Source organism: Castanea sativa, chromosome 12 (assembly GCF_040712315.1).
Source record: "Castanea sativa cultivar Marrone di Chiusa Pesio chromosome 12, ASM4071231v1".
In the NCBI taxonomy this organism is placed as follows: Eukaryota; Viridiplantae; Streptophyta; class Magnoliopsida; order Fagales; family Fagaceae; genus Castanea; species Castanea sativa.
This window is the reverse complement of record NC_134024.1, coordinates 25,737,851-25,878,146: the sequence shown is the minus strand read 5'-3', so window position 1 is coordinate 25,878,146 and position 140,296 is coordinate 25,737,851. Positions and strand designations below refer to the sequence as shown.

The following is a 140,296-nucleotide window of genomic DNA, read 5'->3' as shown; positions in this document are numbered from 1 at the left end:
GCAAAGTCTTCCCTTCTAGCTTGGGACCTATTGCGATGAGATAGTTTAATGGCCTGAAGGCGGGTTCCATTGATTCCTTCGTGGAACTCACTAAGGCATTTAGATCTTGTTTCATCACCTGCAGTAGAGTTCCTCAGCCTTTGGACTCATTATTGTCCATGGCCATGACGGAATGAGAAACCTTGAAAACATATTTTGATAGATACTGGGAGATGTTTAATGAAATCGATAGCAATTTTGATAACGTGGCGATTAACACTTTCAAGGTGGGCCTTCCAACTGAGCACGACTTAAGGAAATCTCTGACCAAAAAGCCAGTTCGGAGTGTATGTCGGCTCATGGATTGTTTTGATGAGTATAAACGGGTTGAGGAAGATCGGCAGCAAGGTAAGGGGAAGGCGAAGGTCATCCCTCAAGAGAGAAGGGATTTCAGGTAGGATAGATACAACAATAATAAGCCGAGGAGAGATTTCGTTGGGCAGTCCGGTTCGGCCACTCCTCAGGTAGTCAACACTATATTCTGAGAACCAGTGCATCAATTGTTGGTGAAAATCTGGAATGAACCATACTTCAAGTGGCCTAACAAGATGGCTAGAGATCATACAAAGCGGAATCAAAACCTCATTTACCACTATCACCAAGATGTAGGTCATACCACCGAGAATTGTCGAACACTATGGAACCATTTGGAGCAATTGGTTAGTGAAAAAAGGTTGAAAAAAATTTTGTATCATCCCAATGGGCAAGGAAGCCATTCAGGTTCGGTTAATCAGAGGAATAGTTCAACAAGGCCTCCTTTAGGAACAATTAATGTCATTTTTGTTGCTCCTGGCAAGACTAGCTCTTGTCCTACTTGGGTGATGTCTGTGTCACGTACTTTCACCGAGGAATCTGATTCGAAGCCGAAGAGGATTAAAGGGAACATTTTGCCTATTTTGGGAACTCGAACGAAGACAAGATTGGGACCATTCAACTGCATGATGATACCTTGGTAGTTACGTTACAAATAGGGGGCTATGACGTGAGAAGGGTAATGGTTGACCAAGGTAGTGGGGCTGACATTATGTTCCCTAACTTGTTTAGGGGGCTTAACCTAAAGCTTGAGGATCTTACGGCTTATGATTCACCGCTAATAAGTTTTGAGGGGAAGGCTTTCATTCCAAAAAGGCAAATTCGGCTACTTGTGCAATCGGGTCCAGAAGTTATGGACGTAGATTTCATCGTGGTAGATGCTTATTCTCCCTACACGGCCATTTTGGCGAGACCCTGGCTGCATGCTCTAGGTGCTGTTTCTTCAAATCTTCATGTCAAGGTAAAGTTCCCATCCGGGGGACTGATCGAGGAAATCATTGGGAGTCAATCTGTGGCTAGATAGTATATAACGGCTGCAATTCTGCGTCAAACTGGGCAGGAGTTATCGGCCTCGGCTGAAGGGCATTCATAGCAATCAATGTCCTCGGCCACATGTAAGATTACCGAGGTCGAGGAGCATGCGTGCGAAAAGTTGGAGAAGGTTCTTATTGGTGATGATCCTGAAAAATTCTTTCAGGTAGGAATTTAGCTACCACCTCAGGAGAAGGAGGAGCTTGTCATATTTTTGAAAAAGAATATGGATGTATTTGTGTGGAGTGCTTATGAGGCCCCGGGAGTTGATCCAAGTTTCATTTGTCATCATTTGAATGTTAATCCTTCCGTAATGCCAAGGAAACAACCACCTCAGCGCTCATCTAAGGAGCATGCTGAGGCTGTCAAGGAAGAGGTACTTAAGCTCAAAGAGGCTGGTGCTATTAAAGAGGTATTTTATCCAAAATGGCTAGCTCGCACGGTGGTAGTGAAGAGGAAGAATGGAAAGTGGAGAGTTTGCGTCGACTTCACAGATTTAAACAAGGGTTGCCCTAAAGATTCATTCCCAATGCCTCACATAGATCAGTTGGTGGATGCCACTGTTGGACATCCTCAGATGAGCTTTCTGGATGTTTTTCAGGGTTACCACCAGATACCCTTGGCTTTAGAGGATCAAGACAAAACGACCTTTGTCACTCCTACAAGAAATTATCATTACAAGGTAATGCCGTTTGGTTTGAAGAATGCAGGGGCTACTTATCAGAGGATGATGACCAGAATGTTTGAGCCTCAGTTGGGTAAAACAATTGAAGTGTATGTGGATGACATGGTAGTAAAAAGTAAAATGGTTTCTATGCATGTATTAGATTTGAGTGACACTTTTTAAATGCTGAGGAGGTACAAGTTACGCCTTAATGCTTCCAAGTGCTCCTTTGGAGTGGGATCTAAGAAGTTCCTGGGTTATATGGTAACACAAAGAGGAATTGAAGTCAATCCTGGTCAGGTCAAGGCAATTAATAGCTTACAACCTCCTCAGAATCCGAAAGAAATTCAAAGGTTGACAGGGATGACCATTGCCGTTAACCAATTTATTTTATGGTCCGCAGATAGGTGCAGACCTTTCTTCCAACTGCTGAATAAGTAGAAGGGATTTGAATGGATCGAGGAGTGTGCTACAGCTTTTCAACAGCTTAAGGAATATCTTTCATGTCCGCCCATTATGTCTCGGCCGGAAGTTGAAAAGGTTTTGTTCGCGTATATTGCTGTGGCTGATCATGCTGTTAGTTTAGTTTTAATATGGGTTGATAACAATATACAGAAGCCAGTTTATATCGTGAGCAAATCCTTACATGAGGCCGAGGTACATTATCTGTCATTGGAAAAGGCAATCCTCGCAGTGGTGCACAGTACGCGTAAGCTTCCCCACTATTTTCAATTTCATACAGTTGTGGTTCTGACTTAACTTTCCTCTCAAATCTGTGCTTCGAAGTGCTGATTATACGAGTAGGATTGCTAAGTGGGGTACCATTTTGGGGGCTTTTGACATCAAATATATGCTTCGAACCTCCGTGAAAGGTCAAGTGCTTGCTGATTTGGTTGCAGAGTTCACTGAACCTTCATTAGAAGAAAGTGCAAAGGGATCGCACATGGATGAAAAATCAATTGGCATGAACTCATGCAAGGATTCTGCGACATGGAAGGTATATGTTGATGGAGCAGCGAATCAAAGAGGATCAGGTGTGGGACTAGTTCTTGTGTCTCCTGAGGGGCTAACGTTGGAGAAGTCACTGAGATTGGGATTCTCGGCTACTAAAAATGAGGCGGAATATGAGGCTTTACTAGTCGGAATGGATATGGTTCAGAGAATGGGGGGAAAATCAACGCAAATGTTCTCGAACTCTCAATTTGTCGTGGGCCAAGTAGAAGGGACATTGGAAGCTAAAGATCCGAGAATGCAAGAATATCTTACTCGGGTTAGGTATTTACAATCCAAACTTGATTCTTTTACCTTGATGCATATATCTAGGAGTGGAAACACACATGCTGATTCGTTAGCCACGCTTGCAACATCTTCGACACAAGGTTTGCCTCGAGTCATTCTCGTTGAAGATTTGTTGAAACCTGCTCGGACGGCTGGAGATGTCGTCCATGTTCATCAAGTTAGGCTCGGACCTAGTTGGATGGACCCTATAGTGTCCTTTCTTAAGAGTGATATCTTGCCTGAGGAGAGATCTAAAGCAGATAAAGTTCACAGGAAGGCACCTCAATTCTGGTTGTCTGAGGATCAAAAGCTGTACAAATGCTCCTTTTCTAGACCATACCTGCTGTGTATACATCCTGAAGCAACCGAGTCACTTTTGGAGAAATTGTACGAAGGGATTTGTGGAAGTCATACGAAAGGAAGGTCTTTGGCTCATAGAGCTCTTACCCAGGGGTATTGGTGGCCCAATATGCAGAGAGAGGCTCAAGACTATGCGAAAAAATGTGACCAATGCCAGAGATTTGCTCCTAACATTCACCAGCCCGGTGGTGTACTTAACCCTTTATCTAGTCCTTGGCCGTTCGCTCAATGGGGGTTGGATATCGTAGGGCCTTTCCCAAAGGCTGTAGGAAATGAAAGGTGGTTGCTCGTAGGGACCGATTACTTTACCAAGTGGGTTGAAGCTAAGCCTGTGTCAAACATTAGAGACGTGGATGCAAAGAAGTTTGTTTGGAAGAACATTGTTACTAGGTTTGGAATACCTCACACTCTTATTTCAGACAATGGCCTGCAATTTGATAGTAATGCCTTCAGAAAATACTGTTGTGGCCTAGGCATCATAAATAGATACTCCACTCCAGCTTATCCGCAGGGGAATGGGCAAGTCGAGGCAGTTAATAAAGTTATCGTAAGTAGATTCAAGAAGAGGCTGGATAATGCAAAGGGAAAATGGGTGGAAGAATTGTCGCATGTTCTGTGGACGTATCAAACTACACCACGAAGATCCACCGGAGAGACGCATTCTCCATGACTTATGGAACCGAGGTCGTGATCCCTTTGGAAACTGGGTTTCCAACGTTGAGAACGAGCTCTTTCATCCCAGGTAATAATGATGATTTGTTACAGAAAAGCCTGGACCTAGTTGAGGAACAACGAGAGAATGATATGGTTCAGCTAGCTTATTATCAGCATAAGCTCAAACGGGGGTATGATGCTCATGTGAAGTTAAGGCCACTTGCACCTGAAGACTTGGTCTTGAGGAAAGTCTTGGGTACTACCAAGAACCCAGCATGGGGAAAACTGGGACCTACTTGGGAGGGGTCGTATCGTATCACCACTGTAGCAGGCATAGGGGCATATCGTCTAGCAGACTTAGATGAAAAAGTTGTACAACGTCCTTGGAATGTAAATAACCTGCGAAGGTACTACTATTAATGAAAGGCACTTCTGCCATTTTAGTTCTATTATTATTGCGCTGTGATTCATTTTATTTTTCTAAGAATCAAACAGAAACTTGGTCATGTCTGGCTCCTCGGACCACATACCATGTGGAAATTGATATCTTTATTAAGTGTTAAACAGAACCTTAGTTACGTCTGGTCCTCAGATCATCTACTTTGGAAAAATTAACATTTCAGTTCATTTTTCTAAGAATCAAACAGAAACTTGGTCATGTCTGGCTCCTTGGACCACATACCTTGTGGAAATTGATATCTTTATTAAGTGTTGAACCTTAGTTACATCTGGTCCTTAGATCATCTACTTTGGGGAAATTAACATTTCAGTTCATTTTTCTAAGAATCAAACAGAAACTTGGTCATGTCTGGCTCCTCGGACCACATACCTTGTGGAAATTGATATCTTTATTAAGTGTTAAACAGAAACTTAGTTACGTCTGGTCCTCGAATCCTCTACTTTGGGAAAATTAACATTTCAATTCATTTTTCTAAGAACCAAACAGAAACTTGGTCATGTCTGTTTCTTCGAACCACATACCTCGTGAAAATTGATATCTTACTAAGTGTTAAACAGAACCTCACTTACGTCTGTCCTTGGATTATCTACTTTGGGAAAATTAACATTTCAGTTCATTTTTCTAAGAATCAAACAGAAACTTGTTCATGTCTGGCTCCTTGGACCACATACCTCGTGGAAATTGATATATTATTAAATGTTAAACAGAACCTCAGTTACGTCTAGTCCTTGAATCATCTACTTTAGGAAAATTAACACTTCAGTTCATTTTTCTAAGTATCAAATGGAAACTTGGATAAGCCTTGGTTTTTGAGCCACACACCATGATAAGTTTAATAGTCTGCTTTATACCCAAATTGAACATACAACCTAGTCTTAAAACTGTATCTCTCCTGTTTTAAGTTCAGATATATTCTCACATATTTAACTGTTTGCTATTGCACTTTGAATATTACAGTTCCAACATATAGGTTATCCATTGATGGCTTAGGTCAATAAAGTGAAATTATTTTCATATTGAATTACAGGTATTAGCTAAGACATTATGAAGATTTCACTACGCATTTTAGTGTTAAATTATTTGGGCTATGTATGTAACTTACATCAAGGTAAAAAGATAAATATTCCAGTAAAGGAGACTTGTAATGAATTAAAGATCAAAATCTTGAATTTAACATTAATTCTATATGTGGTTACATTGGAAATAAAATTGCAAAATAAAAGGATCAAAATAACGTTTAAATGAGAAGAAGCTACATAGAATAAAGGTCCTAGGTGGCCTATGTCTTGATTTTCAGTGGAAGTTCTTTTTTAGGCTTCGCTGCAGATTCTTTTGTTTTGTCCACCTCTCCTATTTTCTTGAGTTCAGTCTCGGATGAGGTTTGGACTTGTTTTCCTTTATCCTTCGCTCCTGTTGTAGGGGCATCAGAATCAGCTCGCTCACTCAGGCGCTTCTCAGCCTTGTCACCTTGTTCTTCCTCTTTATCAGAACCGATAGGTACTTTAAGAGGTGGAATAGGTTCTTAAGTTCGGGAGGGCTATATCGTGGGCACTATCTCGGAGGCAGTTGAAGTGAGTGGAAGGTATTTAATCACTCGTATGTCAAGGGGAATCCAAATGTTCTCTGCTTTTCTCCAATCAGAAGTAGCAGGGACTCCTGCCACATTTAGGGCTTCTGCCAAAACTTGTTAGCAGTATTCCCTACATTCTTCTGCTAGCTCCTCAGTCAGTCAGGTCTCTGTTGCTTCAACCCTTTTGTTGAAAGAAGCCTTCGTTGCAGCCTCCACGGTTTCTTTGATGGTACGAGCCTTTTCCTTTGCCTGAGCAAGCTCCCTTTTTAAGTCTAGAACTTCCTAATGAGCTTTGGACAGATCTTCTTCTTTTTGGTGTAGCAGCTTGCGTTGGCCCTCCACCTGAGCCTCAGTAGTTTTGAGTCCGGCCACGACACTCTTTTTCTCATTAGTCTCCTCTGCCAATTTGGTGGCCAATTCATTTTTCTCCTCCACGGCATAGCCCAAGGCCTTCTCAGTCTCGACTCTAACTTGGAATTTAGCCTTAGCCTAGTTCCGAGAGTCCTCCACCCACTTCTCAGCAACAAAAACCTCTTGAATGGCCTACGTGGAGATGTTAAACAGGTGCATTATGGTAGGAACAATATAAAAGTGTGCATGAAATGCTTTACAAAAAGATAATGAAAATAGCGAAGTAGAAGTGATTGGAGGACACGTACCAAAGCCAAGTCCCTTTTTAGGGCGAGGAAAAGGTGTGGCTGGCTCATATTCTCCAAAGCCTCCATGTCCTTCAGTAAAAGGATAGGCTATTCCAGAGCGTTAGCCAGGTGATGGGCATGACCTCGTTGGAATTCCCTTATGCTGGAGTGGCGGGGAATTGGAGCCCCATCCAATTCCAATGCAGAAGACCAGTTGGATTATGTGCGGTGCACCTCGGCCAAACCATGTCTTTCCCCAGTCTCTACGGAGGAGGCGCGTGTCCTACCCTTGGAAACTTTTTGTTGTTGTTGTTGCTTTTGTTTCTTCTGTTGTACCCTTTCTACTTCCTCATCCTATTTTTTCCTCTTCTTCTTGAGGTCGGCTACAGGAATGATGGAATCAGAAGAAGGAGGAGGTGGAGGTAGCTTCGAAGGAGGTTGAGCTCCAATAGCAACCTTTTTGGTAACTTACGTACCCCTTTTTGTAAGGATTTGTTTTAGGCTTCACATATCTTCATCCTCTTCCTCGGAACTATTATCTGCTTGAGCAACTATCAAATTTCTAATACTAGAGTTCCTGTCGGGGTCGCTTTCTTCGTCCGAAAGGTTGACAACTTGGCCTTCTAGAGGTCTCTCTACCTCTTCAAGACGGAACTGGTCTATTTCCTCTTCAAGGGATAGGCGTGAAGATGTTAACTCTTCTCGGATGGCTGTTGTTTGAGGTTGGGCCGAAAGAGGGACTGCTTTTACTGGGTGAACGTATAGAATGACGGAAGGATCGTCCGGTAATTCGTATAGGGCAAGAAAACCCGGTTTTGAAACGTTTATCCTTCTGTGTCTTTGGTCACCCGCAATGATCGCGTTGCCGATATCTTGGAAGTCATTGGATAGTGGGTTGTATCCCAATATGAGATGGGCTGCCCTCACTTGCAGGTCTTCGCTCACAAATATCTCGGATCATAAAACGCAATTGAGGTCCGCGACGCTGCAAAGGCTTAGACGGGGTCGTACGTATTGTTTGTCAGCAAAATGTCCGAGGAAATAAATATGGTTAGATCAACAATAAATGCCAAATGGAGAGAGAATAACATACAATGTAGCCATAAATGGTAAAGTTAGAAGTATCAAGTCACAGGTCAGGGAATCTAACTCCTATGGAATCACACCTGGGTTTACCTCTTCGACTGGGCAATGAGGACCGTCATATCACATTCCAGAAGCAATTAGGTAGTCGTCCTTCATGCCTTTTTTGGATTTGGGGAGGCAATATATGAGCCTAACAACGCTAGATCTAGATTTGAGATAATATCCTACTTTTTTAAATTTATGGCACTCGTACATGTAAACGACGTCGTGCCATGTGAGGTTCAGACCCATTTGCTCATTTAGAGTATCGATACAACCTAAGACTCTAAACACGTTGGGTGTGCATTGATCTAGGCATAGCCTATGGTTACGGAGGTATTCACTAGTTACGTTTTTCATGGGAAGTGTCATCCCACCCTCCAAGAATGCAATGATGGGAATGACAACTTCTCCTTCTTTCCTATCGTCAGTTATGGCTTTTGGGGGGGCAATACCTTAAGCCTACATCTAGAGGAATACGATATTTGGCCTGGAAACCCTCCATACTGGCATCAGTATCTACTAAACACTTAAATCTACCAATTTGGTGGGAGTAAGAGTGGAGATTTAGAGAGGGGAAAGATGTAATTAATAGCTGAGGACAATAGCCGAGGATAAATGAATTTAAAAGATTGAGAACTTACGGGAAAGTAGGTAGACGATTCTTCACAAGCTTCTTGATAGAAGAAAGGATGGGAAATTTTGAGATTTGATTGAATTCTGAAGTGATGGGTTGAATTTCGGTTCCCTACGTATTTTGATGTATGGGAGGCGGCATTGAAGGGGAGTTATCTCGCCCAAATTTGAGAAAGAACTCGAGCCGTTGGATGTACATCACACCATTGGACGTGGGGGACAGGGCGTTACTTACAGCAATTAATGTGCGTGTGATGGATTTCGAAGCGTCAGAAGCGGTTTAAAAAAAGGCGAAATGATACTCTCATGTGTGATGATTTGAAAGGCGTGTGAAGGTTGTGGTGTTGGGTCAAAACTTCCCTCTCCTTCCCAGATAGGGAGATAAATGAAGTTTTAAGAGGCTATTATGGAGGCAGAATGGTCAAAATATGCTTTTGGGCCTTGGGCCTGGTTTAGGGGTATTAATCTGTCCGAGCAGAGCCTTGAAGTCCACAGCAACCTCTTGTTAGAAGGGTTGACGGGGTTGTCCGAGGAGGGGTATCTCCTCGGCCAAGTCAAGTGAAGATTGTACGACGTGTCATGGTGTTTGGAAGAGAATTATGGAAGGTCTGTTGGGTAAAAATATGCTCTACACAGCTATAGAGAGGAAGAACGCATGAGAAATATCATGGAAAAAGTTGCTACCACCGCATTAAAGACTCTGCACCTACCCTTCTGGCCGCATTGATGGGGAAATAACATCTGAACAGTATAAATCAGCCTTACAGCTGTTGTTGGAAGATTTCAAGAAGGCAGTGGATGAGACAAATATCTAGATAGGTGATTTGGTCCATACGTGGAAGATGGAGGGAAGAAGAAAGGTGATATAAAAGGAAAAGAAAGTCATTCAACAGGGGGGATTGAGAAAAGAAAAGGAAAATACCATACACACCACCTTCGACTATAATCTATTGTTGAAAGAAGAAAGAGCAATACAAGTCATCCTCGGCTTATGTCCAAGGAGAGTTTCTGTTGTATAATCATTTCATTGCACATATATTGGCGATCTAGCCCACCATATTTGTTATCTAATATCCATAAAACCTAGGTTTCTAGCCCACACTCTACAAATTTGATTGTATAAGACTTTTTGGGCCTGAACCCATCACGCGGTTGGGTCTGGGTACAAATTGTACACGTACAGAAATGTTGGAAAATGAGTATTTTAAATTGGGTAACTTTATTTTTTATGTAATTTATATTATTACCAGAGGACATATCCTTGGTAGCTATGTTGTTTTTCATTTATTTTTTTTCTAATGCATTGTAACATTTCATGAGAACACTTTATGTGGAATTAGTTTTTAATATTTCAATTTAAGTGCTTCAAACAATTGTGTAAATTTCAAGCAGTAATTTAAAAAATGATTGATGTTTTATGTTCACACTTTGATTGTGTAGTTCTATTGTGGATTTGGGTTGTAACTTATAAGTTGTTTAAGAACTCTATATATTCTACTTCCTTAGATGATTAAAAACATATACTATTATCTTAACTCACATGCACACATTCTCTCTCTCTCTCTCTCTCTCTCTCTCTCTCTCTCCAAGTTAAATATTTTAAAAAAATAAATAAAAAATGAGAGAAAATATATATATATATATATATATATATATATATATATATATATATATAATTTAATAGATTTGGAGAATGTAGTTGAATTTAAATATTGAATAAATGAGATGAGATTATATTCTGATTGCTAAATAATGAAGTGTTTATTTCTGCTTAAATGAGTAAATTTCATGGAATAGTAGTAGCCACGGCTGCAAGCTGGTATTGATACGGTTAATTATTTTTCTATATTTTACAATTTATTTTTATCAGTTCTAGTCTTTAATTGGATACCCTTGATTCACGTACCTCATGGGGTCAAAAATTTTGCTGCTTTATTAATTTATTTGTTATTTTAATGATAATCAAAGTAGGTAGAAGTTAAGAATGTAGGTAGTATAATTTGTATAAGTTTCGATTTTCCAAAAAGATTTTATTATTAATGGAGCAAAGACTTTAATTTGATTGTTTTGACACGATATGAATTCTTATATCTGAATTCCCTTCCTTCCTTCCAGTTATCGTCGTTAAGCTTTAGTTGAAACACAAATGATTTTCCAATGAACTTTTATATTTTTATTCAGTAGGTTGAAATTTGCATTCATCTAATAAAATATTGAATATAATTTAGCATATTCTTGTCAAAGTAATTGAAAGATTATATATGCTAATTATATGATCTTATAGTTGCATATTCGTTTGATAGTTCTCTAGTTGTTGCTATTTTTTGAAGTAATTCTTCAACTTCCTTATCAAACAAAATAGATACAACACACTCTACTATTCTATCATTAACATTGAGTTGAATTCTATACCTGCATGTTTAAAGAACAAAGTTTGGCTACAAAATTAGTTGTAGCTTTAGGCTACAAACTTACTTAATTTCTTTTTATTGGAGGTGAATTTTGATAAATCCACCATTAGATTACATCTTCTTCTTATATCCTCCGTGCTTGCAAAATTTCAAGAAAATTATATATCAATAGCTATGTCATCAATAAATTTTTTAAATTGCGAGTTTTTATAATTTAAAATTATGCACAAAATATAAGCTTATAGATCATATGGTAAATGATATCCGATTAACACAAAATTTAACATGTGTATTAAGAGCATAAAAAACATACAATTCAACGGTTAGATTTTCAAAATATATTGTAATATTTATTTTATTGAGTGAGTTTGTAGCCTTAAGCTACAACCAATTTTGTAGCTAAACTTCGTCCATGTTTAAATATCTAATTTGATTAATTTTTTTTTTATAAAAAAAATTTACTTTTATGTTTACATATATTGTATAATTGTAAAATTGATCATTTATATTTTACCTTGGAATTGGAAAATTAGAGTTACTTTAGCAATGGTTGCACCAAAAATCATTTTCAGATTTAACTTTTTTGTTGCACTTTGCGCATACAATATAGTACCATCTAAAGTTTGTTTCAATATTTTCTATTGTTGCAAGGCATGTGAGTGCAGTTTCCTACAATATAAAAGAAAATAAAATTACTTTTTTTGTTAATTTTATTGAAAACTAAATATACTATTGGTGTAACGTTATTGAAAAAAGAATGTAAAGTACCTGATTATCTGACTCACATTCCAAGGATATTATTTGCTCGATCTTCCTTCTATTGTTTGTAATCTTTTTTTCAAGCGGTATTTCCTCCTTTAATTGTTCAAGAATTCCTTCAATTCAAGTATTTTCCACATTTCTTTCATGATAGAAGATTAAAATTAAAATATGGTTAACAATTATTGGATATAAAGGTTGTTATTGTACTAAATTAATGTATTATGATTATTTTAAAAAAATAATCGATTAGAGTAAATCAACCATCAAAGAGAACAAAAAAAAAAAATAACAACTTAGTGTGCTTTTGTGTACTGCTTCTTCAGCGTTTGCGTTTGCGTTTGCGTTTGGCTGGTCCCATGGCACTATTCATGGACAAGATGGGACCTATTCATGGATCAGCCAAGTTGCACAAAACATGTGAATAGTATTTTGGTTATTTAAAAAATATTTTGCTACAGTGTTTTCAGCAATAAGTTTTCAATTTTCAGCAAATAAGCAATATCCAAACACACCCTTAAAATACAAAATTAAATTTCAGCAACCAAAAGTAGAGTTCTAAAGAATACAAAAATTTATCAACCTAAAGCAATGATGCAAGAAAAATAATAAAAACAAATCAACCAAAAAATTGAGAGAGAGAGAGAGAGAGAGAAATAACCTTTTTTTTAAAGGAAAAGCTATGCAAAAAATGGAAAAAAGAATGACTAATTTATAATAAAAGGGTGTGAATAAGAAAAGACAAAATACGAGAAGATGAATGGAAAGATGAAAAGTGATTTCAAAGTAGATGGTAGTGGGGAGATGAAAATGTAAGAGATGAAGAAATTTCTAGTAAAATGGTGTGAATAAGAAGATACAAAATAAGGGAAGATGAAGGAAAAGATGAAGAGTGATAGTAAAGTAGAGGGTAGTGACAAGATGAAAAGGTAAGGGACGAAGAAGGATTGGAAAAAGTGTAAAAATTAAAAAACTGAGTAAATGTTAAAAATAATTCTAGAAAAATTGGAATAAGAAATAGGATAATGACATGGACGATGATGTGACTCAATTGAAGTATAGCAATAATAAATACTATGTTTCAGCTTGTATATATATAGATGGGTTCAAGTTATACCTGCTGTAACTTTACAAAAGTTACACATTTTTTAGACCATAGATTTCAAAAAAATCTAATGGTTGAAAAGCCATATCAGCCAACTATATTAATTTGAGAGAATATTATATTATTTCCTTTTTTATTGTGTTTCTCTCTCCTAATTAAATTCCTCCCTAACCTTGCACAAGTGCCTATTCTGACCATATTAAGTTGCAAATTTGTTTTCTCATGGTCTTCTTCTTAACGTTCTTAAGTTGCAAATCAATGCGTTGAAACTGCCATCAATAATAATATTCTAAAGATGTGATTCATAACAAGAGAACATAAAATACATAATATTTATGTGGTGCGAAAAAAGTAAGGTTTTAAGCCCCATGTTGAAAGCTTGTGTCTGAGACAACAATACAAACATGAAAACTTAAGTTTAAAAGAATAAAATTTTCTTTCCAACTTCTTTTTTCTTTTGAAAGCTAGTGTTTAAAACTTACTGCCTCTCTAGCTTTTGCAACTGAATATTAATAATTTCTTTTGCTAGGAGATTTTGAGTTTATGAATCCACTAGCATTTATGAATACAAATTGGAATCTTTTTTTTTTTTTTTCTTTTTAATGAATTTACTAGAGTTTATGAATGAGGGGTCATTGTTTTCAAACTCAAATACAGCATCACTTTATGGGAAAGGAGATTGAACTGCTAAAGTATAATTTTAGTGGAGAGAATTATAGAAACATAGAGGTAAAAGCAACAAAGTCCCTCAAGATTGTTTACAGAAAATTGTACAATTCCTTAGTTTTATTTTTTATTTTTTTGCCATAAAATTAACCATTGTTTCTTTTAAAGAAGAAGAAGAAGAAGAAGAAGAAGAAGTGGTGGCATGCCCATTTAATGAGGTGGAATTTGGAAAGGAATAAATAAGGAGAGAGAGAGAGAGAGAGAGAGAGAGAGAGAGAGAGAGAATGCAATCAATTAGGTATGGATGTCAAAAGTAATAAACATTTAATGATGACCATTAGATCTTTTTGGAATCAATGGTTTAAAAAATATGTAACTATTATGAAGTTACACCAAATGTAACTTAAACCCATCTCATATATATATATATAGTTTATGGATCGAATGGTAAAAAAAATTTGGTTTATGGATCAAATGCATAAAAAATGATTTTATGGATTGAATGGTAAAAAAACTTTAATTAATATGAAAATTGATATGCATGTTTAAAACATATAAAACGTGTAATCTAATGGTGAATTTTTCAAAATATAAATTCATTAACAAGTTATTGAGTGTGTAACATTATTTAGAGTTACATATTTTTTAGACCATAGATTTCAAAAAGATCTAATAATTAAAAAACCACATCAGCCAGCTAAATTAATTTGAGAGAATATTACATTATTTCCTTTTTTACTTTGTTTCTCTCTCCTAATTAATTCCTCCTTAACCTTGCACAAGTGTCTATTCTTACCGTATCAAGTTGCAAATTTGCTTTTTCATGGTCTTATTCTTAACGTTCTTAAGTTGCAAATCAGTGAGTTGAGACTGCCATCAATAATAATATACTAAAGCCGTGATTCATAATAAGAGAACATAAAATACATAATATTTGTGTGGTGTGAAAAAAGTAAGGTTTGTAGCCCCATGTTGAAAGCTTTTGTCTGAGGCAACAACACAAACATGAAAACTTAAGTTTAGAAGTATAAAACTTTCTTTCCAACTTCTTTTTTCTTTTGAAAGCTAGTATTTAAAACTTACTGCCTCTCTGGCTTTTGCAACTAAATATTGATAATTGCTTTTGCTAGGAGATTTTGATTTTATGAATCCACTAGCGTTTATGAATACAAATTAGAATATGTTTTTTTTTTTCTTTTCTTTTTAATGAATTTACTAGAGTTTATGAATGAGGGGTCATTGTTTTCAAACACAAATACAACATCATTTTATGGGAAAGTAGATTGAACTGCTTAAGTATTATTTCAGTGGAGAGGATTATAGAAACATAGAGGTAACAATAACAAAGTCCCTCAAGATTGTTTACAGAAAATTGTACAATTCCTTAGTTTTTTTTTTTTTTTTGCATTAAAATTAACCTTTGTTTCTTCTAAAAAAGAAGGAAGAAGAAGAAGAAGTGGTGGCATGCCCATTATTGAGGTGGAATTTGGAATGGAATAAATAAGGAGAGAGAGAGAGAGAGAGAGAGAGAGAAAATTAGGTATGGATGTCAAAAGTAATAAACGTTTAATGATGCATTTTTAACCATTAGATCTTTTTTGAATCAATGGTTTAAAAAATGTTTAACTATTATGAAGTTACACCAAGTATACCTTGAACCCATCTCATATATATGAGATGAGTTTATGAATCTAATGCATAAAAGATGAGTTTATGGATCGAATGGTAAAAAAAATTTGATTAATATGAAAATTGATAGGCATATTTAGAATATATAGAATGTGTAATCCAACAGTGGAATTTATAAAACATAAATTCATTAACAAATTATTGGATAGTGTAATATTACTTAAGGTTACCTTACACTAGGTGTAACCTGAACTCAACCTTATATATATTACACTTCTTTTCTCTTCATACTTTTAATATCCAATATAATCAATCACACCTTAAATTCCCCATTACGGAGATATTACACTTCTTTTCTCTTCATACTATTAATATCCAATATAATCAATCACACCTTAAATTCATCGTTATGGAGTGTGGCTTGATCATAACTCATAAGAGTATTTATGTCGCTTCATATAATGCTTAACAAGAGTTGAATGGTTCAAGTAGTGGTCCTTCAATAAATGTGATGAGTCCACGCTAGAGACTACTCTTTTCTTTCAACCCAAAGAAAAAAAAAACAAAAACTTTTATCTTAAATTCTTAAAATTTTGTGAAGACTTTATTTTTCATACACAAACCTTGTACACCTTCACAGTCTTGTACATGTACGGTTCATCATACGGAGGTACTCGTGCCATGAGCGTAAACACCAACAATTCTACTTTCATCAAAAAAAAAAAAAAAAACCAATAATTGTCCTGGGTCCTCAAAACAGAGCTAGATCTGAGTTCTGACCACATCTTTTATGTTCCCATGTGGCCATCCGTGTAACATGGTTGTCCAATTCAATTCGAGTTAAGAAATATTGTTTCATTTCACATGCTTTTGGGTGCTTTTTTGCTTCTTCTTTTTTTGTGATAAATTTTTGATATTTTTTTACTAACATATTATATCATCTTCAACAGTGACTGTTCCATTAAATAGCATAACAGGAGTCTATCATCTAAATATTTTTCTCCTTGGCCATTACCACGTACGAACATGTCAGCATGAACGATGGCAAATGTTCTTCGAATGTTATAATTTTTTTATTATTTTATTAAGGAAGAGTTATAATTTGAAACCTTATATGCACAAAGATGCTCCACCTTGTAACTGAGTTGTTTTTTTTTTTTTTTTTTTTTGGAATCTTGTAACTGAGTAGATTTGTTATCAAAATAATAATCATAATAATAAAAGCACAATTTTTTTTATATAAAATACCATTAATACTCCTAAGTTTGGGATAATGTAAGCCAAATCTAAAACTTTTCAAAACTAACCAATTTAATCCCTAATCACTGTGAGGGAAAGGTGAAAAATAAATAACAATTTAAGGTTCAAATTAGTCAGGTTTAAAAAGTCTTGGATTTGACTAAAATTAGTCAAAACTTCAAGAATGTTAACTGTAGTTTACCTTCTTTTTTTTCTTTTTTTTTTCCTTTCTTAATAATAATAAGATACTAGCCTCATCACACGTGCTTCGCGCATGCGATGAGGCTTTTTTTTTTTAGTGGTCGTAGCAAAAAAAAATCTATGTTTTTTTTATTTTATATATATATAATTTTTATTTTAAGAATCTAATTTATAAATAGATAAAGAAATTTGAACATAAAACTTGATTGTGTATTTCTTGAGTTTTGTCCTTATGACTGCACGAATCTGGAGTCATCTTCTCCATAGGCTCCTTTTTAACGATTTCCATCAATTCATCTGTTTCAAATTGCAGTAGATACAAACCATTTTGACAGACCCGCTTCTCAGAAATCTTAGGAACAGCAAAGGACTCTAATATTGCAAATTTCTGTGTAGCCAATCAAGTTGAGAAAAAGTACGATCGTTTCGAGGGAAAAAAATATTCGGTACCAAATAAATAGCAATCGGTTATAAAAAAATCTAATGATTGAGAGATATGTGCAAAATAACTCTGTCAGCATTCCACCACGATGTCAGTGGGTTAAATAAATTTGAAAATCAACAGAAGAGTAACCCTATTTTTTAGGCAATGTTATAGTGGAAGTTAGGGTTGTATTTTTACCGGATTGTCCTTTAATTTTGTCTCTATTTAAACATGGGACTATAGGGGCATTTTTGAACTAAAAAAATAAGAATCCAAACAGAGGAAGCCCCTTAAATAGTAACTAGTCTCATCACACGCGCTTCGCGCGTGCGATGAGACTTTTCTTTTTTAGTGGTCTTATTTTGTAAGAAAAAACTGTATTTAATTATTTTATATACATATATGATTTTTATTTGAGTAAACTACATATTTAATTCCTAACCTTTACACCATATTTCAATTTGGTCCTTAACCTTTTAATGTCGTGTCAATTTAGTCTTTGCCATTATATGTTATATGAAAATTGTTTATATAGTAAATAGCCAAAATAAAATTTTAGTTTATTATCACATCAACAGAAGCTAATTTTTTATTTTGGCCATTAGACATGTCATTAATTTTCATCCAAAAGATAACTGTAAGGATTAAATTGGCACGGTAAAAAAAGGTTAGGGACTAAATTGACACAATTAAAAGGTTAGGGATAAAATTGAAATATGGTATATAAGATAGGAACTAAATACGTAGTTTACCCTTTTTTATTTTAAAAATCTAATTTATAAGTGAATAAATCAATTTAAAAATTAATAGGAGAGTGGTCCTATTTTTTAGGCAATATTTTAGTGGGAATTGGAGTTGCATTTTTACCAGATTGTCCTTTAGTTTTGTCTCTACTTAAACATAAAACTGTAGGGGTATCTTTGAACTAAAAAATGAGTTTTTACCGGATTGTCCTTTAGTTTTGTCTCTATTTAAACATAAGACTGTAGGAGTATTTTTGAACTAAAAAAATAGGAATCCAAACAGGAGAAGCCCCTTAAATAGTAGTATAGATATAGAAAATACAAAAACCACCCCTTGGGATTAATAACTATCAGCAGTTTCCAAAAATATCCAATTTACTCCCTCATTATAAACTCGACACTTTAACATTGTTTGAAAGTTCCTACTCATCTCCATTTCTTTTCAACACTTATCTTCAGTGAACTGGTCTTGCCACTACAAAAAGACAGGTCCATACCGTCACTTCAAAAACACTGCTATAGCTCCTGCAAACGCCGACATAGGTTCATTTGGGCTATGCCGGCACTTTCTAGCGTCGATATTCAACTGTCGCAATAGACCCGGCTGGGCTATATGTATGGGAAGTATCTAGGTAGCCAGTAGTAAATAATTAGCAACTAGCAACCAATGTTAAAAGAATTTGTGCTTAAAGACCAAATTTAATATTTTTAAAAGAATTTGATAGATCCCGCATAACTGTATTAGCCCAATTCTCATAAATAGTTTTTTGTATTTTAGCCTAATAATAATAAAGCACCAAGATGCGACTTTACGAAGTGGAATGAAGTCAATTATGAAAACAGCAGCTGTATCCAACTCCGTATGGATAAGGTCAAGGCAATTATTGTGTTAACATGATCGATAATGGATTCAAGATTCCAGGCGGCACAGTCACAATTGATGTCCACTACATCTTGTTGGCAGGTCGTCAAAACTTAAGAGTATTGTGTTTTCTCAAGTCAGTTCCAGAAGAACAATCGAATGGAAATGCTGAAGCCCTCTAATAATAAGTTGCATCATTTGATTAGTAGACAAATTTAAAGGTTCCTTACTTTAAGAGGCTGTCTTGGATTCGCTAGTATTAGTAGGTCGATGCATGGATATATAAACAAATCTCCAAAAGCCAGTGTCAAATTAATAACCATTTTTTTCTCTAAGTTGGACCTGATAACAGTACCCACCACAACGTTGAATTTATGGGGGAATGATCAGGGTTCCACATACATTTTAAAGCAACCATGAATGAACTTTTCAAATTCAGATGAACTCACTAAAGTCAAGATTTTGGTAGGCTCCATGCGTATATGCAATAAGCCTTTTAAAGTGTATGTTTATCCTTTCTTCTGTCCCTCTTAACTCTCTTCATGTCAAATTTTGATTTTTGACATTGACAATTGCAGATATGCAATTATTGCCAAAGATACACCATTTTATTAGAACGTCTATTGGACTTTGTGTTTAGCACTATTGCTAATGATGAGAACTATACAATGGAAATAACAATAATAACAATGCTAGCAAAACAATATAGCCCTTTTATATATATATATATAAAAGATAGATTCAAGTTACATTTTTTTTAATTATTGGATTTAAATAGGTCTAACGGTTAAAAAAATTATAATTATTACAAATATTCTTATTAGAATCTAATTAATTACCCTTATTTATTATCTTCTAAATTTATCTTTAAACCCAAAAAGAGTTTGACTTCTGACTCTCTCTTTCTCCTCCACCACCTCCACAGGTTGCCGGCAAAGAAAAAAAAAATCAAAACAGAACATTTACTTTTAAAAAAAGAAGAATATAATTTACCAGTTAAAACCGCAATACATCCATATAGATTAGATGAGGAAGAAGAAAAGCCTAATTTTCTTCCCAAACAAATGCTAGACCGGGTTGACATATATTCAGAGAGAAGTTTTTTTTTTTTTTTAATTACTCTATTGGATGATCCAGGGGATCAATACTCAATTGTAATCCCTGCCAATCATTTTATAGGAACATGATCTATATATCAAAGAACTTTAGGCTGCATATTTTAACTTGTTATCCCATGTTTTGCTATATTTTAATGTTAATGGATTAGTGAACCAAATGCTGATTCTCAACAAAAAAAAATGATTCATCATTGATCATAATTAATCAGAACTCTCTCAAAAAAAAATTGATCATAATCAGAAGGGTGAGGATATTTTTATTTTTCAATATATGCAACATGACGCACTAGGGCACAGGCACAGCACTCATTAAATTTCTACTCCGGTGTCCTTTCATTTTTTTTTTTTTTTTCTACTTGAATTTCCCACATTTCATTGTAAACTAATTCTATGGTCAACAATTGTATATTAATTTGGAATGGTTGGAATTTTGCCACAACGATGGACCTGATGCATTGCTTGAGACATTTACTTGTCGGTAGAGAGGCATGAGAGGTGACACCAACAACTTGCTCTAATTTTTTTATGATTCTCATCAAACGTTTTCTTAAGCTTTGTATGATGCTATACTTGTCTTTTATGAAAATGTCCACGGGCTCTACAACGGAGCAACATGTGCGAACCTTCTTCAATTGCTACTTGTATGCTTTATAATCTTTGTACGCTTTATAATCTTTGTACGCCATTTTGGGTTTTTTTTTTTTTTTTTTTTTTCGCTGGCAACCTGTGGAGGTGGTGGAGGAGAAATGTAGAGAGAGAGAGAGAGAGAAATTTAACTTTTTTTTGGATTTAGAGATAGGTTTAGAAGGTAATAAATGAAAATAATTAATTAGATTCTAATCAAAATATTTGTAATAATTATAGCCTTTTTTTAACCGTTGGATATATTTAAATCTAATGGTTTAAAAAATATGGTAACTTAAATCCATCTCTCTCTCTCTCTCTCTCTCTCTCTCTCTCTCTCTCTCTCTATATATATATATATATATATATATATATATATATATATATATATTTTAAATGGATTACAATTTATCATTTTTATCAAACTTTAGTTTGTCTTCTTTTTTTATGCTAAATAACGACTTTATTGCTCAACCCGAACAGGAGAGAAACAAAAGGATCTAAGCCTGGTCCCAATTGGTGGTACGATCCTCAATCACCATAGGCCATTATATTGTGAGAATGGTTGTGAAGATGAAGATGGAGGGTACGTAGCAAAACAGAGGGAAGCACAGCTTAGGAGGTTGAGGTTTACCGTTTAAAGGTCTATATTCCCAATTCATATGGGAATATCAATATGGAGTCTTTCCTTGATTCGATGTACGACGTAGAAAAAAAATTTCGAGATGATGGATGTCTTGGATGAGAACCAAGTCCATGCAAAGTACAAGGAAACAATTAATAAATACTCACCTCTTGTAAATACGATGGTGTATCCCATACACAAAGTGCTTGGAGATTCAGAAGAATGGGTTAAGTTGTAAGGTTAACAATATAAAATCAATGAAAATGCATACATGGTTGATCTTCGTGTGCTCTTGGTCAGCCATTCTATCTAGATATTCTCTAATAGGTAAGGGTCATCAAATAGCTCACGGCCCATAGCCCGACCCAGAAACCCGACGGCCCACCGGGCTAATAGGCAGCTCAGCCCGTTGTTATTGAGGCTCATGGGTAGCCCACTAGCCCAGTGGGTCAGGTCATGGGCTAGTTTTTATGCCCATGGGTACTCGGTAGGCTAGCCCAGTAGCCCAGCCCATTGGCCTAACCCATTGACCCAGCCTAATAACTCATAATTTATAACAAAAATATATAGGAAGTGTATGAAGGATTGATCTTGATATGTTATAGAGGAATTTTTTAAGAGAACTCCCTCAACCACTAAGATACTAAAAGTAATTGTGCTAAACTTAGTTTACTAAATATATATTTTTCTAGTAGTCTAGCAAATTTGAATTAACCATTTGACTTTTTTTTTTTATTAAAGATAAAATAAAATAAAACTATCTAAAGCCTTAATAAAAAAAATTAAATAGGTTTCCATCAACAAAACAAAAAATTAAATAGATTTGAATGTAAAAAAATTGTAATTAAGTATTAAATTCTTTAATTCTTTCCTTTAAAAAAGTATATTGATTATTCCTTTATAAAAAATTGATTCTTTCCTTATAAAAATAATATGCTAACACAAGCTCATGGGTAGCCCATTAGGCCCAACTCATAGCCCAGCTCGCTAAAGACAAAATAGGCATTGCCCATGGGCAGGGTCATGGGCTGAGGTTTTCTCTTTCGGCTCAGCCCGACCCTGCCCATTAACTAGTTAATAGTCCATTATGCCCAGCCCATTTGCCCATGGGTCAAGTAAAAATGGGCCGGGCCGGCCCGACCCGGCCCATTGATGACCCTTACTAATAGGTGAATTCACCAATGCAAGGGACTAACATAAAACAAGTGTCTTTAAAATTTATTGTGTAGCGAAATAATTTGAAATCAAGGCAAAATGTCACATAATTCATTGTTTTTTTTCCATTGATATTTAGTTCCAACCTTAAATTTGATTGTTTTATTTTAGATTATTTTATTTCATTAATTTACTCTTTTAGCAAAGTTGTAGGAATTAAATTTGAGGTTATTTTTGAAATTTTATTCTCACAGCATATTGTTGGAAAGCCTAAAAAGCTCCTATAAGTTTATATTGTTCTAGATTGTTTTTATCATATTGAAATAAATAAATAAATAATTTGTGAGAATTTTCAAATTTATGGTGGACTCCAGAGTCATTTTTTTAACTTTTCAAGGCTTTTGTTCAGTGAGAATGATATCCAACTTTACTATGATTCTATTTTGTGTTACTTTCTCACTCAAAAGATGTTCTACCATTTCAATAAGGCCCTATTTGTTTTGGCATAAAAAATGTTCCTAAAAATGTTTTCTCATTTTCGAGTATTTGGAAAGATTGAAAAAGTTCGTCAAATTGAAATCATTTTTTGTTAACTAGAAAAAATGGCCTCTTTTTAAGGCTAAATTTATTATAAATCTCTTTAAGAAAACAGAAATATCAAAATGATAGAAATATATCCAAAATCTCCCAAATGATCAAAATACACTTAAATCTAAAAAATACCATTGAAATCTTCAAAATGAATGAAATACTCTTTAATTCTCAAAAATTATGAACATATACTTCAAAAATTTTTAAATAACCAAAATAGCTCTAAAATTTCTAAAATGACAAATATAGCCATAAAATCTCAAAAGATGACCAAATACTCTCAAAACCTCTAAAATACCATTGAAACCTATGCAATAAACAAAATATCTTCCAAATCTTCAAAATGAAAAAGAAAAGAAGCCCCTAAAATGACCAAAATATTTGGCAAAGTACAAAATATAGCAAAAACTAACTTTAAACCCTCCAAAATGACCAAAATTCCTTTAAAACCTTCAAATGGTTGACATATCCCCTAAAACCACAAATAAGAAAAACACATCCAAACGCAAAAATGCCTTTTGAAACGTCCAAATTGACCACAATATGTCCTCAAATTTTAAGAATGATCTCCAAACTTTTAAAATATGCACAAAATAAAATTTCTAATGTCATTTCGGAAGTTTCAAATGCATGTTTGCAATTTTCAAATGTTTGCAATTATGCATGTGAATCTTAACTTTAGTTTATAGTTTTTATATTAATTGTTTTTAGTTTTCTTTGCTGTACTCTTATTTTGATTGTATTTATTGGTGTATTTTTCAAAAAATTTATTTTGGTTGTGCTTGCTTTTTAGATTGATTTTAGTATTTTTATTAATATTTTAAAGTGGTGAATTAAAGTTGATATTTATATTATATAAAAATATAAGAAAATTTATGATTTTTCCTACAAGCCAATAACAACGGTAAATATTTTTCAAAGCATTTTTAGAAATATAAATAACCTCCAAAAAAAAAAGAGCAATTTCTTCATTAAAAAGTTTGAATTGAAAATAATTTTCTACAAAAAAAAAATACTTTATGTCAAAACAAATGAAGCATAAGAATATTGTCAACGATAGACCAATAAAATTAATTTTGAACATATTAATTTCAACCTAGCTAGCTAGTTATATCGCCTTATCAAATTATGAAAATAATGTATGACTTCTTGTAACCCTTTTATTTCTTATTATGCTTAAATGATCGATATCAAATCAATCATCTTTTCTAAAACAGTGAGCTCAAACATATGATATATCTCTCCAGGCCTTATATATCATGTATACTCTCATCTATTTGTTTGTATGTATTGACTCTGAAAAATTAAAGCTAGTTTAGATAGTGGACTGGAAAAGTACCCCCACAAAATGGGGAGCATGAGAGGAGAAAGATCACAAAGAAGTTAGCTATGCATAATCATAACAGGGCCCTTTCGGATAATAAAAAATACATGTGTAATGTGTCCTGAGATCAATCTCTATTGGAGGGTTTCTATGAACCACCAAATGTGATTCTTGCTTTCTTTTTCTTTTTCTTTTTTGCTACTCGTGATTCTTACTTTCTTGGCATTCATGGTGCAACTAAAAACATATATTATCAAATGAATCATTTGATGCTTGATTTCTTTAAAAAGTTACATTCTTTGTATTCAACCAATTGCGCTTACATATGTGTATACTATATAAACACACGAGCCCACACATACAGCTTAATTACTTTTCTACAAGTGCGTACCTTTTTTTCTTGAAGCCCTAGCAGAAAGCATCAGTAGCTCCAAAAGTGCACGTGTCTTTTTCCTGCTATGTATTAGAGTTTATACGCAGCAGTACGGTGATCATTGGCCAAAATGAGGCCAGGGACGATGAAGGTTAAGAAGCACAGATATGGGTACATATATGATACAACGACATTGGTACAACATAGGTACAACACGGATATAGTGCTCTAAATAAAGTGTCCATTCTTCCTAAAATGGCATCCTCAAAATTTTGTAACTGCAAAATAAGATAGAACTTTGATAAACAAGAAGAAAATAAAGGATAAAATCTTAGGAGTTAACATAATTAAAAAATAAAATAAATTAACACTTTGGATTGTTTGGAATCAGCACCTCCAGATCATATAGTCAATTTCAATAGAAAATTTTATTCAATAAATAATTTTCCCTTAATTAATTGGAGTACAATACTTTACTTGTACAGGAGTACTAAACCATAATTCTTACACAAAAAAAAAAAAAAAAAAAAAAACCCTACTTATTGATTTACAAAAGTAATCCTAACTTTAAATAAAATACTAATAAACATAATTAAATATTAGGACCTAAAAATAAAATACAATTGACCAAAAACTCAATTTTCTTGCAAAATGTAATTAATGCTAAATTAAAATAAATAGCTCTTTGAGCTTCCTACATTACTTTGAGAAATCCTCGTCATGTCTTTATTGCAACTAAATTTCTTCCTACGCATGTTAGCACTTTTTTTTTTAAGGGGAAAAAAAAGCTGGTAAACAATCAGTTTGGTCTCTAATATTCACATAAGTTAATTTAGCTACTAACGTTTCGAATGTATTAGTTTAGTTAGTCTTTGGCCTTTTGATATTGTGTCAAAACAATTTCTACTATTAAGTGATAAATGGAAAATATTGATGTAGCTAATGGTGAAAAAAAAATTATTTTTATGCCACTTGCATTGCCTCCCTCCTTCCCAACGACAATAAGCCTAGATAGAATTGTTTGGTGAATGGCTGTGGGGGATTGTGTGGTTAATATGTTGACAATCTACTTTGTAGAATGTTGGTTTACAAAAATTAAAATCTTACACTATTATGGGAAATTGATTGTTTATCATTAATAATTTGACACATCTACAACATTTTTTTTTTCAACTAGTTTAAGGACCGGGGTTCAAGTCTCTAGGAGGGAGCTTCACACATATATATATTTAGATTAAGCTAGGATAGAAATTCTATCTTATAAAAAAATAAAAAATAAAAAGGGTTTCAATTGTCTAGTGTTTTGGAAACCTAGTTAGAGATGTGAAAAGGAAAATGCCAAAGTTACGTAAAATTTTATTACAAAATGTTTACTTACTATTATGACAATGAATAGGATTAATGAATTTCAACAATTTAATTAATGAATGTTTGAATTAAGTTTTTTATAATTGGTGTCACATCAATTTGTGAGACTTATGTAATAAAATATGTAGTATTCCTACCACTTGTGAGAAAAATAGAGTTCAGCCATTTTATTAAAAAAAATATTATTATTATTAAAAAAAAAAATTCCTTATGACATAAGCAAGGTTCCTTCTTGAAGAAGGTTTAACTATTCATTGTCAATCAGGCAATAGAATTGAAGCGTTACAAATAGGAATTGTTGTAAAGGGTTAAATGAGAGTCCTCCCAAATGGGGAGGAAAGAAGACTTTTAGAAGAATGGGTTTCTTCAAAGAGTACTTCTCTATTTTTTTTGTGGTACAGTTATTGGGTGTATAACATTTGAGATTATGAGTTTATGAATTGTTTTTAGAGTTGTTTTTGTGAGTATGTGAGTTTGGTTTGTAAAATTTAACTGAGAGTGATCGTAAACTTATAATCTATATAGTTGATAATGGATTTTGATTGACGTTGCCTATAAATATAGTTTTGGAGATGGTCAAACTACGTTAAATATTTTTTGTATTGTGTGAATATTTTTTACTTCATTACTTGTGTGAATACACTACATGTAGGTTGCGGTGGCCTGAATCACAACAGCATAAAATATCTAGAGAAGTGATGCTTGTCCTATAGTTTGTTGGCAATATTTGGACCACAAGAAATTAACAAGAAGGTGATGAAAGGACAACAGTTCAAAGCCAGTGTTGTTGTGCTCAATAAGATTCGGGCATTATGCGTTGAATTATCTTTCATCTTATCCAATAAGATTAGAGATGAGTGCTCCTCTGGAAGCTATGTTCAACCCAAGGAGAAATTATATGGTCTTTACGGTGGACCACGTCATTTGTCCACTATCCTAGTAAAAAAAATTCATTTATTTAAAATTGTTGAATTAGTATTCAGTTTTTATTTGAAGCTCCACAATTTTAAATAAATGGAAGTCTTTTATTAAAATAGTGAACCACATTACTTGTCCACCATGAAAACCTTATAATTTTTCTAACGCAAGATACCTTAGTGCTAACTAGCAAATGAATTTGGGTTTAGGGGTTTCTCTAGAAATATTGGGATCCTCACCAACATCATGATGGCAGAATTATTCTCCCTGAGAGACGGGAATTGATCTACCAATCAAAATGGACATTAACACTGTGTTTGGAAAGAGGGAAGTGGAGAGAAAATAAGGGGAGACCGACAATTTTTTTCGTTTGGTTGCTTTAGGAGAATGGAGAAAGAAGGAATATAAAATTCCTCTGAGCCCACTTTTTCGATCCCCCTTTTTGGCCCAAATTGAAGAGAAAATTTGAAAATTTGAGCAATTAAAAATTAACACTTGGACTTTTTATGAGATTAAATTTACGTTTTTGTTCAAGATTTTACATTAATCTCTCTCAAAGTTCGGTAGGTATCTTTCCATTTCTTCCCTTTTACAAGCCGGAAAGTAAAATAATTATTCTCTTTCTTTTATTTCCAAACATACATTTAGAAATAACTTCTTTTCCTTTCTTTTTTCTTATTTCATTTCATTTCTTTTCTGTTCTCTCAGTTGCAAACAAAGGGTTAATTTAGGATCAATTTATTTTGTTAAAACTGAAAATTTTTTGTTAAAAGTACTGTAAATAAAGATAAAAATGAACTGAAATAGTATAATGAAACTCATGAATAAATAATACTAAAAATTACAATGAAACTTATGAATAATAGCAAAAATAAGCTAAATACTAAAATAAGTTGACAAAATTAATCCTGTCAAACTCACACAAAGCGTAAAATTCTTGTTATAAAAGTTCATGCAAAATCTGTTGCGGACAAAACAGAACCCAACATTAATTTCAACAGTTGTGGATCCTCCTAGAGTAAAGTTTACTACCTACAAACTGTTTTCACTTGAAATCACGATGTCCACTGCTTCTGAATTGTAAAACTGTATAAAACAGAGTTTACAGCCAGATTACAGAATTATGGGGTTTTTCAAAAAAGAAAAACACCATAATTCTTTTCACAAAGCAACGAGTTTTGTTTTCTTGCTGATAGATGAGGGCGACGAGAGACATGATTATGATTTATGAGAGAGCTGAGAATGAAAGGTGACGCTGACGCATCCAACAGCAGTCACAATTTAGGGACCAAAAAAAGAACGTGTGGTGAATGTTGGAGATGCACTTAAAAGATGGCAGGATACGGAATCTTTGCAATTTGGCCACGTTTGCATGTTTTACAGTTACCCAGTTTTTCTAGGCCGTCCACGCTATCTTTTTTATTAACAAATTGAAATTATTACGGGTCCGTTTGGATAGAATTTATTGCTGAAAATTGAAATTTGAAAACTGAAAATATTGTAACAAAATAATTTTTAAATATGTGAATAGTGCCGTGGGACCTATTTTTAATGAAAAAATTGCTGAAAAGTGAAATTTGTAGGTCTATAAACAGTGCACGGATGCACTGTTTATGGTGAAATTAGTCAACAACTACGGCTGAAGAAAAAAAAAAAAAAAAAAAAAACTCTAAACGCTGAAACGCAAAACGCAGCCAAGATAAGTTGAATCCAAACACCCTCTATGACTCCTACAAAAAAATATATATATAATAAAATAAAAAAACATATCAATCATAAATTATTGATGTCACGTATATCCCTTTAATGTTTTTTTTTTTTTTTTTTTTTTTTTTTGAGAATGAATATCCCTTTCATGTTAGAATATGAGATTTTTTTTTTTTTTTTTAATTTTGTTCGATAAGTTTTGTATATCTAGTGGGTTTTGTTTTTACTCGAGCTCACTAGCTAGCTATCTCCCTCTCCAACAATCAATCTCTTTACTTGAATCTACCACAACAACAAACAAAAGAAAAACTGAAAACCCAACATGTCAAAATTTCAATGAAAACAATCTGTGTTTATGAACTAAATTTTTGATCAATTATTAATTAAAAATAAGAAACATCATTTGAAACAATCATTGTTATTTTCTTTATAATTTTTTTTTCCATACGTCAAGTTTATTTCTTATCTGTTATCATCTCAAGGCATTGCTCTCTTTAATTTTCTCATTCCCATAAATGTTTGTTCTAGCAGAATGAAAGCCGCAAACCTAGCACTAGAATATTGCGAGACGCATCCATGCATGGTTGATTATATCCAATTTCTTAGCTGTGTTGTGAATTGACAAAATGAGTTTCTTTGGCAAGTATAAAATAGAAAAGTCAATATTGTACTAGTGTCAGCCGTCCTGAGAAAATGTACCATATTTTTCATTAAATTGGTATTGGTACTTTTAATAAATATACTAAAAAAAATATCAAGTTTTACTGACATATACGAGTATATATTTGGAGTGTTTTGGGACTTTCAGCTGGTACAATCATAAAATCAAATTTTTAATTTTTTTTTAATATTTAAAACACATTATTTAAGCTTATATATTGATTAATGTACTTAGAAAAATATTTAGACTTATAAAACATGTGAATTTTAAATTTGACGTTGATAAACATAAAATTAATAAATTCACACTTACATAAATAAACACACAGTGGTAATCCTGAAACGGTACACCAATAACAAATAATACCAAAATATTTCGTTCCCCAAACTAAATCAAAATGGCTTCCAATATGAAATTGACTCACTTAGTAGTTAGTACTATAAAATTTCTATTTTTGGGTATATCCCATGCACATCTTTACAATAGGATTTGATTACATTTCTGGAATATTTGTTGGAGATTTTTTTTTTTTTTAAAGAGTTTCAATCTATATCGCCTGCTCTTGATGATAATTCTTTATCATCAAACCAAGATATCTCTTATTTAATCATCAAAAAATTTACCAGTTGAGCTAACTGGAATCTATTGTTGAAAATATGTTCAAATATAACATGTTAGCTTATTTGCCATATATTATTGCCACCCTTTAAAAAATTATAGGTTCTAACATTATCTTTGGTATTGAACATGGAATGACTATATGTCACTCATTGAAATCATGATTTGAGAGACTCCTAAATTTACTGAAATTATGTCTTGAAAATTGATGTGCTAATGGTTTGAACTTTAGAACATGAGCATTAGGAGCAATAGCCTAACCATATTCTTCTATGGGGTAAACCTAGTTAATTAAATGGTTAGTGGAAGTAGTGGACGACTTGGAAATTGGATCTCATTCATTACCTACCTGAAAGAACATATCCTCTTCCGTGCTATAGAGGGGGACAAGCTACTTTTGCCTTCCAATATTTTATACTGTCTTCAAGAAATTTCGATTATTTACTCTTTCTGTCAAAATCAAAACAAATACACTACCACACCACTTAGAGTTGTCGTTAATCCTTTACCATTTTTTATCCCTGATCTTTCAATCCTTTACTAATTTAGTGGAACTTAACAAGTAATGTTTTACTTTGAAAAAAATATTTCTAGTAAAACATGTGCACTTTGACATAAAATCTCCACAAATCAATTGACTACCCCTTTCTTTGTAGACATCACTTAAAAAGAATTCCAAAATATGTGGACTAAATAATAAAATACTACATTAGAAATTATATTGTTTTATTAATCCCTATGTTGGGTATACAGAGGGTAGCATCTTTTCTACCCAAAGACAGAACTAAGTGAGGGCTGGGGGCCATGCTCAAAAATTATGGTTAGTATATATGAATTTCCAAAAAATTTCAAATGTACTCCAAAATATATACTTTTGGCCCCTCTCCTCCAAAAATATTTACAAATTGAACTAATAGACCCAAAAAACAAAAGTATCTGCTAATTCATCCCTTTGCCCAATTGCCCCATGAAAAATAATAAAATCCTCTAATCAAAACAAACCCAATTGTCCCAAGAATAGTAAAAATAACCTCTAGATGAACCAAAATTTTTTAAAAAAAAAAAATAGAACATAATTTTAGTTTATTGCAACATGATCTTTAATTTCATCGGCAAATATTGGATTGTAATATTAATTAATGTGATAAAATTTGAAAATTTCTTTAAACTTTTTTTGGTTTATACTTCGGCCCCCTCAAAGCTCAAATCCTGGTTTCGTCCCTGTCTATCCCCAAAACCTAATGAATACTAAATTCAGCACTAATACCCTAGCTTCTATTGAACCCTAAGAATTGAGACATTCTATTAGTTTGATAAGGAAAAGTTAACGGATATCCTATGGGCATTAATAAAAGAAATTTTTTTTTTTAATTTATAGGAAAAAAAACAACTAATTTGTTTTAGATATATTTTATATGAAAACGGTATTAAAAATTTTTTAAAATGGTCTATTAACAAATGCTCTAAAGGTACCCATTAAAAAAAATTATTTTGATATATCTTTAAATGTTCGTTTGTGTTCACAGCTTATTAACAATGACGGACCTATGTATGGGTTGAGTGGGGCATGCCCCCCCCCCCCCCCTCCCCCCAGATTTTGAAAAGCCAGAGACTAGTATGTATATCTACATAGAAGTGTAGAATTTTGTCCCTAAAATTTATCTTTTGGCCCCCTCCCTCCAAATACTTTTCAAATTGGCCCATGAAATCAAAACAGAAAATTTATTTGACCATTCCTGCATATCATTTGCCCAAGAAAAACAAAAACCTTAAGACAATCATTTGGACAATTCACAAAACAGGATAACAAAAAAAACCTTTAGACACGGTTTGGACGTTTGGTCTCATGGATAGATCTCTCTTCTTTCTTTGATCTGATCTTTTCTCCCTCCTCTCTCTTTCTCTTTGCCTTGTGGTGTGTTGTGACTTGTGAGGTGGCTACTACTCTGCTTTTCTTTAATTTTTAAGTGATAAAGGTGGAAAGTGGAAATTTTTTTTCCAAAACTATCAGTGAAAATTTTTACAAGTAGCCACAAAATCATGGCGCCTACGAACAATCCAATAACAGGAGTACACGGTACACCCAAGGTTGTCAAAATCGGGATCCTACGTGAGATCGTTGAAGGTAGGTAGGATCGTAAATCGTAAGATCTTACATATTTTCAGATTTAAAGCAAAAAACACATTGATAATGACTTTGTATGTTGAATAATCACATAAATTATAAATTCATCCACAAAAAAACTAAGATTCGCATCATATGATATTATTTGCATGTCATACGTCACTAAGTTTATACTAACGAAATAAATATATTTAAGTTTTGACCTAATGTATTTAAAAAGTTCAATAAATGTTTAATAAGCAACCAAATACCAAAATATTTATCAAAACATATGGAAAATATTTTCCAAGTTCTAAGTTCTAAGTTCCAAGTTTGAAATCCAAAATAAGTTAACAAATGGAAACTAGCTAACTACAATATGAAATCCAAAAGTAAAATGAATATTAAGGTGAAGTAAACATTTAATTATTTTTATTCCAAGGTTCTTATAACTACCGTCCTAAATTCCTAATCATCATCACCCATTTCATCATCTATGTAGACATTATATATTTGTATACTAGAACTACAAAAGATATCAAGATACAATGTCACACTCAACTATTCAAGTTATACCACTCAATAACAATTAAAGAGCATACTCAAAAAAATCAATCGATCAATATACAAATACAAGCATAGCTGATAAAATTATATATATATATATATATATATATATTTTAGTAATATTAGGAGATGAATGACAAATGTAGAATCAGTTTCCTAGTAAATATATCTAAAACCTAACTCTCATGCCATGAACATTATTGATTTTGATGATTTAGGATAATAGTTCACACCTCACAGGGTCTTCTATAAAACTCTAGTGTTTGGTTGCAGAAAGGGAGCCACATATACTCATGTTAGAGTTTGTAACCACTAGAGAAATTGCTTGAAAGATTAAACTCAAAATTGTTGCTCACTATTTCTAAACAATATGGAACTTTCCAAAGAACATTTATAAAGACTCATTATTATAGAAGTCTAAATATTTTATCACTAATCAGCAACTATAAAATGATCAAACAAACTTAATAAAAAAAAATTTTGATAAAAAAAAAACCAAAAATTTATGTTGTTGGTAGGATCGGTAGGATCCTATACGATCCTACGACCCTATACGATCCTACACAATCCTACATACGATCCTAGCATTTTTACGATTCTAGTGCGATCTTAAACGTTTTGATGAGGTGAGATCGTAAAATCGTACGATCCTACGATCCGGATCGCGATTTTGACAACCATGGGTACACCTATAGTTTTATTTATTTTTTATTTTTTTATTTATTTTTTATCAAGAGTAAACCTTTTGTTAGAACTTAGAAAAAAAAGGATAGGTTAAGATGTAATTATTAATATAAGTTAATATAGAATAATGTAAAAATATTAAATAAATTAATTTTAAAACAAAGAAAAGATTAAAGAATCAGTCCAACTTGAATCGAACCAAAGAACCTAGAAGTTTAGAACCATTCATCTTTTTAGTTCTCTTTGCAGTCATAATTTTAAATTCATGATAAATTCCAATAATTTTTTATAAATAATTCAACAGCTACAAAAAGAAGAAGGGGAGATTTGAACCCTGCATGTCTTCATTTGGACACACTAAGAACTAGGAAGCGTTAATTGAGTTACAAAAGTATTGATTTTAAATCCTTATAGTTAATATGACTTTTATTTTAGATTATGGGAAAGTCAATTACAATGTTGAATTTATTTATAAGAAAAAATACAAATTATTTGAGAACCAATACTAATGATGCAACTTTTCGTATTAACGTATCAATTTCTAAAAATTTTCAAACAAAACTTTTTTTTAGCCCTCCCAAAGTTCAAGTCCTGGCTTTGTCTCTGCTTGTTAACGTAGTTGATCGTAAGTGATGAGCAATCGCTTTCACTTAAAGTTAAAACCACCCATTTTTACTTCCATCACTCATGGTCAAGTACATTACAATTGTGACAAAAAATTTGTATCCCTAAGCTTTCCCTATTTTTAATTCAGTGACGAGTAAATCTAGTACTACAACCATTTTTACAACTTTGTTACGGGATAACTCATGAATGATGGAAATTGGTGTGACACCAGATTACTCTTCAGTGAGAGTACAAGTCTACTGTCTGGGGCACTAGGTTAAGTCTAGCTTTATGCTCAACATCAACGTGTCATTAGACTAATTGTTTAACTTTACCTCCAAGTACTTTTGTTTTTAATTAGTAAGATTCTCATGGACCGCTTCATGATAAAAATGTTATTACAAAAGATTAATCATTAGTCAATGAAGCACTAATCAAAGTACGTACATGTCTACTGTCAAAGGCACTAGGTTAAGTCTAGCTTTATGCTCAACATCAACGTGTCATTAGACTAAATGTTTAACTTTACCTCCAAGTACTTTTGTTTTTAGTAAGATTCTCATGGACCGTTTCATGAGTATTACACAAGATTAATCATTAATCAATGAAGCACTCTCAAAAAAAAAATCAACAGTGTCATGTTATTCCCAACTGATTAATTTAACCAGAAAATGGACAAGTGCGTGAGGACTGCTGGAGTCCACCGTTGGCAAGTTGGTTTTGGGTGAATTGAAACTTGGCAAAGCCAGTGCCCTATAGATTATGGGTATTGGTCTTATTTTTCCATGATCATGAAGGTCAACTTATGTTGTTGATGCTTTTTGCACAAGGGGTAGCTGGTTTGTGTTATGAACCTGATTTTTGTTTGGTTACTTCGAGAGGATCAAGAACTCTTAATTTGATAAATTAACTATTTCAAGAAACTTCAATCATTCATGTTAGACTAATTATTTGATAAATTAATCATTTTACTCTTTTTACGCACAATAATCATTATTCACTCTCTTTCTTTATTCTCAAAAAATGCAAAAGAATAATTTTTTGTATAAACTACAGAGACTTGTACATTTCCACAAACACTGTAGCAAAATCTCATTTTGATTAACCAAATCATAATCTAATGTGGGTGGTTTTTGGACTTCATTAGTTATATTTTAGATCTTATGTTATTTTATATGAGCTAGTGCAAATGTTCTTACCAGCCTCTGGCCGGTTAGGTTGGCTTTAAGTTTGGATGAGATAAACAAAATACTTTTGTACAGGAGAGATAAGATTGTACAAATACTAGTAAACCACAAGATATTTTAGCTTCTTTTTTTTTTTTGTTATTATTATCCCCCCCCCCCAAAAAAAAAAAAAGAGAGTGGACGAGTGTGATATATTTTGCGAACTATAAAAGGCATCAAAGCTAATAAAAATTATCACAAAAAGTCCGAGCATGTGATCCCCACTCTTTCGAAAAGATGAACTATGAGAACCTATGAAATAGCGAAAATGGTTGAGGTTTTGTTTTTATGAACTAGGTGGGAATTTGATTCCATTTCTCATGGTTTTAAATCAAGAAGCAAGTTAGAATGTGAAGACTTACGCGGATCCCCATCTACTTACCTATCCTCATGAATCAATTGAGTTATAGCAAAAAATAATCCAACCAATCATCCATCAAAAGATTTATTTTTAATTAATTTTATACTTCACCATAACTAGAAGGAATTAGGGTATGTTAACTTAATCGTTGGAACAATTTTTTATTTCTTTAATCTAATGCATGTTTTTTCTTTCTTTTTATGAACCATGATTTTGCTTCTAGTAGATTTATTTTACTGCTAGACCTTTCAATCCTACACAAATGTAGGATATACTTACAATTCAAAGTTCAAACTTCTTTGTCTGATATGGGGTTTATAATTTTTTCAGTCTTATCGCAAGGACCCAAACCAAGCAATATCTAATCCACTTTAGTTATAATCTATAAATAGAAAAAAAAAAAAAAAAAAAAGGATATTGAATGTAAACCAATATAGTTTTACTATATGAAATGAAATCAATCACATCATAAATTACCTAATTAAGTGCCCAAACATAATAAATATATTACTTTCTTCTCTCTGTTTTCTAGATTTTGTGTATATCCAAAATCTACAAATTGACTCCCTGCTTGAATAAAACATGGCATGTACGGATCCCCAAAATTGTGAGTGGCCCTGGGTCCCTTTGCGACTTCATTGCGCAATTTGGTAGAACTAGTGGACTTAATAAATAAGTGAGAATTGACTCCAAAATATAAAAATAAGTAAGAACTTCTTTTTTACTTTATTTTATTGTAAAACTTTTTATATATATATATATATATATATATATATATATATGCAAAACTAAGATTGATAGAATTAATGGATTTAAAAAAGCTGTACATATACATTATTTGACAATAAAAAAAGTTGAATTTTTGAACAAATCCAAACATATATCTATACTACTATTTAAGGGGCTTCACCTGTTTGGATTCCTATTTTTTTAGTTCAAAAATGCTCCTACAGTACTATGTTTAAATAGAGACAAAACTAAAGGACAATATGGTAAAAACTCAATTTTTTAATTCAAAGATGCCCCTATAGTCTTATGTTTAAGTAGAGACAAAATTAAAGAACAATCCGGTAAAAATGAAACTCCAACTTCCACTAAAATATTGCCTAAAAAATAAGACCACTCTCCTATTAATTTTTAAATTGATTTATTCACTTATAAATTAGATTTTTAAAATAAAAATCATATATATATATATATATATAATAATTAAATACAGATTTTTCTACAAAATAGGACCACTAAAAAAGAAAAGTCTTCATGTTAATGTTAATGTCTTTTCAAAAAAAAAAAAAAAAGTTAACCGTTAATGTGATCACAACCACCAGTTATGCCAATGATAGCCATTCATCATGTCCATGAACGGAAACAACCTTGATTAGTGTTGGATTTAGGGCCTAACTTGTTTGGGATTGGGAGAGAAGAATAGAAGGGAATGCAATAATATATATATATATATATATATATAATTCTTTTCATATCATTTTTTGAGAGTTTAATGGTAATATGTTTCATTTCTTTTCCTAATAGATCCACTTTTTAATCATTTTAAAATTGGGAGTAATAAGAGAAGTGAAATGTATATTAATTATTATTTTTAGAGTCTAATTAATTTTTTTTTTTTTAGAAACAACAATGTAATTTTATTCAAAGAGAACTGAATCGGCTTGAATTATAGAAACTAGGTGCGGAGGAACATCCTTCATCCACGCCGTAAACTCACTAACATGTCTAGCAATGTTGCGAGTTGAACTATTACCTTGTCTTAGTACATGACCAAACTCAATATTTGAAAAATCCTTAGCTAACTCCTTTGCTTCGTCAACTAAGTGTCCATAGTCTATCAAGGATGGGCTCTCGCACAAAAGGGCGTCAAAGGTGTGATTTTTTGAGGACGTTTCTACTATCAACTTCATTGCTTCCTTCGAATACAAAACCAATCCCCCACCTCTATGAATCCGAGGTACAAAGAACATGTGATCAAATTGTAAATTCCGTTTTATTTTTTTCAGTTTTGCTTCATCTATCCATGTCTCGACAATGAACATAACAGAAGGATCTTTTTCTCTAATTAAATCACCGAGCTCCTTCTCTTTTACTAGATTCTCAAACCTACAACAGTTCCATATTATGAGACTCATGACTCTTGGCGGGCCTGCTCAGCAGCCCCCACCATTAAAACTAACGAGGGGTTGATCTTCATCACTTGCAACCTTTTGCTTGGAGAGTTTGTGGAAGTCACCATGCACGTGCTCAACTTTCTCCTAGTTTTTTCATCACACTTGTTATCAGCCCCAGCTAGGTTAACTTGGCGTGTGAGTCTTTTTGAAGTCCTAATGCTTGTTGGGTGATCATTAATCTTGGCCGTTGATCCGCTAGCCTCATCATTTAGATTGGTAGGCACGTGCGTATTTTCCATGGAGGCGGCTAGGGTTGGTATCATAGAAGTTTGGTTACACTCCAATTCTGCTGCCTTAATGGATTTAGCATTTATGTTAGACACTTCAATGCTATTCCCCACTAATATTGCCCCCATTAATTTTGTATCAATTGACTTAGCTGAGCTGGAATGGTTAAAGACCATATCAAATTCATCCTTTTTGGAAAGGAAATCAGAGTCATTGCACCTTACCTTAGTCATAATCACTTCCTTATTTTTCAGCATTGAGTGATTATCATATATGGCCCCAAACGTTTCTGTCTCCTTCCTCAAACTTCGCTGCACAATTACTTCCCCTTGATACCTTTTTTTTTTTTTCCCTTAAGTGCCTATACTCATATTTTTATTTTAAAAGTAGCATAATATTAATGCTATTATATAAAATTTCATTCCATTCAACTCCCGAATTATGTTACTTTCATTCAAACAATTAAAGATATCAACATTTTTTTTTGAGTAAAAAATATATCAATATTTAATTCATCTTTAGTCTGTCCTATTCTTTTCTACTCTATACATTATATTCCATTCATTTTCTTTATGATTCACACATAAACCTTCTAAAACTTTTGGGATTGTCTCTAGTTAGTACTTGAAATTTTTTTTATTTGTTTAATTTAGAAGTTGAAACTAGTAGCTGGGGTTTATAACCAATTAAAATGGTAAAACTTGTAACTTTTTGTTCTTTTTTTTTTTTTTGAGAAGAGGTTAAACTTATAACTTGATTTAAGAGGATAGTGAATAAAGAGTACTTATTTTACAGTGCATTTAGTATTTATACTTGCACAATTTTTCTACTCGTCTTCTATTTTTACTCAAACAAAATTAACAAAAAAATATAAATGAAATTATTCAAGAGACCTTTTTTTTATTTACTTTGATTGACTTGACCTCATTTGGCTTTATCTACTTTGATTGACATTTCCTATAAACTCCCAGACATAAACCTTTTAGCACACCCCTAATCACTATTTTCCTTAGATAGTTAGATTACTATGGCCTATGATGTTTGGTAGCTCAAATGATTGCAAGGGAATTTGACAAAGCCACCAAGGTCCAAAGCATAAAAAAAAAAAATATATTAAAAAAAAAGGAAAATAACATAAGTATATTACTATATTTTAGTAATTTATTAAGAAAAAACTTCTTCAAAGCATAAAGTAACTAAAGCAAGAAGAAGAATTTCCTTCAAAAGTAAATTTAAACGATTCTTAATTTAGAAAAGACACAATTAATAAGTTTTCAACATATTTTTTATTTTTTGCATATTTAATGCTTTAACAATGATCCATGAAGAGGTGAGGTGAGTTCCAATTAATTTAATTGATACAGTTTGCTATCCTTAAATAAAGAATTTAGTTTCAAATATCATTTATACCAAAATGTAATTGATGTTTTGATATGATGATAAAAAGTGATCATCATATATCAAACGCTATAAATTTAAATCAACCATATTGTATATATAAGAAAAAAGGGTAAACTATGTATTTGGTCCCTATTCTATACACCATATTTCAATTTGATCCCTAACCTTTTAATTGTGTCAATTTGGTCTCTAACATTTCTTTACCGTGTCAATTTAATTCTTACAGTTATTTTTTGGATGAAAATTAATGACATGTCTAATGGCCAAAATAAAAAATTAGCTTCTGTTGATGTGATAATAAACTAAAATTTTATTTTGGCTATTTGCTATGTAAACAATTTTCATCTAATATATAATGGCAAAGACTAAATTAACACGACATTAAAAAGTTAAGAACCAAATTGACACAATTGAAAGGTTAAGGACCAAATTAAAATATGGTGTAAAGGATAGGGACTAAATATGTAGTTTACCCAAAAAAAACAAAAAACATAAACAAAAACAAAAAAACAAAAACAAAAACAAAATGACTCAATTTCGCTTGATATTTGTCAAGTAACCAAAAGCACATCTATTTATGTTACTTCAAAACAAAAGGTAGAAGTCTCAAAAAAAGTTGTCTTTTAAAATCAAACCGGAACAAGTGTAACAAAAACAAAATGAAGCTATAATAACATTCCTCATTTGGTGGTCCTCAAGGGGAACCAGCCTTCCATTTTGCTTTTCCTTTCTTTCTTTTTCTTTTGGGTAATGAAAAGCAGCATTTGCTCTTTAAAATCTAAAAAGCTTTTCTACTTAACAGAAAACTAAATGGCACAAAAGCACAAGAAGCCTCTGAATCTTTTGGATTCAAATATGAGAAACAAATTCATGTGTGGACATGATAATATACATAGTCGAAAAAGAAAGCATAGTAATACTTGTACTTTGAAAATGTGGTGGCATATTCCCATTTAGAAATGAGAAATCCAAAATCCTAAGGTCTACCATTTTTTTTAGAAGAATCATAAGGTCTACCTATTATTCCAGACTCTTAACAATATATGTATATGATAGTATATCACCTTTAAAAAGTATCGTCTTTAATAGATGTGTAGATAACAAATCAGCGGTGGATATCCACTTCATTATTCGCAAGTACTCGCTTTGTTTTTCCGAAATCCACAAAATGGTATTATCGTCTTAAAGGAAATCCAGTTGTGCACTTGTACATTTGTACATATTGTGAATACGCCAAGAATATAAGACAACCACCACCAGCACTGCGACAATGTTTACAACATGCCTAATGGGGAAGCCAATCTCACGCGCATTGCTCCCACGTTCATTTGTCATTCACAACTCACAAGGCTGGTAGGATTATTGATTTGCTACGAAGTTCATAACTTGATGACTGTTAAATATATTGGGTTAACGCTCAACAGGTTCAAATATGTTTTTATTCCATATAGGGCTAACCATAACTCATTTGGAGATAGTAAAGTTGTTGTTGCTAAGGCCTAAGTACTCTATCACTTGGGTATAGGCTGTTTGGCCGAACCATTTCTAGCACACACCACTATGCCCTCCCCACATCCTAGCAAGATCTTGTCTCACACACTTCCTTGCTTACCATAAGCCACATGTGTCAATTAAGATATGTGAAGTCACCTTGCCATGTGTCACATTCTAAGTCATCCACGTTAATATTGATGTCATGATATATGGCACATTAGTAGCCTCTACCACATCAATGTCACATCATTTGCAATGTTAGAAACGTCCATTCTTTTAGGCTAAGTTGATCATGACCCAACTCAATTTGAAACTTGAACCGTATTCGACCCATTAAATTAATCCAAAATCTCTAGTTATTAAGTCTCACTAGGATTGAATTGTTCCGACTGGGTCTATCCTACTCCATTTTTAGTATAGGATTCTAATGTTGGGGCCCAATTTCCCACATGAGACACCTAAATTACTCAATTTGATCTTTTTAAGGTTCAACCTATATGCAAAATTCGTTAACTCTCGTATTTATTCCACATTATGCCTAGTCAGTTTTCCATCCAATCAAGTTATTCATAGTTGCTTTAAACTCATCTTCACAACATCTTTACAGACTTATATTCCAAACTAAAGATATCAGCAAGCCTCAACCTTAAGTTTAAGGGGGAGTGTTATAGATGAGTTCACTATGTGTTAAGATGTTATAGCCCAAGATGACCAAATATATTGAAAGTACCCTAACTCCTATATATATCCTACTTAAAGTTCATTGTAACACAGTTGAACATGGTAAACATGTGGTTGTTTAGGGCTTCCACACTTAACCATTTTTTTTTCTTTTCTAATTCCAACAAAGGCATTACTTTATTCTTTTTAAAAGAAATTTTAGGTCCAAATACCCTAGGATGACAAAAAAAGAACTATATTACGAAAGTCCAAAATCATATCTATAAAGCCATGTTTGGGAGGAGGGAATGAAATGGAATGGAAATGAATGAAAAAAAATAATTTTAGAATATTTTTCTCTTCCCTTATTTGGGAGTTTTAATGGAGGGAATGGAAAGTCTATTTCCTTATTTAGGAGTTTAAGTGAGAGGGAATAGAATGAGTAGGAGAGAACACTCATTCCTCTCTATTCCCTTAAAATCTCAAATTTTCATTCCTCCCGAAATTGGGAGGAATGAGAGGAAATAAAATTAAATTTAGTGAATTTTTTACTAAAACTTCTAAAATACCCATATATATTCAACCCTTTATTTTAAAATAGAGTTCTAATAGTAATATTGTCATAAAATGATTCAATTTCATTCCCTCCATATTACTCTTAAACAAGATTACTTACATTTCATCATTTTTATTCTTTTCCATTCTTTTATTTTAAAACATCCAATCAAGGTTACTTAATTCCATTCCATTCCATTCATTTCCCTTACTTAAATACATTTCATTCCATTCCATTCCATTTCTTTCCGTTCTCTTATGATCATTCCGTTCTCTTCCCTTATGAGCTCCCAAACGGAACCTAGGTAAAAAAATAAAAAAGGAAATAGAATAATATGAAAGAAAAATTATCTGGTTGGCACATTTATTATGTTTAGTACACATGATTGGCATCCATTCCACATCCACCAATATATGCTAATGTTATGGTTTTATCCTTGTACAACAATTCGCCAACTAATCACAAGTATTTTGCATAAAAATCAAATCAACAAGAAAAGACAATATATACTTGAAGAAAGAGATGTCTAAAATAATATTTTAACCTCAAAAAAAAAAAAAAAAAAACTTAAAGCATTAAAAATAGTAGAAATTATTAAATACTTCAAGAGAAATATAAATCTTATATTCTATTTTTGATATTCTATTGTATACTCTACCAATCATAGTATGTCATTTGATTAATTTTTTTTTTTTCCATTTTAAACTTTTATTTTATAAGAAAAATTACTATACGACTTACAATTTTTCTGCATATATTTATACAGAGAGATAGAAAAATAAGCGTGTTACACGCGCGGAAAGGACAGTGGGGGCTATAAGCAACGTTGTTTTGTAAACAGAGGGAATAGTTTGGTCGCCGCTTCATATCTATCTGAATTCTGAAAATATATAAACCAAATCTATATATATATATATATATATTTTTTTTTTTTTCGAATAAAATAAATGATGGGTAATTATTTAAAGACCTCAGCCACGCCATGCCCAAGTGTACGATTCCATTTCCTTCTTTCTTTAGACCCTTTGCGTTTGCTTCAGCTCTCACACACACACTCTCTCTCCCCCACACACACACACACAGAGATAGAGACAGAGACAGAGACAGAGAGATATAGAGAGAGAGAGAGAGAGAGCATTGCTTTCTTTGTAAGTTTGTAGTGTGTGCGTGGGAGTAGGAGTGGGAGTGGGAGTGGGAGTAGGAGAGAGTGGTATTCCAACGTCGAAAGCAAAGCAGAGGTCATAAAGAGATGATGAGTTCAGATTTGCTTTAAAAACCATTCTCTCTCTGTGTCTGTCTTTCTCTCCTATCTCTTCGCTCTCTCTGAGGATGGAACAACTTTCAACCAATTTCCAAGGTAAACGCTCGCTTTTCTTTCTTTCCTTAAACTCTCGTTTGTCTGAATTCGGACTTTTCTATGACACACTTGTTTTATTTATTTATTTTTAAATATACATATGTATGAATTTTCAACGTGTCCGGCTAGTTCTGGAGTTCAATTCAGCATGTAAAGCACTTCTCGAGAAATTCGAGGATTTTATTCTCTCTGGGTTCCATGTATATAACTACTTCTGCTCAGTACTATCTCTCTCTATCTCTGTGCATATATACTATATTATGAAGGAAATAAAATTTTCAGAATTAATTTCTCATAATTTGTTTTCACCTATGCTGTAAATTTACAGGTCTCATCTGGGGTTCAGCTTTTGTCATTTACTCTCCTTGAACAAGTGGTTTTTTCTTATGACATCAGTGAGTAACTTTAATTTCTCTACAAATTTGATTTTTATTTTCCATATAAAGTTGTAGTTTCAGCTTATTAGAGCTATGATAATTGAATATTGTCTCTGTTCATTTCAATAGTTTCTTGAAACTGGAGTGGAAAATAATAATAAAAAATACCTTTACTCAATAACGCAGCAGCAAAGTTCCAAACTTAAGGTTGCCTTTGCCCTCTGTTTCTGTTTCGGCAGAAAGTGATGATGCAACAACTGGACACGTTTGTTTGTCTGCATTCCCAGTAGACATATATTTTCTTGCCGCTAAAAAAAATATTTATTTATAAAAAAAATACTAGTCCTACTTTTAATAATGCACAAAACTTCTAATTTCATAAAACACTTCATTCACTGGTTACCATTCAAATAAGTTGTTGTGACAAAATGTGTCTATTTGTTAAACTAATTGCTTGCTTAGTACAAAGAATTTATTGTCATGGTTTATTTTATGAGAGGGGAGAAAAGTTGGGAAGGAGTGCGAAATATACTAAGATTTTTACTTTAAATTTTTGGAATACCTTTTCCCTTTATTCTCATATCTTGAAAAGTATAACGGTACTCAACAAAAATAAAAATTTAAAAATTATACATAGACACAGCCAGGTGATACAATCAGAAAATGAGTTATTCCAAAGGGGTCTCTATTTGATAAGAGAAATAGTGAAAGTTAAAGACAAATTTAAGAAGAATTTTCCCAACCTATAGGGTGAAAATTTCGTGAACTTTTTAATTGAAGAATCAACTTTCTTTTATTTATTTTTTTTTAAAAAAAGTTTAGAGACTGATGTAGTCCAACAATTATAGCAATAGGTGGACCTTCCTAAGAGGACAGTTGGATGCTTGATGGGTCCAAAAAGTCCAATCACGAAAAGGAATGGCTGATGGTCATGAATTATGAATCGTGAGTTTTGACCTATTTGAGAATTGAAGCTGGAATCAACAGGCCATATAGCTATCTATAGCTTTATGTCACTTCACATATGGAACCTTTCGGTCTCTTCCGTTTTAAGTTTTTATACGCCCTGTTTAGCGAAAAAAAGTTTTTATACGGCTTTGTTGCGTCACACCCACACGACACTAAACTCTCCAGCTTTTTGTTTGCTTAATCTCTCTCTCTCTCTCTCTCTCTCTCTCTCTATGATGAAACAATTTGCTAATATTTGGGAAGTGTACATTTTTTTGTCAAATCTGGTCTTAACGTAGATTAATATCTCTGTCATTTTGTAGAAAATGTGGTTTGAGTTTTCAAAAATATGGGAAGTGTTTGTTGCGGATTAGCTTTCAACCTTATTTGGGTGCCATTAATAGGAACAATCTTTTTTTTTTTTTTTTTTTGAGAAACTGTTAATAGGAACAATCTAAGTCACAGCACAAACTGGTTAATTGTTATCATACACGGGACATATGCATCATTATACGTGGGTTTTGTTTGATTGTAAAGCTCGCATATTGTGAGAGGAAAGATGTATTTTCGATCCATAAAGGAATCGTTGCTATCATGAGAGTAGACCCAGACCCAGAATTTACCTTGGAAGTCTAAATCTTTACCATGGAACTTAAATTCTAAGCCTAGAAAAAGTAACCACATATTGTTTCCGTGCTGATATGGCTGTTGTACCTAGTGCTTGCTAGTGGAGCCGTGAAGGACAATAATGAGATATAGAGACAAATTAAGATGGAAGGACCAATACAGGAAAAGGTTTAGCATATCTCCAAAATTCTATTGAAGTTCTCTGTATGAGAAAGATCAAGAATTTAGGCATGACGTAATGGACTTGTTTACAAATCTCCTTCATTTGTTTATTTCTACAATGTTAGCTGTATACTGAATTAAATATGTGGCATGGCTGCTTCACTAACAAAAGTAATGAATATAACAGGTGGAGAATCAGTGCTCTGAACATTGGTGAATCTTAACAGCAAACTAGCGAGTGCTAATTCCTCTTGAAAGACATCAACTTGATTTGCCAAAGCTTTGAACGAAATGGCAAAAGTTTGCTGGCCATACTTTGATCCTGAGTATGAGAACTTCAGCACCAGAATTAATCCTCCAAGGTTTTCTTTCTCTCCTATCTATATCTCTATTCTCTAGTAAGCATAGTTCTCAAATGTATCTTGTTAAATAATCTCAATGGTCTAATCACCTTAACAACATGGTCATAATGATATAAACTAAGAGTAATGCTCATTTTATTTTCTGATTTTTATGAATTACTTAAAAATAGTTTATACTGCCATATTGTGTTGTTTTCATGAAGTATTAGTAACTCTTTTTTTCTGTTTTCAGGGTGTCTGTAGACAACATTAGTTATCGTGACTGTACTCTAATCAAGGTAAATTTTGATACATTTAAGAACTATGCTTCATTCTGACCTCCAAGATCAGCCACTGCCTGAAACAAAGGGTTTAAACATCTTAAGTTACAGTTTCTCTTTTTCAAGTAGAAATTAATTTGAGGAGATGAAGTTCCCTATTTGAAGCTACTTTTAAATTCCTCTCTTGTGAGTTTAAAATTTGTGAACCAGAGAAACACAATTGCTTCACGTAATAATCAGACCATGCTTAACCCACCTACGTTGCAACAAGTTGCCTATGTCTTTCTTGTGTAAAAATTGCTTTAGAAAAATTGACTTCCTAATTACAGCTAAAATCTAGAGAGGCAAATTTGAACAAAAGTGAAAATATTTATTTTAAAAAAAAGGACTCCAAATCCTCCAAGAACCTCAATTAACCAACGCCAAAAGACCCCTTTTGCTTAATTTACCTTATGGACTGTATATGGCATCTGCACAATATCATATTGCTAGATTCTCTTGTTTGCAATTATTTCCCCAATTCCCTTCTTATAAGAATTACCATCAAGGACATGGAAAATGATTGTAGGTTGACAGTGTTAACAAACCAGGAATTCTGTTGGAAGTTGTGCAAATCCTGACAGATCTTGACCTCATTATTACCAAGGCTTACATCTCCTCTGATGGTGGATGGTTCATGGATGGTATGTATATCTTTGGATTGATTTTCATCAATTGGCATTCAAGTTTTGTTGCTAGGTCTGTGCCTCCTTGATTTAAATTGTGAGCTCACTAGAATTTGGTTACTGTCTATGACTAAACTGTGAATTGGCCAGACACAAAGAAGAAAAATAAGGAACTCTGTCCCTTGTTGAAAATGATACTGCATTTGGCCCTGAATGTTGGTAGCTATAAAAAGCATATGTTTATAGACACAATAGAAATGGGGAAAAAACACCATGTGTTGCCATTTTGGGCTAGATGGATCTACTGCAAAATTTTGTCATACATATTGATTATATGATGAGTTCTTAGAAAGGCACTCTGTTTACTTCTCCCTCTCTCACACACACACACACGCCTGCAAACGCATGAGTTTTGAACAATTATGTGACATGTTGAAACTCTTTTGAATGGACAGTGTTTCATGTCACGGATCAACAAGGAAACAAGATAACAGATAACAAAACCATCGACTACATAGAGAAGGTACACCCTTTTCCTTCTCTCATATCTGCTTTCATGCTTTACTTAAAAGTTGGGGTATCCAATTAAACCCTTTAGTTGTGTGGTTTATTGGCAGTCATCATAATTAAACTCAATGAAATTGTAATGTGCTTGATGCAAAGGGCTACTTCTGGGTTTCCATTGAGTGTTCACTCTATTCCAGTCATTACAAAGCACAACACTAAGGGATGTTAATCATTTCACTAGGATAGAAAGTCTATTGATAATATGTCCTTCGAGGAGGGAATGATCTTCCCTCTTCTTGGAGCCGAATGAACTGAAGAAAATGGAAACTTTGGTGACACCATGCATACAAGCAAAAATATTATCTTCATGAGACTCATTGATAGCAATTTCTTCAACTATTTTTCCTACATTAGGCTTTAGGACCAAATGGTCACACCATGGAGAGTGTGAAGACTTGGCCAGGCAAAAAGGTTGGGGTGCACTCAGTTGGTGATCACACAGCCATTGAGCTCATTGGAAGGGACCGCCCAGGTCTTTTATCTGAGATCTCTGCTGTCCTTGCCAACCTCCAATTTAATGTGGCTACAGCTGAAGTATGGACACACAATAGCCGAATAGCATGTGTTCTTTATGTCAATGATAATTCCACAAATCGTGCCGTGGATGACCCAACCAGATTATCTGTTATGGAGGAGCAGCTCAAGAACATCTTACGGGGGTGTGAGGATGACAATAAAGTAGGCCGCACAAGTTTCTCCATGGGGTTCACCCATGTTGATAGAAGACTCCATCAGATGTTTTTTGCTGATAGGGATTATGAAGGTGAAGTGACAACTGAGGTTGACTATCCTCCTTCCTTCAAACCAAAGATTACAGTTGAGCGTTGTGAGGAAAAAGGGTACTCAGTCATCAGTGTCCAGTGCAAAGATCGTGCAAAACTGATGTTTGACATTGTGTGCACACTAACAGACATGCAATATGTTGTTTTCCATGCCACCATTTCATCGGATGGCCCCTACGCATCACAGGTACATTAGCAATGATTTCTGATGAAACAACTTAATAAGTTTATTCTCTACTTTATATCCAAGCAGACTCCAATTAAAGAGATTCTGTTTTCCATTTTATTATTAAATTTTTATTCTGCATATAATTAATAATACTTTATAACATAAGTGGATTCAAGTTGCCTTCTATTAAATGAGAAACATATATATCAGCATGCTTAGTGCAGATGCTCATAATCGGAACTATGTGCCACATTCTGTAAAAGAAATACCTTAGTACCATTATTCGCCAGTGTTTTTCACATATGAACAATGAACTCTTTAGAATGAATAATCAATGTACCTTAACCATTGCAGATGATCTAACTGAACTACAAAAAAATAAGCCACCAAATATGACAAGCTTTTTGAAAGGACCCCATTTTCTTCCTTTTATGGTACTATAGTTCGTCTTGTCTTATGTTTGTGGGTAAGTCCATAAAAGGTCCCAACAAGTCGCTTCTCTGCATACTTCATCATCACTCTGTGTTGAGTCCAATATTTTGAAGTAACTACTTTCTCTTTTTTACCCCATCTATATAGTTGGGTTTCCTCTTTATAAAAGAAGAAAATGAAAAGGGTTATATTTACAAAGGCATTTCCATGCCCCAATACAAATTTAATTAGATTGGCTGGACTAATGTGCATATACTCTTAGGAGTATTTTATTCGTCACATGGATGGGTGCACACTGGATACTGAAGGAGAGAAGGAAAGAGTCATCAAATGTCTTGAAGCTGCAATTCAAAGAAGAGTATGCGAGGTGAGTGAAATATCTGATTAAATTTTTGTGCTCAATAGCTGTCATATTCTGATTAACAAAGTAGATTTTTTTATCATTCTGCAGTTTCCACTAAAAAACAGTATCATTTGTGTTTAGTTCAAGAATCATGCATATTCATTTTTCTAATCGTCATTGTTTTGCACTTGTCTTGATCTAGTTAAATGCCACATGACAGATATGAGAATATGGTCTTGGTTCAGAGCTACCTAGACCTATGGTCAATATGATTTCATCTATTTAAAGCAATCAAGCTGTTTTGCTTACTGGCCATATCAGTTGCAAAAATGGAGTAGAGACCATTATGCCTATTACAATTTATAGCTCATAAAAATTATCTACTATCAATAAAAAGAATCATAATCAAGATGGCATATTAAAAACCATCATAAGTTTTTCAATCATGTCCAGCACCTATGCGTCCATTTGTTTTTATAGAAATCATTTCCTGGTAAATAGAGACACTAACACAAGATTGATTATAAATGCTAAATCCATGCTAACACATGTGTTTTCAATATATCACACCAATAGACAGAAAAACGGTTTGACTTAAATCTTTGAAAGACGTTATCAAGTAAATTCCTGAAAGTAATCTCAATGTTTTATCCCTGGAAATTACAAGTGGAAAAAGACTAAGCTGCAAAAAAACATGGAACTCTAGATCAAACTTTTTATCCAAAAGCTATCTGAAACATGAAGTCCAGAAAGAGATTCTTTCGGGAAGAATATAAGGATGACAAGATTAATATGAACTTTTAAAGAAATATGCAAGATCTTTGAGCTAGATGCTGGTTTTTGTAACAGTGGAACTTTAGTCTATGATGCCAGACTGCCATATGTTTTTGCTCAGTTTTTTGTTTCTTCCTTTTTTTTTTTCCCTTAATTTTTGCCAACAAAAATCCACTATCAATAATATGAATTACAACTACAATCTCAAAATTTCTCTCAAACATATTATTGATTACAACTACACCTCACAAACTCTCAAACCTCACAAATATAAACTAACCAAAATCCCCAATACACCCAAAAGTGTTCTCACACACTGACAGACTAGACAAAGCATAGTTTCCAACTCTCTCACTAGCTAAACATTTTTCTTGCAACTCTCTCACAAACAACGAAGGCTACACTACCACTCTATCTGTTGGGACTATCACAACTCCCCCCTCCTTTTTTCTTATCAATGTGAGACTAACACTCTCAATAGGACTAAGCACCTCCATATTCTACTTTAACCAATGTAGGATTCTAGAACCTACTAAGAAATCTATAAACTACCTCTTTCATGGGCTGGACGTAACAGTTATCATAGTGCAGAAAGGCTCCTGCTTCTGATTTTTTGACAGAATAGTGCATCTTGCAGCAGTAACAACCAACTGTTTGGTTCTGTTGAAGCAATATACTGAAGAAAAAGTACCAAATCCAGATGAAGTGCTTCTGCTTTTAGTTCAAAGTCGTCATGGTTACTCAACAAAGAAAGTACACTGAAGTGGAAAACTATGCTCTAATATGGATGGCTAACTTACGTAGTGTTTTAAAAAAACACCATTAACAATAAAATAGCAAGCACCATTTCACACAAAATTTAACATGGTTGGTGTTACAACCTCACAAACTCCCACAAAAATTTCAAACATAAACTTGTGCAATAGCACACTTAGAATTCAAACAAATTGAAAGTAATGACAAAAATAAATCAACAAGCAAACACACAAAGAATATAACAATATCTGTGGTTAGGAAAGATACCTACATTCACAGGTGGTGACAACAAGAAAATTTTCACTATTAAGATAGGGGGATTATAATAAAGGCACAAAACTTCCTCAAGAAATCCAAGCCCCAAATGCACCCTAGGATCTCTCTCACAAAAGCACACTGCAAGAAAAAACCTTGGCTGCTGCAACAACTTGAAACCCTTGCACTGAGAGATTTATATGTTGCAGCTTCCTATCTCTCTCCTTTAAAAAATGACTGGAGAAGATATAAATGAGTGACAAAAGCCAACTAATTTGGCAAAAACAGCTTGCCAACTTTGAAGGTCTGTGGTTTCGTGTGGCATAATTCAAGCCACATGCCACATCAACAAATGAAACTCCTCTATTGCCGCCACAAGTGCTCCTAGGGGCTATAACGAACTGCAAATGCCAATGAAGTCCAAGTAGTGCAAATGCTGATTGTTGGCATTACAATCATCAATGAGCGATGATGGTGATCTGTTGATAATGAATCTTGCCATGTTAACTACCTTTTCCCAAAACACTTTAGTAAATCCTGCATCTAATCTCATGCATCTAGCCCTTTCTACCAAAGTTCTATGGATTGTCTCTATAACTCTGTTTTGCTGTAGAGTTCCTTAGACTGTGAAGTAACAACTAATACGTTTTTTTCATAGAATTCCAAGAATTTTTTTTCTTTATATTTAGGTCATTGTTCTAAATTATTTTATTTTTCTACCAATATGATTTTCAACTTGTTTTTTGACTTTTTAAATACGCCAAAGCTTCATACTTGTAATTTATAAAATAATCTCATACCTTCCTAGAGCAGTCATCAATGAAAGTGACAAATTACCAAGCACTATCATAAGAAATTGAAATTGACCCCAAACTCCTGTATGGGCGTAATCAAGAACACACTTAAAACTGATTCTATGCTTCTTCTCACACACAAAATACTTCAAAAATTCAACTTGCAAGTCTTCATTCGCTTTACGAAATTTGTTTGTTCAATCATAACATACTACACTCCCCAATATGTCTAAAGACACATATGCCATAATTTTGCATCATCTTTACCGCATTTTGCAGGAAATGGTGATTACAACTCCACCTACAATTGTGTTCCCAACTACTCTGTATAGCTTATCTACTTTTTGTCTCTTCATTACCATTAAGGCACTTTTAGCAATTTTGATGGTTCCATCTTTTCACAAATAGGCATAGCCTAAATGGCCTAGTATACCCAAAGAAATCAAGTTCTTTAGAGATTTCCCTTCATTACCACTTGGGCATTTTTAACGATTTTCGTGATTCCATCTTAAGTAGGCATAGCCTAAATCGCCTAGTATACCTTAAGAAAGTAAGTTTTTAGAGATTTGGAACATACCTGACGCCTCCAAAAATTCCCACAACTCCATCAAACGTCTTGATCTTCACAATACCGATTCTAACATATTCCTTTAATTCTTCCTCTCCTTCAGGCGTTTTTTAACTCTTTGCACTGATGTTTGTAATGTCTTTCTTATTATAATAGTAGTACTCTATATTTTTCTTTTCATGTGATCTAGATTGAGATCCCTTCTTGTTAGAGTTCCGTCTTTTTTACTTGCTTCTACTGCAATTGTTCAACAACCTAAGAATCATTATCATCCTTCTTCATCTCTACATGTCATAGGAAAAAACTAGTCACATTTTTAAGTTCTAAACTAGTCAATCTTTATACCGCTTGTTAGGTTTAGATCCTTGCCAAAAACAATAGTTAACCAGTTTTAAGCCCAAATTGTTAAATAGATCTATTGTGAAAGTCTTAGGTTAAACGAACAAGAATCAATATCATGCAAGTGCGGAAAATTAAATAAGACATGATATGATAACCTAGGAAACCAATGAAACCAAACTAGTTTCACAAGAAAAACCTGGGGAAATTTGACCTAATCAATTCCAAGGTAACAGTTTCACTATAAGATAGAGATATACAGTCCAGAATAACCTTCTTTGTAGTAAATCTAACTTCAATTACCAAACTGAGCTCTAAATCCTATAAATTTCCTTTACAGTGAACTGCTACAACGTGAATCTTCAATTCACGTACTTCAAAATCCTATTGAAGATTTGAATCTTTCTACAAAGAATATCATCGGTAGAAGATATGAAAAAGTTTTGGGTACAAAAACCCTAGATACAAATTATGAGGCAAAAGAGGCACCTCTCTCTCTCTCTCTCTCTCTCTCTCTCTCTCTCGTTTTTTAGATCCTATAGAGTCTCTTATATAGTGTAGATTAAGTGGCATGAAACCCTAGTAGATTGGATGATGGGCTTGGGCTTGGGCTTGGGCTTGAAATCTGCATACTAATTTGATCTACGATTTTCAATCAGTCAAACTTAAGTTTCAATTGGTCGAATTTGTTAAAATCCAAATTCTTGAATCAACTTATTTCATGTTCTTGCGCACTAAATACAAACTTCTCGAGCATTGTCTAATCATTCTTAGAGACTTCATGAGCTATATCTAGACAAGTTTGTGTTCTCGTGTTTGCCTACAAAACAATACAAGGGTAGAACCGAACACAACACTACCCCTGTGACAAGGAATAAACTTTTCTTCCCCACCAAGAAACTCAAATAAGTAACCTAATGAAACTACAAAACCTCCAAACAAATTGAAATTGCATGCAACATAAGAACAACTTTCCTAAGAATAATAATGAATTTCGAAATGGACCAATCACATTATGATCGCGTATCCAAATAATTGTTTTGTTATGAACTTCATTGAACACAAGCTCTCTTGTTAGGTAAATTTAATAATGATATGGTTTTAACAATGGATCACTCAGGGTCTAAGCCTAGAACTCTGTGCAAAGGATAGAGTAGGCTTACTATCTGAAGTAACAAGGGTTTTGCGAGAGAATGGGTTGTCAGTTAGCAGAGCGGGTGTGTCAACAGTTGGGGAGCAAGCATATAATGTTTTCTATGTTAGAGATGCTTCTGGGAACCCAGTGGATGTGAAGACTATTGAAGCACTTAGCAAAGAAATAAAGGACACAATCAAGCTTAATGTGAAGAAGGTCCCAACAAGTGCAAAGGCACCCGAGGCCAATGGATGGGCCAAAACAAGCTTCTTTTTTGGAAACTTGTTGGAGAGATTCTTAGCTTGAAAGTTATGTCCATATGGCTTTAACAGACACATATTTGACCTGTATAGAATAATGAAGCTAGTTGACTTTGTTATCATCGTGGGCAGGCCTTGTATAATTGCAATAAACATATATGCTTGCAAGTTATGTTGTTTGGGTATTGCTTCTTTCTTTTTCTTTTATATTTTTGTTTCAAAAATCCCACTCTCCCAACTATCGAATTATGAGACTATGGAGCTTTGCTTAATCCATCGGCTTCGCAATTAGGTTAAGAATATGAATAACTTGGAAAGGAGACGAATGTGGAAAACAAGAATACAAGATGCCTCCGCAAGAAAGAAGAGCAAAAATGGTTCCTTGTGATCAAAATTATTCCTTGTACAATTTTTGCGGTCGAAATCATTTTGAACAGTCAAAAGGCATGTGATGATTGCTAAAATGGGACTTGTGATCCAGCTGTTCGTGTGCTTAGCTGATCAAACAAATAGATCAATTTTTGATAAAAATAAAAATAAAAAAATTTGATACGTTCACGCTAAAGCAACCATGAGAGAACTTTGGTTTAGGTGTGCACGCGCGGTTACACAACATTTCTTCTTTTCTTTTTTTGGAACGAGAGTTGAGTCTTGAGACACAACATTGCCTTTTATAATATATGTGGCGGTGCTACATTGAGAATCCAAGTTACATTCTTAAACAAAGAAGTAGGAAAAAGAAAGTATAATTAATTATTAAAGCTCTCCTATAATTTAGATGCAAAAGCATTCCTTTTTTGTCAAAAAGAAAAAGAGGCACTTTTTTTTTTTCCCTGTAAACGAATGTCTTTTATCATGATTTCTTGATCGATCTGGTCTTTTCAATCGCGACAAAGATTTGTTACTGATGGGTTCAATGCATGGAGTAAGGATTCCAGTTTGGGAGGGAGGGAGGAGATTAAAAAACAAGATTGAAAACAAAATTAATTCAAAAAATTAGCCATCATGTATTATATATTAAAAAATAATAATAATTAATTCATAATAAATAACAAAAAATTCAAAAGACTAATCTCCTACGTGGAGTGTACATGGATCGGATTGAAGGGATTTTTTGACTCAACCCACCATAGTAGGTAAAAAAAAATTCAACCCAACCCATCACATAAATCCAACCCAACCCAACTCACATGGGTCGGGTTGAACAAATTATTATTATTATTATTATTATTATTATTATTATTAAATTGAGTGGAAAAAATATAAATATAAATATATTAAAAAAACTTAAAAATTAGTATCAATGTAACTCCTTAAAGGCAAATAACACTAATGACTAAACAATAAAAGTAATTTACTAAAGTTTGTGTGAATTAATTGGCTTTTATATAGGATAGAAAGAGCTGGTTATGTTAAAAAATTTATTAATTATATAATATATTTTAAATATAAATATATGGGTGGGTCGGGTTGGATTGATTTGGTGGGTTTAAAATTTTATGACTCAAACTCAACCCAACCCGATCTACTATCAAAAACTTTTTTGTAACCCAACTCAACCCACCAAGGTCTAAAAACCGACCCAACCCAGCAGGTTGGGTCGTATCGGGTCGGTTTTGATAAGTTGGTGGATTGGCTATACACCCTTACTCGTAGGCAAACTTTGAAGAATCTTGTGCTAAAGTGCTACTGCAAACTTACCTTAGTTTTGTTAACCTATAATTGATGGGATCTAATTAGTCTCTCAAAATAAGAAAATATAATACTAACCATAAAGTAATATAACATTTACTAATCTACCTCATTTAATTAATTATATTTCCTATCAAAATAAATTAATTATATTTTTTTATAATTTTCTTCCAACTTATTTTTTCTGGTATTAATTTTATAATTAATGCATCTAAATTATGCAAACGTTTTCCCATTGTGCAAAAATCAGTTAAGATATAACATCACATTGTCAATGTACGAGCTGCAATCAGACTCATCCTTTTTTGGTCAAAAAAATTCTCTACGTCGATTACGAGGCACATCAAACCCACAAGAAAGCTTCATTTCTAAAAAAGATTTTACTAACTTATATATTAGTAAAATAAAAAGATTTCTCACTTTGGCCATATATTAGTAAATTATTTTAGAAAATGTTTTATAAAAAAAAATGAAAGAGTAACTAACTTTATTTATAATTTTTTCAATTTCTCACAAAAAATTCTTAAAATAGACGATAAATGTACACATGTGTGACCTAAAAACATATATTAATCCAACCAAAATCACCCGCTCTTTCACCTTTAACTTACAAAATGACTACCATATACCCTTGGTGCAATAACCACCCTACACCTTACAAGCACTTATACTTGTAGGGAGTAAGAGCTAGAATTCAAGTTTTCATAAAGAAATTTCATATGCATATACTCTTAGATTAGATTATATTATAGTAGAATTTTTATCTTGTATTAAAAAAAAAATCTCACAAAAGTGAAATTTCAGTAAATATTTAAATTAAATTGAATTGCATTTGTACTTATTTTCAAAAGAGTTTATAAAAATAAAAAACAAACTTATTTTCACAAGAGAGGAAAGTGTAATATCCCTTGAGAGTACACATTATATTATCTAAATTTTTTTATATATTTAGAAACATTATATTATCTAAATTGGTTACAGGCATGCAATAGAGGCCACAAGAACAATTAAAACTAATTTATTGTCACTTACCAAGAAAACAACATTTGCACGTCAAGAGAATATGGGAAAGTGACCGACAAGTTATTCGAGTTTCAGGGCTTAATGGATCATAGACACCTAGGTGCATAAGCTATGCAATTATTGTGTAACTGAAATTTCACAAGATTTATATAAACTTTCTTTCATAACATCAATCATGCACTTCTCATGGCTCAAAGAGAATGAATCCAGACCAAAAACTGGACACTATACATCAGAATTTTAGATAAGAAAGTAATTTTTGGTTTTTCTACCCTTTATGGAAGAAGATACAGACACAAAGATATGACAGAAGATGGTATGGCTAAAGCTAAAAAGAAACAAAATATAATGACATTTGAGAGCCAAAAGATACATATTGATGTGGCACCCACCAAATATCTAATATAATCTGACTCCCCCACCACTCATGCATTTTGATACTACAATTTGACATGGGATAAGGTTGCCTTGTTTACTTTGTCCAAAGAGTAATTTGATGGGAATTTATTTTCTTTGGAATTGGCTATGACAGGACGTGACTGTGAACAATTATCGAAGCGTAAAGTCACTAAATATTACGCTTTTATGCATAATGCATGTGTTATGTCACCATGCATAGGTATTCATTTGGGAAAAAAAAATATTAGATACTCCTAAATTATAGTAAAATAATGCTCTCAAAACAAAAATTATAGTAAAATGATACTCATTTTTCCTGTAATATCTAAAAATGCCTAAGAATTATTCGACATGGTAAGAAAAAGAAAAAAAAATTAAACAATGAAATTATTCGACAGCTCCACATTTGTCAAGCTCTTTCTGGTTGCAGAAAACCAAGTTGCATCCTCAAGTAGATCCACCATATAGGAAACAAATTTATATGATCCGGATAGGAAATTTAAGAGTAGCTTGGTGGTGTCACCTAAATGGGTTTCCATATATACGAGCTATATATAGGACAACTATGAATCATTTGCGCAAGATGTCGCATATTCATCATGAAGTTCATCTTTTATTATTTTACTTTTGAAGTGGAAAACCTTTTTCCCGCTAGTGTCCATTATTTTAGATCGGAACTTGACTTGTGGAACTTGCTAGAGGTTTTGTGGAAGAATGCGTAGATTATATAGCGCATAGCTTATGCTTTTTTTAAATATTGTAATTGCTATTTTATACATGTCATGTATTTTTTTTGAGGGGGTACATGTCATGTAATTAATTAATAGTTATTAACTTCAACAAGATTTCTTAAAAGAATGTTTTATATATTGTTTTAATATGTATAGGATTAAACTCGTGAAAGCCTTATTATTTATTTCCCTATTTTGCTGAGCTGTCGGCTTGATGATGTTAAATAGACAATTTATCAATTATATGGCTTGCAAACTCTCTTAAAAGTTATATATGGCTCATAAAGAATCTTTTTAAAAAAAAGCTGTATCAAAACCCTTGGGCCGGAGTTTATGAATTTAGAGAAGGTCACCTCTTATCATTGGAATTTGGATATTAAAAAAAAATGAACTTTTGCTTTTGTTTGTAATTTTAAATTGTATATTATAATTTAGATATTAGAAATGAACATAATTATGTTTGGACATTAGAATTTAGATTCTAATTATGTTTTTGTTTTTAATTTTTAATTTTATATATATATATATATATATATATATAAGAAATGAATTTTTTTTAGAAGATATAAGAAATGAACCTAAGAATTTCTCTAGCTAATAGTAGATTATATAATTCTTTGTACACATAATCATAATAAATATCTAATGTTAATTTTTTTTTATACAAGATAGAATTCTACTCTAGCCTAATCTAAGTGTAAATATGCGTGAAACTCCCTCCTGGAGACTTGAATCTCGTTCTTTGCCCCCCACGCCCTACAAGTTTTTATATTTGTAAAGTGATCACCGCACCTAAGGTATGCGATGGTATCTAATGTTAAAATATATAATTTCATATACAAATTAAATCATAATAAATATTTATTAATAACAATCATAATTATTAAATTTTATATTTAAATAATAAAAGAACCATAAAAATCATATTATATTAAGCTTTCCGTGCATTGAATTCAAAATTTCAAATAGGTTACCGACTAGTTAAGTGTAAAAGGCAAATCCAAATTAGTTACCACTTTTTCTTTTTCTTTTTCTCTTGGTACAAAACTCACTACTATTTGAGAATACCATTTAAACCAAAACGGTAAAATATTAAAGAAAAAAATGAATACGAATTCTAGAGCTTTCCTCCTAATAAATGTTGAAAGTTGGAGATAATACTCCCTACCCTAGCACAGCCTTTGACGTCATTGTGCTGTGACAGAGAATTGTGATAAATTTGATGACATTAATTAGTTCCTTTGCATAAACGGAAGGGCCAGTTTTCCCATTCAAGCTCGAGACATAATAGGCAATTTTTCCAGAGACAATTCACAATTGACAGGCATAGAGATTTTTTTTAAGTGAGGAATGCTTCAATTTTTATTCCTTTCGATAAATAGCAAATATGAATCATATATATGGTGTGATTTATTGATATTATTCTATGATGGTCCACCAATCCAATGTCCTAATACATATCCAAACAACTTGTCCATTCTTCTTATTTAGGCATATGTTTTGTCCGCCTTTGTATCCGCTGAATTGAGACGCAAGAAGAAAATTAATAGGGAATTAAACGTGTCTAATACGTTAAAAACAATTTGTGGGTTACTTAGTTGTCTTCCTAATTATAATTGGTCCCTCCAGCTCAAATGCTTGACCTTGATGTCTATAAAACCTAGTGGGGAAAATAAATAATAATAATAATAATAATATAAAACGTAATGTCTAGCTTTTTTATTTTTATTTTTTTATAAACACACACATATATATAACGTAATGTCTAGCTTAAGCATGCACAATTAGCTAGCTAGCTAGAAGATAATATAACATTAAGCTTAATTAACTGTGTAGACATGGCTCTTGAACGGTAAAGATATATTAGGACGGTAAATTAACTAAGTTATTTTTGAATAATAATTTTGTTTATATTTGTTTATTTAGAAAACATGTCACTTGTTACCACCAGCTCCTGTGCTTTATTTGTCTTCGAATCCAGTTCTACTTACTAAGTCAAACTCATTGTTTATCACACTCTGGAAATGTATTGTTATTGTTAGAAGTATGTGATTAAATAATTAAATATATCATATTTCAATAGTTTAAATTTTTTGTACAATCAGTAATTTAACATGATATTAAAGTAAAAAGTGAGCTTTTTAAGTTAGTTTCGCTAAACTTGTGAAGGGGCTAATGCAAACGCTCTTATACATCATGAGCAGATAATTATAATTCAATTGTAGGTTTTAGTTACTTCAACTAAAAAGTTTTTATCATCAAATAAAAGATTTGAGTTCAAATCTGGACTACGCAAATTTAAAAAAAAAAAAAAATCATTAGTGGTGACTTGATAGAATATAATAATAATTAGCCCCTCAAAAGAATAATACTTAGGAAGTGTAACATAATAATAATAATAATAATAATATAATAATTATTATTATTATTATTATTATTATTATAGGGATGAAAGGCTCAGATAAGGACATTGGGCCATGGGACACACTCGAGGGTGTCAAAGAGCCCGAGGACAAACAAGTGTTAGTAAAGGCAAGTAGGTAATGTTGTCCGAGGAGTCACCCTTCCTCGGCCAACAGAGTGGAAGCCTAAAGCTCGACCATCGAGTAAGTACTGGGCAGTGGACAACCATGTTTGGGAGGATAAACTTCAGAGAGAAGTGAGTCAATAAAGAAATGAGAAATATCTAGGGAGAAAGCTGTTACCATCACATTAAATACTCTGCACTTAACCAACTGACCGCATTAATGTAGAGGTGATACCTGGACAGTGACTTCTACCCTTACAACTACCTACAAAGATTTCAAGAATGTGCTAATAGGACAAGTATCAAAGAGATGAGCAATTTGATCAACAAATAGAAGACTAAGAGTAGTATAAAAAGGGGAAATGATTCCATTACAGAGGGGATCATGAGAAAAAGAGAAGAAACTATTTGTAACTAAGGACACTTGAATATTTGTAGAACCTTGAGTATTTGTAAAAAGATGAGTAGGTTTCTCTTCAACTTGTTCTTCTCAGTCATCCCAATACTAAATCAACTCACTGTCATTCACATTTAACTCGTTAAGCGTTTAGTATTAAACCCACTCTTTAGCAATTTTATTGTTGTGAGCTTGTTGGGCCATTGTCCAAATCTTTTGGGCTATGGAACAATTTGCATCCCCACAATTATTAATTAATAATAATAACAATTATTATTATTATTATTATTATTATTATTATTATTATTATTTCAAGTTGTAAAAACTATCCCAAAAAAAAAGGTAAAATTGTTGGAGAGATAAATACCTTGGGAGCTTTCTTGAGTAATTAATATAACATATAGAGACACACTTTAACCCAAAAGGCTTAAGCCCAATATATATGTGCTTGATTATATTAAATTAATCATTCATTCATCTAATCTTTATTTAACGTGGGACTTCACTCACACGTGTACCCCTAATAATCTTTCTTTCACATGTGAGTCTCTACCTCTTTGTGGACTTCAAAATCTCTCTGTGGGCCATGCATAAGTTCTATTCGCTCCCCTTACCTAGTGGACATTTTCCTTCGCTAGTGCACCATATATAGACCTTCAAGTATCAAACCCCACACATCTTTTATCCTCAATAAGAACCTCGCACCTCATCGGACCATCACTCCAACTACAAAAGACTGCGAAAGGGACTACACTGTTCTATTTGCAAAAAAAAAAAAAAAAATCTTGATGAGCTTACCACCTTTGCCCCCACACGCATACAAATTACCCCCCGGACAAAAAAAAAAAAGTTTAAAGATGTTTGGCATAAAATAAAATTAAAGGTAAACTTTTAGCACTGCTACATGGTACAATGATCAATGAAGCAGGTGGTCGTGTTAATGACACGGCCCAAAGGATAAAAAGCAAGTGGCACCACAGCCACACAAAAAAGTAGAGCATCCTTGAATTTTCATTTTTGTTGATTGCTTTTTAAGATGCGGCTTCGGTTTTAAACAAAACAAATGGAACCTTCTAGTTCCACTATATACTGCCATTTCTTTCGCTTCTTTGCCTCTATTATTGGGTTATTCAACTTATTCTCTTCCATCATCATACATCTTCCATTTTAGTTTATTTTATTATATTATGTTAATCTAATATTTAAAAAGCGTTTGCGTCTTGTTTTTAGTAACCTTCTACAAATTTCGATTCCTTTTCTTTCTCTTTATTTATTTACTTACTTACTTTTAGGTTTTTGCTTGCTTCTAGTTTGGTATTAGAAACTTTCTTTTCACAAACAGTAGGCACGTAGTTATTTTTACCACAAAATTACTTATATGTATTATGTGTTATATGAATAAAATTATTCACATGTATTAAATAAGATGATTTAATTTATGTGAATAATCTTATAAGTTGCAATGAATCGAAGAGATTTCTTTAATTTAGAAGAATCTGTCTTTATAATGATTTTTTTTTCATAATTATTAACATTAATATGTGATTAGAACATCATTTTTAATTAATAAAAAAGAGAAGAACACTATATTTTACATGCACATATTAATACTATTATTATTTTGTTAATATAAATCCCAACATAATATTATTATTTTCTTTTCATCTTTAATATTATTATTTTGTTAACATAAATCCAAACATAATTTTTATTTTTCATCTTTTCTCTTGCGCTGGCTCAGTGATTCAAATTGCATTAATTCTAAAATCACAAACTATTCTATATACTTTCTTAAAACTAAAATCTCATTTGTTCTATTAAAAATTTGTCATATTACCTGTTAACTAAATAAAATGTGGAGATTAAAAATTATTGTCAATTTCTATTATATATTAAAAATAAAAAGAAATTTTCAATTAAAAAAATATCAAAAGTATGCCAAACCTTTTTACAACTCATATATAGTTAACCACATGAAAAAGAGTTACGATAAAATGTATGAAATAAGTTAATACTAAGAAAAAATCTGATATCACAAATTATTACATAACTTTATCGAAACTCTAACAGTGTGTGAGTGATTAAGAAAAAAATTATAATAAGTCGTGTAAGCGATTAGTACTTCACAACCTTTTTTACATTCATTAGAATTAGTAAGTTTTTAGTCGTGAGTCTATCAATTTTTTTATTTTATTTTATAAACTATTCCTAAATTCTTATCAAAATCAAAGGCCACTTTTATCTTTCTGGTTCATCAAAATCGAAGGCCACTTTAAGTGGGTCCAACTTCACCGAGGGTCATTAAGTTACATCCACGTGGCACCATACACGTCGCTAATCCTACCATCACGGCACACTCTTCAGTCTCCCTCCATTTTTTCTTCTCTCTCTCTCTCTCTCTCTCTCTCTCTCTTATATTTATTTATTTATTTCTCCTCTCCTTCTCTCACAGACAGTCTTGAAAAATTAAAACGGAGAAAGTGTATATATAAGAGAGAGAACTAATCGCTTCTTTCTCTCAAGTACTTGACCATCACAAAATACCACACACCATAATAAAAAGAAAAAAAAAAAAAACTGAGCAAGAGTTCAAAACTTAGCACACCTTGTCACCTTAACAAAGGTATATAATCAAACCCCAATTTTTCTTTGGCAGATTGTTCCTTTTGTTGTTGTAAATTTCTGTTATTGTTGTTGTTGTTGTTTTTTATATTTTTAATCAAGTTTTTATTATTATTTATTTTGTTAAGAATTTTTGGGTTGCTTGTCAGCCCTGAAGAGGTGAACTTTATCTTTTCTATATGAAAAAGTTTTGTTTTTGTTTTAATGTTTTGTTGTTGATGATCATTTCTGTCTAAAATTGAGCTTAACTTGAACGAATTCTGGATTTTTTCTGAGTTTTGAGAAATGGGTATCTTTGTTTTTGTGTAAAAGATGGTTCTTTGGCTTTTAAATTCATTGCTTTTCAACATTTTCTTCTCTGTTTGCCATTAATTTTCTCTGTTTTAGATAACTGTAGCAGCTAAAATGGTGAGTTTTCAAGAAGAAAAAAATAAAGGGTCTTTAGTAATATGTTTGTTTGTGTATGGGCTAATGGATTGCCAGGGGTTTGGTTGTAAATTGGATTCTTTTACTTTCCGTCAGTTACAACTCTGCCAAACTCGTATGGTGATGACACATCACACATGGGTTTTGTGTTGGATTTCCTAGTATCTTGTCGGTTTACGATATATACATATTTTTAATTCCTCTTGCAGAATTCAAGGTCTTGAAATTTGTATATGTGAGACTTATCCGTTCGCTCTCTTTCTATTTGGTGACAGAACCGAGGAATTTTGCAGTACTACTTATAGAGGTTGAAGTGAAAGGTGGTGCATCAGCTTTTTTGTGAGTGAAATGGTGGGTAAAGACAACTTGAAGACTCAGGACTTGAACTTGTGCTTTGAGAAGCTTATGATGCTTGGAGGAAGTGGTTTTGGCAAAGGAGGAGTGAAAATGGAAGGTGGGGTTATCAATGAGTGGAAGGATATTCCTATGGAGCTCTTGTTGCAAATTTTATCTCTTGTGGATGATCAGACGGTGTTCGTGGCATTTGGAGTCTGTCGTGGCTGGAGAGATGCTATTTTCCTGGGCCTTACCCATCTGTCTCTCATATGGTACATCTTTGTTTTGCTTACCCTCACTATCTCTAACTTAAAAAGTGTTTTTGATTATTTCTTTTTCCCTGGGTTTTATATGCCATTCATACATGTGATCGATCCTGACTAGTCTGTTAAGGATCAATAGCTGACCCCAAAATTTTTGGGATTAAGACTTGGTTGTTGTTTTTGTTGTTGTTGTTGTTGTTGTTGTATGCCATGTATAGACTGTGTGGATTTGTATGGTTTTTTGTGTTGGCTTTCAAGTTAGAAGAGATTTTGATAGGATTTTAGTGTTAGGCTGTTAGCTAATTCCATCACAAAACTTTTGTTCAAATGTTTGGAATTGGTTCTGTATGATTAATTGTAAAAAGGTGTCAGTGTTGCTTTGAAGAAAATGAAGACTTGCTTATACTTCGGAAAAAAAAAAAATTATTGCTATTATGTGAGTGAGTATTTCCCCTGTTTAAATTCGACTTTTTTTTATTTTATATTTTCTTCTTTTAATTCTTTATGGATTTATTAACCAGGTGCCCTTAAAGGGGGGAGAGAATAGAGAAGGATATGATATCTATAAGAACTCAGTGCCGCGCAGTTCTGTTGTGGATTCATTAGCTTTTAAGTGTGTAAAGACTTATAGCTCTGCACTTCGCTTAAATTTGTATATTATTATTCTTCTGTTTTTCGGTCTTATAATGTGTTACACGGGTGTTTGCAATTTCTATAGGCATCTTATGCTACATGGGGAATTTATGGCTTTTAAGATTAAAGCCATTACATTGAGATGCATTCCTCTTGTCACTATATGCTTTTTTGACAGCTTTGATGCAATGAGTTCCTGTGATGAGTATTATTATTTCATCCTTACAAAGTGTGAGAATTTTCTAAATTGTAACTTGTAAGAATTGATGGGCATCTCAATGTAGGAAATAGCTTTTAAAGTTCTAAAAACTTGTTTTTGAAGTGATAAAGATCATCTCATTATATTGCTTGATCATGTTGGAGACAATGGAACAGGCCAAGTCTTGCTTCTTTGGAGTTGGTAATCTTTTTCTGTCTTTCTTCTTCTTCCTCCCCCTCCACCCCCACCCCGAAACTCAATTTTATACCACTTTTAACTTTGCCCCCCTTAAAACCCCATGGAGAAGATTGTTCCCCATTATCTTCGCCAACTTGCACGTGCTAAAGCAGCCTACTCTAGAGACATGTGAATGACTTCTTGAAATTAATAACTTTGTTTTTTCTTTCTTTTGAGTTATGAAACTTTGGGAATGCTAATTTTCGAGTTTTCTAATGCTTTAAGATATCCTTCTCTGCAGCCCATTGTAGGGCATGCTTTACCTGCGCACAAATATGGTTATGCATTTATTTAAATTGATACTAATATATTTGTGAATGATGACTGGATTGATCGTGTTTCAATTTCAGCCCTTGATACTGTACAAATTTCTTGAAAATTCATTGTTTCTGCTGAATCCTAAGGGGTGAATATCATGAACTGAGATGGAAACCTGAATTATGTAGTTGGCTCTGGTGTTTATTAATTATATGGTTGTGCAACCTTTGAACTATCTCTTGGGATTTATGTGCATTTTGAGTAGAATCCTATTTTGCTCCAAAAGATTACCTGTGTTAACTATATATTAATTTCCATTGTCTTTCCTTTTCTTTATTATTTGGGATAATCTGGGTACATGTAGGATCAATTGCATTTTACCAGCACGTCTTCCTCTATAATGATGTACATTCATGTGTTCAGATGTGAAAGGTGCATGTGGAAGACGGGTAGTATGTTAAGAATGTATGAAGGCCATTGGTTCTTTCTTCAGATCTAAATTAATTTGCTGTTTTGAGAATTTTACAATTTCTTTCCTTCATGAGTTTCAAGATTCTTAGCAAGGGGAGAAAAAATATTTGAACTTTTGATGCTTTAAATAATTGAGCCTTCTTAATATAGTTTACACTAGATGAGTTTACTTGATCATATATTGACTTTTCCTTTTCAATTGTCTGAAGTGAAATAGCTGAGATATATGGTTCTTTCTAGTTTCCATTTATAATACAGTACATAAACAATCGTTAATGATTATATCAAGAGATTTTGGTCTATAAATTTATGAACTAAGTAGTATGATTTCCCTGGATTACCTTGCCTACCAGTTGCCTTGTACTCTTTTTTCAGGTGCAACAAGAACATGAACAACTTGGTCCTATCTCTTGTTCCAAAGTTCACGAAATTGCAGTCTTTGACACTGCGCCAAGAAAAAAAACCACAGCTTGAGGATAATGCTGTTGAAACTATTGCAAATTGCTGTCATGATCTGCAGATCCTGGACCTCAGCAAAAGCTTCAAGCTTACTGACCGCTCCCTATATGCCCTGGCTCATGGTTGCCCTAACCTTACGAAACTCAACATCAGTGGGTGTTCAGCATTCAGTGATGATGCTCTTGCATATTTAGTTAGGTTTTGCAGAAGGTTAAAATCATTAAATCTATGTGGATGTGACAGAACTGTATCTGACAGTGCATTGCAGGTATAAATGAGTTACTAATTCATTGTTTGTAATTTGAGGCATAAGAAGTGAGATAATTCTATCAAGTTTACTAAATTATATGCAGGCGATTGGACTTTACTGCAGTCAGTTGCAGACTTTAAATCTCGGCTGGTGTGAGAATGTAAGTGATGTGGGAGTGATGAGCTTAGCATACGGATGTCCTGATCTCAGAAGTGTTGATTTGTGTGGCTGTGTCCTAATAACAGGTATTTCATAGCTATGGGTAACTAAATGAAGATTTTTGATATGTCAAAGATTATCATTTGTAAGCTGAGAGAATAAATATACAGGTATAATAGTTGGTTCTGGTGCTCAAATTTCACCAATTTGTTTAGCCTTCTATCCCGGTGTATCAGTATCATCTCAATACTATATGCCTCATGGTTCCTTCTGAAGGCCAAGTCCATTTCTGAGGATTTTTTATATCTTTTTTTTTGAGGATGTTCCCATTATAACTGATTTATTATCAGTTTATCACCTGGTTCTCTCTATCTCCAGCTGCCTGTAAACCAAGTCACTTGAATATAGGTCTGTCTCAGTATACCAAAACTAACAAGGTGGAACCCTTAACTTTCGATTCACACGTCTGTTTCATCAGTTCCAACTACCAGTTGTCGTTGCTAACCCATTGTGGATTTTTTAATGCGTTAAGAGGCCAACTAATTGCGTGATTACTGTGTTCTTCAATTCTCATTATCTCTATAGCTCTAGTCCTCTTCCTGATCTGTAGTACTCTCTGCCCTTGCTTCTGAATTCTCACAAGGCAGAGTTTGCATTCTGAGTTTATGTATGCTGGCAATCAATGAAACTCTTTGATCTACATGGTTTGGAGATTTTAAGGTCATAGTTGGGAACTAAAAAATAAAGACCAACTCTGGTGCATGTTAAAGCCTTTTAAGATGTTTTATGTTTACATGTTTTTATTTGAAATAATATAAGAATGTTAATGATTTAGTATTTGTATGAAATTTATGAACAATCCAACATGTAAATGGTAGTATATTAATCTTCCTCACAACTATTGATTAGTGAGAAATTTTGCATGTTTTAAGAGTTTTTATGTCTTTAAGTTAATAATGGTAATGGTAACCTATACTTGGATTGTCATGATCGTAAAAAAGTTGACCCATTAAGTACTTATAATTGCAGACGATAGTGTGATTGCTCTTGCAAACAGATGTCATCATCTGAGATCCCTTGGCTTATACTACTGTCAGAACATTACAGATAGAGCAATGTACTCATTGGCCCACAGCCGAGTGAATAACAAGACTACAATGTGGGAATCCATGAAAGAAATGAATGATGAGGAAGGGCTTAGAACACTCAACATCAGCCAGTGCACAGCACTCACTCCCCCTGCTGTTCAGGCAGTTTGCGATTCATTTCCGTCTCTTCACACTTGCTCAGGAAGGCACTCACTTATCATGAGTGGCTGTTTGAACTTGATGTCTGTGCATTGTGCCTGTGCAGTCCAAGCACACCGCACAGCCACCACTTTTCTTCACCCAGCTCATTGAACAAAGGTTTGAGATAACAAGTCTACGGGAGCTGTCATGAAGGGCCCAAAGAAGAGTATATCCCCCTTGTATGTATGTATGTATGTATGTATGTATTAAATTTTAGAAAACTTTGGTTGCAAATGTGCAGCCGTTTCTTGTTGAAACCTAGTGACAATGAAAAATGCTTTGAACTCTATGTTTACGCTTTTTATATATGTGAACTCTGCAGCGTTTGGACTTTGGGAAGTTAAGTTTGTTGTTGAAACTTAAAAGCTCTGTTGGTTATGGACCCTATGGTACTAATGTTAGGAATATTTATCTTGTTACTAAATGTCCCACATTGCCAAAGCAGGAGTTGGAAATTAGTACCTACCTTGCAAGTTAGAGTATTTCTTTTGGGATGGGTTTGGAGCTTACATCAAGGCCTTCATTGTTTAGCCCTGCATTTGTTTTGAATAGATCTTTATTTTAAGGTGCAAATAGGGGAAATTTTCTTTGTTTCTTAGGGCCTAATTCACTCTTATCACCTTTTTATCAAATCACTTAACTACAAAAAAAGAAAAAAAGAAAAAAGAAATAAATTCGATTATGGTATTGGCAATCTAGACTGTTCAGGTACTTTGACCATAATAATATCCATCTTATTGGACTTCAAATGGAGGCTGATGGGAATCAGAGAAAGAATAGCATCTTTCCCAGATAGTGGATTTATAATTTAATAAATCTCTAGCTTTTGATCCGAGCAATACACTTTAATGAACAATTGAGTTTGTAATTGGAACTAAAAAGTTGTCACTGGATTAAAATTTAAGTCTAATATCCCAGAAATTAGGTATAAGAAATCTATGGTTTTTTTTTTATTTTTAATCCAAGTAAAAGGTATCCTAAAAAATAAAAATAGGTTTATTGATTTTGTGACCAAAACTGAGCTATTTATCTAAGTTTGGAAGTAAAACATGATTTAAAAATTAAGTAAATAAAACCTTATTTACGAAGAAAAACGTAGATATCTTCAATATGAAATTTACAGATACATTACATGACTTTTCAACCAAAAAAAAAAATTGATTAAGAAGTTTTTAATTTGTTCTTTTTTTTGGGGGGGGGGGGAGATAAAAAGAAGTTATTAGTAAGCAGCAGGACGTACATGAAAGAGAGTGGAAGGAATGGGGACCCGAAGTTCTACACCCAGAATTTAATTATGAGGCTGATAAGGAGATGATATATGACAAAAGGAAGACTGAAGCATCCAAGAGAGAGAGTGAGACAGAGCCAGTTTAAGAGAACACATCAGCCTAACAGTAAAAAAGGTATTCAATTGCTTACAGAAAAAGCTAACATACTGTTATACTATTGTTCGTTGATGCATCAGTTCTAATGTTCTATTAATATTGACCATTAAATTCTCCTCCAATGAGAATCATAAATAAAAGTTATTACTTTAGCAAGCCACTTTGGCATCCTTTGTCAAAAGGGTTTGAATTAGTTTGAGCATTGTTGAAGGCAAGAATTATACAATTTCATCTTAGAGATAAATATGAGAGAAGCACAAATGAGGGGGACATAAAAATGCTAAAATAACTGAACCAAGGAGAAGAGCTGGTTATATCACTTGCTTATTGTTAGTTTTGCTCTGGTCTAGCTCTGTAAACATGGTCACTATATAATTGGTCAGCCATGTTTATAAGAGCCAAAGAGGCAACAAGGGTGCTCTGAGAAGCTGAATTCCAGTAATCAGTTTTGTAGAACTTTGGTTTGGGAATCTTATAAAGCTGAAAAAAAAAAGATACTGAATAAGTTCTGTTTAGTAAAAACATTATTCCTAGGTTCATAAGATTTGGCCTAGTCCATAGATCGCTTTTGACAGCAAGAATCTCCAGCTCAGGTGCTTTTTGTGGTCATAGCTAGTCATGGTCAATCAATATGTAATTTTATTGTGTAAGAAATCTAGATCTAGATATCCATTGATTAGACAGCTTAAAGTGACTGTTAGTAGTGCAGCTACTGCTGCATCTTGTTGCATTATTTGGTTGCAGCAGTGTTAGAATTTCAAAGGTGGGAACATGCAATCAAAGCTTTCTCTTCCCATTGCTTGCCTAAAAAAAGATGAACAAGACTAAATAGGAATGTATCCTATTATCATAATACTGTTAATTTTGAAATAGACAGTCACTTCTACATTGATGCGCTCCTATTTAAATACATAATCACACAACTCAAATTCAAGGCTTACACCACTGTCTCCAATGGAACAAAACCCTCTAATCAACAAGAAGCCCTTTTGGTATATTCATGACTTGATAGGAGAAAAATCTCAATACTTATTGACATGCACTCAAATTCATTTGTGGACCCTAATTACACGTCATGATTCATCGTTTGCTTTTGTAGACAATTTCTTCATCGTCCACATCAAATGCTGGGTTACAAAGGCATCTAAATAGTCTACCAATACCCTGTCAGATAAGAAAAATGAACCAATAATGATATATGTCATTTATCTAATATAATAAGAGAGGAGCTACGTGCACAACATTTTCACAATATTTTTACAACAAATCATAGGTGGTTAGTTGTTGTTGGTTCAAATTTGAACCTAAAACTAAGATTACTTTTTTACCTCAACAATAACAACCAGTAACAACCTATCACTTAGGATTTGTTATAAAAATATTGTGAAAATGTTGTGGATATATCACTTCTCATATAATAAATTAATCACTCCGTTGTATAGCAAATTTCACTTTCCAACAAACTCAATACCTGGACAGTGCATACATGAGATTTTTTAGTCTACAAAAATTTTCTAACATGCCTGAGTTAGTTGGGGGGTTCGATACGAAAGTGCTCTTGGTGAATCATCCTCAGAACTGGTATCAGAACTGCTTCCATCATCATCTGTGTCAGCAGCATCTTTCTTCTTTGATGTGCCTCCACTTTGTACATGCTTTCCCTGCTGAAAGCACCATCAATTACTAGACATTAACTAGAAAAATATTTTCAGCATCATCATCATTGATTGTAGCTGTTTTTTTCCCCCTTTTCCTTTCAAGGATCAAGTTGTTCATTAACTTATTCAATCCAAGATTTTAGCTTAATACTATGTGAGCATCATCTTATCATACGTTATGACTGTATGCGAGTCATTTTACATTCTCATAATCTCATTATATCAAATGGATGAACATTCATCCCATGAATGATTTACAGCTTGTCCAATGAAGGCAGTATAAACATGAAAAATTAATATTCTCAAAACACTAAAAAATAAATAAGGCAAATGCAATTTATGAAATTATTTCACAAAAAATACAAACACAAGGTTCTTTGAAAAATTGTAATAATCATTTCACCTGAAATATATTCCCAAGAAGTTTCAAAGCCTTAGCACGAGCTTTAAGTTCTTCCTTCTTAACATGATTTTCCCTTAGCACCTGCAATGAAATTTTAATTCATATAAAGGACCTTAAGTAATTGAGATTTGTACTATTTCTTCAAGCAGTTAATATTTCATGAATTACTCTAACTTAGCAGGAAAGAACAGAAGTCGAACATGAACAAGCGTTAGTTGATTGGAAGAAACAGAGAAACTCACCATTTGGCACACATGTATTAGGGTTACTTCAATATCTACTACATTCAATTTCCATAATGAATTCATCAGTGTGTCTTTATTCAGGCGAACATGTGATTCAACATCATTTTCAGGGGGAATACCATCCATTTTAAATTGGTGGCAGATGTCTTCTTGAAGTTGCAGTAACTGAAAAGCACCTGAATATATTTTCTCAATGCAATTAGGTAGCAAAGGCTCAAAAGTTCCAAGCAGAAATGTGGTTTTGGGAAGAGAGATAGAAGAAGGGGAGCATGGCTCATATTAACAAACCTTTTGCTGCAGTTATCTGTGACTTCCAGAAATGTCCTTTATTCCGAACCCACTCTGCCAAAAATGGGACACCTAGATAAATGGCTTTCTTTCCAAGCTCTTGTGCTGCTTGTCTAGAATATATGCGACCAATAGTGTTTAATATGTCAACTCCAGAAGCTGCATAGGAAGACAATAGAAAGCGTTTAGCAACATCATGTATGTGCACTAGTGGCAGGCTCATGCATTAATGTACTGTCAATAAAATTGTAGAATATAATTACAGACATTAATACATTTATCTGTGAAGTAGAAAGATAACCAGAGGGTTCTTAATGACTAGTAGTTTCCTATAATTGATTCATACACTGCAGACTATTGGGATCTCTAAATTGATTGAGAATCCACCTTTCATTAAGCTTGTGTAGGATTCTCGTCCCAGACAATATGTTTCTGTAGTCGAGGCATAAAATATGGTGATATTCAGCCTTAGAATGAAACATCATCTAGACTTCGCCTATATGAAAGTAGTCTTTTGCTTCAAGTGAATCTCAAGAGAGAGGTATAATTGAGGAAAATATTTTTGCACAAAAAAAAAAAACATAAGAAAAATTACCTACTTATACATAGATGTCGAACAAAAATATTTTAGGTACCAAGGTGAATCTAAGTTCTATTCCCATTTTCCTTATCGATACTTTCTATTTTCCCTCATCAATTGTCAACTCTCACACTTGGCCAAGCCCTTACAATTTTAGTAACTTTTTAAGGAAATTCTGAAAGACAACATTATCATTATTTAAATTAAAGATTATCAAGATTATCGAAAAAGAAAGAATTCAATAAAGATTATCAAAACTACCTAAAAAAATGTTTATACTATGTAAGCTCTTGTTTGGGGTAAATATTACCAAGCAAGAGAAACAAAAAAGGAAAAATTAATCCCGAAATACAACATTATTCATTTTCTCTAAATCAACAACATACTGTCTTTATATCATAAACAACTAAAGGAAGGTTAGAAAGTATTCTAATAAACAAAACAACTAAGACAAAACCATAATAGATAAAGTAGAAATAGCTACTAAAATTGAGAGCAAATGTGACTTTCAATTTTAATTTTGTCAAGATTGTAGAGTAATGGACACATTAATTAGTCTATCATTCAATATTGGTTGTTAAATTTTGGAGTTAGAGATTCCTTGTACAGTTTAGGAATGATATAACTAACATAGTAAGCCGCATAATATATAGTAAAACACATAACTCTGTCACTATCAAAATAATGTTTGAATGCATAAAAATGTAATTAGAAGAGGCAGGAGGAAGCTCAACTAACCTGCCCCAGAAAGCCGTCTGGCTTCAGATTCTGCATGCCATGAGAATCCCTCTTTGTCTCCTTGAGCGTATTGATTAAGAAAGCTTTTCAGTGATCTCGCTAGCTTTTCTTCTCTTTCTTTCTGGATAGCCTACATTATGTAGTTGCACACCAAGAAGTTGCCAGTAAGGTCAGAGAAATGCATTATAGAAACAAAATCTGATTTGATTATTTTTTGGTGTACCAAAAAACGTAAATAAAAGTAGCATCCAATAGGATGATAATTTAAGCAATGTAAGTTAAAGCTACATCTGGCTGTAACTCATGAGAGTTGAAAAAGGCCAAAGGATGTACAGGTCATATCAGGAGGTAATTTAGCAGATGGTTGCAGCCAGCTAATGCTTTTGATTATATATAAATTTTTGTTTCAGAATTCTAACCACCAGAGCAACCATACATAAGACATTGAATTACATTTATCTATGTACAATGTGAAAATTTCAAAAATATTCAGATAAAACATCTTGCTACAACCTCATTTTGAGTTTGGATAACTAACATGGAGGAATATGCTAAACAGACTGCTAATTCAAAAAGAGTTTAATGCTGGCAGAACACAACAGATTTTGGATTAACTGAACTTGCCTTCAATTTATCGTGGATTATCTCAGCATTGTCACTCTCACCAGCTAATTCAGAAGAAGCCATTGATGCCACAGCTAGATGTCCTATGTAGTCCTCAAATAACTCACTTCCAAAGAGTAGAGCAAAGACAGCCATGGGGTCAAGCATGGCTTCTCTGGCATGGAAAACAAAAAATTATTAGGAGTGTAGGGTAAAATGTTCAAGGAAGAACATTATGCAGAAAAGAATTCTTAATGATACTTCCACGTATCTTTTGAGTGTTAAGTTTGTGTCTCACAGAATTCAGTAGCTAAAGACATATAAATGAACTAAGACCTTGTTCTACTCAAGTGCTTCAAACTACGATTTTTAATTTGCAACCATAATTAAGTTTTTGACAATTCTATGCTGTGTTTGACGGCTACATCTAGCAGGATGGGTTGTTTGGTCTGGACTCTAGTATGCAGTACATTTTGAAATAAACATTACAGAAATGATGCTAAAATTTGTGTCAAAAAATTCATTCCATAAAACTAAAGTAGAAGAAATGTTATTGAAAATCAAAATATCTTCTGCAAATAGAGTCCTTGTTGTTTTTTGATAGTAATATGAAATTCAACAGAGCATTAATAGGACAACTCGCAACATGAGCAAAAGCATAAAATGATTACCTAGATATGCAATTTTTTCCATTTTGATCATAAGCATCTCTTTGCACTGGATCACTCAAAACTTGATAAGCTTCACCTAGTACCTGCAATCATAAAATGTAGAGTAAGGACCATGATAAAAGAAAACATCAACGGTAACGCAATGAGCCGACTTTACTTGAATTTTGTTTACAGGAAAAAAAAATAAACAGCAATGGACTTACCTGAAATCTCTCAGCAGCCTGAGGGTCATTTGGATTTTTATCTGGATGAACTTGCCTTGCCTGTACCAGAATTAGCAGCTCTTACTCAGTATATGATCTCAGAGGCAGAGGGGAAAAAAGCTACTAAATGAAACGCTAATAATGAAAATATTTTCAAGAAATTCTAATTTCAAAATTGACATGATTATTTCATGAGACATGTAGGTATGTATGACCAATCAAAGAAATAACTATAACAGATGAAATAAGACAACCCCATTTAATAGTCCATGAAGATCTAGCAGGGTGATCTAGGATCTAGCTTTACAAACATAACAAAGAACATAGTGAAATATGTCAAATAAAATCGATTGAAACACATCACTTCATTTCTTTGATACGAAATATGGCATGTGAATTATTAGAAACCAAAATAATAAGGCAACTTCAAAACTCTGATAACATGAGAGAATCAATCAAACATTATATATATATACACACATACGCACACATATATGTCCTAGTGAGTAGTGGCATACACATAACACAGCAAAGCACAAGATTGGGATGCAATCCAGACCTTAAGATAATAAGCCTTGCGAATTTGCTCCTCTGAAGCAGAGGGACTAACTCCAAGAACATCATAGTACTCGCTTTCCTTAACCATTAATTCTGTATCCTAGTCTCCTATATTCTTGGACTCGTTGAGCTTCTAGCTAGAATGCAATAAATATTATAAAAACAGAGAGAATATGAAGAAAAAGAAAGAGAGGTTGCTAAGTTTTTTGAACCCCACGAGCCTCACTAGTCTTTCCAGTTACTCAAAACTAATAAACTATTACCTGAAACTGCTTTTTCGAGGGAGGAAACTCTTTTTTTAACTGTCACTATGGTGGAGCTTATGATAATGCTTTTTTAGAAAATTATAATTTAAACATAATTTAGAGGTGTGACAATTAACCTCTTTAGGCTCAAAAGTAGCATATTAAATCTAAAGTTTTAAGAAGTAATAAATTAAACCTTATAACAATTTAAACTCTCAATTCATATTAAAGCTCAAACACAATATCGTTCCACTTAGATGGATTAAGGTTTAATTTTTTATCCCTAAAAAAAAGGTTTGATTAAAATTATAAGAAAATAAAAATAAAACTCAAGTTTTATTGGTTCCTTGTGAAACTGTATAATTTAGTTTGTTATTTTTTGAAACCTCAATAATAGCTAGCAATAACCTACTACTTAGAATTAATTGTAAAAATATTGTGAAATTAACATTTCTTATATTCAAATGGTAATTTTTGAAACTATAAGATTTTATTTTGTTACATCCTTAAATTAATTTAAGATTTTTTTAAATGTAATTTTCTCTATATTTTTTAAATTACTTTTCAAGGTTGATGTTGGTTTTCTAAAGCTTCACTAAAAAAAAAAAAAAAGTTGATGTTGGTGAGCTGGGTTTGGGCTTCTATATTATTGGTGGGGGATACTTGTGGGGTTTCTTTTTTGGTGTATCATGTGGTTTTCATTTTAGGGTGGGCTTTTTGAGGGTGGGGTCTAATGGGAGATTTTTGTTGGGCTTGATTATGTACCCACCTGTTTTTAGTAAGATATGTGGATTATGTCTAATTAAAACGTAGTGTGGCTGAAGATTGGGGGTGTCAGTTTGTGCTTGTGGTTATTAATTTCCAAATTATATTGTTGATCCTTGAAATTTATTTAATGAGTTTTTAATCTCTAAAAATTTAAAATGAGTTTTATTAATCCTTAAAGTTTTAAAATTAAGTGTTGTTCGTCCCTTTGTGAACTTTTATTAGTTTTATTACTCAAATGTCTAATATGGTAACGGGATGACATTTTTTAATGGATAAATTTGACTGTAAATTTAGTTGTAAGTTATAATTTCACTCAATATCTTTTTATTAGATTCTGACAAGCCCACTATAAAATTACATTACATTTCCTTCTTATATTCTCCAAATTTGCAAAATCAATCAATTGTTTAAATTGCAAATTTTTATACTCTAAAATTATATATAAAAAATAAGTGTATATATTATGTAGTAATTAACATCCAATTCACTGGCGGCTCCAAGTTAAAGTTAGAGTGGTCACCTGGAAAAAAAAAAAAAAAGTCATTATTATATATAAAATTTAAAAATTTTATAATTTTTTTACCTTAAAAAAAATGTGTAACCACCCTAAATTTTTTTAGATCCAGTCTATTTATATCTATATATATATAATAACTAATAGTCAAAACGTTTGACTTTTTGTTGACCATTTCTCATTGCGCCACGTGACTACATAAATTAACGTCACATTTACCTTTAAAAACACTGAAACATTTATCTATTCCTTTGGAGGAATAAAATAAGAGAAATAATATGTTCACAATATTTTTACAACAAATCCTAAGTGGAAGGTTGTTACTGGTTGTTATTGTTGGGGCAAAAAAGTAATCTTCGTGTTAAGTTTAAATTTTAACCAATAACAACTAATCACCCGTAATTTGTTGTAAAAATATTGCCACACTTGAGTTGAACCAATATCAATCAACCATTTCCTTCTGGTAGTCTACAAATTTTGCCAAACTTGAGTTGCATCCTTTCGTGTTTACATGGGCAGTTACAAAAACTGTCGTTTCTTCTCATTCTTTTACCCCTTTCTGTAACCTTTTTTTTTATAGAAGGGAATCCTCTTTCCGTAACTTACTTTCTGCAAAAACTCCAAAAGAAATAAATTATAGAAACAAGTTTTGGCTTATTTGGAATAAGAATTATTCAAGAAAAAAAATATTACGATTACTACAAGAAAAGTCACCAAAGAAGTTCAAAGGTCAGTTACCCCAAATGTTTCCCTTCTCTCATGTTTTATTTTTTAATCAAATGTCTTCTTCATTTGCTATCGCTTGATTAATGCATATGATTAACACAAACAGAACTTTTTTTTTTTTGAGAAACAAAACTAATCCTAAAGTATCTGAACTTCTTTCCCAAAACAAGCACTACGTTTGAATTGAAGTTGATAATTAATATTATTAGTTTACTACAGATTAAGAAGTTATTTAAATTTTTTCCCGGACTCTTTCACATCTCGCAAATTGCTAATGCTACCCCAATTTCCTTTTCAAACCACAAAAGGCACCAAAGTGGAGAAGAAGTGAAGAACACATTCAAAACAACAACTCTAAATTGATCTCAATAATTTCAAAACCAAAAAAAAAAAAAAACATTCATCACTCACCAGTACTGTCTAAGTCCGGCAGTCTGAAAGTGGTTGATGGAGCGGATTAGGCCGAATTTCTAAGCCCCAATCTCTCTTTCTCTCCTTCTTCAAAGCCCCAGAACTACTCATTTTTTAAAAATCTTTGTAAGATATTATCATATCTCTACTTATTACTTGCTTTCTCCCAACAGCCCTACATTAGTCTATTTGTCAAAGTCTATTCCCTACTTAACTCACCTTTAGGCAACACGTTAGCCTATATAACTACACATGCTTTTGTCATTTTATTAGTTATTTTTTCACAGCAACATTTCACATTTCATTAGTTGGTCATTGATTCTTTAGCAGTTGGTTATGAAGTTGAACATTTAATATAATTTAGTATAAAGAGAATATTATGACTTACAAATTTTACTGCATTGCTTATGTATTATTTATCACTAAAAAAATAAATTAATCTTCAATTAAACAAGTAAATATATTCATTGTCACATTTTTTTTGAATAATTATATTCATTGTCACATTAATTTATTAGAGTTATTTAAAAAATTTTGTAGCATTACGATCATAGTAAATAGCTTATGACGCAAAATCATTAGAAATTGAATACCAAGTCATGAATCCATAATGTAGAAACTACAACTAGACATTAGTAAAAATTTATACTGTACATGACAAATAGATCATTATTAATTGAAAATTTTTATGAGTATTAGATGTTTATTGCATTTTATTTTTGTTTTGATACATAGAGAAACTGAAATTTAGTGGGTAAATTATAGTACAATAAATGTACAAAAATGTTTTGACACAAAGAAGATACAAAAAATGTATTGGCAATTTTACAAATTCTACGTTTAGAGGGAATCTTCCAAATGTTTTATTAAATGGATAGATGATGTCCAACGCTCTCCTCACAGTAGGAGCTCTCTCTCTCTCATCTAATGAGTTTTTACCTCCCTTAGATTTATTCTGAGGGCTTGTCTTTTCTACTCTTAGATTTTTTTCTACGGGTTTCTTGTTAGAAGAAGGGATGGCAAATGATGTGATCAATGGTTTGGAGAATATGAAATTGACCATAAAAGAGGAAGAAGTGATTGAGATATCGGATGAAGGAAGGAATGATGAGATAGAAAGTTGCGCACAGAGTTTGATAGGGAAATTCTTAACGTGCAAACCCTTTAATAAAAGAGCGGCCATAACCACTCTGAAGAAAGCTTGGGGTCTCGATGATAGGGTTCAGATTGTGGAGGTGGGCTCAAACCTTCTCCAATTCAAATATCAAAAAGAGTTTGATATGGAAAGGATACTCAGAAGTGGGCCTTGGATTTTCGATAATCAGGCTCTCATGCTAATCAGATGGCAAAAAGGTATGACAACAAGGAATGTGAAGTTTGACTTGATCTCTTTGTGGGTTCAGATTTGGGGAGCACCATTTGATATGATGTCTCCCACAGTTGCTACTGCGGTGGGGAGTAAAATAGGAGCAATGGAAGATGTAGAGAAGAAGCACAAACATTAAGCTCAGAACCTGTTCATGAGAGTGAGGGTCTCTATTCTTATTTCCAAACTGATTCGAAGGGGTGGATTCATCGCGGGATCGGATGGAGTGCGCTCTTGGGTAAACTTCAAGTATGAACAACTTCCGATGTTTTGCCACTATTGCGGCTTACTTGGGCATGACATCAAGCACTGCGCCAGTCATTATGCTGCGTCGAAGAATGAAGGAGTTGTGGAGTGTCTGTATGGTGACTCGTTGAAGGCCACAGGGTTTCGTGCAATTTCACCAGTAAAACATGCCTTCAATTCCAGCTCTGTTCCGAGTTCCAAAAACAGGGGACCCGATAACCTCCATGATAGTGATGGTGAAGAGCGGTAGTCGCCGGCGGCACCATGGAGAACCTCAACAAACCCTAAGGAAGTCGACGGTTACGTAAATGGAAAGCATGCCAGCATGGAAACAATCCCAGATTTTCAGGGATTAAATGTCGTGCAAGAAGGAAGGCATGAAACTATAACGGATAAGTGGGGTGCAAATCATGGGGATATTAATTCGGGGGCATTAATTTCTAATGAGGAGAGTAAGGAAGTGCCTAGTCCTGCAGTACACGTGTCAAAGAACACCCAGGTTGGGCCCGTAAAGCCCATGCCTAAATGGACCACAGTCCCTCGCATGGATTGTGGGTTGGAAAGAGACAGTGGCGCACAAATTTTTACAACTTGGGGGAAAAGAGACTCGGCCCAGTTGGAGGAAGAAGTTTACGTCGAAAAGATAGAGAAACAGAGGATGAAACGGGGGAAGCTCCAAGATGACAACCATACGAACTCAACGGCGGGGGTGCTCGATCACCCTTGCCGATCACAATGAAACTCTTGAGTTGGAACTGCCAAGGGCTTGGGAACCCTTGGACAATCCGCAGCTTTCAAAAAATAGTGAAGGATCAACCTCCCAAAATCTGTTTCCTCATGGAAACAAGGCTAGACAAGAAAGGTTACAAGAAGCATTGTAAGGATCTGCCCTTTCCTAATCAGTTCATTGTCAAAAATCCGGACTCAGGTGGAGGTTTAGCTCTGGTTTGGAAGAATGATGTGGATATTGATGTTATTAATTTCACACAAAATCATATACTAGCTAAGGTGAGGGAGGAGGATGGTTTTGTATGGTCTATGACCGGGTTTTACGGATGGCTAGAGACTGTGCAGAAGTCAAAGTTGTGGGCATTACTTCATCATCTAATGTCTTTTGTTGAGGGTCCATGGATGTGTATAGGGGATTTCAACGCCATATTGCACTCCCATGAAAAACAGAGCACTCGGCCTCTTCCGTATAGCCAAATGGATGCGTTCAAGGAATCCTTGGAACGTGGCCACTTATCAGACCTGGGGTTTGTTGGTTATCCATTTACCTGGAACAATAGACGTCCAGGTTCTGCCAATACCAAAGAACGCCTAGATCGTGCGGTTGCTACAAAAAGTTGGAAAGCAAAATTCTCAGCAAGTGTTGTAACCCATCTTTTTTCACATGCTTCTGATCATGTACCATTGCTTTTGCAGATCAGGACACCTAGGAGTATGAGGGCAAGAGAACCAAGAGGTTTCAAATTTGAAGAGTCGTGGCTACTGTGGGAAGAATGTGAAGTTATGGTTCACGAAGCTTGGACAAAACCGGAGGGAGTGAGTTCGGGTCTTAGCATAATTAAGGAGAAAATCGCTTCTTGTGGTACAGACTTGCATGTGTGGGGCTCTTCTAGAACCCACCCTGACACAGAGAGAATTAAAGCACTTCAAAAACGGGTTGAAGACCTCAACAAGGGAGAGACAATAGATGACAGTAAGGCTGAATTTTTAGCTACCAGCAAGGAGTTGGATGCTCTGTTAATGAAGCAAGAGATATATTGGGCGCAACGATCACGGGTGTCATGGTTGAAGCATGGGGACAAGAACACGAAATTTTTTCACTCTAAGGCATCAAATAGAAAACGCAGAAATTACATGCAAGGAATAAGGGCACGGGACAATAGGTGGGTGGAGGACATCTCAGATATTGCTCAGGTAACTACCAGCTATTTTGAGGGTATATTTTCAGTAGGTACATGTGATCAGTTGGAGGATTTTTTGAATGCCGTTTATCACAAAGTCACAGATGATATGAAGGACATTCTGACCAGTGAATATAGTTTGGATGAGATCAAAGCATCATTGTTCCAAATGGGACCAACAAAGGCTCCTAGACTTGACGGTATGAATGCACTTTTCTATCAAAAATTTTGGCATATTGTTGGTGATGATGTGGTTGCAGCGATATTAGATTACCTGAATTCTGGAAATATGGAACTTGATGTAAATTTTACCCATATTGTCCTTATTCCTAAAATTAAATCCCCGGAAAAAAATGTCTGATTATAGACCTATCAGTCTTTGTAATGTCATCTATAAAATTATTTCCAAAGTCTTAACAAACAAATTGAAGCAAATATTACCACAGTTAATTTCTCCTACCTAGAGTGCTTTTGTCCCTGGTCGTCTCATTTCTAATAATATATTGGTTGCTTATGAATCTTTACATGCTATGCATTGTCGTAAAAAAGGCAAAAGAGGCTCTCTTGCTCTGAAATTGGACATTAGCAAAGCTTATGATCGGGTTGAGTGGGCTTTTCTCAAAGGTATTATGGAAAGGATGGAATTTCCCGAGATTTGGATTGACCAAGTCATGTGTTGTGTTTCCACTCCCTCTTTCTCTGTATGTATTAATGGTAAACCCTTTGGCAATATTTCACCAGCTAAGGGACTCCGACAGGGAGACCCATTATCTCCTTATTTGTTTCTCCTATGTGCAGAGGGTTTTACTTCACTTTTGGCCAAAGCTAAGATAGAGGGGCAAATTCATGGGATTTCTATTTGTAGGAGAGCTCCCTCTATTTCTAATCTTTTGTTTGCATATGATTCACTATTATTTTGTCAGGCAAACCATGGAGAGGTGCAGGTGCTCATGGATATCTTGGACTTGTATGCTTCGGCCTCCGGGCAATGTATAAATTTTGAGAAGTCTTCTATTTATTTCAGCAGCAATACTGAGGTGAGGCACAAGGATTGGATAAAAAATATATTGGGGGTAAAGGAAGTGGCAAGGTTTGAATCATACTTGGGGTTACCAACCCTGATTGGTCGCTCCAAATATCAAACTTTCTCCTTCCTTAAGGATAGAGTTTGGAAGAAGCTTCAGGGATGGAAGGGCAAACTATTATCTAGGTTGGGAAAGGAGGTACTTATCAAAGCTGTAGCACAATCAATTCCCACATATACTATGGGAGTTTTCCAATTACCTTTGAAGCTTTGCAGTGAACTTAATGCCATGTGTGCAAGATTTTGGTGGGGCCAGGTGGGTGATGAGAGGAAGATTCATTGGAAGAGTTGGGTTTCAATGTGTAAACCAAAGAAGGAAGGGGGCACGCGCTTCAGGGAAATTCAGAGTTTTAACTTAGCAATGCTTGCCAAGTAGGGCTGGAGGTTAATTCAAGGTACAGGCTCATTGGTACATGCTTGCTTCAAAGTTAAGTATTTCCCAAGGAGCAATTTTTTGGAGGCAAAAGATGTTCCAAACAGTTCGTATGTTTGGAAAAGCATGCTAGCAGCTCAAGAAGTCCTAAAGAGAGGATGTTGTTGGCGGGTGGGAATTGGATATGATATTAGGGTCATGACAGACGAGTGGATACCAAATCACCCTAGCAATATGGTGATCTGTCAACCACAGGAGGTGAAATGGGAATGGAGGGTGATGGACCTTATTGACTGGACAGTTGGTGCTTGGGATAGACACTTAATAGAGACAACATTTCATAAGGAAGATGCTGATGCAATTCTTCAAATTCCACTAAGTAGAAGACTTGTGCCTGACTCTCTTTTTTGGCTACACAATAGAGATGGGGTCTACTCTGTCAAGTCAGGATATAGAGTGGCGTGCAAAATTTTGAAGGAAGCTAGTATGTAGGGGGAAAGCTCAAAAGCAAGAGTGGGTGAGCTGGTGTGGGGTGAGTTGTGGAAGCTACATATCCCTAATAAAATAAAAGTGTTTGGGTGGTGGGCTTGTTATGGTATTCTCCCAACTTGTGATAATTTAACTCGCAAACATGTGGTTGAAGATAGTGCTTGTGAGCTCTGTAAAAGAACTACTGAAACAGCTTTGCATGCGTTGTGGGAATGCAGTGTGGCTCAGGAAGTTTGGGCTGGGAGCATGAGGAAACAACAAAAAGCAGCGGGTAGCCAACTTGATTTTCTGCACTTGGTGGAGGTTTTAATGTTGAAGCTATCTCGGGAAGAGCTGGAGCTTTTCTTCGTGCAAGCATGGCTCATTTGGACACAGCGCAACTCAGTTGTCTTTGGTGGAGTGATCCAGGACCCCTCTCGGCTGGTAAAGAGAGCTGGAGAATTTTTAGATGAGTTTAAACAGTCCCAAGTTCAGTTGGCTGTAACGAGAGTTGAAACGAGATGCTCAAGATGGATTCCCCCGTTGGGCTCTACTTTCAAGCTTAACTTTGACGCAGCCATTTTTCAGGACATTAAATCATCAGGGTTCAGGGCGGTGATTCGGAATAACCAAGGAGAGGTTATGGCGGCTTTATCTGCAAGAGGGCCATCTGTTCAGGACAGCGAGGAAGCAGAGGTGCTGGCTTGTAGGAAAGCGTTGGAATTTACAATTGACTCGGGTTTTTCTAACATAGTGATCGAGGGAGATAATTCTGTTGTTATGGCAGCCATTCCCAGTTCACGCCTGATACATTCTCGGCTAGGTAATTTGTATGCAGACATCCACTGCCTGGTTGCGGGGTTACAAGTCCACTCAGTGTCAAGTGTTGCTCGATTTTCCAACTTAGTCGCCCATTCTCTAGCTCGCTTTGCTCACTGTATTAATGATGAGATTATCTGGTTAGAGGAATCTCCTCAACCAGCCTTAGAAGCTCTGTATGTTGACTCCAATTAATTATTAATACAAAGTTGTGGTTTCCCTTTCATAAAAAAAAAAAAAATGGAAAGATGATTTTGTTAGTTTATTATTTGTTAACTCTTATATTTACAAGCATTTATGCACGCATGCTAACCATTTAAGCTCAAATATAATATTATTTTCTTCAAAATACTTTCAATAGTTTTTTTCGTGCACCGCACAGGTTAGCGACTAGTATTACTATAAGCTGAAGCGTAGCATTTAATGCTGTTGCGTTCACGTTAAGCCATGTCAGCGTCCACGTCATTATTTTTTTCTTTCCATTTTCTTATAATTATTTTAATATTTTTTATTTCATATTTATACTTCTCCAACCTTTCTCCCTCCCATGCCTTTTCATCTCCCCACTACTTCTCTAATTTTTCTCCTTCCCTCACCTTCTCATCTCCCCACTATCTTCTATATTAATATCATTCTTCATCTTCCTCTATTTTTGTCTCTTCTTATACACACCCTCTTACTATAAATTTGTCACTATCTATTTCATTCTATGCATAGTTTTCCCTTACAAAAAAAAAAAAAAGGTTCTCTCTCTCTCTCTCTCAAATTTTGGGTGGATTTTTATTTTTTATTTTTCTTCCATCTTCACTTTAGGTTGATAATTTTTTATATTCTTTAATCTACTTTAGGTTAATGCGATTCAGTTTTGTTTTTTTTAATTGTTGTGTTTTTTTTTCTCTCTCTCTTTGATTGTTAAATGTTATCCTATTGTGTTATAAAGTATTAAATATAAAAATATAATATTATCTTACTACACAGCATGATTTGGATAATTTAATTTGATAGTTATTGTAATTTGATAACATCATTTTTATAGTGCGCAATTTAGATGTTAAACTATGAGACTTTAATCATTTTGTTATTTTTTAATCATTTGTGGTGGACAAAGTACTCTTAATAATTGTATTAGAAATACACTATAATGCCATTTATTTAGAGAAAAGCAAAGATTGGCTAAACAATAATTATTGGATGAGAGACAAATTTTATCTTTTGTAATTTTACTTTTTATTATTATTATTATTATTATTATTATTATTATTATTATTATTATTATTATTATTATTATTATTATTATTATTATTTTATAACAATGCATATATAGAAATTTAATTCTTAGATTTTGCTAATAATTTTTTATTTGATGATATGTTTTGGATGGCTGAAATTACAATTTCTACAAAGAAAATAACCTTAGTAGATTATAAATAACAAATTTTTTTCCTAATTGGTCCAATTAATCATAGCTAAGTTTTATTAATTTTTTTAGTTACTTTTCTTAGTGTTTTGGATTGTAGGCATAAAAAATAAGTTTGAGAAAGTTTGTTTAAAACTAAAAAAATAATTTCCAAATTTTATATTCTTTTTAATGATTCACAAAATGTTATAAATTAATTTTATTAAAAAATAAATATTTTCGTTAACTTGCCTTTTGAATTTCTGAGAAAATTTGTATTTTTTTCATTTTAGTATTAGAAAAATTATTGAATTTATGATTTATGATTGTTCCTATATTACATTTATGATTATTCTTATAATAAATAAAAACATAATTACAAAATACATTACTCTTTATTAAATTAGTTTAAATTGTATAAAAAAAAATTTAATAAAACTATCATAAAAATAATTATCATGCGCAACACGTAAGTTCGCGGCTAGTATAATTAAAGTTTAGACAATTCCACAGTTAGATTACATTTTTTTTCTTATATCCTCCATACTTGCAAAACTTCAAGAAAATTAAAGATAAATAGCTTATGTCATCAATCAAATGTTTAATTTTCGAGTTTTTGTAGTCTAAAATCATACGCAATAAATAAGTTTATGGATTAAATAGCAAATAATATCCAATTGACATAAAACTTGACATATGTTTTAAGAACATAAAAAATATACAATTCAATAGTTAGATTTTTAAAATATATAGTCATGTTAATTTGTTTAGTGAAAGTTGTAGTCTTAGGTCACAACTAAGTTTATGGCCAAATTTTGGTCTTTTTAACAGTATATTGGGACTATACAAACAAAAAGAAAAATCCAAGAAAAATTTTATTTAACTAAAATTTTGAAAGAGATAAGCTTACAACATTGATAATGAGATATAATCTTTTTTTATTAAATATTGTATAATTTAAGTTTTTTAATGACCACACTGGAAAAAATTCTTGGAACTGCCACTGATCCAATTGACACAAATTTGACATGTGTAAAGAGGGACATATGTATTAAGAGCATTAAAAACATGCAATCTAATAGTTAGTTTTTTAAAATATGTAATCATATTAATTTTTTTAAAGGAAGTTGTAACCTTAGACTACCATTAAGTTTGTAGCCAAATTGTCTTTTTTTTAATAACATAGCAACATATTTTATATTGAAAAAATTACTGGAAAGCACGTAAGAAGTTTGATCTGGCTTCTAGTTGTTCTACCAACCTAAATCGAACCAACTCAAGCTCAATTTTAGTGAATTCATTCCTTCTAAAATCCTCAAGAACAAACCTAGTGAAGGATTCGCCATTGCCATTGTATATTTGTATCCCATTGGCCATGCTGCGACGACAACAAAGTCTAGTGATGCAGCCCCAGAGGAATTCTGAGGTTACAAAAATTTTGAGATGATAATTTGACTAAAAAAATATAAGTAATCCTATGCCAATCGATTATGTGACAATAAGATTGAGTGAGTTAGTTATTATCAATTGCAAAAGAGATGAGAGCAAAATCTTTCATAGAAAAAATTAATAATAATTTTGCCTCTCAAAAAGCAAGAGGAATGGTTTAAAACTTTAATTGATAAAAAATATATATTTATAATATAAAAAGTTGAATAAATCTTATTTTATTGATATTTAAATAAATAAAAAAAATAAAATAAACTCCACTTTAAACTGTCTTAAACTTCAAACTATATTGAGTTGACCCTAATGATCATAGATTGTTTCGTGGTTGTACAGATCAACCACACAACTGATTTGAATCATACAAGCCTCACAATATGTGAATAATGATGACATAATTGAGAAAAAAACACAACAAAAATACAAACTTATACAGATAAAAGTAAAACCAAAAACCTTTACTCACTCAGATGACATTCATTTCATCAAACTGAGAAGGTTAGCACTTAGGAGGCATTAAGTTAGTACATGGATGGATTTTACAGAGATAGAGAATTTTGATTAGAACAATAAATAATTAAAAAAAAATCTCACAACACAAAAAAGGTCCTACCGGGAGTCGAACCCAGGTCGCTGGATTCAAAGTCCAGAGTGCTAACCACTACACCATAGAACCACGATCTGAAAAGAGGACCGACTTAAAATAATATATATCTATTACCTCTGAAAAACGAGCTTCTCGCTGGGCCCCACTCGCATGGGAAAATGGTAAAACAACGTTTTTTGACTTTTCAACCAGTATTTATGTTAGGAGTTGTGCTAAGACTACATACATTGTATGGCTATAACATTGTGCCACACCTCACCAAATGGCAAGTTGTAATTAGCAAAGGTGTATCCTCATATGGCCTACTGATACACTTTTGCCAATCATAACTAATCATATGGTGAGTTGTGACTATTTATGTGGTCCTAGCATAATTCTTATATTAGCCGTGAAGTTAATCAATTGTTTTCGTTGGTATTTATGACAAGATCTTTTTAAACCCATTTCCCTCCCTTTCACATTTTATTTCTCACCCAATTTCATTTATCAATATTTTATTCTTCATCTTTTTTCACTTTACCAATATCAAAGGGAAGAAGGGGTAATAAAAAAAATAAAAAATAAAAGCTCAAATGTTCAATGATGGATTAAGAAACTATTATACAAGGTACAATAATTTTATTTTATTAAATTCATATTTATATTTAAAATATATTTGAATATGAGGTTAATCTTTATGTTTAATACATGTTGTATATCATATCACCAATGGATGAGAGTGTAGTTGTAAGTGAAGCTCATCAATTTGTTCAAAGGGATTGTTTTGACTCAAATGAATTACTTCAAGAAGTTACTATTATTATTTTTTATTTGTATCATTTTTTTTATTCATTCATCCTAAAATATGATGATTTTTTTAATCTTGTTTTAATATAGCAAGAATGAATGGCAATTTCGTTGCAAGTGAAACTCATCAACTTGTTCCAATGAATTGCTTTGACTTAAATGAACCACCTCAAGAAGGTAATATTATTTTTATTTTATTTGTAATTTGTATTTCATTCATCATAGAATATGATATTGATTTTTTTTTTTTTTTGTGTTATTCTTGTGTAACTATAGCACAAATTGATGATGATTTCATTGCAAGTGAGATTCATAGAAGTGTTTCAAGGAATTGTGTTGAGTTAAATGAGTTTTCGAATGATGGAAAAAATAATAACACTTGTGGAGAGAAAATAATTGATTGGAATGAATGTCCAATAGATGAAACGGAAGTTATTGAAGAATATGAGGATATGAATTCAATAGAAAATGGATTGCCTTTTGTTGGTTAGTGTTTTCTTAGTGAAGAAGAAGCTTTTGTTTTCTATAAAAATTATGCAAATCGGTGTGGTTTTACTATTCGAAAAGGTCATTCTGAGGAAAAAAAAAATAGAGAAATAGCAAGACGTGATTTCTTTTGTCATCGGGAAGGTAGACAACCACTAAAAATGGTGGATCCATCTAAGGAGCAACGAAATAAGAAGTCTTTAAAATGTGGATGCAAAGCTCATCTAACAATTGTATTGCGAAAGTCGATAAATACTATTCTAAGAAAATGACATGTCACTATGTTTGTTGTAGATCACAATTATGAATTGTTGTCCCCTTTAGGAGTGTGATTTCTACCAGCCAATCAAGTTATCATTGAAGAGGATAAAAATTGCATTCTTCTATATAAATAAGGTAGACTTTCAATTAAAGAAATAATACATGTTATGGAACTTAAGAAAAATGTGAAATGTGGACATCTTACTTTTTTTTCAACGGAGTATTCTTAACATTTATGTGAAAATGACAAATATGCAAGCAATGAATAATACCATGGATCTCTTACAATTTTGTAAAGTTGCTAAAGAAAAGAATTCTAAGCTTCAATATGCATTTACAACCGATGAAGAGAAAATTTTAGAGCATATTTTTTGGTCAACTCATTATATTGATTGGTACCAAAAATATGAAAAATGTGGTTGTTTTTTTATACTATTTCAAGGTAAATGTTTATGATATGCCTTTTGGTAGTTTTGTTGAGTTTTGTTAGTGTCAATAATTATGGAAAAACAATTCTCTTTGGTTGTGCACTTCTTCGAAATGAAAAGAACTTTTGTTTTTCGATGGTTAATGAAGGTATGTTATGTATCTTATAAATTTGTACAACTATATTCCCATTTTATTTAATTAATTAGTAGAATAATATCAATATATATCATTTGAAATGTTTCCATATTCTAATAAATTTGTGTTTGATTAATAGAATTTTGCATATTTAATAAAGAAGTAACTCAAGGCAATTTTGACAGATCAAGATCCATGGATTTTAGATACAATATCAAAAGAATTATCAATCACAAAACATGCATTTTACATATGGAATATTACTGCTAAATTTAGTAGTTGATTTACATCAATTCTTCATAATCAATATTCAAATACTTAGGGCTTGTTTGGTTAAAAAAAATGGTCACTCATCACTCGTCACTCAATTTTCATCACTCATTACTTAAAATACCCCAACTCCCTACACCCCACCTATTTGGCACTATCACTCACTTGTCATCACTCAATATTTTTCAACTGTTTGTGGGCCCCATATCTATCACGTGGTGCAACTTTTACTCTCTTTTTTTCCCCCTCAACTCCAATACCCAAACTCACCGAACTAGTGAAAAAAAAAAAAAAAAAAGTTGCGGCTGACTTGACTAGTGGGTCCCTCAATGTATGTTTAATTACAGAAATGCCATTGAAAATAGAGTTATGAAAACTGAAAACACCTAAAATGTGTTTTCAGTTTCCATAACTCATCACTCAAAAATCAGAGAATTGAGTGATGGAAACAATGATCCAAAACTCATCAAAACAAATGCTCATCCGTGAGACCCACTTATTTTGGATGATGGATCATGAAAACTGAGTGATATCACTCAGTTTTCATGCAATCCAAACAACACCTTAATCTCTTTTGTACCTTCCATACGCACAATATCCACACTTTCACACTAGATTTCCACTTTTTAAGAACGTGCACATTTAAAACATCCCATGCACATAATATCCACACTTTCACACTAGATTTTCACCTTTTAATAAGGTTCACATTTGACACATTTTTATGAATGTTCACATTTAACACATCACGTGTACAAACAATATACAGAATGAGTATGCGACAATCAGAGCCCTGATGACCACGACCATTCTAGGGAGAAGAGCTGCATCCAAAAACAAACTTGGTGCGGACAGTCAAGAGAAATTCAAAATAACTAATGCATTTTTACGAGGTAACTCGTGGTATATCGTTATGGATTTCTTTGAACTTTTTTGGGTTAAAGATAAAGATTTCTTTAACACTTCACGTTTATAAGAGTTTCTGTCCAGGCAAAGCGTGAATAAAAAAGAAACCAAAATAACAGAGATATTTCATCCAAGATGTGGGCAAAAGAAAGATGTGCACTTAGATAAATGCATTTTACTAATTATATTTAAAGGGTAGTTGTTGAGCCACAAGGTCAAAAATACAAAGCTACAGAACATAAATTGGCTGTCAAAATTTTCCGGGCCCCTATCCAGGCTCTGCTTGCTATATGTGTATGTAAAATCATCATCTGAAAGCACTGTGATTTCCAAAACACACAAAATAATCACCTTCAGCAACTCTTTACTTCCTCCCCTTTCCTCTTTTTCCTTTTCCTTTTCCATTTCCATTTCCATTAAATTTCTTACCCTTACTAGATTTGCTCTTCATGAAGGAGACCTTGTTTGCTTTTTTCTGCCTCTCCTTCCGAACTTGTTCTAGATCTTTAATTTCTGAACGTACATGAGCATTAGGCACATGATGCTGCTTCTTGCCTCCTCTAAAGTTCCTATTATTTCCTTGTGATCTACGATCTCCTGAAAATAGAAGCAAGTTTAAGAAGAAAGGAATATATAAGACGCATCAAATCATATGCTTTGACATTGAATGGAGGGACAACAAATTCACACACACAAGTGATGAACTGTAGACAATAACAGAGCAAACAGAATGGTAATTTTTCTTCATGTGATTATTTAGTAAGATTTACTAAAATCTTGGGTTTGTGTTTGTGTTCACTAACCAGCCCATGTAGATCACAAGGAAAAAGCCAAGTGATGCGAAATGGGGATGTATGACAAAGACCAATGACTGCCTTAAGTCAATAATTACTTTCAGACTGGTTATATACAGTACATGCTCCATTTGATTCTGAGAAAATTGAACGAAATGAGTTGCAACTTTTTCAAATTGTACTAATATACTCCAGTATTTTATTCATTAAATGAAAAAAAAAAAAAAGGGAAAAGAATCAAATGGCTTGAGGGAGAGAAGGGGGGAGGGGGGGACCTGGGTTTATGAGAAATCAAAAAACATACGCAAAAGAAGGGTGATAATACATTCTCACAATTCACTTCCTTACACCTTGCTTTTTTTATAAGTAAATAAAAAATCTATTGAAAAAAAAATGAAGACTTTATGTATACGGATATAAACACAAACATTTCCTACTATTTGTTTCAGGTTAATCATAAAAAAGGAGATTAATTTTAATTGTGATCATAAAAAGACAAAGAAAGACCAAGAAAAAGCCAAGCCAAGCCATGCAACCAAATATCCATAAGTGAAGCATAAAAGCACAAAAGACTAAAAGAGGGCCCATGTTGTGAGGAAGAAATGGTCTGAATGGAGAACAAGAGAATAACAAGTGCATCAGTATCATCAAATGGGGACCAGGGGGAAGAAAAACCCTATATTTTTTGAAAACACAGACACAATCCAAAGCAATTATTAACTGTGCATTACTGAAAACTGGACAAAACTCAGTAAAACATTCAACCAACTCCAAGAGAGAGAGTAAGAGTGTAGATAAAGCAAGCAACAAGGAGCTTCCAATTCATTGAATTACCTGACATGCTTGTGGATCCCTCAGCATTCCCTTCACTATTGGCTCCTCTAAGAGATACTTTATTGTGCGACTGTTGCTTCCATTTCTTGTATATCCCAGTTTTATTAGCTTTAACTTTAGCACCACTCTCTGTCTTTATCTACACCATAAACAAACAGAAAACATTCATTCTCTCAGATGGGAATATAAGCAATTCCAATTTCTGTTTTGAATATAACAATAAATGATTTGTTTATAAACACATGTTACAGCATTGATATCAGACAGAAAGACAAAAAGCATAAGACCCTAATAGTACTAGCTACTATATAATTGCATATTCTAAGACGCACCAAGAAGGATTCATCAACCCAGATATTTTACTTGTATGCCATTTGAGCGAATATTATACATGGAAGATAATTCAAAAATGAGAAAGGAGACGAAAACAGTCTTCTTTCTTTTGTGATCATCACTAAACACATGACATGCAAAAATAACACATTTTTAATTTATGCCAACAGGTAAAAAAATGTTTAGGTATAAAAGCAGTGGAAGAGAAATCAAACAGCATTATTCAAATATAGCCCCAGAGTTAACCTACATATGGTCATTCAAATGCTAAAATCACTAATTCTGTGTCTTGCAAAGTTCTTTCATCAATGACCAAAACATTCTTCCAGCAACTGCGAAAACAGTCACTGAATGGCCACGTAGGCAAATTCCATTCCTTGCAGAAGTAGGGTTTCTAAACATGACATGTTTCTCCACTGGCATGATCTGAAAATTCAGTTATTTATCCTTTTTATGAGGGATAGAACCATTGGCTTTTGTGGATGCTCAGAACAGTACTGTACTCTGTTACTTCATTATACATGTGTTAGACAGTTGACTGGTCCTTTGGTGCAAGAAACACAAGGAAAATTGAGATAGTCCCAGTGGCAACATGGGGCAACAAGTTTGAAAGGAAGTAGGAAGGCATAGTATATCAAACTTATGTCTAACTTAAGATCTGGCAACCATTTAATGCTTGCCCCATCAAATGAAGACTTATTTTGAATGAAATGCTACCAGCAAGTTCAATACTATGAATTGAAAACAGAACACGCACCATCTTATTCATCCTCACAAAAATCAGATGCATAATAATATACATGTTTCTTCTAAATGCCAAATATGTTATATGCATAGATAAGTAATTTGCCACTGGAGCCAAAAAAAGCAAAATAATTTCAAAGAATAAATAAATACCTTTCCACTAGCTGTAACACGATCACCATTGTTTAGCTTGATATACTTTTTACTCCTCTGCCACCAAACAGATTGATAAGGTTAAGAAGAAAAATAATTTAAATAAATATAATCTCTCTTCTTCTTCTTTTTTCTTTTTCTTTTTTTTGAGAATCAGATAATCATTATTTTGATAAGTATAAATATAATCAATATTTAACGGCTTAAAGTACCTTGTCCCAATGATACTGAGATTTCTGTTTCTTCATTCCCGTACCATCATCAGCAACTAGATCTAGGACAGCAGAGTCCAACCTAAAATTAAAAATGATGTCAATAGACAACCAATCAGTAAGAAAATACAGGACTCTATATCTAATCACAAATAACATGATACATAATCATGTCAAGTCAATTTATACAAAAAAGTTCAGCTGTGAAATTGTAAAGTTCAATATTGCCCACACATGGGGAGGAGAGAGATGGGGTATAGAGATGAATGCAGAATTGATGAAGAAGGTGCTACATGCTATTGCAAAACATAAAACAGTAGAGCCAATAGCATCGCTTTAAATAAACAAGTACAGATATGAATTTGTAAAGCTCAACATTGCCCACATACATGGGGAGGAGAGAGTGGAGCACAGAATTGATGAAGCAGGTGCAATATGCAATTGCAAAAATAGTAACGCTAATAGCTGGGCATATCTGCATATGTGGCAGATAAGTTCACTAGCATCTGCAGACAGAAGACAGTTGCATGCCAGAACTGACATAACATTGGCCATTAAATTTCCCCCGTGTGTGCATATGCATGTGTGTGTGCCATAGTTTTTCATACATTGTTGGTATTTTGAACCAAAAAAAAAAAAAACTTAGATATATCCAAGCATATGCACAGACACAAGCTGCTCGCTAAATGTTTTTTAATAAGCAGCTCTCTAAATATGAAAATAAGAAAATGAAAATCATGTTTTATGTTCTCACATTAACAATTTTCAAGTCACATGAAATAAGTCTTTAATCTAACCATATTCAGTTTCCAATTTTCAATTTTTCACTTCCAGGCTATTTAAGATTGATATACTCTTTTTTTTCAAAATGGACAAGTAATAGATTTTATTGCAATGAGACTTAACATTGATATACTTTGGGTTCATCACAATGGTAGATAAAAACACATCATGCAAAATGAGCTCAGATGATATAAGAGATTTACCTATTTGATCCAAAGTCCTGGCTAGCTCTCACTGCAAGTCCTGCTTCCATATGCTGAGAATGACATGAGGTCACAAATCTAATGGTCAGCCACCTTCTCAATGTTAAGAGCCAATTTACAGCTCACATTATAACACATTAGCATATTGTAACATAAAATTGGAACAAGCAATCAAGATGAGGAATATTAGGAGTTATTGCAAAGCTAACATTAGAATATACAAAAGATGTATAACCTACATGATTTGTTGGTACCGAACTGATAAAGTACTCCTCATCTTTGAAGCTCTTTGCCTTTCTCTTAGACCCACAAACTTCTAACATCAAAGAGTATACACATCAAAATATTTTCATTATATGTGTGTGTGTGTGTGTAGCAAGAAACAGGTTTTACTCAAAGATCTCTCACTACCATATACATCTTTTATTTATAATAAAAAATTAAAAAAACCAATTCAATGAAATTGGTTTTTTGTTAGTGGTGAATTGCTATTCTTCTTTCTTTTCTCCCTTTCTTTAACTTCATATCTTGCTCTACAAGGAAAAATGGGTAATAGCAAAATAAAAACCCTAAACATCACCCGATTTACAATAGATCCCATAAACGTTATAAGCAATCAACCCCCTAACTTCACTCAGAATTGCAAAGAGCCCTACTGTTATTAATATCCTTCATATTGAAATATTTAACACAAATATTTTTAATCTTGAAAGAGTTTTTTTTTAGGGAAGCTAGGGGCTTTTTGATTGAAATTATCTTTTTGTTAAGGAGGGGGTTATTTGCAATATTGAATAAAGTTAGAGGGTTGATTGCTTAGTTTAAAAGTTTAGGAGGCACATGATAAATCAAGTGATAGTGTAAGGTGAATTTTTTGTAATTTACCTAATAGAAATATGAAAGAAAATGGCTAAGTAAATCCGGACAATAAGGGGGAAAATAGAACTTGTCCTATTCAGTTTAATACTCTTTTTTTCCCTTTTTATTTTTATTTTTTTAATATTCTCTCCTCAAAATAAATTCTTATATTAATTAATTATAAATGAACAAAATTTCACCTAGAACCAAGTAGTTCCAGCAGATTATTTACAAATCATTATCCAAGCTGAGTCTTAATAAGTTCAAAATTTGGACAACTGACTCTCAAAGTTCAACCTCTAAAACAAGTATTGCACTTTGGTCCAAAAATTCCTATTTTAGGATCTTCTTACAGGAAACCCATAATCTAAAAGGTCAACTACTTAATCCAGTTGTCAAAAGCTAAAAAACACTTACAACCAACTGATTTACTCAAGCAGATTTTTAGCAGGACCTGCCCCACAGTATCATCACCAAAGCTTGGAGACCATAGAAAGAGTCTCTGTAAGGTAGATACCTTGTAAATGCACTCCTCAATCTCTTTCATAAGACTCCTATAAAACTTTTGCCCTTGAAAAATTCTGCTGAATTAATAATGGTTGTGAACAAAATGAAAGGTCTTAGTGCCCATTTGGGAGAGTGATTTAAAACTGCGCTTTTTCTAAGTACAGCTTTTTAAAACCAAACAACTTTTTCAGACAACCAATTTTCAAAATTTTAAAAAATGAGTTGTATCAAACGGGTTAACTCCATTAGCTTCATACCAGCCCCCCCTCCCCCACCTTTTTTTTTTTAGGTAACTACATGCAGGGTTCCTAGAAGTGGACTCAAATTTTATGAGGAACAAGTAACCAAGAAAGTTATAAGAATCTGCTATGGCAGAAAAAATTTATTTTGATTTAGCAAAAGAAAGATTCAAAGAGTGAAAAAATGGTCTAATTTCTAAAACTATGATAAATGTAGAAGGAAGCATGTGAAGATATAAAACATGTATACATATATTCACACAGATAGATGTATGTGTGTAGAGAGAGAGCAAACTATAAACACTGGACACCTTTTTTCTCCTCCTTGGAAGAAGTGATTTCAGGATCAAATTCCTGCAAATACAAAAAGACTTCACAGTTCAGAAAGACCAGGACACTAGGGAAACTTTGTTAATTATTATTGATCAGTATGAAGCAAGTGTATACCATAGACCTTTAAAATTTTCAGCTGTCTCATCCAGTTAAGTGAAGTGTTTGGACCTACCACAAAGGTTCACAGGACCAGGCCTGAATTTTTTTTTTCTCCAGTTTACCTTTCTGGCCAAGTGTGCACGGTATAGACTCAAGCCCAGCCATAAACATAAAGGGAAATTTGAAAAATATTCATGACCAGAAAAATTGCCTACCAAAATATGATCACTACAACAAATACTCTCTCTCTCTCATGTGAATGACTAATAATAGTCATGGCAAGTAAAATTAACAAAGAAATATATCACAAATAAGTAAGTTGATCAAGTGCTAACTGCTAAAGCCGTATCCCCATTTGCATCATGAAGAAACTTCAAAAGCATAATTTACTACTTTGGCAGATTTACCTCATCCACGCGATTGGTAGAATGTTTCTGATGTACCAAATTAATGATCTCTTCATGAATAGCTCTTTTTTTCTTCATTACATCAACCCATTGTCTAGAAGGACCCTGCAATCAAGTCATAACCTTAATACAATAAATTCTCTTTTTTTTAACATTGATAGAAATTATGCAACCAAAAATATGTGAAAGGTGTACATAGAGCATAAAAAAGGACCAGATCATAACAAAAATAATTTTTAGCAAATCTTGATTTAGGAAAATGAAATAAGTGATAAGAAGAGAAAGGAAAAGAGTGATTAAAATTAAGATTGTTCAGTTGTTTGGTCATGTGGAGAAGATCGAAGGAAATAAAGAGAAGAAAAGAAGATCTAGGAAAATTTTGTTCTTGCTACCAACTTTCTCCCCAAATCTAGTCTGATTATGAAAGAGAATTCCAGTGAGGCTAAGAGGAAAATTTCTGAATTATTCTCATCCCTCTTTCTTCTTCTTTTTTCCCTTCTCATTTACCGACCAGACAACGGAAAACAAGAGAAATTAAAAACAAAAAAATAAAAACCTTTTTTCTTTTCCTTTCTCTAGTGTTGAACCAAACATAGCTAAGATATTGAAGAGGTAACAACTCATTTTTTATGTACATTTATGCATTCTCAAAGATGATAAATGCAACTAACAAAATAACAACAGATAGAAGTCGTTCTCAAAGATGATAAAGATACTACAACATCACAAAGTAAATCCCAGCTTTTACCAATTACTACATAAGCAATTTCGCACGTATACACACATTAATAAGATCACAGGGCTAGAATTTGATCATCAATAGAACTATAATTTAAACTTTTTTTTTTATTGGTAAGTTTTACACAGGAACCCAGTAGGTCTTGAACCCATCCCATCACTCGACCTAGCTCTTACAAGAGAAGGACATGCCATTTGAATTAGAATTCATTGTCAAAACAATAATTTTCTTTATAATTGGTAAGTCAGACATACACCCGTGGATTTTTAACCTACGACTTCATCCTACCCCTTGCTTTTACAATGGGAGGAGGTGCCATTTGAGCTAGAGCTTATTGACAAAACTTTATAGTAGAAATATGAACATTGAAAGCTTTCTAAATAAGATGAGGAGGATATGAAGGATGAAATTTTTTTAAAAGAGATGAGGAGCATGTACTTATTAATTAAAACAATCTTCCTCAGGCCAAATTGCATAAGTGGAGAGTTACCTGCAGACGCTTTGATTTAGCAGCTTCGCCTTCAGCTTCCAAAATGGTTTGCTTGGGTCTAGCATAAATCAAACATTTTTAACAGTTACAAATTTACAGCTATACAATATCAGGAAATCCTGTATAAAGATGGACAGGAAGCACTCACCTGAACATTTTCAAGCGTTCAGAAAATGCCAAAGCCATCAAGTCTCCACCTCCCAGCACATTTCTGAATATTGGGTGCAATCCTTCACGGGGTAAATCCTTTGCTCTTTTAATGGACTCCTTTGAAGGTAAGGGTTTTGTCTTGGAATACAAGCGAAAAGCATTTGTACATGTTTTCTGCATAGCATACAGGTCTGCTGAAGAATCAATTATTTCCCTAACTCTGTCTGAAACAAGATCAATAACTGTCTGAGGAAAACGCCCATAGATGGTTTCTCCATTTGCAACTGCTTGATCAATCTTGGACATTACTCCATCCATATCTTGCAAAACCTCCTCTTCTGAGGGTGCAGGTCTGACAGGTTTTGAGAGAAATAGATGAAGATCTAAAAGGTATGGCATATCCTCAGATGTCAAAAAAGAAAATGCCGTACCAGTCCGACCTGCTCTTGCAGCTCGTCCTACTCTATGGACAAAAATTTTAGGTTTGGGGGGAAAATCCCAGTTAATGACATTGTCAAGCAACGGAATGTCAATGCCCCTAGCAGCAACATCTGTCACAATCAGCAACATAGTCTTTCTTGCCCTAAACCTTGATATGTGAATTTTGCGAGCATCTTGATCCATATCACCATAACATACAGAAGGCTCGATTCCCTCTTCTCTAAACAAAGTATTGAGAAACTCCACATGATGTTTTGTGGACACAAATATCAATGTCTGCTGATCGGAAGTAATTTGCTCTCTTATCAAATACAATAATGCTGCATGTTTTTCTTCGTGCCGTACTGTGAAGAAGGCAAGCTTGAGGTCAGGGCTAATTTTAGTTTCCAGATCAAGTCGCACGAGCTGAGGGTCTCGCAGACCAGCCTTGGCAAACTCAGCAAGGGCACTAGGTAATGTGGCACTGAAAAGCAAAGTCTGGCGGTTCTCACTCAGCTGGACAAGAATCTGATGCAACTGCTCGGCGAAACCCATGCCGAATAGAGAATCCGCTTCATCAAAAACAACATATTCCACTGTACGCAATGACATGTCATCAACCTCAGACAGATGATGCATGAGCCTACCGGGAGTTGCAATTATGATATCAGGACTCTGTGATAATTCTTCAAATTGGCTCTCCATGCTATCACCACCAACTAGTAAACTAATACGAAGATCTGAAAAGAAAGCCCAAATTGTTAATCTATTGTTATAATAGGAACTTATTAGTTGCTACAAATCCAACAACAAAATATAAAGTAAACAAACCCTAAATCAAAAACAAATTAGAGAGGAACAAACCGGTGAAGCGGCCGAGTTCCTGGGCGAACTTCAAGGTCTGGAGAGCCAAGTCTCTGGTGGGAGACAAGATGAGAGCCCTGACGCCGCCCTGGGGAACGTGTTGGCGGAGACGCTCGAGCATGGGGACGAGGAAGGCTGCGGTTTTGCCAGAACCGGTTCGGGCCATGGCGACGACGTCGGAGCCGGAGAGAATGATAGGCATGGTCTTGCGCTGAATTGGGGTGGGGACTTTGTAGCCCTTGCGCTTGATTCCTCTGTAGACATCGGGACTGAGATTCAAGGACTCGAAGCCACCGGACTTGGCCTTCTTCTTCTGCTTCTCTATGCGTTTCTGCTCTGCCTTCGAGCTACCCAGAACTCTCTCCAAACCACCCATTTTGGTTTTGGTTTTGCTTTTGGTTTTGGTGTGGGTTTAGGGTTTTGTGGTTGGGGTATGGCTGTTTACCCTGGAGGGTACTTACGGTGCCGTTTGTGTTTAATTTTTTTTTTGGGGGAAAATGTTTTCCTAATTTTCAGTTGTTTGGAATAGTTGGAAAACTTTTATGAGAAATTGTATGTACTCTATGATAAAGATTCAAGTATTCTACCCCCAAAAAAAAATATTTAAGATTAAAGTATACAAAAAATAAAATAAAATGATTCACAATATGATTAATACTTTTACTTCCATCCCAAAAATAAAATATAAAAAAATAATGTTTACTACTAAGGACTCGGGTTGTGTTTAGTTTTAAGTTATACTAGATCCATTCAGATGATGACATGTGTTAATTATTGGATACGGATCATCATTTAGATGAGTTAAGCGCAATTGAACATTGGATCCAATTTTTGCCATATTACTAATAGTGTTTAATGTTTTAGTTCTATAAATAAGTATGCAACAAAAACTACACATGGGTGAGTGATGATTATATATAAAATGAACTAACTGCAATCATTTACCAAACATAACAAATATATTATGATTAGAAGATATTTCATGTATCGGATATATATATCCTCCCTCTCACAGTGTGTTGACATATTGTGAGAAAGATGATACATGTATCTGATTTATGAGATAATTATTGTAATGATGATCCATTTATTGCATATCATTATTCAAATGTTAGCACATTCGTTCCCATTCCATTGATTGATTTTGTTTTAATTATTAATTGCCCACACTTTTGAGATTGATGAAACAAGAAGGTAGGAGGTTGAAAAAAGTTGGATGTAAGAATAGGTTAGATCTAAATTTAGAAATTTATCAGACTTGCTTGGCAACCATTGCGGGCGACTTCAGCATCTAAAGACAATTTTTCTCAGAATTATTGAGGTGAAATGTTGTAATTAATGCATAACAAAAGTTGTATATGTTAAACCCATGTAAAATTGATGTTTTCCTCGCCACTATTTACCATTTTTAACATTTGACAAAAAGTTGTCTCCAAGCAATTCTTAAAGAGTTCAACTCCAGTTGAGTTCTTTAAACAATTTTTTTTTAAAGGAAAATTCTCTAAACAAATTGAAAAGAGAAACAAAAGAGACTCCTTAATAATTAAGGACTAAGTTGGTTAGTTTTGAAATATTCTAAACCTCAAGATAGTATATTTTACCGGTATATGTTTCTCTCAGTGAAAATATTTTCGGCTAAAACAATCCGTCTTAACAAAAAGAGGAGGGGCATTAGACAAACTCTGCTACAACAAACGGACAACAAATTCTGACGAAGCACTTATTCTTAAAAAAAGGAAAAAAAGTTCTGAGAATGTGCTGAACCATATTATCAACTAGTTGTAAACAATCTTCTTTTTACGACGTGCATTGATTTTGTAACACAAAGCCCAATTTGTTGGCTTGTTGCTGTTGTTTAATAGTTATATCAGGTCCAACGCAATGAAAGAGGCATGACAGCAGTCCATAACGGCGAATGGAAACATCATCTTCCCTAAGGCAGAACTGGGGAAGATATAGCTCGGGTTTTGAAGACTTAAATCAGAGCAAATGGCTGATTAAAGCATCTGCAGAAGGACTAAATATGCACTTGTTGCTTTAAATGGGAGATGGGGTACATTAGAACTTCAAAAGGGAAGACAAATCACATCAAACATTACTATTTGAACTTCATATACAGTTTTCCACCAAATTGGATTAACATGTGAACAATTTAGATCAAACTAGAGAAGTAAATGAAATGCTTATTGGGAGTGTGTGAGAGAAACACAATGAGTACAATCACCAAGAGCAACATCCGCTGGTTGATGCATCAGGTTGTGGGGGTTTCTCTTTGAAGATGTTCTTTTTCACTCCAGCTGAGCCCTCAGCCAAGAGACTAGGTGTATCCAAAATCTGCAGATCAACATGGTACCATCCATCAACACAAGTCATGGATTATTTGTCAAGTTCAAGAAAATATTGACGTAATAAAACAAACTAACCAGTGAATATATTCTTTTTCATACGTTATACAACCACTGTTATTCTGTTAAAAATTATCTCTTTCACCACCTTATGTTTATTTATACATATATACAAATTAAAAGTGGTGTCAGCAGGGCACATGGGCACGGAAGGCTCAAGACTTTTAGCAGTACGCTTGAAAAAATAAACAAAAAAAGCAAAATTTATTGTCACCATGCCAATTATTAAACATGCCAATGTTATGACGTGCGCAATTCACTCTTTGTTATTTGTTGACATGCTAAGCCATCTTAAACAAATGTCTTCTGAACCAATACTCCTTTCGCTTAGACATCGTAACAAAAAACATGTCCCCAAATGTGCCATGCTATGCCTTTAAAAAAAAATGTTCTTTACATGCTTCCTCGAAGCCCTTAGAAGTTAGAACCTTATTACTTATCTAATCATGAACTTAAACTATATGGTGCATTTTGCTTTTGTGTTGTCCTCGCACCACTTCTAAAGGCCGATGTATAGGAGGCTTAGAGAATTAATGATGTCAAGTGTTGAGTTAAACTAAAAAATCATCTACCCCAAGAGCTATGCTGACCAGGCACCACATGGGAATAAGCATGGATCCAAGATGATACTGCTACTATTAGAAGCAGTTTTATTATTAAACAGCATCTGGATGTGAACAAAGTATATAAAAAAATTATTATAACACTTATAGTCATTTCCAAGTTTCATAAAAGTATGGGATTAAGTTTTCCACCGGATCCAAATCCATACTGAACTGGTAACCGTCCTAGTAATCACAACTGGAAGTGCATTTGATGAAAATGTAAAAACAATGTAGAGCAAAAGGATTTTAGTATTTTGCATACCTTTAACACAAGCTCCTCAAAGCATTGCTCCACATTGACTCGAGTTTTTGCACTACACTCCAAATATAGGCATCCATATTCTCTGGCAAAGTCAATGCCCTCTTTTTTGCTGACAACCCTTTCACTTTCCTGAAAAGAAAGGTAACTTCAATATGCATGATACATTTGATTCAAGTAATTGAAACTTGAATAAACATGACATCCCAAGAATCCTATATCTAATAAGCTCATGAGACAAGGCAAAGTTGAAAATAACTAAGTATAATAATATGATCACAATAAAAGTACTAGTTCATTACTAACTTCTCTGCTCACCCTGCTACCCAATAGGAGATCTTAGTAAAATCCTAACATTTAGATTATTTTATCAAGAAAAGGATGCTCTCAAGAGTCAAAATAGTTATAAGAGCAAGTTCATTAAAGAATAAAGACATACCTTATCAACTTTGTTGCCAACAAGCATCTTGATGCAATCTTGATTGGTTGAGTACAAGTCAATCTCCTTAGCCCATATATCAGATAGATTTGTGAAAGTATCTCGCCGTGTTACATCGTACACTACAACAGCAAGATTTGTTAGCTTTAGCAATAGCTAAGAACCAATGAAGGAGAAAATTTTCAAAACTCATACAACATTGATCATTCTTAAGGATACAAGTCAATCTGCAGAAGCAGATTCTATAACATCAAACACGATCTTTCAGATTCATTGATTCCCAAGCGACAACATAGCATGAATTTCTTATTAACTGAACAAAGAGAGAAAAGATAACTGAGAGGAATAAAGGAGGTGAATCAACATACCCATTATTATCCCTTGAGCTCCTCTGTAATATGAGCTAGTCAGTGTTCTAAATCTTTCTTGTCCAGCTTCATGACACAAAAATAGAAAAATTATGTCAGAAACAACGCCCCAACAACTCTTTTCTTAACTTCATGTGAACTTGGGAAAAAAAGCATGGGAACAAGATATGATAATAATATCCTGTCCTTACCAAGAAAGCATGTATAAGGGTTTATTTAGTAGTGTGTTTTAGGAAATGAATTACATTAACAACTGTAAGAACATTGAAGGTATTGGGATTCATGACCCACTTATACCATAATTCTTTTAGTTGAAACTTCTCATATATGCAAAATTCTTAAATTAATTAATATTGTTCGTTTCAGTCTCTTTCTGGAAGGTTTGATCTACTCCACTATAAGAACCTTTACTGCAGAAGTTCAACAACAGCAGAAACAACAAAAAATTAGTTAGGGTCGGCCATACGTATTCTTTTCCACTAATCTATTATAAATGAAGTCATACTATCGTTATTTCCTAAATTGACATGTCCTTTCTCAGTACACCAAACATTTTATTTTTTTCCATTCCCTCAACTTGAATCAACTCATTCTCAATGGTGCATTAATTGCTCTCCTCTAATCATGACCAAACATCTCAAGCGACTCTCCAACATCTTTTTATTTCACTCTTTCTTGCTGCAGAAGTGTAAGTCAATCATAATGTACACGCAAACCCAAACTCTTAAATCATTCACATGATTGGGATCTTTAAAAGTAGATCATTATCCACAGAACCACAAAAAAGATTGGCCCAATATTTCCAAGATTAAGTACTACAGATCACCAAATTCAATTGTATTGTGCATTGAAAATTTAAGCATACCTCGGAAACTTAAACAGAAATTCCATTATTAATTGATGGTGTCTTAAGCAATGCCAGTGATTAGCGTTTTACTTACTAAACCAATAATTCATAAAAAAAAATGATGATGCGTGAATCCAAGGTTTTGTTCTTCCAACATGTATATATAACATAGAAGAATAGAGACATCACATCACAAACTAAAACAGAGTCTTCAAACACATTAAACTTTTTTCTTTTCTTTTTTTAAGAATTATATATAGAGTTACCAACCAGTGTCCCAAATTGCAAGCTTCAACTTCTTCCCACCAAGAGTAACATGTTTCACCTTAAAATCAACACCTATATATAAGATAAAATAAAATAAAACATATGAATTTTTTTAAATAATAATTATTTAAAAAAAAAAAAAAGGAGTAGTGGGGGGGAAATGATAAGCAGACCGATGGTAGGAGAGAGATCCTCGAAGGTATTGGAAGTGAAACTCAAGAGAAGCGTGCTTTTTCCAACTCCAGAGTCTCCAATCAGCAACAACTTGAACAGGTAATCAAACTCCGCCATAGTCGAATTTGAAGAAGAAGACGACGCCGCATCCATTGTTATAATATATATAATATCTACTCAACCAATCACCACCACCATTAAAAAAAAAAAAAAATTTAAAAAACAAACAAAGAATTATGAGAAGGAGTTGTTGATAGGGAAAAGAGAAAGGAATAAACAGAATTGGATCTGAGGATATTTATTTAATGGTGGTGAAGTGTAGTGTAGTGTAGGGAAAGTAAAAGGATTGCAGAGAGAGAGAAGGAAACAGACAGTATAAAAAGAAAGCAGAAAGATCTACTTCCACTTGAAGCTACTAAAGTCTTCTTTTCCTCTCCTACTCCCTCTCTTTTCCCACCGATTCATTGCTTTTTTATTGAGTCTTTATCCACTGCTGTGCGTCTGCATTGTTTCTTGGGTTTTTTTTTGGTAGCCCATTGGATCATCAAGTATTTACTTATTTAGGGGATGCACATGCACGTAATCCACCAACCCGACTAGACCCAAGAGTCAAGACCCAACTTCTCAAATTGGGTTTTTGTGAGTTGGGTTGAAATTTTATTTTAAGCATAGGTAGTTTTGGATTGATAGATTTTTCTAATCTATTTGACTCACCAAAAATTTGAATTTCTTTTATTACTTTTTTAATGAATTTAGCAATTTGTAGTATAATTTATGCGAACAATGATATTATAATAATTTATTAAAAAAAAATCTTATATAGTTGATGAAAGCCCACTTTGTTACAAGAGATGATACAAGTATAGCCCACTCAACTTAGTACATATGGGTTAGATTTATTAATTTCTACACGTGACAAGTTGGGTTGGGAATTTTCTAACCCAACCTAAGTATGCTTACTAATTTTCATTAGGACTAAGGGTGCCCACCCGGCTTTGAATGCGGAGGCTTTTGCATCTCTCTCTCTCTCTCTCTCTCTCTCTCTCTCTCTCTCTCTCTCTCTCTCTCTCTCTCTCTCTCTCTCTCTCTCTCTCTCTATCTCTCTCTCTCTCCAATATGAGGATCCAGCCTCCCTCCACAATTGTTGTGCCTCTATCACTAACCCTTCGTTAATGTTGGCTTTTGTCAAATAACTTTTAACTATTGCTATAATGGTGAATCTTTTTTGATAAAGTATTATTCGACAAAAAATACTATTAAAAATAACTTGTTACGACTGTTTGGTCCATTCAATTATACACACACACATATATATATATATGTGTATATATTATTTAATACAAATTGTAATAATTTATACATATAATTTATTTTATATATGTAACTTATTTAAAATTTATACATGTTTTAATACCATCTTAAAAATCTATCAGTCCTCTGCCATTTTCACTCATAAATATCCAAATCCATTTATTCATTCAAATTGGCCCCTTATAATTGAGTAAAAAATTAATCATTTATTCGGGTTAGAATATTTAGTGATCCAATTATAATAATAAATAAACGAGTACGCATTTAGTGTTTCAAGAGTACAAAATCATGACCACCACACACTCCTGGTGCAATGGTCACTCCACAGGTATATATATATATATAGAGAGAGAGAGAGAGTGTACAATATTATGGAATTCCTTCCTCTCATGTAATAGTAATTTATACTTTAAAAAAAATATTTATAATAACATTGTTAAGAGATTTATAACGTAATTAGTGTCTTTCGAAATTTCCAATAAATTTTTTTTAAAGTTTCCAAAAGAAATAGGAACCAATTATGATTCTCTAAAATAATAGAGGAAAAAAAATAGTGAGCCAATTATACTCCATTTAATAAGATAATAATAAGTAAATAAATGGTTGGTAATTGTGTTACTCATTATTGGCTTAGCCAACAAAGTACGAAGACTCATTATTGGCTTAACTAATTTTTTAGTTATATCAATTTCAAATTTTTGGTTTAGGACTTTTAACGAATAAAAAATCTTCAAAAAAAAATGTAGAAGAAATAAGATAATAGAGCATGAGTAAATATTCTAAGCATTGTGTAACAAATAAATCGAGCATTTTCAGACAAAATCCATCAACGGAAATGTCTTTGAAGTAAATCCATTAACAACCACAAAAATCGAGCTTTTTCAAAACAAAAAAAAAATAAATAAAGCTTTACAAATTATTTTGTGAATATTATACTATTGTGCACAACAATCTATCTACACATAAATTTCAAAAATCCATGGCTTAGCTATGCTAAAATACAAGAAATTTTGAGGGCTTTGTCGACATTTACTTGATTATTCAGCTTTTGTCGTATTCACTGTGGAATCATTGTTGGGCTATGAGATGAGAGGTTGTAGGAGACCAGCTAAGGTGTATTTGTTACTGTGAGTTTGTAAATAAAAGTCCTTAACATCAACCTAAGTTTTCAAAGAAGCTAGAAAGAATGAGCAGGAAGGGATGATTGTCGAAATTTTGTATTTTGTAAAACTTTTAAGAATAAGTTGAGGGCAATTTTGGAAATGTGTTATTAATTAAAGAGTAGGTTAGTATACAACATTTTTAACATCAATTTAACAGTTTAGTTAAATGAATGTCAAAGGGGAAAAATGTTTTTTCCTTTTAAGTTTGGGGGTGAGTATTTTTTTTTATACAAAATAGAATTTTTACAATAATCTAATCTAACGCTCTGTTTGTTTCAATAATGATGTTTTCTAGAAAATGAGTCATTTTCTAAAAAGCATTTTCTATAAAACTATCTCATTTTCCAATGTTTGGTAGTAACTTTAAATAAGTTGAAAAACAACCTCTTAACTTCCCTTATTTAGCTTGCTGTGAGATAGAGTTGTTTTCCAAAAAAATTTAATGGAAAACAATCTCTAAAAATAAGTCATACTTTTTATATTGACCAAAGATAGTTTTCCTTTGACTCATATTTTTTTATGCTACCAAACATTGGAAAATAAGGAAAACTATCTTTACACAAGGTTTTCCATTGAAACAAACGGAGCGTAAGTATATATGTGTGTGAAGCTCCCTCCTAGAAACTTAAACCCTAACCCTTGCCCCCCACACTCTACAAGTATTTATACTTGTGGAGTGACCACCGTACTAAAGATGCGCGGTGGTTCAAGAGTGAGTATTAATTTTTCAAATCTCAAGAAAGGGGAGTTTTATTTGCCCAATTTTTTTAAGTTTCCAAAATAAATAGGATCCAATTATGATCCTCAGAAATAAATGGGGGAAAAAAATAGTGAGCCAATTATGATTCTCAAAAAAGAAAAAAAAAAATAGCGAGCCAATTATACCCCATTCAAGATAATAATAAGCAAATAAATGGTTGGTAATTGTGTATTTGTGTTACTCATTATTGGCTAGCCAACAAAGTAAGAAGACCCATTCGGGTTTTCTCCCTTGTCCACTTGGGCTGTTCATTTCATTTGTCCAACAGCAATCCTCCCCAAACTCCAAATAATCATCAACATCAAGGTTCGTTTCTCTTCAATCTTCATCCCTCTCCACATTTCCCTCATCCCCCACAAAATCACTCAAACACAGCGACACCCTCATGGCCCAGAAGGACGAGGCTGTTCATGACCAACTCGCCGACTCACTCAACGATCTCTTCACCAGCGTCTCCACCATGATCAAATCCCAGCTCCAAGTAATCTCTCTCTCTCTCTCTCTTTAATTACTCTTTCTTTAATAAAGTTCTGGGATTTGTGTAATTATGGGTTTTGATTTTGAATTAAGGGGACGAATAATGAGCTAGAAGTGTTGGAGCAAATGAATGAGAGAGTGGGTGAAGAATACAAAGAGATGGGTGGCGTGGCATCTGGGCTGAGGGTATTCGTGGAGCAGTTGAAGTCAAAGGGTGGTAACTTCGACCAATATGTGCAGCAGATTGATGCAATAGAGCAACAAGTGACTGAGTTTGAAGCTGTTGTGTCTATGCTCGATAACCATGTTTCCCTTTTAGAATCCAAAGTTCTTTCTGTTTACCAATCCCCTCCTCCTCATCCTCCACATCCCACTTCCTAATTTTCTAGAGTTGTTGGGTCTATTTTATTACTCCAATCTTTGTTTTTTAATGTCACTTTCTTATTGATTTAATGTATTAAATTAGATGCGATATTAATGATTCAAACAGAAAATCTGGTTACATACTTGTTATTGAATTTTTTTTCAATTATTTTTAAAATAACTCAATTTCAATTAAAATTTAGAAATCGTGTCATAATTTCACAATTTTAAGAAAACATGATTTTAGCCTGTATGATAGTATGTGTATGGTGAACGTGTAATAAAGTGTATGATAATAATTATTCTAATTCAAATGGTCTGTGACCTTATGATCTATCCGACATTCGTATCGTTGGAAAGTATTGCACAAGATAGTCTTATAAAATTGCTCTTTTTTGGAAAGTCTTATAATCAGTCTTATAAAGTGCCCCTCACATTTGATAAATTCTACACATATTTGACATCTATATTTGTTTTTGTAAAGTTAGCAAAAACACAAGTGAAATATGAGTGTATATGAGAAATCTGCACCAAGAAGATTTGAATCCCCGTTCTCACCACCACCCCTTACTTAAGGGGCCCAATTGGAAATTCCTTTAGTTTTATCTGGCACTGTGACTCTGATAATGGCAATGAAATTTGAATGTATTTGAACCATAAAACTTAAGCTAAAATTTTATTTATGAAGCCTTTAATAAGAAATCCATGTCTCCAAAACAACAAACTTCTACGATATCACACATTTGTATCACAATACTATGGGATAATTACTGCTTTCATTTTAATTTTTTTTTTTAAATCTATACAGTGAAAATCAAGAGGTGTTTCCAAAAAAAAAAAAAAAAAAAAACCCAAGAGGGAAACAGGAAAGAGACAGAACAGAAAACAATTACAGAGGGCAAAGTTAGGCCTGTATTGTTGCTCTGATATACATTCAACTTATACATCTTATCAGTCTATATAATCACAATGTAGTTAGCCCAACTTATTTGTAGGTAATCTCTTTTTTCTCATTTCATCTTTTGTCGATGACGTCCTCTGTAACCAAGAGACCAACTCCTTCTATGTCTAGTTGATTTTTTTGACAAGTTTTGAAGCATCATAGCACGTGTTTTACCATCTGGTTGAAGACCATGCTCACGCATTTTGGTGTACAGATTCTTTGCAGAATCAATCTTGCCCCTTAAGTACATTCCTTGAATGACAGCATTATAAAGAGATACATTTGGTGCAGCCCACTGCAAAGGAAACAAAAATCAGTACGCCAGCACACTCAGTTTCAAAGGTCCATTTCTCTCTCTCTCTCTCTCTCTCACACACACACACACACACACACACACACAAAATCAAAGGTCCAAACAAAGTATAAATGCAGTAGCATTAACCAAAAATTCACACAATAAATGCAACTTAATGTGTGTGACTTTAATAATTGCGCTGAAGAGGCACCACTCAACAAAATCATTTATGTCACAAGTTTCTTCAAATGGACATTAGAGTGAAAAAAGAAAGAAGGGGGGGGGGGGGGGGGGAACTGACTGCATATTGGACAACTCAGCAATGTAAAATTTGTGGTTGATATGAAATTTTTTTTTTTTTGAAAAGAGAAAATATTTTCACCTCCCATATTTGTTTGTTAATTCTGTATCACAACAAATTGAATTCAACAAAATAAAACATTTCAACAAAATAAAACTTACGTTTAGAATTTCCTCCACTTCTTCCCAGAGGGATCCCCATATGCAAGCTCTTAACAATGACAGATGAGTAAATGTGTCTGGATTGCACTTTTGATGAACCATGTGCTCATACACTTGCAATGCAACTTTTGGCTTCCTTGCAATCTCACAAGCACTAATGACAAGATTATATGATGCAGTTGGAACTGAGAGCCCAAAAGCTTCCATTTGCCACAAAAGCTGCAGTGCTCTATCCCATGAACCAAGCTTCGAGCAAGACATTAAAGCAGTGTTGTACAAATGTAAATTCAATTGAGAGCCTTGATCTCTCTTAATGCTGTTAAAGAGCTGAAGAACATCGTCATGTCGATCTGCATTATATAGAGCACCAAGTAGAGCATTCCATGTGTATGCATCTGGTGAATGACCCAAAGATGTTGTGATATCAAAAACCTCAAATGCTAGTTTGACCTCCCCAGCTTTCGCAAGAGAGTTAATCAATGCATTACAAGCAATTAGGTTTGGCTTCAGGCCACCCTTCAACATATCTTGAAAGACACTAAGTGCCAAATTCCACTTTCCCTCCTTTGTGCACACACTGATTATAGCTTGCTTTGTATCATTCCCTGGTTCAAATCCGTTCTGAACCATCTCACTGTAAGCATCAAGAGCCAGCTCATTTTGACTGCAATGAACAAAATTGCTAATTAATAGGCAATAAGTAACTCGTGTTGGACAGCAGCCATTTGGCTTCATACTTCTCCAGATCCTCTCAGTTTCAACACCATTGTTAACTTTACCACATACTGTTATCATAGTGTTATATGCAATTGCATCAAAATCCTTCTTTACTTGACATTCCCCTAGCATTTCCATAAGCATTTCAAGGGCAGTATCACTACCCTGAGAATTCGCAATTGCTTTAAGTACTAAGCTATAAGTGTGACCTGTAGTTATCTTCTTTGCCTTCAAAAACTCAAAGACTCTTAACCCATCATCAGGCTGCCCATTCCTAAAAAGGCATGATAAAAGAGAGTTATAGGCATGTAAACTAGGACAAAGACCTGATAATTCCATGGACCTAAATAATTCCAATGCACTTCTAACCTTATTGGTTCTGCTAAGCACCAAAAGTCGCTCTGATAACAACTCTTCATTTGTTTCCTCTAAAAAATGTACCCTACTTTCATTCGCAATCATCATCCTGTTTGAAAATTTTGACTCAGTCTGGCTAACAGGTGTAGGACTAGGTTCAATATCGAAATCCTTGTAATTTGCGACATTTCCCCAAGGAGGCCAAATCTGCTCAACAAAAGATTCACCAAATCCCTCATCTCCTTCAATCAACGTGTTTTCTTCCTCCTTTTCACAATCCATACCAACATCAACACTTGCAACCATGTTCACAACAATGCGTGATTTATCCACCCTCAACAAACTGATATTTGGCATCTTTGGTTGCCACATGGAAATTATACCCAGATTAGGCATTATGGCACACCGACTATTTGAATTTATAGCTGAATTAACATACACACAACAATGAAAATGCAGATTTTGGATTTTACAGAAGTAGCTAGTTGGAATATATGGGTAATATCGGCAAGAAAACCAATTTGATAAAACCATAGCAGAATTCAAATTCCTCAGCATTTCACGCATAACTGGGCCCTGAAAAAGGAAAACAAGGATGTTAAATGGCGACTCTTTAACCAAGAGAAGCTACTTGAGATAACAGCTAACCTTTTAAAGCATAAGTTAAGGATAACTCAAGCCCTCAAGAAACGAAGAATATATTATCCTGTCCCAATAAATTCCTATATTCTAAATGCTGGCTCACAATCCACAACACATAAATTAGAAGAATATTTCATTAAGTTTTAGATAAATTTTGGGAGGCAGAGGCCTAGCCCACTCTGGCTCATGATAATGCTTGTGATTATTATTGCAATTTTATCTATGGGCAATTCCTCTTTTTTTTTGGGGGGGGGGTTGGGAGGGGGGCGGGCTGGGGGGTGTTTATAGTAAACTAATCAACTGTATTGAGGATTTGTATGAAAATATATATAATAATGATTTTAGAGGATGTAGAGGCTAATAAATTTATTTATAAAGGAATTTCTACCATTGGATGTGATTGACAGAACATAACTGACATGCTTCATATCTCCAGACAAAAGAAGAAGCCAATTAACTGTTTTCTGATAGTAATTTTTTTTTCATGTCATATATAAAAATTACCTATTTACTATTAATACTTTAAAGTTACCTTGTCACAATAGCTCTCTCATGGATAGCATATGTACAAGAGAACCATTTAAAAATTTTCATGAAGCTATAACCATCATATTCTCCTTTGTTCTTTTTCTTTTTTTGATTAGTAGATAGTGGGGGAGGGGTGAGGTGGAGTTCGAACCACCAGCATGAGATACACAAAGAACCCATGATATTCTCCATTACCATTGACCTATCACTTGAACCCCATGATATTCCCTTTTTCTATTCTAAGAAGCCACAGTTAATCAATAGCTGTAATATGAAAGACATGAATAGAAAATGACATGCAGTCAAACAAAATTAGGAACAACTCCAAATATGCATCAAAAATTGCAAATCAGCTTATCAAACCTTTTTTTTCCAATATCCATATCTATTATTTGACTACATTCACATATAAGAAAAGTACACATTCCATTAAAAGAAGATATTTTTAGTTGCATAAGATACAAAAAAGCTGCAAAGCATGAACTTAGTAGTAGGAGATATGGACTTTCTTAATGCAATGGAACATAGCAGATATATCCATTCATATGTTGAAGTAATAAAATGATGTTATGAAACTTGAGTATTACTTACTATTTATTGATATTCTATGAAGACATCAAGTAGTAAGTTGTTTCTTTCGATTTTGTGCTTCTATGCTACGACTAGAATCTCGACATGGTCATTTGGTCAATTGCAACATGGTCATTTGGTAAACTCAGACAGCTTCATTCAATTGGCTGGCTTTATCTATATGTTTATTAAAAAATAATACTGGGCTCACAAAATGTTAAATCTATGTCATTTTGTGTCCAACATATAATGTGAACTACTCAAGTGTGAATTGCATGTCTTATAGCACTTGTATGATACGATCAAGCCAAAGTTTAGTACAATTCAGAAAAGTGATTTGCATTACTTTAGTAGCATTGAACAGGTTTTTCCTTTTAAAAGAATCAATTGTGGCAAGCTACAACTTGACCTCACTGTGGTGTCTCTCATGTTGAATAGAAATCTTAGACCAAATTATGCAACTATTATGTAGAAGGGAAATCCAGTATCACAAGCATATTTGTGTTCTGAGATTTGAATAAAATGATCATATGTTTCTTTATGCTAAATAAAATGCTAACAAATGAGTTCATCTATAATCTTCACCCAAAATGGAACTTCAAGCAAGAGAAAACAACCATTATTTGCACAAGTACGGAGTACCTCCGGGAATTTCCTATAAAACCAAGTATCTATATTTATTCTGTTTATCAGCTGGGTTATGGAAACTACAATAACTCTCAAACTACATGGAAACTAAGTAAACCAAAGTACCAAACACAAACAACATTAAAACAAATTAAATAGAAGCATGGCCAAAAGTTCTGGACAAAGCAGAAACCAATATTACAAAGAGTGTTCTTAAAATATTTCAAAGAGCAGAAACCAAACATAACCTTTTGCAAGGTTTGGGAGAGGCGATTGATAGGCAAACTTACCCCAAATTTTGTAAGGGTTGGTTTTTGGATTGAGCCCACATTACATCAGTTGGGTAGTAGGGCACTTTCCATTTCAACAAGGTCCAACCTCTACTAAGTAACATAAAGAATGAAAGTTAAACAGCAAATTATATACATACATACGTACATATACATATATATATCTATATACATATATATCTATCTATCTATATATATATATATATTAGAAAAAACAAGAAAAAAGAAACATAGATTAAAATTCATCATACTTGAAAATGTAGTGAAAAAGAAAATATTATCAATAGCAATTAACCAAGGATCTATGACCTATTACCAAATGATTTATTGTGTTTTCAAATCGTCTTATATTTGTGTTTAGTCAAATATGCTCAACTTCTCTGTATTAATGATTAAGGCGGGAAAATTAGGCCTCGAAGTGGAAGATTCCAGGTAATGCATTTCTACGCCCCATTTTGCATATTGCAAATGGTCGTATGTCAACCTAAAGATAAAAGAATATATTATGAATTCAGAATGTAGCAAACAATTAAGAAAAAATTTTCCTTTTCTTTTTTACTAGAAAATGACACGTCCTTTTTTCTATTACTTCAAAGGGAACCTGTGATGAAATGACTCAAAACAATCAGTACCATTCATTCACACTAGAAAGCATATCAATATAGCTTTCAAAATTTTAACTACACACAAACTGATAGTTAAAATTAATGAAACCATCTGGACCAACTTCATAGATACACCCAATTAGTTTCAAAGCTTGTAAGAGACAATTTCACAAACACCTTCCATGCAATAAAAATCAACATTTGAACTAACTTACAACAGACACCTATTGCCAAACCCATACAAATTCTTGCATTTTATGTCCAAATAAAGCAGTAACACACATGACACACCCATAAGCATAGAAGAAGACTAGCAAATGGAACCAACAAGAACGAAAGGAGAGAGAAAAAAGAATGTTACTTGCTGCAAGAAGTTGAAGTTGGGTTGCTGGCTGGCAACGCTAGTTTTGGGCTTTGCTTTGGGCGAGGTGAAGGCTTGGGGTTGATGGAAAGGGTGTGGCTTGAGAGAGAGGGAGACAGGACAGTGGACAGAGAAACCGAATAACTAACAACGATTTTTATGAACCTCGTAAGGATATTTTTTGGGCCCAACTACGGTGCTCGTTTGCTTAGTTCACAACTCTGACTCTCGATAGCCACGTACCTCTAATAAACCCCTCGAAGCCCCGACTACACATGTGATATTATCTATTACAATCACGTAAAGACTTTTTTTTTTATCCAAGAAAATTAAAAAGAAACCTTATAGCTCAATTGAGCGACCGACACCTCCTGCTCTTTTCTTGTTTTCATAATTTATAGATTTTTAAAAATATATATAATTCCATAATTGATGGTTAGGGAATTTGAACAGATGATTTGTGTATTAAAAGCACTCAAATGTGTAAATCAATTGAATTATTAGATTCTGGACACAGGAATTAAAAATTATCAAAAGCAATGAAAATTAAATAATGGCAACTTATGGTTTCCATTTAAATTTTTTTGGAGGATAAGATGTTTGGACAAATAGCAATGATAGGTGTGTTCCAATTTTATAGCTATGACAGCATTTGTGATCACTTGTTAGAACTCAAAAAAAAAACTTAGATTTGGAGTTGTAAAGTTAGAGGTATCTAAAGAATTAAGGAACCTTTTGAAACTTTTTTTTTTTTTTTTTTTTTTTTCTTTTGAAAAATTGGTGGTTTTAAAAATTGTGGTATGAAATTGAGTTTTTTATTTTATTTTTAAGTAGAATGCTTGTTAAAATTGTTAAAAAATGTTTTTTGAAAAAACGGAGTGTTTAACCAATACTTATCAAAATTGTTGTTTGAAGTGTAAATTACTTAAAAGTACAAAATATATACTCAATCGAGTCACTCTGTTTTGTAATGTGGATGGATAACTCATCAATAAGGAAACAATTTGATTCATTACGTGCAACCTCAACTCAATCAAGTTTTCACAGTAATATTGGGGTTGGAGTTTCAGTTTTAGAGGGGTTTTGTAAAGGGGAAAGAGAGAGGGAGAAATGCCTAAAAAAAGAGAAGGGAATTTTTGTACTTGAATTTTCCAAAGGGAGTGGGGGTATTTTGACAAGTGGGGTGGGGGGGAGGTGACATACCCACTTAGCTGCCCCTCTCAAATAGGCTGCTTGAGGGGTGTGGTACCTCTACATCACCTAATCTTATCCACTTGTCTTTATATTGTTGTCAGTGATCCTATAGATTGGGCCAGGGACATTCAGGTAATCCCAAATTTATTATTTTGAAAATCACATTAAGTTAGTTGGTGCATTACTGCATTGTATTGTATTTATCTATGCAAATCATCTACTTACTTCCAACTCTATCTTTCCCGCTTTTAACTATTTTTTTTCTTATTAATTTTCTTAACTTATTGTTACACTTTCTCAAACATTTCATCCTCCCTTTTAAACCTTTTTGACTCTATGCGTGTGTTTAAGTGAATTGTGAATTTTCTATAGAACTAACTTTGTTTGGTTGCTGGGAAAATTGAGTAGAAAAGGAGGGGAAAATAGAATTCATGACACATGTTTAGTGTTTTGTGTGTGTGTGTGTGTGTGTGTGTTTTGAAAAATTTGGGAAATTAAACTTACCTATGCTGAAATTGTTGTGAAATGAGAACTGTGAAAGAGTAAGGAAGGATGGTTATACAAAGAATGTTTTAGTTTCTGGTTTTGGGAATGGTAATTATGCTATTATGGTTGCCAGTCTTAATGAATAATGTTTCTTTTTATTCGTTGTTGTATCTAACTCGGTTGATTTCCATTGCAGTGCTTTGAAGGTACCCTTTCGGTTCTTAACAAATGGTAAGTCATTTAAGTGATTCAGTTTGTGATTCATCAATAGAAATTTTAGGAGCTACTAAGATGATGATGGGCTTATTGTAAAGATATATGTGATTATGGGGTTATTAGTTATGGTTTGTGAGGTTGTTGTTCAATTTGTTGTCAATTTCTCATATTTTGTCTAAGTAAATACATATAGTAGTGGTGGGTTGTTGTTTGGGAGTAAGCGGGTGGCTTGCATGGAGAGAAATGGAGAGAAAAGGTGGAGTATTTTCTATTAGGAGTGTTGTTTGTTTTTTAAACTCAATGTGCAATGGTGAAATCGTAGTGTAGGTGCACCTCATAACATTCTAGACACTTGGAATGTATTATTTTGTGTATAACATTCTAGACATTTGTGATGTAATTATTGATCTGGTGTAATTAAATATATTTAGTTTGTTGGTTTAATGTGGTATTGTATTTGCTATTGGAAAATATGAATTGTGGTTCATTACAGGTTTTATAAAATATGTATTGTAGGTACATTTCAGGTGCTATAAAATTAAATTTTTTTTTTTAAAAAGGCCCTATAGCAGCGCTTTGAAAAGCGCTGCAATAGGGTCTTTTTAATTATATTCATTGAAGACCTATGCCAGCGTTTTGAAGAACGCTGGAATAAGTGCTGCCTATGCTAGCGTTTTCAAAAGCGCGGGTATAGGCCTTTTAAATTATATTCATTCAAGACCTATGCCAGCGCTTTTGAAAGCGCTGGCATAAGCAGTACCTATTCCAGCGCTTTTTAAAGCGCTGGAATAGGTCTTGAATGAATATAATTTAAAAGGCCTATACCAGCGCTTTAAAAAGCGCTGGTATAGGGCATGTCCTTTTCCGGCGCTTTTGAAAAGCGCTGGTACAGGTCCAGCGACCCTATACCGACTATCACTGCGCGGCGGTTTGAAGCGTCGGGAAAAAAAACGCCGGGATAGGAATTTTTACCCTATCCCAGCGCTTTTTGGGGCTATCCCAGCGGTTTTAAAAACGCTGGGATAGCCCCATTTTTTTGTAGTGTAGTAGGAAGGAAAATGCTACTTTTAAAGATTTGTCTACACAAATTAGAAAAGTTACAATAGCACAAGAAATGTTTGCTAAGAATCAATGCAATTTGAGTAGCCATTACGAAAAAGTCATTAAAATAAAAGGGCTTGATGAGTCTTTGCTTACATATGCATTTGACCATGTAATTCAGGATGAGTAGTTAATTAAGTCATTCATGTTGAAATTTGCTAGAACCTATAGACGATAGTTGAAATTTCTTCAACCAAAACAGTTGAAATTTGATAGTAATGGTTCATTTGTATTAGGATATGAAGACAATATTGTTTTACTTTTGAAGATAGCTTTCATTGAAGTTTGAACTATATAATATTGTTACTACACCATCTTTTTTTGTTCAGATTAATGGAAAACCTTTTGGCAACATCAAACCATCAAGGGGAATCCGTTAGGGTGACCCCCTCTTGCCATACTTATTTTTATTGTGTGCAGAAGGTTTTAATTCACTACTACTAAGGGTAGAAATGGAGGGTTGCATTAAAGGGGTCTCTATATGCAGAAGTGCACCATCAATTACAAATCTAATGTTTGCAGACGATTCCCTTCTCTTTTGCCGAGCTAATCTTGGGGAGGTTGAGGTCATTAATGAGGTTTTGAGAACATATGCTAATGCATCGGGGCAATGTATTAATATGGAAAAATCCTCGGCATTTTTTAGCAGCAACACCCAAGCCAATCATAGAGCAAGGATTGTGTTAGCCGTTGGGGTGAAGGAGGTGGAGCAGTTTGAAACATATTTGGGGTTACCTACCCTAATGAGAAGAGCGAAGTATCATACTTTTTCCTAGATAGGGTTTGGAAGAAATTGCAAGGTTGGAAAGGAAGCTTGCTATCGAAAGCCGGAAAAGAAATACTCATCAAGGTCGTAGCTCAAGCCATCCTAACATACACTATGGGTGTGTTTCAGCTACCTATTAAACTGTGTGATGAATTAAATGCCCTATGTGCTAAATTTTGGTGGGGTCAAGTGGGGAATGAAAAGAAAATCCACTGGAAAAGTTGGGCCACTCTTTCTTGGCCAAAAAATGAAGATGGGATGGGATTTAGAGATTTGAGATTATTTAATCTTGCAATGCTATAAAAACAAGGGTGGAAGTTGATACATGAGAAGGACTTGCTTCTTTATAAATGCTTTAAAGCTCGATATTTCCCTCGATGCCAATTCCTAGATGCAACTCTTTCTCCTAATAGCTCATTTGTATGGAGGAGTATATTGGCTGCCATGCCAAGTTTAAAGAGTGGCTGCTGTTGGATGGTGGGTAATGGTGAAGAAATTCGGGTAAGGAAGGATAAATGGATACCCAATTATCCATCCAATAAGGTGTTGCACCCGGTGGCTGAGGAAGTGAAGGACTGGGTAGTTTCAGAGCTTATAGATCTGGATTTTTATTGTTGGAGGTGAGATATTATCATTGAGAACTTCCAGAAAGATGATGCAAATGCTATTTGCAAAGTTCCATTAAGCCAAAGGAGGGTAGTTGAATCAGTGGTATGGATGCACACAAAAAATGGTGCATATTCGGTTCGGTCTGTCTATCACATTGCTAGGAGAGTGATGACAATTGAGCACTGTGTAGAGAGTTCAAGAAGTGCAGAGGGACAGCAGATATGGAAAACTCTTTGGAGATTGAAAGTTCCAAGCAAATTGAAGGTTTTTGGGTGGCGAGCTTGCCAAGAAATCCTTCCGACCAGGGTGAGCCTAGCAAAACGAAAAATATTAGATGATGACAGGTGCCACTGTTGCAAAAGAGTTGCCGAGACTGCCATCCATGCTGTTTGGGAATGTGGAGCTGTGCAAAATGTATGGGCTGGAAGCATCACTTCGCTGCAAAAATGGACTACGAACTACCATGATTTCAGGTTAATTTTTATTTGAGTCTTTGATGAGAAGATTACTGAGGGAAGAGTTGGAGCATTTTCTAGTGCAAGCGTGGATGATATGGAACCAAAGAAATGTAGTGATACATGGTGGACAATTGAAGGAACTGGGTTGGCTGAACAGGAGAGCTGAAGAATTCCTTGATGAGTATAGGAAAGCACAGGTCACTCTAATGGCTATGAACGTTCCAGCAGGCAGTTGTGTATGGCGAGCTCCACCTTCAGAGGAGTATAAAATGAACTTTGATGCTGCTGTTTTCTCAGACCAGCAATGCTTAGGCTTTGAGCGATCATCAAGAACTTGAATGGTGAGGTTTTGGCGGGAATGTCAGCTAAGGGCCCCTATGTGCATAGCAGTGAGGAGGCTGAGGTCATGGCGTGTCGAAGAGCGATTGAATTCTCCAAGTATGCAGGGTTTTCTAGGTTGATAATTAAAGGAGATTGTCTAAACGTCATGAGAGCTCTATCTGATCCCGCAAAGAATAGATCGCTGCTTGGCCATATTTATGATGATATTAAGTTCAACCTTAGAGGAATGCAAGTCCTTTCTTTCAATTGGGTCAAAAGAGGTGGAAATATGGTGGCTCATTCATTAGCGAAAAATATGCTAGGAATTTACTTAAGGATTTGTATTGGATTGAAGATACTCTACTACCTACGGCGGATGCTTTGTATTGTGATTCTTTACATATCAATGAATGAGTATTGCTTTGTCTTCCAAAAAAAAAAAAAAAACTATATTGACTATCTAGATGGTTTGATTTGTTGAACTTAGCTTTATCTAATTTGGCTTGTTGAATTATTTTAGATGGTTAATTATGTTTTGTGTGTGTGTGTGTGTGGAGAAAGAGATGGTTATGCAGATTGTCTAATTTTGAAGTATTTTGGATGATTGATTAATTGGTTTACATTATATTCATGTTATGAATGAAATATTTATTTCATATAATTATTTATAATTAATTAATTATAAATTATAAGGAATACTAATGATTTTTTGTGCGAACTGAATAGTCAAAAACATTTTCAGCTCATTGTCCGTGTCACAACCAAAAGCTAAAAAAATAAGTCAGTTTTCTAAAAATAAGTCATTTTCAAAACGAAAAAAAATAAAGAAAAAGTTTCCCACTAAAACAGGGTGCAAGAGTGTGTTTGAATGGTCTTATTTTCATTTTTCTTATTTTATTTAATATAAAATTTGTGTAAAAGTATAACTTAGAAACAGTGAGGTCTTAAAGATTGTGTATAAATTAGTGGTAAAAATAAACTAATATTTTAAACAAAAACAAACAAACCTTATATTAAAAAAAACTAAAATAAAAGTTTGGCCCTTAAATTTTGAGTTGTTTTTATTTTGGTTCTTGAAATTTGAAATTTTAGATTTTAGTTCACCATGTTTGATTCAATTTTCAAAATTATCCTTCCATCCATCTCCATGAGTGTAATGATCATTAAATGCCAGCAAAACTAATTTTTTGTTCTCTCTCTCTCTCTCTCTCTCTCTCTCTCTCTCTCTCTCTCTCTCTCTCTCTCTCTCTCTCTCTCTCTCTCTTAAATGCCAACAAAACTCAATGTAATCAAACTCAATGGACCAAATGGAAAGTCTCAAACTTAAGGGACTAAAACAAAAACAACCCCAACTTTAAAGGTTAAAATTATAATTTAGTCATAACATTCTAATTAAATTACGTTTTTCAATTAAAAAAAAAAGAATTTGACTTATTTTCAGTACTTTTTTAATTGGATGTCTCATTTTATTTTAAATACACAATGGCAAGTGGTAGTAGGTTTTGTGGGGGGTAAAAAGATCCTGATGGGAATGTGGGCCTTTTGGGCCGTGTTAAGGAAGGCCGACCTGCTCCTGGGTTTAGAATTTGTTAGTACTATGGGTCGGCCCATACGCCGAGGATCCGAGGCTCCAGCCGAGGATCCGAGGCTCCAGCCGAGGGTGAACTTACCCTCGGATGGACACCGAAGAACTCGGGATTTCATAACAAAGATTAGGGGATGACACGGTTAAGGTCAATGGTTAAAAGGGGTGAACCCTAGAATGCCCCAGAAGCACCGGTGTTGGAGAAATGTCAAAGATAAAGGCTGCTACCTCCACATTAAAGACCCTGCACCTACCACCCTGGCCACATTTATGGGGAAGTGACACCTGAACAGTGGAAGAGAAACTTCTGGTTACTATTCAAAGGTACTGAGAAAGGAAATATCTAGGCTAAGGGGGAGGTGGGGCAACACGTGTATAAAGTATTCAAAGGAGTAGTATTTAAAGAGAAATCTAAGACAGAAAAAAGGGAGAGGGACTTTTTGTAACCTAAAAAGAAAAGAAACAAAGAGAGAGATAATATAAGAACAACTCTCGGCTTACGTCCGAGGAAGCTGATTTACTATATTCCTTATTGTTTCCGAGTATTTGCAATCTTTAGTTTGTCATTTAATCCTCACACACTTCTAACCTGGGTTTCAAGCCCACACTCTACAAATTCATATTGTTTAAGGCTCATTGGGCCTGAGCCCATAACTGTTCTTGGAGCCAGGTGCAATTGTGCACTTACAGGTTTTAATCTCTACCTTTTATTTAGTTAGTAGGTGATGTGTTAATTTCTTATTAAAATAAAAAGAGATTTCAGTTAAAAAAAGTACTTATAATAACCCAACTCAAAAATTAATTACATTATAGTTTGCTCTTTTTTATATTTTAAATACTTTTAATCAAATAAATCATCTACAATATAATAAAAGATGAATCTCGTAGGACGTAATTGTACCAAGTCACTATCTTTTGTATGCAACATGTGGCTACACCCTCTCTGTACCAAGAGGCTATCCATTATCACATTTAAATTACATAATTCTCTTATCGTTTCAAATGATTCAAATTAAAGCCTAACTTTTTAATTAAATCATTAGCTCCTTAAATCGTTTCAATTTATACCCTAAATGAGTCTCTATTTTTTTTTATTTCTTTTCTAAATGGGTCTCTATTAACTAAAAGTCTAAAAGTAACAAAATTCACGTAAATTCGAACTAAAATCTATCTCATCATAGGGGAAAAAAACCCTCATTCAATGTGAAACTATGACTCTTTTCATTGTACGAGAATTAGTCTTAGTCATTTAGTTATTATTACAAAAAATTTACAATAAAATTGCATATTACGTAAGGTCATGTACAAATTATACTATATTTCATATAGTTACTATATAATAAAATTTGTCCAAGTGAACTCTTTTTTTTTTTTTTGATGAACAAAAAGGGAGGTGGGAGAACTATTGTGACTCACTACCCTGGGTGTGACCACAGGGGCCACTCGTTAAAAAATGTTGAATTTAACCAAAACTACTATGGTCGGAGGTGACCACTAACCTTATTCTAACTCCACAAGAGAGCAAATAAATCAGGAGTTAGCAGCAAGAGACAACCCCACTCCTTGCTAGGGTTTGAACATAGGACCTCAAGACAATGGTCATAAACCTTAACCATTAGGCCACCCATCTCAGTGGTCCCTTCTGTTTCTACTTGTGTCATTGTGATGCATTATAAAACAATATTGGGCATTTAAACACTCTAATAAGGGCTAGAAACTGGTCTACATGCTTCCCATGATTTTTTTTGGGCAAATTACAACTTACCCATATGTGATTTGACTGAAATTTAAATTGTCTACTTGTAGTTTAAAACTTGACACTTTACCCATCTGAGGTTTTCTACATGTGATTTAAAATTCCATAATGTAAGTGTTCTAATGGATAGTTTTTGATCTTATATTTTTATGGTTTTTTTTTTTTTTTTTTTGTGCTTTTGAAGGAGAGAGACATAAAAGTGGAGCAAAATTACATATTTAGTTTTGTTTTTAACAAATGGGGAACTGAGCTAACTTAAAGTGGGTAAAGTATTAAATTTTAAACCACAAGTAGACAACTTAAATTTCGGCTAAACCACGAGCGAGTAAGTGTGCGTTTGGGTAGAGATTAAAAATGAAAATTATTTCACTATTCAGTTTATTTTTGCTATTATTCATGGGTCTCATTGCACTTTTTGGTATTATTCACGGACCCCATTGTACTATTTCAACTAACTTTTACTTTTATCTACCGTACTTTCAATAATAATTTTTTAATTTTAATTTCAACAAAATAAGTGGTATCCAAACACACTCTAAGTGTGCGTTTGGGTAGAGATTAAAAATGAAAATTATTTCACTATTTAGCTTATTTTTGCTACTATTCATTGGTTTCATTGCACTTTTTGGTATTATTCACGGACCCCACTGTACTATTTCAACTAACTTTTACTTTTATCTACCGTACTTTCAATAATAATTTTTTAATTTTAATTTTAGCAAAATAGGCGGTATCCAAACACATTCTAAGTGTGCGTTTAGGTAGAGATTAAAAATGAAAATTATTTCACTATTCAGTTTATTTTTGCTACTATTCATAAGTCTCATTGTACTTTTTGGTATTATTCACGGACTCCACTGTACTATTTCAACTAACTTTTACTTTTATCTACCGTACTTTCAATAATAATTTTTTAATTTTAATTTTAGCAAAATAGGCGGTATCCAAACACATTTTAAATTACTTTTTTTTTTTTTTTAATTTTATTTATTGGAACACGCTTCCCATGATTCTTTTCTTCTCCAGCACGGCAGCACCTGGGCTAATCGCCTAAACCATCATGATCATCATGACAAAGAATAACCATCATGATTTTGGGTTATAATTAAAAAAAAGGGCAGATTGGAATTGTTAATTTTTTTTGTTCTATGACCACGAAGGTCATCTTGGGTTTATAATTTTTAAAAAAAAGTTGACTCTCTCTCTCTCTCTCTCTCTTAATAAAAAAGTTGATTAATCAGTTAGCTCCAAGGAGGAACTTCTTATTTATTTATTTATAATTGTTATTACAAGGAGGAACTTGCACAGTTGGTTCCTAATTATCATATTTTCGGTCAGCAGACCCAAGGTCCAAATCCAACAAACACTATCATAATTCATATGTCATTGGCCATTCCAATAAAACATCTCATAATTCATTCAGGAAAAAAAATTAAAAAATGCTGTTAATTCAAAAGAAGCTAAAATAGCAAACAGAAGAAACCTAATAATATTAAAAAAAAAAAAAAGCAGCAACATTTGAAACTGATTTATAATATTAATGAAAATTAAAGTACATATATATAACTGTTATGTAGTTTGTCACGGTATTAATATCATAATATGATAATAATGCCCGAGGCTATTACATAAAATAGAGTACAAAAACATTTTAGACCCAATCAAACATGATATTGCTCAAGCTGAACATCCTTGGCCTTCAAAGGAACATACTCCCCTAGATAAACTTCAAGATGATCCGAGAGGGCTGACTTGTCTATATTTTCATGGTGGTATGACTTGCAAACGAAATAGAGCACTGTCTGAACCACAAGCCCAAAGAGAAACAAATTGAAAAGCAATAACAAACATAGAACCCCATAGCCTACCCTACTCGCTATGCCCAGTGATACACCATGCACAACTAGAATCTCAAATAAATACTGTATGATAGAGAATGAAATATTGAGCTTCAAAAATACCAAAGCAGCCACACCCATCTTTCCCTGTATAAGTGCCTTGCTCTTAATCATGGCCCCATATCCATAAGTGTCTTCTAACACGGTCACAACGCTAGCCAATTGCCAAACTATGGTCAAGTACACAAACCCCACAAACCACAAGATTAAAAGAACATATGCTATGGGAACAAAAGCCTTGGTTGACCCAAATCCAAATATCCAAATAAAGAAGATCACAAAAGACAGAACGTTGTAAACGAAGAAGACTAGGTAAGAACACAAAAACGTGGCCATAAGCCTCCTCCAAACCTTTGGGACAACACTCATAACCTTTTTGAAATCGACTTCACGGCCTGTGTAAATACATGCAATGGTGTAAACCACAGCTGAGGTAGAGAGGAGTGAAAGGATGAGGAGGATAGTGAAGTATGCAGCTTTGAAAAGCAAAAAAGTGGTCCATTCTGAAGAGAGAACATTGGAGACTCTATTGTATCTTGGAGACCCAGCTCGGGTATCATCCAAGACAATTTCGTTGTGGACGATCTTTGATACTAAAACCTCAGATACTTCCATATGAACCAAGAAGATTACGGACAGAGGAAGGATTAAGACCAAACTGATTTGGCCTAAGAGTTTACTCCATGAGTTCATGATCTTGCAAGCTTCTTTGTAGATACCAAAGAGACCGAGAAATTGCATCTCTTCTTGTTCCCTATCCATGGTGTGCTAGCTAGAGCTTTCTTCAATGGATTACTTGATTTCTTGTTGGAGGGGATGAGGATGAATAAACTAGGAGAAAAGATAGAAATGAGTTATGAAGAGAAGAGAATGGTATATGATATTTTTGATGATGAATGGTATATAATATTGGAGCAGGGATATAGATTCCAGAGAATTGACTTGGTGAATTGTGATACCAAACTACCCCTACTTTCCAAATCAACCACCAAAGGGTCCACTTCTTTCTCTTTTTTTTTAGGAATACCCAAGGTCCACTTTATTTTTATATATATATATATATATATATATATATATATATATATAAAATTGTATTATGTGGTGAGGAGCCACTATTCTTAAATGAGTGGCTCCTCAAGTAAATAAATATGTTTCGTGCATATTCAATGAAAAATATAGGACAATGTGTGTGTGAGAATTATCTTTTAACCACATCATTTGACCAATTAAAAACAGTAACTTGTCACAGAAAATATCCACCCATCCATTATAAACAGGTTTCACTTTAGGCTAAGTAGGTTGATAGTATCTTCTCTTCTAAAAATCGCATTACAATGTGTGATATTTAAAAAAAAAATAATGATAGTTGTATGTATGTATGCTTTTTGCTTTAGGTAAGTGTCCTTTCGATTAAGGTAAAATTAATGCATAAATGACCTCAAATACGTCTATGTTTTTTCAATTACATAGACGAGCTTTTGTAATAGGTGAGTGATCATTTGGCCAAAGCCATTAAAACAATATCAGTGACGCTTCAGTTTAGTAATGAATAAAATTTGATTTTTAGAAGGGGCAGAATTTATACAATGCACTAATGCACATAGGTGCATCCGGTGCATATGTAGGTATACACAATTCATAAAGTGTTTAAATTGTAACAACTTTTCTATACATGTATAGATTTATTAATAGCCAAAGATGAGAAAATATCTAATCAGTTTTTAATTAGATTCTCAATTTTAAGCCATGCATCCTATTTAAATTTAAATTTTCTACTAAGTGAATTATTGAGTGTAAAAATTAAAGAGTCACAATCCAATTAGCTAGATTTTAAATTGGATTTAAATTGAAGTCCAATTTTTCGTCACATGCCCATTTAAGTTTTTAATTTTTTTTGGCAAGTGAATTATTTGATACAAAAATTGATGAGTCTAAATTGTGTAAGCTAATATAATGAGAAACCATTACAAATTTTAGAAATGTGTGGTTTTAAAAAAGTGTAAGATAATACTATGTATAATTTAAACATTTTCTAAAAAAATGTATAATTTGAACCGTATAATTGTGATTATTTTTAATTGTATATGTGCATATATACAGAGCTATACATTGGTATATAATTAAAGTCAAAATTGAGAGAAAATCCAATTAGATTCTAAATTGAATTCTGATTGTTGTCTATTTTACGCCACATGTCTTATCTATGTTTTTATTTATTTAATTTTTGTTCTAGGTGAATTAATATTGTGTAAAAGACAAAGAGTATAATATAAAAAAACTATAAAAACCCAATAAACAAAAAGAATGAGTAAACTCATGTGTATATCCAATTAAATTAAATTAAAATTATAGAGAGAGAGTAAAACTCATTTATGACTATGATTATGATCATGTTGTAATTCTTTCGAAGATATGATTATGATATTCATAAAGATTTGAATTTCTGTTATCAATTTTTTTTTTTGTATTTGTTTCTCTTCATTTAAAATTGTTTTTTTATTTGTTTCTTTTCGTGCTATTGTTTTCCTTTTATACGGTTTAAGAGTTAAAAGATATTGATAAAAAAAAAAATCAAAGTATAAGATTTTGGGGGATTATAATTCAAACATAAGTAGTAGTTGATTTTTTCAGCTGAGGCTAGTGCAATTGTTCTTTATGGATAAAAAATCATCTTATGAGACCGTCTCATTAAATAACTTCTCCTTATAAACCCTAAGTTTTGACCTTGGCTTTAGTTGATGCAATATGTGTGTGTGTGTGTATATATGGATTCAGATCTTCTAATTTTTTTAGGGTATTCTACCAATAGATTTATTTAAATCATAACCACTTTTTTATAATTTAAGGATCTAGATTTTGTTATATTAGCATTCCACTAATAATACTCTTAAAATACTAAAATAATGTTGCAAACAAAACAATTAAGATTACTTGCATATAAACATTTGGTGTACTATGAATTATGGGAAAAAAATATAAACATTTGTCTATATTACTTGCATTTAATAATTATAAATTCATCATTGCACATCATTAATGCGACGCTAGAATAGAATTTCTGTCTTGTATAAAAAAAATTATAAATCCAATTATTAATTAATAAAAATCCTTAAATTAGATGAGTCATGACTCATGAGTGAGCCTTGAAAGGCTTCAACTAGGCTATTTTTTATTTTGGGCAGTTTTTCTCCATTACTAACAAATAGCTACCATATTTTTTAGCCAAAAAAAAAAGTCAAGATATTTAATTATATATATATATATATTCCAAAATTTGATAATATTGACCCTCAAGGTGAGGGGCTGTTTTGGAATTAGAGGGTTTTATAGTTCTTAAAAGACGGCAACGACTAATTCAACGGGTCGTGTTCTTCTCTCTCTCTCTCTCTCTCTCTCTATATATATATATATATATATATATATATATATAGATATTCCAAAATTTGATAATATTGACCCTCAAGGTGAGGGGCTGTCTTGGAATTAGAGGGTTTTATAGTTCTTAAAAGACGGCAAAGACTAATTCAACGGGTCGTGTTCTTCACGCCTATGCCAAATGTTTCCAAAAAGTAATAGAAATTAATTAAACGGTTTCTTTGTTTCAATCGAACTAAGTCAAACGTCCCTCTCCTGTTTCGTTTTTTTCCTAAGTAATTACGAGTCATCTTCCTTCGGTCCAATCTTGTCAAGTCAATACGCGCCTTCTCTGTCTACACTTTAGACTTTGTCTTATGGGTGGTAACTGATAACTATCTCCCTGTAAAAATAAGTTAAACCCCTCAAGCTTCCATTTAAACCTTTCAACTAACATTACTTGTTTCTCCACCAAAAAATGAAAAGAAAAAAAAAAAAACCCCACTATTACTTCTTTAATAAGAAGTAAAGAAGAATAGAATTATTGAAACTCTAAAAGAAAAAAAAAACTTTTCTAATAAGAATAAAATTATTTACCATTATGTTTAAGTAAGTTATTAGATATCTGAGATGAATCACTTCACACTTTTTTTTTTTTTCTAAAAAATTATTCTTCAAGTTGTAACATCTATGGCAAAAATTTTGTAACTCAATTGACATTTACTAACATTTCCAATGAAAGTATTTAGAGTGTGAATCCCTTTGCCCCTATTATGTGCCTTGGCTTGTAAAAAAAAAAAAAACTACTTCAGCTGTTTATAAGTAAGTTAACTAAGGATATTGTGCAAGAGCCTTACAGTTCAATAACATTACCTTGTTTCTCATCTCCCCCTTCCCTCTACTTTTTTTTGGCTACAACTTCTACTATTGTTGTTAGATATTTTGTATATTCAAGTAGATTGTAATATCGATTTGATCTCACTTTAGAAGTGGAAGAGTGTTATTATCTCTTTAGAAGAGATAAACTGAAAGAAACAATAGAAAAAACCAATGAAAAATACGTTCGTTGAATTTTTGTTAGATTGTTGGTAAACAATCGATTGCAACTTGGGGACAAATTTGTAGTGACACGTTAGCAACTCTTTTCTCATCTATGGGGGCATATATTTTCTAAGAATAGCGATTTCATTATCACAGCTAAATCATTAAAATTTTATTATTTAAAAATCTTACTATTAGATTGCATATTTTTTATGTGTTTTTTACATGTCAAATTTTGTGTTAATTGGATGTTATTTACTATTTGATCAATAAGATTATTTTTTATGTATAATTTTAAACTACAAAAACTTAACATTTAAACATTTGATTGATGACATAACTATTAATATATGATTTTCTAAAAATTTTGTAAAAAATAGAGAATATAAGAAGAAAATATAATCCAATGGTAGATTTATCAAAATTCACATCTAATAATTTTTTTTTTAGTAAAATTGTAGTCATTGACTACAATCAAGTTTGTAGTTAAATTTTTTCTGTCTTTATGACTGTTAATATTGCGAGGGTATCTCTTAAAAGGTTTTATAAAAGGGTTTTTCCTTAATATTAAGATGCTAGACCTAATATGAAATTACCTTATATGTCTATGAATATTAATGGATCTTATTCTTAAAATTAAGATGATGTTGTTGATGTAGAGATTAATTGGTGAGATAACAGTCTTAATGGATCTTATTCATAATATTAATGCTTTATTTTTACTATTATACTACTAATTTTGTAGAAAACTTGGACTAAGAGCACTAGTATTGGGGGGTGTAAACACCCCCCAGTTGCTATTTTCCAACCAAGACAGCAAAAACCCACTCCACCCAGGTTTGTATACTTAAAAAATTTTGCAACTTATGTATAGTAAGGTTGCATATATGTAAGAGCATTAGCATCCGAGGATGCAAAAAAAAAAAAAAAACTCTATTTTACATCCCCAAACACCACTTTATCAATTTTACCATTTTATTTTACAACTCACTCAATATCCTAGTTTCTATTTTTACATACAACTCATTAAATTAATATAAACCATCCCATCAAATAATAATATAAGAGAGAGAGAGAGAGAGAGAGAGAGAGAGAGAGAGAGAGAGAGAGAGAGAGAGAAATTGAATAAAATATATTATTTTAGTTTACAAACTCATGAATAGTAAGTTTTAAATATAAGAGCTTACTATTCACAGGTTGTAAAAAAATTTAGGTATACATCCCCGGATGGAGCTCTTTTTTAGATGGTTAGTGGCTATTCTAGCAGCTTGGGGGGTTTTACACCCCCTAATGCTAATGCTACTATTCGTAAGTTGTAAAAAAAAAAAAAAATTAATCTTGTGGTTGTGTGTGAAGAGAAAAAGATAATGGGAGGAAAGAGAGAGAGAATAATATTTTTTTATAAATTTATTAGGTAGTTTACATTATTTTATTGAGTTGTATGTAAAAATAAAAATAGGGATGTAGGGCGAGTTATAAAATGAGTTGGTAAAATAAATAAAGTAGTGTTTGAGGATACAAGATAGGTTTTTTATTTTTTTTATATTTTTTTATTGCATCCTTGGATGCTAGGGCTTACCCACCAGTTGCTATTTTACAACCCAAGACATCCAAAACCCACTCCGTCTGGGTTTGTAAACCCACTGTTCATAGGTTGTAAAGAAAAAAAAATTTTATTTCAATCTTGTGGTTGTGTGAAAAGAAAAAGAGAGTGGGAGGAAAAAGAGAGAGAATAATATTTTTTAATATTTTATTAGGTAGTTTATATTATCTTATTGGGTTGTATGTAAAAATAAAAACTGAGATATAGGATGAGTTGTAAAATGAGTTGGTAAAATAGATAAGGCAGTGTTTGAAGATACAAAATAGTTTTTAGTTTTTTTTTTTCATCTCGGATGCTAGTGCTCTAATGGTTTTGTAACTTTTGTCAATCAATAGGAGCATGTCAGGAGTGTGGACACTCCCCTGTTCTCCCATAGAGTAGAACTTGGGCGTTCAAATCCACCCTCTTCACTTAACAGGGGAAAAGATAAGAGAGAAGAACATTGATACCTAACTTACAGTGTGCCTAAGGGTTTTGAGGCTCAAAATCAATAATATTGACAAAGATATAAGTCGGAAGGATAACAAAATGACTTACTAATAAGTTTTCTTTTAAAAAAAATTAATTTATTTTAGTGCGGCCTTTATTGAATTAAAACAAGTTCAACAAAAGTTATAACACTACAATCTACAATCCAGCAGTAACACTACAACAAACAAGTTCAACAGAAGCTATAACACTGCAATCCAGCAGCAACACTACAACAAACACAACATCAAACTGACAAGTAACAGAATCACAACAACTACAACCCAACGACAACACTACAATAGTCGCAACATCAACTCCAGATACACAAAGAGTACACTCTAGAATCTAGATGTTATATATTTTGACAATAAAGCAAATTATTGACACAACATTGTTAGGACATATGTGAATCATGTTAAGAACATATGTCATTTAAAATTGGCTAATCCTTTGACAAAACACACTTTACTTGTAATTGGGTAAATCTAGGATGGTTTAAGTCTACAAGAAATATGTTGTTCAAGTCAAGAGTTAAAGTCATGCAAATCTGTTCAAGAAATAAGTGAAGAAATGCTATATTTTAAAGCTCGATAGCTAGCTTGACAGATTGCATCTATCGAGGTTTAAAAGGCAGTTTTAGATAAATGCACGATAGCTGCTCGACAGATAACTTATCTATCGAGATTTACAAAAATCAGTTTTTCAGATATGATTTCATGCATATAGATGTGTATGTGTTTAGACTTTCTTTTCTCACAACCCTAAACATATATAATGATTATTTTAAGGGTTGTCATAAGGTTGTTGCATTCGTTGTTGCAAGCATATTGTGACCGAAGACAATTTGCCCTAGTCCATATGTTTCTTGAAGAAGCTACTGCGTTTGTACGCCGTAAGGTTTTGTAACCAAGGAACTTCGTGATCTTTATCGTATTGATAAACTAAAGAATTTTGTAACCAACATCATTCTCAAGTTGGTGGTTATTCACGTACTTGGATCCATCCATCGATTGGTTAATCATGTACTGGGAGCCGTTCATTAAAAATGAGAGATTGTCACTACAAAACAAGTCCAATTGTGTATTGGGGTAAGGGTTCAACTGTAGGTTGGTATAAGGTACTAGGATTCCTTTACCTGTAACCGCTTGTTGTGATAATAGTGAATTCTTGAGAGTGGTGACCTTAAATTCATCCGGTGGGGTTTTTGCCTTGGAGGTTTTCCCCATTCATAAACAAATCACAATTTTATTTTTATTTTTCGCTGTATTTAACTTAGTTGGTGATTTGTCTGTGCTATCACGCGTATTGCATGTTAATTGAATTAATTAATTAACTTGGCTAATCAATTGGTTAATTTATTACAAGGAGTCAATACATTCTTGGCCTATCAAATACAAATTTGATAGAATTGCAATATGGTGTATCATCAATGCCACTTAGTGATAATAAAAGTACAAATTTTACTGGCCATTTGTTGGCCTGATCTCAACCCCTTCAAAAATGAGGCCAGACTTCCACGTCCATAAATCTAATCTCCAGTTCATCCTCTTTTCCTCCCTCATTGAAAAACTCACCCATCTTAGTCTCTGACCATCCATCTTTCCTCTTCAGCCTTGGATCCTTGGCACGTGAGCGCAAAAAAAAAAAAAAAAACAGTTTGTTCATAAACTTCAACTCCTTGAGTAGTTTTAATTAAAGCATTTAAAGGACAATGACTACCAAATCCAGTGGCTCCGTTCCTTAACTTGAACACAAGGTAAGTAGCATATTTTGTTTTCAAAGACAGAATGGAAGTACTTATCTTGCAACAGATGATAAACAGCAACGCACGATCAAGTTTAGCTACCTGCGAGAACCTGTTTGATTTTCACAGGTACATAATTAAGAACTAAATGAAAGGAGTACTTAAAAAAAAAAAAAAAAAGAGTGCGAAAGTAGAGTAGGGACAGACCTGGATTTAGGGAGACATGGATTGACGTTTAGAAACCCAACTCCAATACAGAGGAGGATTACCCCATATAATGCACTGGTCCCTTGCAGAGAGAAGGTAACATTTCTTACCACTCAATTTGTCCAAGAAAAAGCTCTAATAGAAAGAAAGAAAGAATGAATGAATGAAGATGAGCACATATATGGTTATATTCAGCATGGTGCAACTTTCATTGGCCACAAGCATACATTCAATAAAATCATTCATAATTTTATCTCAGAGATAACAACTCCTTTTTTTTTCTTTTTTTTATTCTATTCTATTTGCTGATGGCGCTATAACTAACTCCATGCATGATCACACATAAATAATTCAAACCAAACACAATTTTGAGATTCCATAGTGAAACAAACCCACCCAATCTTGCTCCTTCCCTTGGCATAAGACTTCAGGGCTGCAAACGAGCTGGTTCCAGCTGAGTATTAAAAGTTCAAGCTTATTCATTTAATTTTATTTCGAACACAAGCTAAGCTAGAGCTTATCATTAAACAAGATTACATGTTCAACAGTTCAAGCTTGGTTCATTTACTTGTCAAGCAAGCTCGAGCTACTTAATTAACTTATTCTTTTTCTATATATAGCAAAACCATAACTAAATTGTTTTACCCCATCACAAATCTACAAAATTTTACTACGGATTGTTTATATTATGAATAAACTGTAGGATAGATTTTACTAACATACTCTAAGGTTTTGGCTAATACCAACCAGATCCACAACATTTCAAAATTGACCATTTTAGTACCAACACTTAAACAGCTTGTAACGCTGTTATTTATTTTTGTTTCTCTCCTTTACTCTAAAACTTGTCTTCTCTCTTTGGCCCTCTCATCTTTCTTTCACTCTCAGACCTTTCTTTCCTCTCTCATCCATCTCCTCTATCTCTCATGATCTTTAAGGCAGTGCTGTGGTGTGGGTAAGCTGTGGTTCATGAGTTTCGGTGCGGATCGGCGTTGGAGACCCTTCCTTCTCTCTCTCGTGGTATTTGCAGCGACGTTGTGGTATGGGACTGGGTTAGGGGTGGTTTGTGGGTTTTTGGTGTGGATCGGCATTGAAGGGTTAGGGTTTTCTCTCTCATGGTCTTTGTAGTGGTGTTGTGGTATGGGTTAGTGGTGGTTCATGAGTTTTGGTGTGGATTGGTGTTGGAGGGTTTGGGTTTTGTGGGTTGGCGGTGGAAGTTTGTGGATTTTGGTTTGGATTAGCGGTGGTAGATTTGCTGTGAGGTGGTTGCTGGCAGATGGTTACAAAAGAGGAGCAAATGTTTTATCTTGTTGAGGTCCATGAATTTAATAAGATCTTTTGTCGAGTTTTGGCTAAAAGGAGGTTTTGATTGATTGAGTTTGATTTTGGATTAGGATTTTGAGTTGAGAATGGTTTTTGATAGCTGGTTCTGTGATTTGGGTTTAGTTATATTTTTTTTTGATAGAGGGTTTAAATTTTTAAATGAACTTGATTTGTTGTATTTTCTTGAGTTCTGATTGTTGGTTCTAGCATTTTTTTCCTTGTTTTTTTGTTGAGAAAAGTTCTAGTTCTTCATGTATATACGCACATTAGCCGTGCTAAGAGGCTTTTCTATTTTCTTTTAAAAGAAAATTTTTTTACCAGAATTCTAGGTGAGTGATGAATGTTTAAAAAGTGAATTAAAAAAAAAAAAACCTTTCTCAAAGAGGAGATGGGGTATAGTATGATAAAATTAGAGGAAATCAATGGAATTGTGGGAAAAACCTAGAAAAGAGAGATAAATGTTATGAGAAAGAAATAGATAATAGAAGATTAAATCAAATATGAAATTAGTTCAAAGAAAAGGAAAATACAAACTAATAATTAAAAAAATATCAAAGGAAATGCACCTTTCTTAATGAAGAGATGGTGATGAATTGAAAAAAGAAATTGAGGAAATCAATGTTTTTGTGCAAAGAAAGTAAAAACTGAAACGTGAAATATATACAAATAGAGTAAAGATTTTAAAACTCATAGTAGTTGATAGCTTTTTTTTTTTTTTTTTGGATCTCATGGGAGAGTACAAAATTTGAATTCAAGTAAAATAGGCGAAGGTGAAAAAAAAGTTAGGGAGCTGTTTGTTTTTTTGTTTTTTTTTAACGTGTGTTTCTTTTTGATTTTTTTTAAAAAATTCATCTTTTTTGTTTAGATGAGGGATTAAAAATTTGAATTCAATTAAAAGGCGATCAACATATCACTGTGTATCTTTGGTGCGGTGATCACTGCATAAGTATAAGTACTTGTAGGGTGTGGGGGCAAATGTCGATGTTCAAGTCTCCAGGAGGGAGTTTTACACACATGCACACTTAGATTAGTCTAGAGTAGACTTTCTATCTTGTATATAAAAAAAGGAGAAGAAGTGATCAACATGTGTGTGTTGGATTTTCGGAATCTATTTTTATATAGAGATATAGAGAAAATATTGAGATAAGGATAAGGATAAGAACTTTTCTTTTAAAAGCAGTAGGCTAAGGCCTAGTATTTAAACTCCCACACATATGCACTTAGATTAGGTTAGAGTAAATTTTTTATCTTGTGTAAAAAAAAAAAGGCGATCAACATGTGTGTGTTGGATTGTAGGAATCTATTTTTATATAGAGCTATAGATAAAAGATTGAAATAAGGATAAGGATAAGAACTTTTCTTTTAGATAAGCAATAGGCTAAGGCCTAGTATTTGAATATAAATAGAACACCAACATTGAATTAGAATGATTTATGATGTAAACAAATTTATTTATTTATTTATGGATTTGAAGTTTGAATGTGTATTTGAAAATTGAAAGTGGTGTAATGGGGTTAGTGGGTTTTATTTTACATATTTGTCCACAAGACTTAGGTATAGTACTTAAAGTATTTTTTTTTTCTTAAGGTCCCCTTTAAAGATTTTGCTATGTGGATTTTTTTCTCATGAAATATAAGTATATATTTTAGTTAAGTAGCCGCATAGCATAATCTTAAAAGGAGAACCTAAAAACAACACCTAAGGTACTATACATAAGTTTTGTCTATATATATATATATATATATATATATATATATATATATATTTTTTTTTTTTAAATCTGAGAGAGAGAGAGAGAGAGAGAGAGGCAGAATTAAGGAATTGAGGTATGAGTTAATAGCCTTGTAGGCCGTTTGGACTTAGGGATTGAAATGACCCGTTTTGAAATAATTTGGACTTGAATAGTATTAACCCAAACCACAGGAATAGTTAGTGACATTTACTTTAAACTATAAATAATAATTTTATATCATATAAACCAATTTACAAAGTTATGCAACCCAATTTCAAGTTTATATAAATATATTTTAAACAAGTACACTATATAAACATATAATATATCGTTAATTCGAGCTTTCATATTCACGTTCACGAGCTTGTTCACAAATACATTATTATATTTGAGTTTGACTTGTTTACTAAACAAATCAACATAAGCAAGTTTTTTTTATCGAGCTGCTCAGCTTATTAAGGGGTTTCTCCTATTTGGGATCCTCAGTTTTTTGTTCAAAAATATTTTTACACCCTTATGTTTAAATACAAACAAAACTAAATGATAATCCAATAAAAATACAACTCTAATTCTCACTAAAACATTATCTAAAAAAAAGGGTTACTCTCCTGTTGATTTTCAGATTACTTTATCAACTTATAAATTAGATTCTCATAATAAAAATTATATGTAAAAAATAAAGACACAAGTTTTATTTTATTTTTATTTATTTTATGCTATAATATAGGACTACTAAATACTAAGCCTAACGTTTTCACCTTTTTTTTCCTTCTCCTTTTTTTCCCCTTTATCAAGACTTAAATGACTCTCTCTCTCTTCCTTTTTTTTTTTCTTTCCGGTTTCCTTTCTTCTAAATTTTAATCTCATGTTTTTTTTTTGGTTTTGATTTTTATTTTTTCAAATCTCTTCTTCTTTATTTTTTAATTATTAAAAAAATGTGATTTTTAAGGTACTCCATTTTTTTCTTTTTCATGATTTATTTATGTTTGTGTTCAAATTGTTTTCTCTTCACATTTGTTTGTACTACATTTTTTTATTTTATTTTAATGAATGTATTTTCTATGTCCAAATTTAAAATCAATATACATGTGATTTAATTGAATAGAAGAGAGAAACGCCTCAAATTAAAATAAATGAAAAATTATAATACTAAATGTACGTTTGGATGGCATGCATTTGGTGTTTGTAGCTGCATTTGGCGTTTTGGACCAGTTAGCGTATAGTACACTGTTCATGGACCAGCTGGACAAAAAAAAAAAAAACAAAACACAACAAGTTGATTACAGTATTTTCAGTTTTAAAAAATATTTTGCCACAATATTTTCAGTAATAAGTTTTTAATTTTCAGCAAAATAAACAGTATTTAAACATAGCCTAACCAAAAAAAAAAAAAATCTTATTGCACGTGAAGAGGAAAATGTAGCATCATACAATGAAGTATGTGAACAGGAACCAGAGGCTGACACAGAATTGATAAAAAGATATTGAAAGCTCAAAAGGGTTTTGAAATTTGAACCCAAATTTCAAAATGAACCCGTATTTGAAGAGTTATATTTGCATTGTAGAGAAGGAAAACAAGGAAGGTACCTTTGTATTGCCGTCAATTAAAATGGGGTTATCGGAGAGATGGAGGTAGAGCTGTTTCAAAGAAGTGAAATGCAAGTGAGCCGATGATCTGGAAAATATTGCCAGCCAATCAGGAGGCAAAAATCTAACCCAGTTTTCGTCGGACTCAGAAGCATCACGGAATTTTGCGAAACCGCACACCCTCTGCACCATTCTTTAGGATTCAACCGCGATATTATTTCCCTGATGCACTCTTCCAGTAATTCTGGATTTGAGCGTAACCACTGATGCTCTGGCTCTGCCATCTTCTTCTCTCTCTCTCTCTCTCTCTCTCTCTCTTTTACAGTGAGGGATCAGGAAAGTTTTGAGACTTGGTTTTGTTTGGTGGTGAACCAGCAGACCCGATTTTATGTTCAAACTTAGACCTATTTTCTTGCCGAGAAATGTTGACTCATTCACTAGCTATTTGATTAACCTAATTATTTTTATTTAAGTCATGACATAAATGTTTTACTTTGCATTTTCTCAATTTTATGTATTTTTATTACGAAAGATGGTTTATATATTCAATAAGATATAAGTAATAATTTAATATTATATAAATCTAGAGATAAACTTTTATAATCCT

At 33.3% G+C, this 140,296-nt stretch overlaps 11 protein-coding genes, 1 non-coding gene and 1 pseudogene across 20 annotated transcripts; 6 read left to right on the top strand and 7 right to left on the bottom strand.

The window, feature by feature from the left end:
- The first annotated feature begins 1,609 nt into the window (after positions 1–1,609).
- Positions 1,610–7,728, top strand: LOC142620433 (uncharacterized). The gene is made up of 8 exons (XM_075793801.1): positions 1,610–1,795; positions 1,985–2,065; positions 2,489–2,715; positions 2,834–3,712; positions 3,896–4,232; positions 4,328–4,670; positions 6,219–6,296; positions 7,580–7,728. The coding sequence occupies exons 1-8, from the start codon at positions 1,610–1,612 to the stop codon at positions 7,726–7,728; spliced, it is 2,280 nt and encodes a 759-aa protein (XP_075649916.1).
- A 35,223-nt stretch (positions 7,729–42,951) lies between these two features.
- LOC142619514 (ACT domain-containing protein ACR3) lies at positions 42,952–54,073 on the top strand. Of its 3 annotated transcripts, none has more exons than XM_075792636.1 (9): positions 42,952–43,313; positions 43,642–43,708; positions 45,615–45,789; positions 46,022–46,067; positions 46,618–46,732; positions 47,170–47,237; positions 47,636–48,250; positions 48,927–49,031; positions 53,614–54,073. In XM_075792636.1, exons 3-9 carry the CDS (start codon positions 45,719–45,721, stop codon positions 53,932–53,934), a joined length of 1,341 nt encoding a protein of 446 aa, XP_075648751.1. In that variant the 5' UTR covers positions 42,952–43,313; positions 43,642–43,708; positions 45,615–45,718; the 3' UTR covers positions 53,935–54,073. The 3 variants fall into 3 exon arrangements, with proteins under 3 accessions (XP_075648751.1, XP_075648754.1, XP_075648753.1); XM_075792639.1 differs by having other exon boundaries at positions 42,953–43,313; positions 46,626–46,732; XM_075792638.1 differs by lacking the exons at positions 42,952–43,313; positions 43,642–43,708 and adding an exon at positions 45,185–45,500.
- A 9,032-nt stretch (positions 54,074–63,105) lies between these two features.
- LOC142619402 (F-box protein SKP2B) lies at positions 63,106–68,548 on the top strand. Of its 2 annotated transcripts, none has more exons than XM_075792493.1 (5): positions 63,106–63,280; positions 63,981–64,313; positions 66,478–66,829; positions 66,915–67,056; positions 68,000–68,548. In XM_075792493.1, the coding sequence occupies exons 2-5, from the start codon at positions 64,054–64,056 to the stop codon at positions 68,368–68,370; spliced, it is 1,125 nt and encodes a 374-aa protein (XP_075648608.1). In that variant the 5' UTR covers positions 63,106–63,280; positions 63,981–64,053; the 3' UTR covers positions 68,371–68,548. The 2 variants fall into 2 exon arrangements, with proteins under 2 accessions (XP_075648608.1, XP_075648609.1); XM_075792494.1 differs by having other exon boundaries at positions 63,112–63,280; positions 63,915–64,313.
- A 1,959-nt stretch (positions 68,549–70,507) lies between these two features.
- LOC142619401 (chaperone protein dnaJ 10-like) lies at positions 70,508–75,774 on the bottom strand. 2 transcript variants are annotated; one of them, XM_075792491.1, is made up of 10 exons: positions 75,593–75,774; positions 75,034–75,093; positions 74,831–74,913; positions 74,181–74,334; positions 73,557–73,686; positions 72,239–72,397; positions 71,948–72,126; positions 71,706–71,786; positions 71,168–71,308; positions 70,508–70,808 (listed from the first exon to the last, which is right to left on the bottom strand). In XM_075792491.1, exons 1-10 carry the CDS (start codon positions 75,677–75,679, stop codon positions 70,725–70,727), a joined length of 1,158 nt encoding a protein of 385 aa, XP_075648606.1. In that variant the 5' UTR covers positions 75,680–75,774; the 3' UTR covers positions 70,508–70,724. The 2 variants fall into 2 exon arrangements, with proteins under 2 accessions (XP_075648606.1, XP_075648607.1); XM_075792492.1 differs by having other exon boundaries at positions 71,168–71,305.
- A 3,497-nt stretch (positions 75,775–79,271) lies between these two features.
- Positions 79,272–79,760, top strand: LOC142620432 (uncharacterized). The gene has a single exon (XM_075793800.1). It carries the CDS (start codon positions 79,272–79,274, stop codon positions 79,758–79,760), a length of 489 nt encoding a protein of 162 aa, XP_075649915.1.
- Positions 79,761–83,360: 3,600 nt separating this feature from the next.
- LOC142620431 (uncharacterized) lies at positions 83,361–84,716 on the top strand. Its single transcript, XM_075793799.1, has 2 exons — positions 83,361–83,718; positions 83,878–84,716. The coding sequence occupies exons 1-2, from the start codon at positions 83,361–83,363 to the stop codon at positions 84,714–84,716; spliced, it is 1,197 nt and encodes a 398-aa protein (XP_075649914.1).
- A 3,251-nt stretch (positions 84,717–87,967) lies between these two features.
- TRNAQ-UUG (transfer RNA glutamine (anticodon UUG)) lies at positions 87,968–88,039 on the bottom strand. Its single transcript has one exon. It is a non-coding gene; the product is annotated as a tRNA-Gln (tRNA).
- A 3,342-nt stretch (positions 88,040–91,381) lies between these two features.
- Positions 91,382–100,812, bottom strand: LOC142618806 (putative DEAD-box ATP-dependent RNA helicase 29). Of its 2 annotated transcripts, none has more exons than XM_075791834.1 (11): positions 100,403–100,812; positions 99,117–100,278; positions 98,969–99,026; positions 97,740–97,844; positions 97,212–97,254; positions 95,539–95,615; positions 95,300–95,352; positions 94,314–94,395; positions 94,102–94,158; positions 92,872–93,010; positions 91,382–91,840 (listed from the first exon to the last, which is right to left on the bottom strand). In XM_075791834.1, the coding sequence occupies exons 1-11, from the start codon at positions 100,776–100,778 to the stop codon at positions 91,608–91,610; spliced, it is 2,385 nt and encodes a 794-aa protein (XP_075647949.1). In that variant the 5' UTR covers positions 100,779–100,812; the 3' UTR covers positions 91,382–91,607. The 2 variants fall into 2 exon arrangements, with proteins under 2 accessions (XP_075647949.1, XP_075647950.1); XM_075791835.1 differs by having other exon boundaries at positions 95,539–95,612.
- A 1,605-nt stretch (positions 100,813–102,417) lies between these two features.
- On the bottom strand, positions 102,418–106,223 carry LOC142620920 (ras-related protein RABC1). The gene is made up of 6 exons (XM_075794227.1): positions 105,766–106,223; positions 105,596–105,664; positions 104,479–104,544; positions 104,111–104,232; positions 103,675–103,803; positions 102,418–102,736 (listed from the first exon to the last, which is right to left on the bottom strand). Exons 1-6 carry the CDS (start codon positions 105,917–105,919, stop codon positions 102,623–102,625), a joined length of 654 nt encoding a protein of 217 aa, XP_075650342.1. The 5' UTR covers positions 105,920–106,223; the 3' UTR covers positions 102,418–102,622.
- A 2,956-nt stretch (positions 106,224–109,179) lies between these two features.
- Positions 109,180–109,981, top strand: LOC142619980 (biogenesis of lysosome-related organelles complex 1 subunit 2). Its single transcript, XM_075793397.1, has 2 exons — positions 109,180–109,481; positions 109,571–109,981. The coding sequence occupies exons 1-2, from the start codon at positions 109,386–109,388 to the stop codon at positions 109,856–109,858; spliced, it is 384 nt and encodes a 127-aa protein (XP_075649512.1). The 5' UTR covers positions 109,180–109,385; the 3' UTR covers positions 109,859–109,981.
- A 753-nt stretch (positions 109,982–110,734) lies between these two features.
- On the bottom strand, positions 110,735–116,525 carry LOC142618623 (pentatricopeptide repeat-containing protein At3g29290). Of its 4 annotated transcripts, none has more exons than XM_075791570.1 (4): positions 116,238–116,525; positions 115,272–115,364; positions 111,541–113,190; positions 110,735–111,078 (listed from the first exon to the last, which is right to left on the bottom strand). In XM_075791570.1, the coding sequence occupies exons 3-4, from the start codon at positions 113,179–113,181 to the stop codon at positions 110,851–110,853; spliced, it is 1,869 nt and encodes a 622-aa protein (XP_075647685.1). In that variant the 5' UTR covers positions 113,182–113,190; positions 115,272–115,364; positions 116,238–116,525; the 3' UTR covers positions 110,735–110,850. The 4 variants fall into 4 exon arrangements, with proteins under 4 accessions (XP_075647685.1, XP_075647684.1, XP_075647686.1 ...); XM_075791569.1 differs by having other exon boundaries at positions 115,272–115,361; XM_075791571.1 differs by lacking the exon at positions 115,272–115,364.
- A 9,865-nt stretch (positions 116,526–126,390) lies between these two features.
- Positions 126,391–127,389, bottom strand: LOC142620430 (uncharacterized). Its single transcript, XM_075793798.1, has one exon. It carries the CDS (start codon positions 127,387–127,389, stop codon positions 126,391–126,393), a length of 999 nt encoding a protein of 332 aa, XP_075649913.1.
- A 7,167-nt stretch (positions 127,390–134,556) lies between these two features.
- On the bottom strand, positions 134,557–140,001 carry LOC142620429 (F-box protein At2g02240-like; annotated as a pseudogene).
- Between the last annotated feature and the right edge of the window lie 295 nt (positions 140,002–140,296).

Coding starts and splice junctions, on each gene's coding strand:
- LOC142620433 (XM_075793801.1), top strand. CDS start 1,610: ATGGATGTATTTGTGTGGAGTGCTTATGAGGCCCCGGGAGTTGATCCA. Junction 2,066..2,488: donor CAAGAAATTATCATTACAAG/GTAATGCCGTTT, acceptor CTGAATAAGTAG/AAGGGATTTGAATGGATCGA. Junction 2,716..2,833: donor GAGGCCGAGGTACATTATCT/GTCATTGGAAAA, acceptor TGTGCTTCGAAG/TGCTGATTATACGAGTAGGA.
- LOC142619514 (XM_075792636.1), top strand. CDS start 45,719: ATGGCAAAAGTTTGCTGGCCATACTTTGATCCTGAGTATGAGAACTTC. Junction 45,790..46,021: donor ACCAGAATTAATCCTCCAAG/GTTTTCTTTCTC, acceptor TTCTGTTTTCAG/GGTGTCTGTAGACAACATTA. Junction 48,251..48,926: donor ATGGCCCCTACGCATCACAG/GTACATTAGCAA, acceptor ATATACTCTTAG/GAGTATTTTATTCGTCACAT.
- LOC142619402 (XM_075792493.1), top strand. CDS start 64,054: ATGGTGGGTAAAGACAACTTGAAGACTCAGGACTTGAACTTGTGCTTT. Junction 64,314..66,477: donor ACCCATCTGTCTCTCATATG/GTACATCTTTGT, acceptor CTCTTTTTTCAG/GTGCAACAAGAACATGAACA. Junction 66,830..66,914: donor TATCTGACAGTGCATTGCAG/GTATAAATGAGT, acceptor AATTATATGCAG/GCGATTGGACTTTACTGCAG.
- LOC142619401 (XM_075792491.1), bottom strand. CDS start 75,679: ATGGTTAAGGAAAGCGAGTACTATGATGTTCTTGGAGTTAGTCCCTCT. Junction 74,335..74,830: donor GGAAAAAATTGCATATCTAG/GTAATCATTTTA, acceptor TTTCCATGCCAG/AGAAGCCATGCTTGACCCCA. Junction 72,398..73,556: donor CAGACGGCTTTCTGGGGCAG/GTTAGTTGAGCT, acceptor CTTCCTATGCAG/CTTCTGGAGTTGACATATTA.
- LOC142620432 (XM_075793800.1), top strand. CDS start 79,272: ATGGCAAATGATGTGATCAATGGTTTGGAGAATATGAAATTGACCATA.
- LOC142620431 (XM_075793799.1), top strand. CDS start 83,361: ATGCTAGCAGCTCAAGAAGTCCTAAAGAGAGGATGTTGTTGGCGGGTG. Junction 83,719..83,877: donor CAAAATTTTGAAGGAAGCTA/GTATGTAGGGGG, acceptor ATGTGGTTGAAG/ATAGTGCTTGTGAGCTCTGT.
- LOC142618806 (XM_075791834.1), bottom strand. CDS start 100,778: ATGGGTGGTTTGGAGAGAGTTCTGGGTAGCTCGAAGGCAGAGCAGAAA. Junction 100,279..100,402: donor GGAACTCGGCCGCTTCACCG/GTTTGTTCCTCT, acceptor CTTTCTTTTCAG/ATCTTCGTATTAGTTTACTA. Junction 94,396..95,299: donor CAGGACTTTGGATCAAATAG/GTAAATCTCTTA, acceptor TTTTAATTTTAG/GTTGGACTCTGCTGTCCTAG.
- LOC142620920 (XM_075794227.1), bottom strand. CDS start 105,919: ATGGATGCGGCGTCGTCTTCTTCTTCAAATTCGACTATGGCGGAGTTT. Junction 104,545..105,595: donor GCTTGCAATTTGGGACACTG/GTTGGTAACTCT, acceptor TGTGTCATGAAG/CTGGACAAGAAAGATTTAGA. Junction 104,233..104,478: donor AGCTCAAGGGATAATAATGG/GTATGTTGATTC, acceptor TTGCTGTTGTAG/TGTACGATGTAACACGGCGA.
- LOC142619980 (XM_075793397.1), top strand. CDS start 109,386: ATGGCCCAGAAGGACGAGGCTGTTCATGACCAACTCGCCGACTCACTC. Junction 109,482..109,570: donor TGATCAAATCCCAGCTCCAA/GTAATCTCTCTC, acceptor TTTTGAATTAAG/GGGACGAATAATGAGCTAGA.
- LOC142618623 (XM_075791570.1), bottom strand. CDS start 113,181: ATGCGTGAAATGCTGAGGAATTTGAATTCTGCTATGGTTTTATCAAAT. Junction 111,079..111,540: donor AAGTGGAGGAAATTCTAAAC/GTAAGTTTTATT, acceptor TTTCCTTTGCAG/TGGGCTGCACCAAATGTATC.
- LOC142620430 (XM_075793798.1), bottom strand. CDS start 127,389: ATGGATAGGGAACAAGAAGAGATGCAATTTCTCGGTCTCTTTGGTATC.